The sequence below is a fragment of the Coregonus lavaretus genome (assembly GCF_964263955.1).
Source record: "Coregonus lavaretus genome assembly, chromosome: 40".
Lineage (NCBI taxonomy): Eukaryota > Metazoa > Chordata > Actinopteri > Salmoniformes > Salmonidae > Coregonus > Coregonus lavaretus.
The window spans coordinates 7,165,351-7,309,529 of record NC_140027.1 but is presented as its reverse complement, the minus strand read 5'-3'; the positions used below and the strand labels follow the sequence as shown (position 1 = coordinate 7,309,529).

The 144,179-nt window shown below is 44.4% G+C and overlaps 4 protein-coding genes across 8 annotated transcripts; all 4 read left to right on the top strand.

Annotated features, from left to right (window-relative positions):
• Positions 1–45,628: 45,628 nt before the first annotated feature.
• LOC311113293 (myeloid-associated differentiation marker-like) lies at positions 45,629–47,618 on the top strand. Its single transcript, XM_084156512.1, has one exon. The coding sequence runs from the start codon at positions 46,093–46,095 to the stop codon at positions 46,990–46,992; it is 900 nt and encodes a 299-aa protein (XP_084012638.1). The 5' UTR covers positions 45,629–46,092; the 3' UTR covers positions 46,993–47,618.
• Positions 47,619–53,353: 5,735 nt separating this feature from the next.
• LOC311113512 (testis-expressed protein 2-like) lies at positions 53,354–114,101 on the top strand. 4 transcript variants are annotated; one of them, XM_084156746.1, is made up of 13 exons: positions 53,354–53,522; positions 56,022–56,113; positions 85,016–86,585; positions 92,001–92,201; positions 92,459–92,783; positions 93,035–93,282; positions 93,509–93,673; positions 94,810–94,909; positions 106,745–106,871; positions 109,630–109,743; positions 109,951–110,160; positions 110,552–110,672; positions 110,790–114,101. In XM_084156746.1, the coding sequence occupies exons 3-13, from the start codon at positions 85,041–85,043 to the stop codon at positions 110,949–110,951; spliced, it is 3,318 nt and encodes a 1,105-aa protein (XP_084012872.1). In that variant the 5' UTR covers positions 53,354–53,522; positions 56,022–56,113; positions 85,016–85,040; the 3' UTR covers positions 110,952–114,101. The 4 variants fall into 4 exon arrangements, with proteins under 4 accessions (XP_084012872.1, XP_084012874.1, XP_084012871.1 ...); XM_084156748.1 differs by having other exon boundaries at positions 56,019–56,113; positions 109,636–109,743; XM_084156745.1 differs by having other exon boundaries at positions 56,019–56,113.
• A 1,023-nt stretch (positions 114,102–115,124) lies between these two features.
• ccdc40 (coiled-coil domain 40 molecular ruler complex subunit) lies at positions 115,125–124,305 on the top strand (the record flags this gene model as incomplete). The annotated part of the gene is made up of 18 exons (XM_084157084.1): positions 115,125–115,268; positions 115,532–115,634; positions 115,786–115,922; positions 116,040–116,123; positions 116,533–116,752; positions 117,353–117,510; positions 117,954–118,076; positions 118,264–118,385; positions 118,994–119,237; positions 119,603–119,785; positions 120,115–120,360; positions 120,591–120,804; positions 121,551–121,720; positions 122,113–122,204; positions 122,381–122,501; positions 122,820–123,008; positions 123,166–123,324; positions 123,588–124,305. 18 exons carry the CDS (start codon positions 115,125–115,127, stop codon positions 123,840–123,842), a joined length of 2,964 nt encoding a protein of 987 aa, XP_084013210.1. The 3' UTR covers positions 123,843–124,305.
• A 5,295-nt stretch (positions 124,306–129,600) lies between these two features.
• card14 (caspase recruitment domain family, member 14) lies at positions 129,601–143,046 on the top strand. Of its 2 annotated transcripts, none has more exons than XM_084156932.1 (20): positions 129,601–129,927; positions 132,027–132,164; positions 132,473–132,798; positions 133,376–133,534; positions 133,776–133,895; positions 134,047–134,172; positions 134,894–135,043; positions 135,234–135,362; positions 135,465–135,568; positions 136,310–136,368; positions 136,737–136,800; positions 137,139–137,355; positions 137,527–137,653; positions 138,467–138,707; positions 139,004–139,067; positions 139,273–139,426; positions 139,984–140,148; positions 140,423–140,541; positions 140,742–140,857; positions 141,093–143,046. In XM_084156932.1, exons 1-20 carry the CDS (start codon positions 129,714–129,716, stop codon positions 141,298–141,300), a joined length of 3,000 nt encoding a protein of 999 aa, XP_084013058.1. In that variant the 5' UTR covers positions 129,601–129,713; the 3' UTR covers positions 141,301–143,046. The 2 variants fall into 2 exon arrangements, with proteins under 2 accessions (XP_084013058.1, XP_084013059.1); XM_084156933.1 differs by having other exon boundaries at positions 129,602–129,927; positions 139,321–139,426.
• The last annotated feature ends 1,133 nt before the right edge of the window (positions 143,047–144,179 follow it).

Here is a 144,179-nt window from a genome sequence, read left to right as displayed (position 1 = left end):
CTGAGCTAACAGCCCCCGTAACATGGTGGCCTCCTCTCTCAGACTGCTCCAGTCCTTCTCTCTCTCTCGCCAATCCTCCTCCAGTGAGGACTCCAACCGGGAGCCCCCACAAATTAGGGAACAGAACCTCATCGTCGTCGTCATCCTCCGACTCCTCCGTGTAAAAGTGTTCCCATTCCTGTTCCCATGGTCGCAGGGACTCCAACTGGAACCCCACCGGGTGCAGTGGTCGGGGCTCTTCTCTCTCGATTCCTGACCACCCCTCTAGCCCCCCCCAAAAAACTTTCTTGGGGTTGCCTCTCGGGCTTCCTCAGCGGTTGGTCCCGTTGGCGTCATCGTTGATCCTCTCTTGCCAGGGCCTGTACCTTCGTCCAGGGTCCTTTACCAGCGAATATATCCTCCCATGACCACCATTTGCCCACCTGTGACAAAGCTATTTGCTCCTCCTCAGCACGCTGCTTGGTCCTTTTGTGGTGGGATCTTCTGTCACGATCGTTGAGAGACGGGTCGGACCAAGGTGCAGCGTGAAAAGCGTACATGTTTATTAACACAATAAACATAAAACAAAACAAGAAACAACGTAACATGAAGTCCTCAGGCTATACACATACAAGCCTAAACGGAACAAGATCCCACAACTAAGGTAGACAACCAGGCTACCTAAGTATGATCCCCAATCAGAGACAACGAGCGACAGCTGTCTCTGATTGGGAATCACACCCGGCCAAACATAGAAATACAACCTAGATCTACCACATAGACACCAATACACTAACATAGATCTCAACAGAAAACTCACACCCCGACCCAACCAACGAGTGTTCTCTCGATCAGGGCGTGACAACACTATGAAATAACACATATGGAATCATTAGTAACCAAAAAAGTGTTAAACAAATCTAAATATATTTTATATTTGAGATTCTTCAAATAGCCACCCTTTGCCTTGATGACAGCTTTGCACACCCTTGGCATTCTCTCAACCAGCTTCACCTGGAATGCTTTTCCAACAGTCTTGAAGGATTTTCCACATATGCTGAGCACTTGTTGGCTGCTTTTCCTTCACTCTGCCATCCGACTCATCCCAAACCATCTCAATTTGGTTGAGGTCGGGGGATTGTGGAGGCCAGGTCATCTGATGCAGCACTCCATCCCTCTCTTTCTTGGTCAAATAGCCCTTACACAGCCTGGAGGTGTGTTGGGTCATTGTCCTGTTGAAAAGCAAATGATAGTCCCAGTAAGCCCAAACCAGATGGGATGGCATATTGCTGCAGAATCCTGTGGTAGCCATGCTGGTTAAGTGTGCCTTGAATTCTAATTAATCACACAGTGTCACCAGCAAAGCACCCCCACACCATAACACCTCCTCCTCCATGCTTTACGGTGGGAAATACACATGCAGAGATTGTCTGTTCACCTACACAGCGTTTCACAAAGACACGGCAGTTGGAACCAAAAATCTCAAATTTCGACTCCAGATTTCCAACGGTCTAATGTCCATTGCTCGTGTTTCTTGGCCCAAGCAATTCTCTTCTTATTATTGGTGTCGTTTAGTAGTGGTTTCTTTGCAGCAATTCGACCACGAAGGCCTGATTCACACAGTCTCCTCTGAACAGTTGATGTTGAGATGTGTCTGTTACTTGAACTCTGTGAAGCATTTATTTGGGCTGCAATTTCTGAGGCTGGTAACTCTAATGAACTTATCCTCTGCAGCAGAGGTAACTCGGGGTCTTCCATTCCTGTGGTGGTCCTCATGAGAGCCAGTTTCAACATAGCGCTTGATGGTTTTTGCGACTGCACTTGAAGAAACTTTCAGAGTTCTTGAAACGTTCCGTATGGACTGACCTTCATGTCTTAAAGTAATGATGGACTTCCGTTTCTCTTTGCTTATTTGAGCTGTTGTTGCCATAATATGGACTTGGTCTTTTACCAAATAGGGCTATCTTCTCTATACTCCCCTACCTTGTCACAACACAACTGATTGGCTCAAACGCATTAAGAAGGAAAGAAATTCCACAAATTAACTTTTAAGAAGGCACACCTGTTAATTGAAATGCCTTCCAGGTGACTACTTCATGAAGCTGGTTGAGAGAATGCCAAGAGTGTGCAAAGCTGTCATCAAGGCAAAGGATGGCTAGTAGAAGAATCTCAAATATAAAATATATTTCGATTTGTTTAACACTTTTTTGGTTGCTACATGATTCCATATGTGTTATTTCATAGCTTTGATGTCTTCACTATTATTCTACAATGTAGAAAATAGTAAAACAATTCTAAAACTTTTGACCGGCAGTGTAGTGTAGTGGGGAGAACAAGTATTTGATACACTGTTGATTTTGCAGGTTTTCCTACTTACAAAGCATATAGAGGTCTGTAATTTTTTATCATAGGTACACTTCAACCGTGAGAGACGGAATCTAAAACAAAAATCCATAAAATCACATTGTATGATTTTTAAGTAATTAATTTGCATTTTATTGCATGACATAAGTATTTGATACATCAGAAAAGCAGAACTTAATATTTGGTACAGAAACCTTTGTTTGCAATTACAGAGATCATACGTTTCCTGTAGGTCTTGACCAGGTTTGCACACACTGCAGCAGGGATTTTGGCCTACTCCTCCATACAGACCTTCTCCAGATCCTTCAGGTTTCGAGGCTGTCGCTGGGCAATACGGACTTTCAGCTCCCTCAAAAGATTTTCTATTGGGTTCAGGTCTGGAGACTGGCTAGGCCACTCCAGGACCTTGAGATGCTTCTTACGGAGCCACTCCTTAGTTGCCCTGGCTGTGTGTTTCGGGTCCTTGTCATGCTGGAAGACCCAGCCACGACCCATCTTCAATGCTCTTACTGAGGGAAGGAGGTTGTTGGCCAAGATCTCGCGATACATGGCCCCATCCATCCTCCCCTCAATACGGTGCAGTCGCCCTGTCCCCTTTGCAGAAAAGCATCCCCAAAGAATGATGTTTCCACCTCCATGCTTCACGGTTGGGATGGTGTTCTTGGGGTTGTACTCATCCTTCTTCTTCCTCCAAACACGGCGAGTGGAGTTTAGACCAAAAAGCTCTATTTTTGTCTCATCAGACCACATGACCTTCTCCCATTCCTCCTCTGGATCATCCAGATGGTCATTGGCAAACTTCAGACGGGCCTGGACATGCGCTGGCTTGAGCAGGGGGACCTTGCGTGCGCTGCAGGATTTTAATTCATGACGGCGTAGTGTGTTACTAATGTTTTTTTTTGAGACTGTGGTCCCAGCTCTCTTCAGGTCATTGACCAAGTCCTGCCGTGTAGTTCTGGGCTGATCCCTCACCTTCCTCATGATCATTGATGCCCCACGAGGTGAGATCTTGCATGGAGCCCCAGACCGAGGGTGATTGACCGTCATCTTGAACTTCTTCCATTTTCTAATAATTGCGCCAACAGTTGTTGCCTTCTCACCAAGCTGCTTGCCTATTGTCCTGTAGCCCATCCCAGCCTTGTGCAGGTCTACAATTTTATCCCTGATGTCCTTACACAGCTCTCTCGTCTTGGCCATTGTGGAGAGGTTGGAGTCTGTTTGATTGAGTGTGTGGACAGGTGTCTTTTATACAGGTAACGAGTTCAAACAGGTGCAGTTAATACAAGTAATGAGTGGAGAACAGGAGGGCTTCTTAAAGAAAAACTAACAGGTCTGTGAGAGCCGGAATTCTTACTGGTTGGTAGGTGATCAAATACTTATGTCATGCAATAAAATGCAAATTAATTACTTAAAAATCATACAATGTGATTTTCTGGATTTTTGTTTTTGATTCCGTCTCTCACAGTTGAAGTGTACCTATGATAAAAATTACAGACCTCTACATGCTTTGTAAGTAGGAAAACCTGCAAAATCGACAGTGTATCAAATACTTGTTCTCCCCACTGTATATAAAAACCTGTTTAAATTTTTTTTATTTAATACATTTTAGAATAACGCTGTAGCATAACAAAATGTGGAAAAAGTGAAGATGTCTGAATACTTTCCGAATGCACTGTATGTTGTGGTAACAGAGACATTTGGGTCGTCAGGTTTTGGTTAGCAGAGATTTTCAGATCCGTATTTACATTTACATTTTAGTCATTTAGCAGACGCTCTTATCTAGAGTGACTTACAGTTAGTGAGTGCATACATATGACTCTCATGGTTGTGGTGTGGGACTGGTTTTTGCAGTAAGGCAGTATAAATCAGACTGACTAGCAGCAGGGGCTGGAATCTGAGGATCAGGGGGAGTGAGGGGCGATGGTATGGGGGCTTGGGTGGAAGGGAGGGGGGTCGTGAGAGGGTGTTGAAAGGAGTCCTTGGGGCTCTCTCTCTCCCTTCCTCCCTCCCTACCTTTCTTCGATGAAAGAGAGCCACTGACAGCGGCACCTGCCACAGGCAGGGCAATAGGAAGGCAATAGGGTGGAAAAGTTACGTGCCACCCTGGAAAGGCTGATGATAACCAGACACTTTATGATACTTGGATGCCTACTACTATTCATGCCCACTCCTACACTTGCACTACAACTAAGTAGCATAGTAGTGTCTTAGTACAGCACTCTGATCAATGTTTTTAGGTACGTTAGATAATTGTGAAGCATTTTAAAGTGCCACTGTTAGTATGTTGAAGGGCTTGGGGATTTCACCAGGTGACAAAGTTTATTTTATTTGTCTGGTTTCTGTTTGCAGTGCTCCAGTTACTTCCCTGAGTCCACTCTCTCTCCATCAAAAAGAGGCGAAAACATTATTCCAGGTACTTCATTAGAGGAATTATCCCAGAGAGGGTTGAGGGACACAACAATCCAGGCTAATCCCATTTGATTCCCAACTCCAACCCCGCTCCCTTTCACCTTAACCACTCGGCCGTGCAATTGTTCACTTGGAGAGAGAGAGAGAGAGAGAGAGAGAACGAGAGAGGCTCTGTTCATAATTAGTCGAGAACCTCTATGATGAATAGAATTAGCATCATCTTTGTCCTCTCACCAGAAATATAGGCCTAATTATCTGCATGTCCAAGGGAGGCCCTGTACACAAGGCAAGAGGAGGTAGCTAGCCAGCTCTGTATTCCGGGACCTTCTGCTGCCCCCGAACAAACGCCGCCACCGGTAAAGATGAAAAAGAGAGGTACTTGTGGACGAAACGGGGCCAAAGTCTGAAGTGCTAATTGAAGTTCTGACTGCAGATGGGTCTTGTTAATGTTCCATCAACAGGTCACGAAGTAACCCCCCGACACGGCCCTATGTGCTGTTTTAGGGCGAGGGTGGGGGGTGAGGGAGGGTGGGAGGGTGTAAGAGGGGGCGCCCCCAGATGAAAGTGAGTACCCCTCCGCCGGGTGCCCGTGCGCCGCCCTCTGCCTAGCCCTCTGATTAAAATGCTAATGTGCCTCCATTGTGCTTTGATGTCAGGCTAACAATGGCGCGGGGTGGTGGTGGTGGGGTTTGGGTTAGCACAAGACGATGTAATTATTTATTTGTCACCGTGCGCTGATGCCCAGCTGAGCGCTGTGACAGTCCGAATCAATCATGTCACATGGAGGGAGCCGCCATGGGTTTGCCAGCCAGCAGCCCCCCCCACCCCACCCCACCCCATACCAAGCCTGCGCAACCTTAATTAGCTTCCCCCCCGGCACCATAGCCGGTGAGAAAGAGGGACCAGAAGAAAGAGAGGCAGAAGAGTTGTCATGACAAATAATGAGGTGCAAACATATACCAAATACACACATTCAACTAAGTTCATGCAATGGGCCAACAAGTAATTACACAAATCTCAACAAACATTTTTGAACACATGGACAGGCACACACACACAAACACATGCTAAAATCTTTGTCGAGATTTGATTTCTACAATGACAACCTCTCATTTTGAAGTCATATTGTGACATGTATAGAGGAAGGGAAAACACTCCATCACTCCTCCATAACTGTCACTATAATAGCTTAGCGATAGTAGCACTGTATAAGAATTGACTTGTTTTAAGCACTCTCTTGCTTCATCAGTCTAGTGCATGCCACAAAACATCTACCAGCATTACCTGACATGAAGCAAGAGAGTGAGTGGTGTGCATACAGGGTATTTACTTATTTGATATCTATTTCACTTGTAGCATGTTTGCGCACTGCTTCTGATATTCATTGAGTAGTTATGCCTAGACACTGATCTCAGCTCAGTTCTGCGTCTTTTCCCCCTTATGGTTAAGGCTGGGCTGTGATTAGTGTAAGCTGAAATCCTACCCTACTTCTACCTTGGGTGTATCAGGGATTGACATTATGGCCTGCCCGATTGCCTGGGGTAAGTAAACTGAACAAGTAGGGTGTGCTCTGTGGTTGCCCGATTGCCCCGTATTATTATACATATCAAGTTCAGGTTAAGGTGAATCTAATTTCAATCACATGGCAGATGTCAATAGACCTAATGCATGCAATAGCAGAGGAGAGAGAGAGCAACAGAGGAACAGAGTGTCACAGAGGGGTTTTTGTTACCACAGTCCTACGCTGTCCATTTGTCATATTAGCACATCAGTGCATCAGCCCACAAACCATCTCTCTCATATCAACACAACAGTAGTTCAAAGACCAGTGGCCTTTTCTTATGCCTATATGATAGTATTGTGTGTTGTTTTGTGTGTCTTTACATTGAGTTGTTGTGACCAGGGTTTGACTGTGCGTTTACCATGTTGTTTACCATGTTGTTTACGTTGTTGTTTACCATGTAGTTTCCGCTGTTGTTTACTCAACTTTCATTAAGGTGTGACTGGTGTTAACAGCGACTCGACTCTGTTTCTGAGACGTGTTCTTAGCTTGAAACTGTCACCATTGTCATATACCCCGGTAGAACTGATGTTTATGTTTGTTGTGTGTGTGCGGCAAACCTTGAAGATATTCTCTACAGAGGTGTGTGTGTAGGGGGTTATATGAAGTAGGAGAGGAGCTTTTATCAGTCTCTGAGTTGGAAGTCTTTGATGGCCTCTTCAGAAGCGCTGCATTTCTTCCATTGTTCTATTTCCATCCTCCCCTTCTCTCCTGTCACATGTGAAATTACAAAAGGCCTCCTCCCCCTTTCCTTCCCCCTCCTGCCATGTTCCACCGGTGGTGTGGCATATAACCCACTTAGATTATTTTAAAAATAGTTATTCTCTGCACCAACTTTTACAGTGGCCCGCTGAAGGGTAGAGTTTATGATATCGGGGGTGGTGGGTGTAGGAAATTAAGTGTTCAGACTATCAAGAGTCTCTCTGTCTATTCTTTGTTTAACCCTATCTGAATTTTGGGAACAGGAACAAAAATATCCACTTCCTGAGTTTGTCTGGCCATAGTTGAATGTACCCCCCAAAACCACACCACCACTCTCCTCCAATAATATTGTTATAACTCCTTGCATACTCACCTACTCCCTGGAACATCCCAACTAAGAACTGCTATTTGTCTAGGGTTGCAACATTCTGGTAACTTTCACATAATTCCTCTAGGTACAAAAATAAAAAAAATCCTGGTTGAAAGATTCCCAGAATCAGGAGGAAATAAGCAGGAAATATCTCTATAATCACACTACTCAGCTTGCCAGGGTAAAGTAAGCCTTTGCCTGAGGGAAGGGAGGAGGGTGTGTGGGTGTGTGCGTGCGCGCATGCGTTTGTGCACTTTTGTGTTTGTGCATGAGCGAATGCGTACGTGGCTGCATACGTTTGTGTGCTTCTGTGTGTTGCTGCAGCTTCTCCATTCTCCGTGACCTAGTCAGCTCCCATTGAGATGAGCCCTCCCTGTTGATGTTGTTGTGATAGGGTTTCACCCCCTGGTGTGCAGTAAACACAGCATCCTGCCAGAGGACGCCACACTCCCAAACACCCGACACCTTAATGATACACTGCAGCCGTCTGTCTGCAGAACCTGGCTCTCCCCCCGGCCCCGGCTACAGGTGATGCCAGTGTCACATCTCAGAGATCTCTGCAAACAGAGACCTTTGAGAGCTTCCCCGACTTTTGTCGTCTGCATTGAGGCTCCAGGGCTCCAAGGGCTCCAAGGCAAGAGAGACTGGGTTTCAACACAACACATACAGTTGAAGTCGGAAGTTTACATACACCTTAGCCAAATACATTTAAACTCAGTTTTTCACAATTCCTGACATTTAATCCTAGTAAAAATTCCCTGTCTTAGGTCAGTTAGGATCACCACTTTATTTTAAGAATGTGAAATGTCAGAATAATAGTAGAGTGATTTATTTAATATTTTATTTATTTAATCACATTCCCAGTGGGTCAGAAGTTTACATACACTGAATTAGTATTTGGTAGCATTGCCTTTAAATTGTTTAACTTAGGTCAAACGTTTCGGGTAGCCTTCCACAAGCTCCTCCTGACAGAGCAGGTGTAACTGAGTCAGGTTTGTAGGAATCCTTGCTCGCACACGCTTTTTCAGTTCTGCCCACACATTTTCTATAGGATTGAGGTCAGGGCTTTGTTATGGCCACTCCAATACCTTTACTTTTGCCACAACTTTGGAAGTATGCTTGGGGCCATTGTCCATTTGGAAGAGCTATTTGCGACCAAGCTTTAACTTCCTGACTGATGTCTTGAGATGTTGCTTCAATATATCCACATCATTTTCCTTCCTCATGATGTCATCTATTTTGTGAAGTGCACCAGTCCCCCCTGCAGCAAAGCACCCCCACAGCATGATGCTGCCACCCCCGTGCTTCACGGTTGGGGTGGTGTTCTTCGGCTTGCAATACCCCCCTTTTTCCTCCAAACATAACGATGGTCATTATGGCCAAACAGTTCTATTTTTGTTTCATCAGACCAGAGGACATTTCTCCAAAAAGTACGATCTTTGTCCCCATGTGCAGTTGCAAACCGTAGTCTGGCTTTTTTTATGGCGGTTTTGGAGCAGTGGCTTCTTCCTTGCTGAGCGGCCTTTCAGGTTATGTCGATATAGGACTTGTTTTAGTGTGGATATAGATACTTTTGTACCTGTTTCCTCCAGCATCTTCACAAGGTCCTTTGCTGTTGTTCTGGGATTGATTTGCACTTTTCGCACCAAAGTACGTTCATCTCTAGGAGACAGAACGCGTCTCCTTCCTGAGCGGTATGACGGCTGCGTGGTCCCATGGTGTTTATACTTGCAAACTATTGTTTGTACAGATGAACGTGGTACCTTCAGGCGTTTGGAAATTGCTCCCAAGGATGAACCAGACTTGTGGAGGTCTACAATTTATTTTCTGAGGTCTTGGCTGATTTCTTTAGATTTTCCCATGATGTCAAGCAAAGAGTTTGAAGTTAGGCCTTGAAATACATCCACAGGTACACCTCCAATTGACTCAAATGATGTCAATTAGCCTATCAGAAGCTTCGAAAGCCATGACATCATTTTCTGGAATTTTCCAAGCTGTTTAAAGGCACAGTCAACTAAGTGTACCACTGGAATTGTGATACAGTGAATTATAAGTGATTGTAATCTGTCTGTAAACAATTGTTGGAAAAATTACTTGTGTCTTGCACAAAGTAGCTGTCCTAACCGACTTGCCAAAACTATAGTTTGTTAACAAGAAATTTGTGGAGTGGTTGAAAAATGAGTTTTAATGACTCCAACCTAAGTATGTAAACTTCCAACTTCAGCTGTATAACAGGGAAATGGATCGTTTGGGCATTTCCCTAATCATGTACTGCAGCAGGTGTGTTAGAATTGGAGCCACCCCTGCTCTTTTGCTTTTAGGTGGGGAGTAATGTTAGTGATCAGTGGTGTCTATTTTTGAATAAGAGCGAGCCACATCAATATAAGTCATCCATGATGGAAAGGATGGGAGGAACAGTACAACAACAAACATACAACTTCCCCCTCACACGCACACCTGCACCAATTTTTGCCATACTTCTGTACGGAAAACCACCAACCCACACACTTCCAGACATCCTGGTTTTGCCAAGCGACTGTTTCTCGGCTGTGCCCGTCTGCGCCTCTCCCTCCCTCTGCTGCTTCTCTCCCTCCCCCACAACCCCCCTGATCTGCTGTCCAACGTAATCAAATATGACACCAGCTTGTGCAAACAACAACTCGGCATGTTATCTCCAACATCCCCCCCCCCCCCTCTCTCTCTCTCTTTCTCTCTGTCTTTCTCTCTCTGTCTTTCTCTCTCTCTGTCTTTCTCTCTCTCTCTCTCAATGAAGAGATAAAGAGGTGATTCGAGTGAGCTCTTTAGCTATTTGGAGTGTGTTAGTATCCTGGTAAAGCCCTAGTTAGGTAGGAGAATAAGGGTTCCTTTGTTGGGTGCAGGTGTGTGCTTGTGCCAGTCAGCCTCAGTGAAGGATGAGGGGAACAATGGCCTTCTGTTGGGAGACACCTGAGTCAGCACAGGGAGGTGAGAGTGCCCGATCACGGGGAGATTACACAAGAGCACAGACTTCATTAACTGGAGCTGGGGCAGAGAGGAGGGCAACCAGAGATAGAGGGATAGAGGGTCCGGGAAATGAAGGGAGGGAGGAGGTTGGAGAGATAGAAGGGGAGGAAGGGCAATGGAGGTATTTTTGGGATTAAGGTGAGGGGGAGAGAGAATAGATATGGCCCTGTTTTCTTTGTGTGGTTGTATTTAACCATGTGTACAGTGAGGGAAAAAAGTATTTGATCCCCTGCTGATTTTGTACATTTGCCCACTTTCAAAGAAATGATCAGTCTATAATTTTAATGGTAGGTTTATTGAACAGTGAGAGACAGAATAACAACAACAAAATCCAGAAAAACGCATGTCAAAAATGTTATAAATTGATTTGCATTTTAATGAGGGAAATAAGTATTTGACCCCCTCTCAATCAGAAAGATTTCTGGCTCCCAGGTGTCTTTTATACAGGTAACGAACTGAGATTAGGAGCACACTCTTAAAGGGAGTGCTCCTAATCTCAGCTTGTTACCTGTATAAAAGACACCTGTCCACAGAAGCAATCAATCAATCAGATTCCAAACTCTCCACCATGGCCAAGACCAAAGAGCTCTCCAAGGATGTCAGGGACAAGATTGTAGACCTACACAAGGCTGGAATGGGCTACAAGACCATCGCCAAGCAGCTTGGTGAGAAGGTGACAACAGTTGGTGCAATTATTCGAAAATGGAAGAAATACAAAATAACTGTCAATCTCCCTCGGCCTGTGGCTCCATGCAAGATCTCACCTCGTGGAGTTGCAATGATCATGAGAACGGTGAGGAATCAGCCCAGAACTACACGGGAGGATCTTGTCAATGATCTCAAGGCAGCTGGGACCATAGTCACCAAGAAAACAATTGGTAATACACTACGCCGTGAAGGACTGAAATCCTGCAGCACCCACAAGGTCCCCCTGCTCAAGAAAGCACATATACAGGCCCATCTGAAGTTTGCCAATGAACATTTGAATGATACAGAGGAGAACTGGGTGAAAGTGTTGTGGTCAGATGAGACCAAAATCGAGGTCTTTGGCATCAACTCAACTCGCCGTGTTTGGAGGAGGAGGAATGCTGCCTATGACCCCAAGAACACCATCCCCACCGTCAAACATGGAGGTGGAAACATTATGCTTTGGGGGTGTTTTTCTGCTAAGGGGACAGGACAACTTCACCGCATCAAAGGGACGATGGATGGGTATTCCAGCATGACAATGACCCAAAACACACGGCCAAGGCAACAAAGGAGTGGCTCAAGAAGAAGCACATTAAGGTCCTGGAGTGGCCTAGCCAGTCTCCAGACCTTAATCCCATAGAAAATCTGTGGAGGGAGCTGAAGGTTTGAGTTGCCAAACGTCAGCCTCGAAACCTTAATGACTTGGAGAAGATCTGCAAAGAGGAGTGGGACAAAATCCCTCCTGAGATGTGTGCAAACCTGGTGGCAACTACAAGAAACGTCTGACCTCTGTGATTGCCAACAAGGGTTTTGCCACCAAGTACTAAGTCATGTTTTGCAGAGGGGTCAAATACTTATTTCCCTCATTAAAATGCAAATCAATTTATAACATTTTTGACATGCGTTTTTCTGGATTTTTGTTGTTGTTATTCTGTCTCTCACTGTTCAAATAAACCTACCATTAAAATGATAGTCTGATCATTTCTTTGTCAGTGGGCAAACGTACAAAATCAGCAGGGGATCAAATACTTTTTTCCCTCACTGTATATGCCTTACTGCGCTTGTACAAAAACACTGCATAGTACTCTACCTCTTCCTTTAAAAAGTTGTGCAGGAGAAATCTCTCCATGGTGTACATCACAACTCCAAGCGGGCATTCCACAGCGAGATCTAAAGAACTATTCCTTGGTAAAAACTCTGCTAGATCCCTACTTGGTTTTTAAATCAAATCCGTATCAAGTGGTTTACCTTACTAGGTGTGGGGAGAATCCAACCACCCCATCTCTAAGTGAGAGTCTGTTCTGAGACAGTATTTACAGAAGGTCCATTCAGACGCTCAGAACCAAAGGAAACTCCTATGTGTCTCTGTGATGTTGACTGTTGAATGTCCATCCCTGTGCAGGAGAGGACATAAACAGAGCCGGGGTCCGTATGAAAAATGTAGAGTGTCAGCTCGTAAACGACAGAGCTTTAGAATAACACCAAGGCCAACGGGAGTGACAAGGTACAGAGCGTGCTATTCTCCCCAGGCAAGAGGAGATAATCCAATACCTAGCATAGATGATTAGACACACAGCTAGTTGTTTAGACACACAGCTAGTTGTTTAGACACACAGCTAGTTGTTTAGACACACAGCTAGACGGTTAGACACACAGCTAGACGGTTAGACACACAGCTAGACGGTTAGACACACAGCTAGACGGTTAGACACACAGCTAGACGGTTAGACACACAGCTAGTTGTTTAGACACACAGCTAGATGGTTAGACACACAGCTAGACGGTTAGACACACAGCTAGACGGTTAGACACACAGCTAGATGGTTAGACACACAGCTAGACGGTTAGACACACAGCTAGACGGTGTGACGTCACGAGAGGCTACACAGCTTTCAGCGGGATTGCTCAAGTAGTGCAAGGAGACAAGGTTCAAACAAAACAAGGATTTTATTAAAGGTCTTGGGAAATTAACGAAAATATAACAAAATTCTGTTCTCTTGTGGCTCTTTAAGGGTTAACAGTTCAGGGATGTCTCTTCCACATCCAAAATCATAATTCTCACTCGCTCAGATAACTTTTCCCCAGCCTTACTGTAGTCCACGTTGCAGCTAGTGGCCAACCCAGCCAAAAGTCCTTCCAAATGTCTCTCCCGTATTTCCACAGGCGAATATATCCAAAGGTGAGTATTTCCCAAAGGTAAGTATCTCCAAATCCTTATATTCCTCATGGAAGTGGACGTGCAGCACTCTTGTCCTCCAGAGAGCCCAGGTTGGAGACTGTGTTTCTTCACAACCCACACACTCCCTCTCAGTGTGTCTCTTCCCTTCCAAACCTTCAGCTCATCAGCTCCTGATTTGTTTCAGCTGCGTGGGAAGATTGGCCATAGAGGGGTGGAGTTCCCGACCATACCAGCAGATGGAGCCATAGCTGTCTGGGTTTGCAGCCATCTCAGGGGGATGTAACGTCCCTCCAGGACACAGCCTCTCGTGACATCACACATCCCCCTCCTCGGGACCGACGTCCTCGTCGGGGTAAAGGCAGCGAAGAAGGCATCACGCCGGGAGAGGGCGTCCGCATTGCCGTGGTGCTTGCCAGCCCTGTGGACAACAGAAAAGTTAAACGGTTGCAAGCTCAAAAACCATCTGGTTACTCTACTGTTTGATTCCTTGTTCTTGGCCATCCACTGCAGAGGGGCGTGATCAGATACCACCATGAAACGTCGGCCCAGGAGATAGAACCGAAGGGACTCCAGGGCCCAGACTACAGCCAGACATTCTTTCTCCACCGTTGAATAGTTCTTCTCTCTTGGAAGTAACTTTCTGCTTAGGTAGAGAATGGGATGTTCTTCACCGTCCTGTGCCTGGGTGAGGACAGCACCCAGACCCACCTCCGAAGCATCCGCTTGGACAATGAATTCCTTCTTGAAGTCTGGTGCCACCAGGATCGGACTGGAGCAGAGTGCTCGTTTCAGGTTGAGGAAAGCCGCCTCCGCCGCAGGGTTCCACTTCACCATTCGTGAGTGGCGTTTGGTCGTCAGCTCCGTCAACGGTGCAGCTATGGTAGCAAAATCTGCAATAAAGCGTCTATAGTAGCCAGCGAGGCCCAAAAATGACCTTACTTGCTTCTTGGTGATGGGCTGCGGCCAGTCCTGTATGGCCCGCAGTTTGGCTTCCTGTGGTTTGACCAACCCCCGCCCAATGGTGTACCCCAGGTAGTTTGTCTCACTGAAGGCCAGCTTGCACTTCTTCGGGTTTGCCGTGAGCCCTGCTTCCCTGAGTGAATCCAGCACCGCTTGTACCCGGGGTATGTGGCTGGCCCAATCCGGACTTTGTATAACAACATCATCCAAATAAGCCGCTGCGTACCTCTTGTGGGGCGCAAGGACTCGATCCATCAGGCGTTGGAACGTGGCAGGTGCCCCGTGGAGACCAAACGGAAGTCGGGTATACTGGTAGAGCCCCTCCGGGGTGGCAAAGGCTGTCTTCTCCTTGGACGCCGGGGTCAGGGGCACCTGCCAGTAGCCTTTTGTGAGATCAAGAGTGGTTAGGAAACGAGCATGCCCCAAGGAGTCTATTAAATCATCGATACGAGGCATTGGGTATGCATCAAATTCAGACACTTCATTCAACTTTCGATAGTCATTACAAAATCGTACTGAACCGTCTGGCTTGGGAACTAGTACGATGGGACTTGCCCAGGCACTGTGGGACTCTTCGATTACTTCCAACTCCAGCATCTTCCTTACCTCCTTCTGTATAGCCACTTTACGAGCCTCTGGCACGCGGTACGGGCGCTGGTTTACCGTTCGGCCAGGCATGGTGCGGATCTCATGTTGGACCACCTCTGTGTGACCGGGAAGGGAGGAGAAGACATCCTGGTTCTGCTCCACGAGTTCCAGGGCCATCTGTCGTTGATGTGGGGACAGATTTGGACCCAGCTGAACCTCTTCTCGCGCCGGTTCCTTGGTCTCTGTGGGGGGTAGACAGCTGAACATCGCCTCTCTGGCGTGCCACTTCTTTAAAAGGTTAACATGATAAATCTGCTCAGTTTTTATTTTATCTGGTTGCCTCACCTTGTAGTTTACTTCTCCCATGCGTTCAATGACCTCATATGGTCCTTGCCAGGTTGCCAGGAATTTACACTCAACGGTTGGCACCAGGACCAGCACTCTGTCCCCCGGCTTAAACTCCCTGGGTTGAGCAGATCTGTTGTAGGAGGCTTGCTGTTGCCGCTGACTGGCCTCCAGGTGTTCCCGCATCATGGGATAGATGGCCTTCATTCTCTCCCTCATAGCCCCGACATGGTCGATCAGTGTCCGCTGTTGGCATGGCTGCTCCTCCCAGGCCTCCTTGGCGATGTCGAGCAGTCCTCTGGGTCTGTAGGAAAGCAAGAGCTCAAAGGGTGAAAAACCAGTAGAAGACTGAGGTACCTCTCTCACCGCAAATAATATGTATGGTAACAGCTGATCCCAGTTGCGCCCATCTTCCCCTACCGCTTTCCGCAGCATGGATTTTAGTGTTTTGTTAAAACGTTCGACTAGGCCATCTGTCTGGGGGTGGTAGACCGAGGTTCTCAGCTGTTTGATTTTCAGTAAAGCACAGAGTTCTTTCATCACCCTGGACATGAATGGAGTCCCTTGGTCCGTCAATATCTCTTTTGGGATTCCCAGACTAGTTGAGAGAAGGAACAGCTCCTTGGCGATTTGTCTGGATGTAGCCTTCCTCAGCGGAATGGCCTCCGGGTACCGGGATGCATAGTCCAGAATGACCAGAATGTATTGATGTCCCCTGGAACTTTTCGGTAAGGGCCCGACTATGTCTAATCCAATCCTCTCAAAAGGAGTTTCGATAATGGGCAAGGGAATGAGCGGGTTTCTATATGTGGGCTTTGGCGCAACCTGCTGACACTCAGGGCAACTACGGCAGTAGTTCTCTATCTCTTTGTGTACTCCTGGCCAAAAGAAACGTTGCATGATTCTTTCCTTAGTCTTCTCTACCCCCAAGTGGGCCCCTAGCGGGTGTGTGTGTGCTAGGTTGAGTACTGTGGCCCGATAGGGCTGTGGCACGAGGAGCTGTTCATGCACTTCATCATTTTTCTTGACTATCTGATATACTAACCCCCGGTTTACTGCGAAATGGGGGTAAGTAGGGTTTGTCTTATCACCTAACACTACACCTTCTAATACCTGCACATTTCTTAAGGCATTTGCAAGAGTAGGATCTTGTAATTGAGCCGTACCATACTGGCCTGTGAGAGGGGGAAGCTCTTGGGTGCCTGGGACGTCTTCTTCACTGGAGAACGGAGCACTTTCCTGGGCTGCGTTCTCTTCTCCCGTATCCGGACCAGTCTCTGTGTCGGTCTGGGCACCTGCCATCCCTATCAGAGCCCGGGCGGGAGTGAGTAATTCGGAGGATTGCACCGGAGCCTTCCCAGGATGAGTCTTGCCTCTCCGTCTCCGAGGTACTCGGGTTATCCTCTCCTGAGACTCTCTCCAGAGTGGGTAAAAGGCTGGGCAGTCTCGTCCAATTAGGACAGGGACGGGGAGGGAATCAACCACCCCCGCCGTCGTGTGTATGGTTCCCCGTGTGCTGGTCATTGTAAGTTCAGTAATGGGGTATTCTCTGGTGTCTCCATGGACACAGGAAACTGGGAGGACTTTCCCCGGGGTCAGACACGTTGGGCCCACCAAATCCTTACGCACCAGGGTGGCCCGGCTACCAGAATCTAGTAAGGCCTCTACATCATGGTGATTCACAGTTACCGGGCAGGTGGGGGGTCGATCTGGGCCGCCATCTACGACTCCCAAGAGCGAGGCAAAACGGTGTGTGGGTGCTGAGCTGGAGGACTCCGCAGTGGGCATAGGTTCATCGGCTGGTTTCCCACACTGCCAGGAGATATGTTCCATCTCCCCACACCGGTAACACTGTCGAGTTTCCCCCTCCTGGTGTACTCTTCTTGGACCCGCCTGGTTTCTGGCTCCCCCTGGAGCCGGGATAAGTCCTGACGTGGCTGGGTTCGAGACCTTGGGGTCCTTTGGACGGGTTCTTCCCAATTGTGGTGGGGCCGCACTCCTGGGGTCTTTTCGGGAAGCATTCAGCATCTCCGCTGTGGCCTGGTACTTTTCCACAGCTTCCACGGTCAGATCAGCCGTGGTCAAGGCCTGTTGACTGAGGAACCGTTTTGCCTCATAAGGCAGGGCGCGTAGGTAACGATCCACCACAACGGCCTCCACCACCGCCGCTGCTGTATTCCTCTGCGGATCCAGCCATTTCCTTGCGATTCGGACAAGTTCATGCATCTGCGCCCGAGGAGGTTGGTCTGGTTGGAAGGTCCAACTGTGAAAGCGCTGGGCCATACCAAACTTTGTGAGTCCATATCTGCTGAGGATCTCAGACTTCAGGGCATCATAGTCAGTAACCTGGTCAGGGCCCAGGTCCCGGACAGCATTCAGCGATTCCCCGGTTAGGAAGGGGGCTAACAGACCAACCCACTGTTGCTTGGGCCAGGCTTCCCTAGTGGCCGTGGCCTCAAATGCATGCAGGTATGCCTCAATGTCATCGGTAGCTCCCATCTTAGATATAAAGTCACTTGCCTTTATGGGGCGGGTATTTTGGACAACCATCTGTCTCTGCAACTGCAATTCCTCTGCCTTCAGAAGGTTGGCTTTCTTTTGCTCCTCCAAGAGAGCCACGTTTGCTTGCATCTGGGCTTGCTGGCCAGCAACAAGGGCTTTCAACATGTCCTCCATTTCAGTCGGCGGGGAGCCTACGGCCAACTTGGAAAACTGGGTGATCAAACCTTCGGTATCCTCCTCTGACATGCACTATTAACGCTTGAGCTTGCCCGTATTCTCCACCATCTGTGACGTCACGAGAGGCTACACAGCTTTCAGCGGGATTGCTCAAGTAGTGCAAGGAGACAAGGTTCAAACAAAACAAGGATTTTATTAAAGGTCTTGGGAAATTAACGAAAATATAACAAAATTCTGTTCTCTTGTGGCTCTTTAAGGGTTAACAGTTCAGGGATGTCTCTTCCACATCCAAAATCATAATTCTCACTCGCTCAGATAACTTTTCCCCAGCCTTACTGTAGTCCACGTTGCAGCTAGTGGCCAACCCAGCCAAAAGTCCTTCCAAATGTCTCTCCCGTATTTCCACAGGCGAATATATCCAAAGGTGAGTATTTCCCAAAGGTAAGTATCTCCAAATCCTTATATTCCTCATGGAAGTGGACGTGCAGCACTCTTGTCCTCCAGAGAGCCCAGGTTGGAGACTGTGTTTCTTCACAACCCACACACTCCCTCTCAGTGTGTCTCTTCCCTTCCAAACCTTCAGCTCATCAGCTCCTGATTTGTTTCAGCTGCGTGGGAAGATTGGCCATAGAGGGGTGGAGTTCCCGACCATACCAGCAGATGGAGCCATAGCTGTCTGGGTTTGCAGCCATCTCAGGGGGATGTAACGTCCCTCCAGGACACAGCCTCTCGTGACATCACAACGGTTAGACACACAGCTAGACGGTTAGACACACAGCTAGTTGTTTAGACACACAGCTAGATGGTTAGACACACAGCTAGACGGTTAGACACACAGCTAGTTGTTTAGACACACAGCTAGATGGTTAGACACACAGCTAGACGGTTAGACACACAGCTAGTTGTTTAGACACACAGCTAGATGGTTAGACACACAGCTAGACGGTTAGACAAACAGCTAGACACACAGCTCTGATCTATGGTGAGCTGGATTAAATGTCCACATATGGTACCTAGATTAAATGTGTCCGTGTGGACTACAGTATGTAGGAAACACCAACAGTAGATTACTGTAGCTCGTGTGGACTACAGTATGTTAGCAAAACGAATCATAATTTTTAACTACAACATAATCGATCACTCATGGACATGCAGAAGACCGTAGCATAGGTCTTCTAGTGGCCAATTAAGCAATAAAGCCCGAGGGGGTGTGGTATATGGCCAATACAGTGAGGGAAAAAAGTATTTTATCCCCTGCTGATTTTGTACGTTTGCCCACTGACAAAGAAATGATCAGTCTATAATTTTAATGGTAGGTTTATTTGAACAGTGAGAGACAGAATAACAACAAAAAAATCCAGAAAGACGCATGTCAAAAATGTTATAAATTGATTTGCATTTTAATGAGGGAAATAAGTATTTGACCCCCTCTCAATCAGAAAGATTTCTGGCTCCCAGGTGTCTTTTATACAGGTAACGAGCTGAGATTAGGAGCACACTCTTAAAGGGAGTGCTCCTAATCTCAGTTTACCTGTATAAATGACACCAGTCCACAGAAGCAATCAATCAATCAGATTCCAAACTCTCCACCATGGCCAAGACCAAAGAGCTCTCCAAGGATGTCAGGGACAAGATTGTAGACCTACACAAGGCTGGAATGGGCTACAAGACCATCGCCAAGCAGCTTGGTGAGAAGGTGACAACAGTTGGTGTGATTATTCGCAAATGGAAGAAACACAAAATAACTGTCAATCTCCCTCGGCCTGGGGCTCCATGCAAGATCTCACCTTGTGGAGTTGCAATGATCATGAGAACGGTGAGGAATCAGCCCAGAACTACACGGGAGGATCTTGTCAATGATCTCAAGGCAGCTGGGACCATAGTCACCAAGAAAACAATTGGTAACACACTATGCCGTGAAGGACTGAAATCCTGCAGCGCCCGCAAGGTCCCCCTGCTCAAGAAAGCACATATACAGGCCCGTCTGAAGTTTGCCAATGAACATCTGAATGATTCAGAGGAGAACTGGGGGAAAGTGTTGTGGTCAGATGAGACCAAAATCGAGGTCTTTGGCATCAACTCAACTCGCCGTGTTTGGAGGAGGAGGAATGCTGCCTATGACCCCAAGAACACCATCCCCACCATCAAACATGGAGGTGGAAACATTATGTTTTGGGGGTGTTGTTCTGCTAAGGGGACAGGACAACTTCACCGCATCAAAGGGACGATGGACAGGGCCATGTACCGTCAAATCTTGGGTGAGAACCTCCTTCCCTCAGCCAGGGCAATGAAAATGGGTCGTGGATGGGTATTCCAGCATGACAATGACCCAAAACACATGGCCAAGGGAACAAAGGAGTGGCTCAAGAAGAAGCACATTAAGGTCCTGGAGTGGCCTAGCCAGTCTCCAGACCTTAATCCCATAGAAAATCTGTGGAGGGAGCTGAAGGTTCGAGTTGCCAAACATCAGCCTCAAAACCTTAATGACTTGGAGAAGATCTGCAAAGAGGAGTGGGACAAAATCCCTCCTGAGATGTGTGCAAACCTGGTGGCCAACGACAAGAAACGTCTGACCTCTGTGATTGCCAACAAGGGTTTTGCCACCAAATACTAAGTCATGTTTTGCAGAGGGGTCAAATACTTATTTCCCTCATTAAAATGCAAATCAATTTATAACATTTTTGACATGCATTTTTCTGGATTTTGTTGTTGTTATTCTGTCTCTCAATGTTCAAATAAACCTACCATTAAAATTATAGACTGATCCTGTCTTTGTCAGTGGGCAAACATACAAAATCAGCAGGGGTTCAAATACTTTTTTCCCTCACTGTATACCACGGCTAAGGGCTGTTCTTAGGCACGACGCAACGCCATACAGTATACCACAAACCCCCGAGGTGCCTTATTGCTATTATAAACTGGTTACCAACGTAATTAGAGCAGTAAAAATAAATGTTTTGTTATCCCCATGGTATACGGTCTGATATACCACGGCTGTCAGCCAATCAGCCTTCAGGGCTCGAACCACCCAGTTTATCATTTACATTATACAGCATGGGACTCATCTTAACTTAATAATGTACATTTTACAGTGACGTCAATGGTAGAGTTGCGCAAATGTTCAGGTGGTACGCGTTTCCCAAGTTAGGTTTCAGCCTTATGTAGACCCTTTTTCATGATAAGAGTGCCTTTTCATGATTAGAGTGCCTCAATACAAGTCTGAAATGAGTGACACTGAGACTAGACCGAGACAGAGGAAACGCACAGATCAATTTCACTGAGTGTTATTTGTTACAAGCAGTGGGAGACATTTTGCCAGGAGGAGGTCCCACTCATTTTGAGCTTGTCTCTCTCATTACAGAGGAACTGATAGTTCTGCCGCCTTGCAGCATTGTGAGAGTGGTGAAACACACAGTGATATGACAGGAACCATTACACTTACTGTAGATTACAGACACTGATTAGCGTAGCAGGGAAGTAGAGGAGGGGAAGGCATCCTGGGCTTTTGCGTCTTTCGTCACCAAATTATGACAGGTGCGTAACACGAAGACGAGGACTTGGAAGAGGAGGAGGAGGTGTGTTGAGAATATGACAAAAGTAGATTGCATCAGACACTGAGGAGTCAGCGGGAACATCCTATCTCTTTCCTGAGTCTCTCTCTCTCCCTTTCTCTCTGTCTCGCGTTTTCTCTTGCTCTCTCCCTCCCTCTCTCTGCTCAGTTCAGAAAGGCAAAGCCACCCTCCTTTATTCGGAGAGAAAGCTGTTCCTGTCTCAAACTCCTCACACATGAAACGCTAACTGTATGTAAATGTCGGCTTTGATTCTGTTTAATATATCCGGGGTACAAGGTATCAGAATAAAAGAGCCTTTCTCTCATTACCCATAAAGCATTGACGCGCACGGGACAGTGGCTCCCCTGCTGCGAGGATAATAGGGAGAAATTGTTTTTGCCATGAGATGAAATGATAAAGTAGAAGTGTGCTTTTCAAAGACTCTTCCCCTCTTCGTTTTTGGAGAGCGAATGAGAGGGAAAATTGTTGAGCTCTAATTGAATGATAGCTGATTGTCGGAGGCTCACCTTTGATGATTTGGTTTTTGCATATGTAAATGAGAGCATGGGTAGAACACAGGTATGTCTGGTTGTGTATTCAAAGTATGTTGGAAGTTAAACTATGTGAGAAGTGAAGTTTACAGAGACTAAGGAACGGGTTGGAAGATCATGAGAGAAGTGTGTGTGCGTGAGTATGTGTGTGCCAGAGTGCATATTATGTGTGTGTGTGTGTGTGTATATTCCTCTACATAGTCTAAGTCGATGTGTGTGTGTCTGGGAGGACAAGGAGCTGTGGGATGAGAAGGAGAGAGGGGTTGTTAAAGCCGTCTGTTTAAAAAGGAGCAGCAGCCGTGTGACCTTTTCAGCCTGGCCGGGGCTTGGTTTACATACAGATCAAGGGGATGGGCCTCCCATCTGTGGCTGGATGAGGAGAGGCTGTCATGGGCTTAGGGGTGCAGGGTGAGGAGGGTAAGGAGTGGAGGGTGAGGGGGCTAAGGATGAGGGGCCGTGGGTGTGGGGTGAGAGGGGTGGCGGATTAGGCTGAAGTCAATGGGCCCTGGCAATATATCTGCCACCACCATAGCGAAGCGCCATCTATGGAAAGCACACACTCAGGAAAAGCTATACAGCGGACTCTGTGTGTGTGTGTGTTTGTGTGCGTGTGTGTGCGTGCTCGCATGTGTGTGTGTCTGTGTGGCTCCATGGGGTTTTTGATGAGAAACGTTGCATTTCAAGAACCTCAAAACAAACTATAGATACATATTTTATATACAAACCTCACCAAACAAGGCTTTTGCCCGTTTTGTAATGAAAAACAATGCCATCTTTCCTTGGGATGCCAGGGATCTGCTAGTTATTCTCCCACTGTGGGGTATTCTGTTCATAACTCTCTCAGACCATTTCAGCACTGTCAGCCAATCACAATGAAGACCACAGGGCATGTCTCACAATATCTCTCTCTATTTATATTTCTTTCTCTTTTTCCTCTCTCTGTTCTCACACACAGACACTTTCCACCACCAACGTTGGCTTGGTGGTGTTTGATGCCACAGTGCCATTGACAGAGCCATGGACCACAGGAGCGGGAGAGGACCACACATGATTCAAATGTTGCCATGACACATCTCCTCAAATGACCAAATATGAAGAGAGAGGGACGGTCAGTCTGCATTTTGAGTGATGATGCCATGATGTCCATTCACAAAAGTCTAAATTCCTATGAAGTCTAACACATATCACTTTTAATGGGGGGCTGGAAAATTACAGTCGAAATTACAGAAGGGCCACCACCACCGTATCCTATAGACACCAAATGTTCTGTTATTGTTTGCATTCAACAATTAAAACAACTGAGCTAAGAGTCTGGTTAATATACAATATAGGTCATTTAGCAGATGCTTTTTATTCAAAGTGACTGCCAATGCAGTGTGTGGATACATTTTCAGTGTGTGTATGTGATCCCTGCGGGATTTAAACCCACAACCTTTGCATTGCTAGTGCCACGCTCTTACCAACTGATCCACACAGGACCATGAATTCATTTCACAGGACATGAGTTGATCTTGGGTGAGCTGCTCAGGTGTACAGTAGCTCACAGATATACTACGGTACCACCCACAGTATCAGATATACTATGGTACCACCCACAGTATCAGATATACTACGGTACCACCCACAGTATCAGATATACTATGGTACCACCCACAGTATCAGATATACTACGGTACCACCCACAGTATCAGATATACTATGGTACCACCCACAGTATCAGATATACTACGGTACCACCCACAGTATCAGATATACTACGGTACCACCCTACAGTATCAGATATACTACGGTACCACCCACAGTATCAGATATACTATGGTACCACCCCACAGTATCAGATATACTATGGTACCACCCTACAGTATCAGATATACTATGGTACCACCCCACAGTATCAGATATACTATGGTACCACCCCACAGTATCAGATATACTACGGTACCACCCACAGTATCAGATATACTATGGTACCACCCCACAGTATCAGATATACTATGGTACCACCCCACAGTATCAAATATACTATGGTACCACCCTACAGTATCAGATATACTATGGTACCACCCCACAGTATCAGATATACTATGGTACCACCCCACAGTATCAAATATACTATGGTACCACCCTACAGTATCAGATATACTATGGTACCACCCCACAGTATCAGATATACTATGGTACCACCTCACAGTAACAGATATACTATGGTACCACCCTACAGTATCAAGACAGGGCTGCCGACACGGGTTGCCATCGTTTGTTGCCACACTGACAAAGACCGTGTGACTACACTAGCAACCATGATCCAGCTGGGCTTGACAGCAGAGCACACATGAAAGGAATGGAGGGATGGATGGAGTGTGGGAGAGGAGGGAGAGAAGCGAGAGATGAACAGAAACACACAGAAGGATCATGCTGTTCACAGCAGCAGGTGCAAGAGAGAGTGAGGGAGGGTGAGAGGGAACGGGGGGTGAAGAGAGAAGGGGGCATGAGTGGTTTTGTTGAAGAGAGGGGGGGGGGGGGGTAACATGTAACGTTCATTGGCTGCAACTACATTTACATTTACATTTACACACTACTATATCATCAAGTCCCAGAGAAAGAACCCCTGCATGGGTCGAAATGAAGCTAACCCTTTTTGATGTGGAACCGCTGAGGTTTTAGTTATAAACCCTTGAACTTGTATGCGGTGATGACGTTCAATGTCAAAGGGTGGTGATGGTGTAGAGTATCAAATATAGAATGAAAAAAAATAAGCCTTGAAGTGTTTTCAGTACACCCCATGGTTTATATGATTATTGAATGTAAAAAGAGCAGGCAGCGGTTGTAGATTTGAAAGTATGGTGGATGCCACCGATGTTGCCATAAGTAGCAAATTCGTAACTGTTTAGTTTCCACAATATAAAATGGCTGCCGTTTGTCAGACTTGGGTATTAAAGGAGTCATTACCCGTTTAATCTGCAATTAGTTTTGCCTACGTACTGTAGTCCGCACAGGCATTTCATCTACATTAAGTCATTTTCATTAGCTACTACTCTTCTCAGAACTTTTATGATATTTAGCCCTGCAAAGTAGTACAACGAGTGCTAACATTTTAGCCTATTCCACTGGGTGAACTGGTGCCCTGCGAAACATATTGAAAACATACTCAGTGATATGAAGCTAGAGGAAATCAAATTACAGTAGATATCAGTCTAGAGGAGACAATTCTCTCTTAAAGACATGGCGTTGACAGACACCCGGAGAACAGGCAAGGGAGGATAGCTAAAGATCTTTCCCTTTGATGAGACATAACAATATCCAAATCCCCAACCGCCTCTTATTTAAGTTACTGAGGACTCTAAAAAGGGAAGTTCTCCAAAGTCACTCAGAAGCTTGCGCTTTAGGTGAGGAGAGGGAAGGAGAGAAGAAGAAAAAAATGAAGATAATGTTTATGCATTAGATTTTCAAAGAGCTTTTTTCTGCAAGGAAATTCTGATTCAAAGGTGTACTTCTTGCAGAAATATCTGAGGGTTTTTCTCCCTCCCTGTTATTGCTTGAGTGACAAAGTCTCTCTGTAGCTTAGCTGAGGCTTTGTATGCATATAGTTTCTGTGTGTGAGTATTATATATAGCTATATCAACCACGGGGAGTGAGTGATGCATAGCTCTATACATTATGGATTACATTTTCAATAGGCAAACCACAATATGCATGTGACACTAGAAGGAGCAGTAACACTAGGATGTGTGCTTGTTAGGTTATTAGGTAAGGAGGTTCTACTCCCTTACCTAATAAATATCAGTACTGTAATCTTACTCATCTCATTCGAACCTCTCACTGCAATATATCCCTTTCCAAGACATCACAAATCACTACCATCACAATCACAAAACTGTCACTACCATCGCGATGTAGCCCTTCCATCAGAAATCTATGTCAATACCATCACAATTGATGCCTGATATCCCAATACAATGTCACCACCATAACAACATATCACTTTCACAATACTATGTAATTACAGCCACCATGTAAATGTAATCTCTCTACTCCCTATTCCAAGTAATTTCCATCAATACTCCATGATGTGTGGCTTCTGCTAAGTAAAAGTTTTAACTTCGAGACTTCAAGAGGTTGAGCGGACTTTGAAACGGCTGCAAGAACAAGCGATGCGAGCGCCATCGAGAGCATGCATAGTGCTGAGCACAGCCACAATACATATGTGTGATTAAAAATTCAAATGAGCGCCTTTAGAATCAATGGAAGGCTTTGAGGGCCCCTAATGAGGACGATATGTGAAGTTAAACATTCGGAGCCGCATGGAGTGCCACCATGGAAGAAAGAAAGGCAGAGAAAGGAGGGGAGGAAAAGGGAACGATTCGCGGCTTTGATGCAGGAATTTCACCGTGGGGCAATGACTGGCTGGCTCCGCACGGGATCCGGAGATGCTTCGGAGCCGGGATGTTAGCGAAGTTCCCCAAGACACCATTTCTAGCAATCCCTCGCCAACACTCTGGGAGGACTGAGGAAGAAGAAGGGAACCAGGCGGAAGGAGAGAGAACAGAGAGAAAAGAGAGGAGGAGCAGTACGGAAAGTAAAAGTAGTGGTTTGTGAGGAAGAGAAAAAGAACAGGGATGTGAAAGATAAAGGGATGGAAAGGGGGAACAAAAAGGAAGACAGGAAAGGGCACCCTTCTCCACTCATCCTTATATCCTTCCCCTACTCACTAGAAGGACGTTGGCAGGGGTGGGTTGGATTAACTGGGACAGAGGGAGAGAAGTATTAGTGTGCACACACACACACACACACACACACACAGTGTGCGATATTAGTGCTCACACACACACACACACACACACACAGTGTGAGATATTAGTGCTCACACACACACACACACACACACACACACACAGTGTGAGATATTAGTGTGCACACACACACACACACACAGTGTGAGATATTAGTGCTCACACACACACACAGTTTGAGATATTAGTGCTCACACACACACACACACACACACAGTGTGAGATATTAGTGCTCACACACACACACACACACACACACAGTGTGAGATATTAGTGCTCACACACACACACACACACAGTGTGAGATATTAGTGCTCACACACACACACACACACACACACACAGTGTGAGATATTAGTGCTCACACACACACACACACACACACACAGTGTGAAATATTAGCGTTCACACACACACACACAGAGAGACTGGGGCTGTGCTATACTTCCATCTCTCCGAAGCAGTGGGAGTCTAGTGGCACTTTGAACTTGCCCACCATTAAAAGCTAGAGAGTTTTGAAGAGGCCTGTTGAAAAGAAACCTGTGCATTTATGATGTAAATAAATTTTGTTCCACTCCTTTATTCTACCCTTTTCTATTTTGACAGCATATGAAATGTCATATGCACATCCAATTTAACAGACACAGCCAATTTAACAGACACATCCAATTTAACAGACGATCCATTTTCATATCTACTTAAAAACAATTTGCTGTATATTAGCGCTTGTTTTTCCAATCCGATCGTCACTATGGAAATATTTAACACGCATGGGCATGGAGTTATATGATTTTAGTCAGGAGGTTTTCCGCCGTTTTTCTTTCAGTACCATTACGTCAAAGAAAAATATGTGAGGTCATCTTTAAGGTCTTCCTCTATATCAGTTTAAATGTTTTATTTCTGTGACCTCTTTTATATTGAGGGCACATAATACAATATCCCCATTAACGTTCCTGAACTGTATTTGACACCAGTTAAAGTACCCAATATCACAGTATAGAGTACATGTTAAACTGAATATTCCCATGATGTCACACGTACACTTTGGCATCCGTTTATACACAAGGTAGTATGGATGGCCTGTTTGACTGTCGGCCGAGACAAACATGTCACTCTACCCCGCCTGACACACCCTGACCCCTGACCCCCATCGCTGCGATGAAAGACGAGGGCCGCCATGACGGCTATTTACTCTTCCTCCCCAATCTCTGGATTTATGTGGAAGAAGAGAGGGAGGAGGTGTGGAGGGGAGGGGTGGAGGGGGTTCAAAGCCTCCAGCTGGAGGCAGCAGTGGCTGAAGGAGGAGGGAGGGTGGAACGCTGGAAGGGTGGAGAGATAGAAGGGGGTATAAAGAGGGGAGATTGGGGGTGTGGGGGAGACAGCTGGATCACAACCGTGGTTCACACGCTTCTGGACCAGATACCCACCTGTCAGGCCCCCCTCCCTCCCCTCCAACCTTCCCCTCTACAATGCCTGGATAAAGCTACTGTGACAACCACAAGGGCCACCGGCTGTGAACTTGGCCCATCACACACACACACATACAGTGAACACATACATACACGAGTGGACATTGCTGATTTCTGGTGAGCTCATTTGTACACCATGGAGTTCTGCACCGCGACAATGTTGTAAGGAAACATATAGTATTATGTTTCATGCTGTTGACTGGGTGTAGAATACAGATTGATGCTGACTGGGTGGACATTGAGTGGAGATTTGTGGTCTTGTGAAAAAAAGGCATCATGGCAGGAATGTGTGTGTTTCTGTCTACAAATATGATGCTTCAAAGTGAAACAAATGTCACAAAACTTCAAAGGACTTTTGAAAGTGATGGCATTTGGAGAATGTGGATTTCATATGCTTTTCTACTTGACAACCGAGGGCTAGTGCCTCATTTTAGAGCTTCAGATAATTAAATATTACAAAGCCCTTTTGTGGAATCTTCCATTAGAAGTAAGTTTTGATGATTAATTCAGTGGAATAAAGTATCTCAACCCTGACATTAGTATTAGCAGTTAAACCATCACAGACACAGTTCAGGAGAGGAAAGAAAAGGTGTCAAGTTAGGTTCATGAAAGTGTCTGTTTGATAATGACATTATGAGGTCATAAAGCTGACTCACTCAAAAGGCGGCCATTTTGTTTCTGGGTTCAGGTCAGAGTTCAAGATTGGGACAAAGAAACCCAATAGCCAGCCAATTAGAACAAGTTCAGTGCCTAGAGCTTGTCCCAAGACTCATCAGTTTTCTACAGCCATCTTTTAACAGAATTAGGTCTACCAATTGTTACGTTTAACTTTGGCCTCTTATTGTGTTTGTGCATGCCAACAAAACCCTTGTGCACAATGCACTCACCATCTCCTAAACTGTCAGTCATATTAGAGATTGTGAGGATGGTCAATGCTTAGTCTGTCCAATCCCACCATTTCAATAAAGTCTCGCTAGCCCCCTAGGGCTAGATATCATCATGTGCATATCGTGAGGTGATACTCTCCAAACAGTGCTGCACTGTAAACACTTTGGGATTGAGATACGTATTACAGATTCCCCCATACACCCCCCTCCTTCGGAGGACAGCCGAGCCTATAGATTGAAAGATATGCTTTGTGTCTCATCCCTTCACTCTCCAGCCCAGCAAGACACACACAGTGTGTTGTTGTGTGTTTTGTGAATGTTGTCGTGCCCGTCCTTCATGATTGAGATTTAATAAAGCCTAATCCCTGCCGCGTTGTCCTCTCTCTGTTCGCTAGCTCCCGCTGGTCGCGTGTCTTGAGTGGCGCTGTAATTTGCCGAGAGAAACATCTCGAACCGCCGTGGCGCACTAGGGGACGGCATACACGGGGGACGCAGCTCCACCGACTCACCGTCACACTCAGTAGATCTCTCCCTCCCTTCTTCCTTCCTTCCTTCCGAACGAGTGAAGAAAAAGCCTTCAGAAATAATGGGAAGAAAAATATGTCTCTCTCCCTCAGACACAACAGCAGTTCGCCCAAGCATTGTTTTTTCTCTCTCTTTTCAGTGAAGAAAAAACGAGGCTATGTCGTTGTAGATTCACCTGGCGACGCGCGACTGCTCTTTGATCACTTGTCGAGCGAAATTCCACCTCTAGATTAAAGCGAGCTCAGGAGGAGGGGATGGAGGGATGTGGAGGGGATGGAGGGATGTGGAGGGAGGGCGATGATGAAGAAGGAGAAAGAAAGAGAAGAGAACTTGTGTCTGAAAGGGAGCCCCCTATGTGGTTTTGCGCTTTTAATAATATGACGCCTACCTCCCTTTGCCTGTAATTAGAATATGAATCGTTGAATTTTCTTATGGCTAACCCCCAGCTACCCTCTGCTCTCCTACCGAACTTCGCTTTTGGAGACACTCATACAAATCGTCTTGAGAGCTAATGAATGTTACCTTTCTCACACGCCACACAAACGTCTGTCTCGCAGTGAAGTTGACTGTTGCAAACCACAAAGCCTAGTTGTGTGTGTGGCCTTCTCTCTGTCTATCTCTGACTTGCTTAGTCTCGAACTCATACTTAGGCTATGCCCTTGCCTACAGATACATGTACACCTAGGCACACAAATTGTTTATAGGCCTACAAAACTGACAGTTCAGTAGGCCTGTACACTAATACATTATATGTAAGAAATAAGGCCTGAGGGGGTGTGGTATATGGCCAATATACCACGGCTAAGGGCTGTTCTGAGTGCTAAGACACAGCCCTTAGCCGTGGTATATTGGCCATATATCACAAACCCCCGAGTTGCCTTATTGCTTTTATAAACTGGTTACCAATGTAATTAGAGCAGTAAAAATAAATGGTTTGTCATACCCATGGAATACGGTCTGATATACCACGGCTTTCAGCCAATCAGCATTCAGGGCTCAAACCACCCAGTTTATAATACACCATGAAGATGCAATTCATATAAAAAAGGGGATGCATTGAACTGTTGACTAGTCTTCTTGATACACTAGTTCAGGGGCTATTTACATTTGAGCCTGTAGGTCCAGAGTACTGCCGGTTATATTTTCTCCTTGGTAGGTAATTGACTGATTAATGATTGGACTCCCAGGTCTGAATCAGTGCCTGATTGGAGTAGAATAATGAAAATCAGCTGTACTTCTGACCTCAATGTCCAAATTTGAGAAAAGTGTCACTAGCTCATTTTGTCATTAAGAAGTGGAAGAAGTGAGAGGACCAGAAGTAAAGGGTGAGTTTGAAGGAGAGAAAGAAAGAGAGAGAGAGGTAGAAAGGCAGAGATCGGGGCCCTGATCCTAGTAACCAGTGGTGGAAAAAGTACCCAATTGTCATATTTAAGTAAAAGTAAAGATACCTTAATAGAGAATGATTCAAGTAAAAGTGAAAATTACCCAGTAAAATACTACTTGAGTGAAAGTCTAAAAGTATTTGGTTTTAAATATACTTAAGTATCAAAAGTAAATGGAATTGCTAAAATATATTTCAGTATAATTTCAAATTCCTTTTTTTTATTTACAGCTAGCAAGGGGCACACTCCAACATACAGTAATTTACAAATGAAGTGTTTATGTTTAATGAGTCTACCAGATCAGAGGCAGTTGGGATGACTAGGGATGTTGGACCATTTTCTTGTCAAAATGTAACGAGTACTTTTGGGTGCCAGGGAAAATGTATGGAGTAAAAAGTATAGCATTTTCTTTAGGAATGTAGTGAAGTAACAGTAAAAGTTGGTAAAAATATAAATAGTAAATTACAGATACAAAAAAAAAAACTACTTAAGTAGTACGGTTAAAGTATTTTTACTTAAGTACTTTACACAACTGCTAGTAACGGGGATATGGAGGTTGATGCCCTGTATTGAAACAACCTAATCTTCTCCAGGTGTCAGTGAGTATGTGTCCAGCAAAATGTAAATGTGTTAGGGACCACCCGTACACAAAAAAAATGTATGCACGCATGACTGTAAGTCGCTTTGGATAAAAGCGTCTGCTAAATGGCATATTATTATTATTATTATTATTATTTAGTCTGCTCCAGACTGTGTGTGTGTGTGGCACGCGTGTGTATGTGCCTGAGTGCATGTTCATAAGAGAATGTTGTCTGCTCCGAGAGGTCGCTGGTTCCAATCCCCGAGCCGATTAGGTGAAAATCTGTGGATGTGCCCTTGAGCAAGGCACTTAACCCTAATTGGTCCTGTAAGTAAATGACTAAAATGTCAAGGTAAAATGAGGAACTTTAAGGATCCCCTTGTCCATCAGTCCCCTTGTCTTCTCTTGGTGAGTTGTCTCATGACAGGTAACAACCGCAGGCTACACCCCATGCTGAGGCTAGCTCAACTGGGCTTCTCACAAACTATCCCTTTAAGTGGTCTTCAAACACAGACACACCAAGCTAAACAGTTAGCTTGACGGAGGTAGCGCCTAGCGTGGGAGTGACCTTGGACCTAGCATTGGAATCTAGTTCATTTGGCAGCTGCCTCTGATGCCTCCTGACTTTAGCAGTGCTAATGATGCTAACAGAGATGTTGAGGATGGATGCGTATGCTATGTAGGCTAGCTCTGCTGTCTGTTGAGTGGACAGTAAGGTGAGAACAGGGGGCTAACAGTTGTTCTAGTTGTGCAATCCGCCACTGGGGTGGCATAGGGAGATCAAAGGGACACGAGGATGGGCCGGATCGGCATGGAAACTGGGGGGGATCATCACGGCAGCTGCTCCCACGGCGATGTCACCAGGGGTGACTACCATCACCATAACACGGCACGCAAGCAGAAAGGGGCCAGGCCTGTGCACTAAACAGCCTATCCACAATTCCAAGCAACTTCCCTCACTCATGCAATATATTGGGCCTGTTAAATATTTTAGGCGTCTAGGTGCCTTTACTCCAGCACCAGGCTTCTACAGTACATTATGTTCCTCCTTCCTACCATTCTGGGCAACTGTTTCTCCTCAGAGTGAACGTGGTGAGAGAAAGGGCTCCGCAGAGGAGTCTCCTTTCTTCATTACAAATGGTCAGTGTTGAGGTTTGTGTGTGTACGTGTGTTTGTACGTACATGTACGTGTATGCGTGTGTGTGCATGTGTGTAACCCAGAAACCCCTTTCTGAGGCGTTGGTGTTTCATGGGAACCTGCGTTTGGGTAATCCCGCATTTGGCTGGAGAGGGCTTCTCCAAACAAACCCATCCACTCTAAGACCCACTGGTTCTCAAGTGGCTCCTGGCTCTACACACCAACCCTGACCAAGACCCAAGTCTCCCTTTCTTTCATTCTCTCCCCCTTCTCTCCTTTATGTCCTCATACGTTTCATATAAAACAGCAACCTACCATGAGGAAAATCTCCCCCCCCCCCATCTCTGTGTCTTTCTTTCAGGAGTAGAGGGGGAATGAGAAAGGAATGGGGTGTGGATAAGCCGAGGCAGCGGGGGATTGTCAAGATGAAAAACTAGCTTGCCTGTTTTGTGGGCCCAGGCTGAATAATAGAGGCTGGCTGGCAGAACGGTCTGGCCGCTGGTCAAACAAGAGAGAGGATGATGGAGAAAGATCCTATTGGACTTTATAGTGCTGCCAAAATGGATATGGATACCATGGGACCTACCCTGGCGGTAATGCTTAAGGGTGATGTTTACCTTAGAAACAGATCTTGGGTCAGCTCTGTAACTGTGCTGTTTGTCTTGTTACAGTCGACCAGTGCATTCTATGGCCACAGGTCTATGACAGTCTCAGCAAGCTACATTGTTGTTATTACTGTGCTGTAGCTACAGTAGAATTCAATCGATTCTTGACGTTGTGTAGCTGGATGCAACTCATAGAATTTGAATAACATCTATCAGGAAATGCCAATGAGCTTTGTGATTTACATGAATTGTCTGAATCCACACTAATACAGTGATATTAGCAGTATTGCACTTTTCATGTAGACTACTTTTGGCCAGCTAATAGTTCAACCACCGATCAAACAACATTATAGACTCAAAGTTCAAAGCCTGTTTCTGCAGGATTATTTTGCTGTGACAATATAGGTCAAATTAAGATCCTACATCTGAAGCTAACTTGTCTGAAATCCAGACCTGTTTTGTGCTAACATTTCAGTCATTGTACTCTGTGTCATATGCCAAACATGTATGCTAAGTTTGCCATTACAAGGAGTGGAATGTTAGCACAAGCAGGCTGGTAACCAGGCTAGAAATGTACTGTATATCCTTATCATAACAGTGGCTGTGACAGATGAGTGCATCACTGTACGCTAGTAGTCTGTGCGAAGATTGCGCCCTACTGTGTCCCTCTGACGGTGTAACACTCTCCATAAACTAAAGAGCCATTGCTTCTTATCCTCATTTTAGTCATTTAGCAGACACTCTTATCCAGAGCGACTTAGAGTGCATACATCTTACGATAGCTAGGTGGGACAACCACATATCACAGGCATAGTAAGTGCACTTTTCCTCAATAAAGTAGTTATCAGCAAAGTCAAGCTAGGAAGGGTGGGAGAACAGAGTGCTCAGGTTGGGGTGTAGAGTTTCAGTATAGCTTGAAGACAGGGAAGGGTAGTTCCTCTTGCTTTACCGTAGGCAAGCACCATTGTCTTGTAGTGGATGCAAGCTTCGACTGGAAGCCAGTGGCATGTGCAGAGGAGCAGGGTGTCATGGGTAAACTTGGGAAGGTTGAAAACCAGGCGGGCTGCAGCGTTCTGCATAAGTTGCAGGGGTTTGATTGCACAAACGGGGAGCCAAGTCAACAGAAAGTTGCTGTAGTCCAGACGGGAGATGACAAGTGCCTGGATTAGGACCTGCGCCACTTCCTGTGTGAGGTAGGGTCGGACACTACGGATGTTGTAGAGCATGAATCTGCAGGAGCGAGTCACTGCTTTGATGTTTGCAGAGAATGACAGGGTGTTGTCCAGGGTCACATCAATGTTCTTTGCACTCTGGGAGGTCGACACTGGAGTTGTCAACCATGACGGAGAGGTCTTAGAGCGGGCAGGCCTTCCCTGGGAGGAACAGCAGCTCAGTCTTTTCGAGGTTGAGCTTGAGGTGGTGGGGGGGGAGAGAAAAGTAGTTGAGTGTCTCCACATAGCAATGATAGGAGAGACCATGTGAGAATATGAAAGAGCTGAGTGACTTGGTGTATAGAAAGAGGAGGGCCAAGAACCGAGCCCTGGGGGACACCAGTAGTGAGAGTACATGGTGCAGACACAGATCCTCTCCACGTCACCTGGTAGGCGCAAGAGTGCGCAGAGCCTGAGATGCCAGTCCTGAAAGGCTGGGGAGGAGGATCTGCTGGTTCAAGGTGTCGAAGGCAGCGGATAGATCTAGGAGGATGAGAACACACACACACAGACAGACAGACAGACAGACAGACAGACAGACAGACAGACAGACAGACAGACAGACAGACAGAGACAGAGAGACAGAGAGAGAGAGAGAGAGAGCTTTGGCAGTGCTTTGGCAGAGCCTCCGTGACACAGAAGAGCAGTCTCGGTTGAGTGACCAGTCTTGAAGCCTGACTGGTTAGTGTCAAGAAAATCTGAGTGAGATAACAAGGGAGTTGATCAGAGACCGCACGCTCAAGTGTTTTGGAAAGAAAAGGGATTCAGGTCTATAGTTTGACGTCAGATGAGTCTAGTGTTGGTTTCTTAAGGATGGGAGCTTCTCGGGCCATTTTGAAGTCAGAGGGGACGCAGCCAGTGGTCAGGGATGAGTTGATAAGGAAAGTGAGGAATGGGAGAAGGCCTCCAGAGATGGTCTGGAGAAGGGGATGGGGTCGAGTGGGCAGGTTGTCGGGCGGCCAGACCTCACTAGTCGCAGGATTTCATCTGGAAAGAGAGGGGAGAAAGTTCAAGGTGTAGGGTAGTTCTGTGTGAGTGGGACCAGGGAGCAGAGTAGAGTGGAAGAGGCAGAATCAGGAGTCAAGAAGGAGAAGGATTTAGCAGAAGAGAGAAATGATAGGATAGAAGAGGAGAGTAGTGGGAGAGAGAGAACGAAGATTGCGACAGCGCATTACCATCTGGGTAGGGGCTGAGTGGCTAGGTGTGGAGGAAATGGAGACAGAAAAAGAAACAAAGATCAGAGACCTGGAGGGGGTTGCAGTGAGATTAGTAGGCGAGCAGCCTCTAGTAAAGATGAGGTCAAGCGTATTGCCTGCCTTGTGAGTTGAAGGGGATTGGGAAAGGGTGAGGTCAAAAGAGGCAAGGAGAGTTGGAAAGAAATCAATCGAAGGCAGATGTCAGGAGGTTGAAGTCTCCTAGTATGAAGAGCGGTGAGCCAGCGTCAGGAAATGAGCTTATCAATGTGTCAAGCTCATTGAGGAACTCTCCAAGGGCACCTGGTGGGCGATAGATGACAACAATGTTAAGCTTGAGTGGACAAGTGACAGCATGGAATTCAAATGAGATGGGCAGGTGAGCAGGAGAAAAGAGAATAAAAAAAATATCCAGTTAGGAGAAATAAATAGCCCTGTGCCACCACCGCAACGAACAGATGCTCTTGGACTATAAGAGAAAACGTAGTCAGATGGAGAGCAGCTGGAGTAGCAGTGTTCTCTGTGGTGATCCATGTTTCCGTCAGGACCAAAAAGTCAAGGAACTGAAGGGCAGCATAGGCTGAGAAACTCAGCATTCTTGACCGCAGATTGGCAGTTCCAAACGCTGCCAGAGACCCAGAATTCCACATGGGTTGTGCGTACAGGGTACACTAAATTAGAAGTGTTGCAGCCAAGGGGTGGGGAGCGTCTGTAAAGCCTACAGGGAGAAGAGCCAACAGGTATAGAAAACATACACAGTTGCCAAAGCTATAAAATAATAAATGATATAATCAAAAAATAATTACGTAAGAAACTCAAGTGAGAGAGTGGTGTGGTGTGGTGTGGTGTGGTGTGGTGTTGTGTCTCCCTCCCTCCCTCCCTCCCTCCCTACCTTCCTTCCTTCCTTCCTTCCTTCCTTCCTTCCTTCCTTCCTTCCTTCCTTCCTTCCTTCCTTCCTTCCCTCCCTCCCTCCCTCCCTCCCTCCCTCCCTCCTTCCCTCCTCCCTCCCTCCCCTCCTCCCTTCCTTCCTTCCTTCCTTCCCCTCCTCCCTTCCTTCCTTCCCCTCCCTCCCTTCTTCATAGTTATTGTTGATCCACAGCTTCCTATCTTCTGGACTATATTTTTGATGTTCTCAAATTATGTCTGTCCGTCTATTACTTCTCTAACATCAATGCAGTCAACATCAGCTATTGCTAAATACTCAATGGCATCAGCTTGTGCAAGTACCATTACTTTAGAAGCTTTGATACTTAGTGGTGCCGAATTGAATTAAAATCAAATCAAACTGTATTTGTCACATGCGCCGAATACAACAGGTTTAGATCTTAGAGCGAAACTTACAAGCTCTTTCCCAATGATGCAGAGTTAAATAAGAATATAAAATACAAGAAATAAAACACACAAGAATGAAGCTATATACATGGAGTACCAATACCATTTCAGTTGAATTGAATATCTCAACCAAGGTAGTCTGGTCTCTTATAGGGGACTGACCAGAAGTGAGGTGAGCGAAGCCACATAACCCAGGATTGAGTGGGTAACTCTAGTGATGTTTGGGCCATCTGATACAGCTGCAGTGTCCTGTGTGTGTTGACCCCTGGAGCTCCTTCCATCTGGTCAGACAACTTAACAGCTGCTGACCCCTACCTGTGTGTGTGTGTGTATGTGCACTTGCCCCATCCCAGAGCAAGGTGCTGATCTGGTGTGTCATCTGATCCCTGTAACACTGTAACAGAACTCTACTGCGGACCTTCACCATCCACCTTCACTAATCTGTATTTTTAAAATACTGATCTCAGTCCAGTTGTTCTGTAGAGTTGATCCATCCTGTTTTAAAGTGCAGGGGAGACACAGATCTGTTCTGGTGTCAGTCAATCCTGTAAACATACTCTTTTGGCCCTACCTGTTTTTTGCCTTGGGCTACCCTGAGAACAGTGTCATTCAACCATTCCATAACCACAACATGACTCCACATCACTGATACAGAACCAGAGACTTAGAAACAGTATTACATAAAAACAGTATTCCGGCAACACAAATATAGGAGCCTGCAGCCTAACTGACGATTGCTCAAATATCCCCTTTCGATCTAAAGCAAGAAAGGGGATATCACCTTTAAAGTCATAAAGGGTTATTTTAAGCACATTTATGTAATGTCTCAAGCAGATCAAGTGTCATTATATCATACTGAGGTGGTTACATGAAGCACACCTATTATTGTTTGTGGTTATTGTGTTTCATTGTGTTATTGTGTGAATATAACTATTTTTGTATTCCAACTGGCTAAACATATTCTATCTAATGAGAGAGAGAATAGTTGTATGTATCACTGGAATCATTACATAGCACCAGCAGCTAAGAGCTGAATTACTTGATTCAATTAACAATTTCTGATTAAGAAGACAATGTTAGTTGCTCTCTTCACTTAGAGGGTGCCCTCTATAGACTGGAGGACTGTATGCGGAAGAATGCCCAATCCCAAATCAACCCCTCCCCTGCCCCTCAGCATTTGTAGGTCACGATGGAGCGTTTACCATATTCCTTATCCATATTCCTTATCCAAGCGCATGACAGTAGGGGTAAAGGATAGACGCTAGTGGCTGTTTTGGGATGAGCACTACATGGATGTTCAGTTACAATGACATCCCCTATTCTATTGTACTCCCAGTCATCCCTTTGTCTAAAGCCCTGTTTGTGTTCCTGTCTTTTCAGTGAGAAAGAGTATGATTATGAAATGCAAATGGAAACAGTGGAGCTTTTCATTAAGATACGCTACGGGAAGCAAGGTGACATCAGACAGAGCAAGGACTTTACTGCTTACTTTACAATGAACACATGCAAACACACACATACATTCACACACAACAAACACACACCTACTGAAGCCTTTGATTTGATTAAATGAAAGGTTCCTAACAAAACTAAAGACGGCGGGTTTGTGTGTGAGTCACAGGAGGCTGCTGAGGGGAGGACTGCTCATGATAATGGCCGGAAAGGAGTAAATGGAATAGCATCAAACCATGTGTTTGATGTATTTGATACCATTCCACCGATTCCACTCCAGCTATTACCACGAGCCCGTCCTCCCTAATTAAGGTGCCACCAACCTCCTGTGGTGTGTGTGTATGCGTGTGTGCGTGCCTGCCTGCATTCGTGTGTGTACATGTGCACGTGTGTGTGTACCCGTGTGTTTGGGTTCACGTGTGTATATGTGTGTCATATGTGCATGCGTGTGTGTGTACGTGCACACCTGTGTGTATGTACGCGTGTGTGTGCATGTGTATGTCGTGTGTGTCGTGTGTGCTTGCGTGCGAGTGTGGGAGGTTCTGACCAAACCTGATGCTACCCTGTGGTCTTATAAAGCCCGGCAACTTCAATAATGTTCTTTATGTCCGTATCGACCGAAGTAGACACAGTGTGTGTGCAAGATTGCCTCACGCGCTCACTATACACTGTGACAAAGCTTTGATGTCCCCTTCCAAAAACACACACACACGCGCCTGCTCCCAGCCCCAGCATGCAATACAATGTTGTTTGGTTTAAAGTGGAGAACAGAGGCGATTCTCTGCTTTTAAATGATTAGCTTCCTAAGTCGGCCGTAATGATATAGTTTGACTGAAGTCTGCAGTTTATTAACTGCATAAAGACGATATTATTAGTGTTAGGGAGAAGGCAATCGGCGGGCTTCACCTTTCAGCTTAGCAGCGGGAGTCTGTGGCGCTTTGATCTGAATCATTGCTAAATGTCTTTGTGCGATAGAAGGAGCCGCTGGAACCAGCACCGGGACCGGGGCCACATCAATTATTCACTCTCCTCTGCTTTTCTTTCCCTTTCTTTCCCCCTCCCTCCCTTCTTTCCTCCCTTCTTCTCTCTTTCCCCCTCTCTTTCCAAAATGAAAAGTTGCTCATCTCTTTTTTTCTGTGTTAGTTAGGCTAGTGGGGGACAACTCCTCCTATTTCTGTGAGGTGGCTGTGTCCTTGTGGGTAGTCAGTGGTGTCCTTGTGGGTAGTCAGTGGTGTCCTTGTGGGTAGTCAGTGGTGCCCTTGTGGGTAGTCAGTGGTGCCCTTGTGGGTAGTCAGTGGTGTCCTTGTGGGTAGTCAGTGGTGCCCTTGTGGGTAGTCAGTGGTGCCCTTGTGGGTAGTCAGTGGTGTCCTTGTGGGTAGTCAGTGGTGCCCTTGGTCGTTGCTGTGTTATATCATCTATGGCCATAGATATACCCAACCGTTCAAAGGTTTGGGGTCAAGTTTGGGGAAAAGCAATTTTTTTGTCCATTAAAATAACATCAAATTGATCAGAAATACAGTGTAGACATTGTTAATATTGCAAATGGCTATTGTAGCTGGAAACGGCAGATTTTTAATGGAATATCTACATAGGCGTACAGATGCCCATTATCAGCAACCATCAGTCCTGTGTTCCAATGGCACGTTGTGTTTGCTAATCCAAGTTTATCATTTTAAAAGGCTAATTAATCATTAGAAAACCCTTTTGCAATTATGTTAGCACAGCTGAAAACTGTTGTGCTGATTAAAGAAGCAATAAAACTGGCCTTCTTGAGACTAGTTGAGTATCTGGAGCATCAGCAATTGTGGGTTCGATTACAGGCTCAAAATGGCCAGAAACAAAGAACTTTCTTCTGAAACTCGTCAGTCTATTCTTGTTCTGAGAAATGAAGGCTATTCCATGCGAGAAATTGCCAAGAAACTGAAGATCTCGTACAACGCTGTGTACTACTCCCTTCACAGAACAGCGCAAACTGGCTCTAACCAGAAAAGAAAAAGGAGTGGGAGGCCCCGGTGCACAACTGAGCAATACATAAGAGTGTCTAGTTTGAGAAACAGACACCTCACAGATCCTCAACTGGCAGCTTCATTAAATAGTACCCGCAAAACACCAGTCTCAACATCAACAGTGAAGAGGCGACTCCGGGATGCTGACCTTCTAGGCAGAGTTGCAAAGAAAAACCCATATCTCAGACTGGCCAATAAAAAGAAAAGATTAAGATGGGCAAAAGAACACAGACGCTGGACAGAGGAAGATTGGAAAAAAGTGTTATGGACAGACTAATCGAAGTTTGTGGTGTTCGGATCACAAAGAAGAACATTTTTGAGACGCAGACCAAATGAAAAGATACTGGAGGAGTGCTTGATGCCATCTGTCAAGCATGGTGGAGGCAATGTGATGGTCTATGGGGTGCTTTGGTGGTGGTAAAGTGGGAGATTTGTACAGGGTAAAGGGGATCTTGAAGAAGGAAGGCTATCACTCCATGTTGCCAATTTCCTCCTACAACTGGACAATGACCCAAAGCACAGCTCCAAACTATGCAAGAACTATTTAGGGAAGAAGCAGTCAGCTGGTATTCTGTCTATAATGGAGTGGCCAGCACAGTCACCGGATCTCAACCCTATTGAGCTGTAGTGGGAGCAGCTTGACCGTATGGTACGTAAGAAGTGCCCATCAAGCCAATCCAACTTGTGGGAGGTGCTTCAGGAAGCATGGGGTGAAATCTCTTCAGATTACCTCAACAAATTGACAACTAGAATGCCAAAGGTCTGCAAGGCTGTAATTGCTGCAAATTGAAGATTATTTGACCAAAGCAAAGTTTGAAGGACACAATTATTATTTCAATTAAAAATAATTATTTCTAACGTTGTCAAAGACTACATTTCCTATGCATTTTGCTATATTTCCTATTCAAAGTAATTTAATGTAAGTTTTCATGGAAAACAAGGACATTTCTAAGTGACCCCAAACTTTTGAACGGTAGTGTACATACTCAATAATGCCCTAACAATAGTAGAGAGTAATGATATAGATCAGTCAGTGTCTATGACTCCTTATAATGCATAGCGGTCAAGGATACATACCACTGAAAACTGCAGTGCAGAAACTTGCACAGCATGATAAACAATTCTACATGACTCCTGTGAAAGCCACAGAAAGGATATGATCTACTCTCAGTCCTCTATTTGTGTCTTACATTCGGTTGCAGAAAGCCAGTGTTAATCTTTACACTTCGTAAACCCAGTTTCTCACTGGTGTCTAGCGTCTATAGTCATTGTTTGTGTTTATTGGTTACCAATTCCAATCAGATTTGTTATCAGAATTTTAAAACAGTTATGTGATGTTATTAATGTGATGTGTATGACATATTGATTCAAATAGACTGAATAACAATATCAAGTTGTACACAGAAACGATGATTGTCTATAATGAGTAAATTTGTACAAGCAGTGTGAGAGTTCATCTCATAGTGATACATTGGGGGTCCCTTCCAGGCCTGCGTTAGTACGGGGTCTTGCTGCTCTAGAGAGTCAGTGTAATTCATATATCTACCACATAGTGGCACTGTTACCCAAATCACCTCCTTAAACACAGATAGCAGGTAAGATTGACCACTTTTAACATTGTAGATATTCAAGACCAGTCATACAACAAATGCACCTTTTTTTGTTTTACAAATTTGCCTTGAATGGCAGCTTTGTAAAAATCAATCCAAACAGCCACTCAATTAATAGAAGGGTGATTTGACTAAAGTTTCTTAAACCCAAACTGAGAATGATTCGTCCTGAGATATTCGACTCCATCCTACGTAGAATGAGGTAAGTTCCATCACAACGCAGTCAGTTCAAGAAATGAATTATCATATCAATTATAAATAGAACTCATTGAAATCAATGGACAATTTCTACTTTGAAATTAAATTCCAGTACATCTAATTAGAATGTAATAAATTCATCCCCAACCTTGAAGTGCTAAAGCCTCATACAATACTTCCATACAGCGAGCTACCTTGCATTGGTAGGTGTTTCTGTTGTTTATTTGCTATTGTGTGTCTTTGTGGAGAGTGTCTTCTCTTGTCAGTAGGCCGTTTTTGAACTTGAATTGATGTATCCCGCGTTTAAATATAACACAGAAAGCAGGTTCACACCTGAAGTGACTGTGTGGGAGCATCACAAGACTCTTTGTGTTCATGTACAAAGACACACACACACGCGTAAACAAACGGACACACACACACACACACATCATAAACAGAATACAGCAAAGGTGGAACCAAGTCACTATTATTCGAGTCACAAGCAAGTCTCAAGTCACAAGGTCCGAGTCTCGAGTCGAGTCGAGTCCCAAGTAGAACGGGTCGAGTCTCGAGTCAAGTCCAAGTTGTGCATTCTAAGAGAAAATCAAGTTGAGTCGAGTCACAAGTTTTTCCAAGTAATAATAATAATAATAATAATATGCCATTTAGCAGACGCTTTTATCCAAAGCGACTTACAGTCATGCGTGCATACATTTTTGTGTATGGGTGGTCCCGGGGATCGAACCCACTACCTTGGCGTTACAAGCGCCGTGCTCTACCAGCTGAGCTACAGAGGACCAAGTCAAGTCTCAAGTAAAGTAAAATAAAATCTATACATGCAATGACTTGTTCAACTACAAATCGAGACCTTGGGACTATAAGGTTCTATTTGACATTTTTGTCAAAAATTATTTAGTCACATATAATAGATCTTTAGATGGTTCTTCATATGTCTGTGAAGTTATATTTTTGAGAAAGTACATTTGTGAAAAAAAAAGAAAAGCATGAAAGAGGTATCTGCATATCCAATCACAAGCCTGAACAAATACAGATGGCCCAATCAGAACACATGTCTTTGCCATCTCCCTCTAAGTATGGTTTTGGCTAGTCTACACAGCAGTAATGGCACCCAAGCAAAAAAAAACAATACATTTTAGTCATTTAGCAGACGCTCTTATCCAGAGCAACTTACAGTTAGTGAATACATATTTATTTTTTTATACTGGCCCCCCGTGGGAAACGAACCCACAACCCTGCCGTTGCAAACGCCATGCTCTATCAACTGAGCTACATCCCTGCCGGCCATTCCCTCCCCTACCCTGGGCCAATTGTACGCTGCCCATGAGTCTCCCGGTCGCGGCCGGCTGCGACAGAGCCTGGATTCTAACCAGGATCTCTAGTGGCACAGTTAGCACTGCGATGCAGTGCCTTAGACCACTGTGCCACTCAGTCAGAAATCTTAAAGTAAATGATGTCACATCGTTGTTCAGTGATGACAGTAATTCGTCTGATGATCATAATACATTTCTTGATGTAATTGATGATGTGTTCTGACTCTATTTTGGTAAAATAGTGTTATTCTATCATTTATGTATTCAAATAGCTAGTCTTCTTAAAAACTGAACATATCTAATACACACGCATACATCATGAACAGCATACACGGACGCATACACACACAGACAAATAAACAAATGTACACACATACACTAACAAACACACACACATAAACTTACAAACATACTCAGACCCACTTACTCACAAACACCCAAATAAACACATGCATATGCTGAAAAACAGATGATATATACTTTGTACACACACACACACACACACACACACACACACACATGCTGTATACTCATTTATCTGCACACCTCAAGCACACATACAAGTGTTGTCAAATGAAAGAGGAGCTGAGATATTCTTCTCTACCTCAGGTACCACTTTCCCGAGGACTGTGTAGAATCAAATGTTCCACATATAGCTCCTCTGAAAAGCACTTCAATCAAATGATCTACGACATCCTCCAATTGTCAATGGGCCTTGGCTTGCATTAGGCTTACCCAGCTGTAAATCCAGATCTGATATATAATAGATAGAATCAAACACCATGTAAACAACATTCAGTTCACACTGACCATATTTATGCCTCCATAAACGGGGTCAAAGGGAGTGTGTGTGTATGTGTGTGTGTGTGTGTGTGTGTGTTTGCATGCATGCATGCATGCATATGTGTGTTTTAGTAATACATTATTTACAGTAACCAGAAACAAATTGTTCGCCATAATTCTAGAAAAGGGAACAACATGACATGAGAACTGTATCAGGGAGAAAGATAGTGACGTTAACGACGATGTTATTGCGGTCACCTGCAGCCACCTACACTATGAGACTGAGAGTGCACTGCTGCAACCATAACAGGAAGTGGAGCCAGTGAAGTGAAGAGGTGGGCGGAGATAGCGGGGTTGCGAAGAGTGGGGGTATACAACTTGGTCTCAGAGCATTTCTTATTATTCTCTATGTAATTTCCGAGACACTCCATTTAGTATGATATGTCACGTTTCGTATGGTATGTATTTATTTGTGGATGTCCTTCACCCATTTCGTATGATATGTTACGAATTTCAATTCATATTATAAGTTACCAATTTTGCAAAAAGGTACAATATGTTACGTATTCGCTAAATTTATGATATGTTACGAATTCTAGCTAGGTGGCTAGTTGGCTAACGTTAGCTTGGCTAGGGGTTAGGGTTAAGTTTAGGAGTTAGGTTAAAGGGTTAGGGTTAGCTAACATTTTACATTTTAGTCATTTAGCAGACGCTCTTATCCAGAGCGACTTACAGGAGCAAACAGGGTTAAGTGCCTTGCTCAAGAGCACATCGACAGATTTCTCACCTAGTCGGCTGGGGATTAGAACCAGCGACCTTTCGATTACTGGCACACCGCTCTTAACCACTAAGCTACCTGCCGCCCCCACCTAACACGATAAGTAGTTGTAAAGTAGCTAAGAAGTAGTAAGCAGTTGAAAAGTTGCTAATTAGCTCAAATGTTAAAGTTGTCCATGTTGAGATTTGAACCTTTGAATTGCTAGACGTTCGCGTTATACACCCACCCATCCTCCTCGACCAACCACCCTACTTTCGTTTTTTGCCTTATGTAACCATACCAAACGTAATATATCATACTAATTTGAGTGTCCCGGCTATATGTTTACTATGTTACGTCTAGTCTATGAGACCAGGCTGGGGTAAAGGAAGCAAGGGATAGAAGAGGTCTAGTTTTAATCAGGTTTGCATTGTGAAGGGTATAGGTGGTACAGGACAGAGTGAAGATGACCGCTGGCTCATGCGCTGGACTGTCTGTTTATGTGATTTTTGGGGCCTTTCATTTTGGGCCTACCATGTTCTAGTTCAGGAGGGTTCTTTCCTGGATTTGGAGTTAGCAGAAATGAGAAATGTACAAGGGTTGTCATCTGATTGAAAGAGCTCTACAAGACAGCGTTCTTCGATTTTTTTTCTCAGTTGTTGGGAATATTTTTGTGAGTTGACTCTATCTTGGTGCAGTACATTGTCCTGGTTAAGGTTGTTGACATCCTTGCAGAAGGTGGAAGCAAATTTCAGTTTTAACCTAAATTAACTTGAATTTGAGCTTGTCCAAACTGAGGTTTGGAGATGTATTAGAGGAAGCAAGACACCTCTTTGTTGCTCTACAGCAAAGCCCGTTACAACATTATAAACCTCTGTCTACAGCCTTTTTGGACTTTCTCATTTTGGACTTTGTTTGGGAACCACCACCATGCCTGTAATTGTACTGGAGGCCAGTGATCTGACCAGCCCTCTATCGCTGGTGCGTATGTGGGCTCTCCTCTCCGGTTGCCTTACCTTCAGCCTGGTAGCCTCACTGGTTCCCTCGGAGCTGACCTCTGACACCCACCTGCCCTCCTTCAGGATCCTCTGCATGTTCACCTGGTGCCTCTTCTTTATCCTCACCCTCCTAATCCAGGTGATCAACATCATCCAGTTCCACAGCCTGTTCCCCATCTCCTGGAAGAACCTGACCATGACTGTGGCGGCTCTCGCCGCCCTCATGACCCTCAGCGCCTCGGTCACCTTCCCCTGGGCGGTCATGGATTATGAAGGTGTCTGGCCCCGTCCTATCGCCGCCTCCTTGGTGTCGTGTCTCACCTTCCTGGCCTATGCAACCGAGGCCTTCCTCATCCGCACCCAGACCCAGGACCAGAAGGGCTACATGGCCAGCATGCCCGGCCTGCTCAAGGTGCTCCAGCTCTGGGGAGGATGTGAGATGATCGTCCTGATAGTGGAGCAGGTCCGTGGAGCTTTGGTAGCTGTAGGTTGGCAGCTATGGGTGTCTGGGGCGGTGTATGCCCTCTGTCTCCTAATGTCCCTGGGTACAGTGATGGTGGTTCTAGGGGACTGTGCTGGGCGATGCCCCCTGCCCTTTGACCGCCTGCTGGCCGGCTTCAGTCTGACAGGGGTGCTTCTCTATGTGGTCGCCACCATACTGTGTTTTACCAGAGTCCTGCAGCTACGGAACCGCGGCCAAGACCTCACAGATGGGAAAACTGGGCCCACCGTGGTGATCATGGAAACGGTGATGGCCAGCATTACTCTGCTAGCCTACACAGTGGACCTGGCCTTCTCTATCAAACTGCTGCGGGATAGGAGTCATGCCTGAAGAATACACGCCTGGATAGTTGACCTTCAGAACACATAACATGTACATTATGGATATTACCATAGTCATAGTTTACTATAGGAAAAGGGGACACAGTTATGCTTTTGTCGAAGTCCATGAAATGTTAAGTTCTGTTGATGTCAATTTTATATAGATTCTAATCAGGGCCTTGAAAAATGAAAAACTAATGTCATAGATATTTTCATGTACAGTATCATGTGCACAGTGTTGGGGAGTAGTTCCAGTACATGTAATTTAACTACATTTTGCAGTAGCTTGGTGGTAGTTTAACTAAATTCAAATCTTTGTAGTGTTTTTAGTAGTCAATTACTTGTTTGCCATGTAGTGGTGTAGTTATTACTGCAACTGGGTGGTACCACCAATTCAGTACCTTTTTGAGATTGTTTAACTCGGTGAAAAAAAACCTGTTTGATTTCAACTAATTTTAACATTCTGTCATAAAGAGCACATGTAAAAATAAAGGAAAACTTATTTTTTGGGTTATCTCAAGAGGTTTTAAATAAGAAAAAATATTATAGTAAATGCCTATTAAGTGCCAAATAAAGTAACAGGGTTGACTGTAACAGTGTTAGCGATTTCATCTTAAATCAGCCATAAATCAAATCAAATCCATTTTTATGTGACATGCGCCGAACACAACAGGTGTAGACCTTACCGTGAAATGCTAACTTACAAGCCCTTAATCAACAATGCAGTTTTAAGAAAATAGAGTTATGAAAATATTTACTAAATAAACTAAAGTAAAAAATTATTTGTGACAGAGGGAATAGAAGCTTGTTGTGTGCAACATGTAGGGGCAATTGAACGCAAGCGTCACCCAAAAAAATGAAAGTGTTAAAACATTTCTAGCCTATCTATGGGTAACCGGGTTGACATGTTAGGCTCGACCCAATCAGTTTTCCACCACAAAACACCAGAAAATGGCCAAAAAGAGTAGAACCAGCCCACCTGCTTTTACAGAGGTTACTTTCTAAATGTAATCCTTTACAGTTACTAGTTACCTGTCCAAAATTGTAATCAGTAACTTAACTTTTGGATTACCTTAACTCAGTAACATAATCTGATTACTTTCAGTTACTTTTGGATTACTTTCCCCTTAAGATGCATTAGAAGAAGACAAAAATGATCCATCAAATGCATTTTGTGTGTCATCATTGTGGTCTCTGACTTGTGATCGGACTCGCTCAGGTGGAACAAATTTATGCTGCATTCGTAACCAAGTGGGAAGTGCGAATTTACCACATACGACTTGGAAAAATCCACTTTAACGACCCTCCAACTGGTCATTACTAGTCTATCATCCTGAGCTCCCACTTCTTTCACCTGCTGACTTCTGACGTCACTTACTAATGAAATGACCTTGATAGCAGCATTTTCTGCAGTTAAATGCAACAAAACATTATTTATAAAATAGCAATCTATTAATATAGTTTTGAACACTGTGATTTGTTTACAAGCATGATAGCTGTACTTTTAGTGTATTAGTTTACGCAGCTTGTTGGCCATTAGTCAATCAGCGTTTCTCAATGAGATCAAAGGACATGAATGCATCCAACTGGTATTTACGACTTCACAACTGGTAAATTCCTACCTCCCACTTGGTTACGAAAGCAGCATTAAACTTGCACCTTTTTTCAATGCTGAATTGAATGTCATTGAGAAAACAGAAAGTGTCAAAGTATTTTTTTTCTGCCAACATCCTTTCTGAATTTAAAAGTAATCCAACAAATAAGTATCTGTAATCTGATTACAACGTTTCTGCTGGTAGCGTAACCGATTACAGAAATAAATAAAAAATCAGATTACATGTTACTACCCAACCCTGCTTTAACACTATTATTTGACTATTAGATGTTCAATGTTTCTTTAGTAAAAAAATATTTCAAAAGGAATAGTTTAACCATATTAAAATGAGAGTTCAGTTCATGTATCAGGGTTGACCTTAAAATGAGGCACAGATTCCTTAAAACAAATCACTAATCACATGAAATAAATAATAATCTTCAGCAATGACTGTCAAAGCAACAAAATTACTAGGGCTTTACAATGATAGTGAATACTTTGATATATGTTGGGGTTAAGTGAGTTAAAATATTATTGGAAGTCACAGAGGGTGCATGGAGGGACATTTCAAAAGGCACTTTAGCAAATCTTTATTCAAATAAAAAATCTGAATGATTGAATTCTCCATGTGGTCTATATTAAAGGGAACTTCACTGAATAGAAGTGGGTTTAAAAATCAATATTGGTGCACAATTTCTACTTAAAATATCAAAAGGCACTCATTTCGTGGAACAACCTAACTACCTACTACATTTCCTACATAAAAAAAATGATTTTGCAAAAAAAGCAAAAAATAATAACTCAATATTAGGATGGTGTTCCTAATGTTTTGTATACTCAGTGTATATTTGTATACTCAGTGTAGCTTTACTTTAGCTCTTGCATTGTGAAGTAATTGGTAACTTGGCAAACTATTTTTATATTCTTAGATTTGTAAAATGAAGTTGAAATAATCACATCATTTTCATGTATTGAAACTGGTATAATACAAATTGATTTGGCTGATCCTGAGACATACACATATACATAAGAAGACAGTTGAAGTGTAAAGTAATATCTCATTTAATAGTGAGTGGGGCTTGATGGACTTGAGAGGCAGTGAGGACTTATTAAGGGAATAAATGAAAACAATAGACTAAAGTTACATTTATTCTGTGTCACAACCAGTGGCGGCTCCTGAAAAAATTCTCAGGAGGGGCAATTTTTCTGATGATTTAGGTGACCTACACACATTTTAAAAAAGATATGTCCAGCAACAACATGAAGACAGGGGCAGCATATAAGTCAATACCAGAAGCATTTATTGACTGATCTCAAAAGTGTTGGCTTACCAGGGTTGGTGGAGCCCTCAGTTTCATCTTTGCCTCGCAAAGCTAACTCAAACACTCCGCAAAACTTCACACACTGGATTAGCCGGCTGAGGATGTGGCGGTTCTTGCTAATGTCGTAGTAAATATATTTGTTATAGTGAATATGGAATATGATATGTTGAGTAAAATGTTGTGCTAAGATCTATTTAGGTCAGGAGCTGGTTATAAGTTCTGTTCCTATCCAATAACAATGGACAAAAGGGTCCTATCTTGTCAGCCTTGTCAGCAGGTGGCCAAGGACAACACCCACGCCATAGGCCTCTCAGTTCTTCCAACTCACGAGTTCTTGCTCTGAGGACACACACACACACAAACACACACACACACACATCATCACTGTTAAACACACACACACACACACACACACACACACACACACACACACATCATCACTGTTAAACACACACACACACACACACACACAAAAATCCCCTCTCTTAGGCTGAACATTTGAAGACAGAGAACCCGACTCAGAGCCAATGCAACAGTGACAGTAGCCTGGAGGGGACCTCGCCCAACTCATCAGGACCAATCAGAAGATCAGAACTACTAGATTCAACCTACTTCATTTATTGCATAAAATGTCTGCACACAATGTTTCGGGGCTCTCTTCAGATAATAATAATAATAATAATAATATGCCATTTAGCAGACGCTTTTATCCAAAGCGACTTACAGTCATGCGTGCATACATTTTTGTGTATGGGTGGTCCCGGGGATCGAACCCACTACCTTGGCGTTACAAGCACCATGCTCTACCAGCTGAGCTACAGAAAGTGGATACTCATGGATGCGCATCGCAATTGTAAAATGTCAACACAATTGGAGACACCACGTCATTTTTGGAGACATGTTATTGACAGTAAACTATTGTAGATGCGACTGCTAACTAAATAAAACATTTTAGCTGGCTAGCTAATCATCTTAGCTAAATGTGGGGCAAACAATTCAGTTATTTACCGTTAATTTGAGGGATTGGGGTGAAAGAAATCGAGTTACATAGTGATACTTTACGATATACTGTATTGACAATATCGCAATATTTTAGCGCTAGTTGGCTGTACCTGCACCAAAACACCATTATTGTTCCTTCATAGCTTGTTCTCAATCTTTTCACATTGGGAGCCAATTTGTTTTCAGCACTTTTATTTCCATGACTGATCAAAACTCGTTCTCATGGCTTTCTGATCCCTCTGCAACAGACATATGGTGCGCAATAAAATCACAGTATCGAATCGCAATACGTATAGAATCATGAGACTCGCAATGCTGATGCATATATCTTATCGTGAGGTTCCTGGCAATTCCCAGCCCAAGTTCATTTGCCACAACAAATCTCTTCGCTAGCAAACGCGATGTCTTCTCCAAAACGGCAATGTGTCTCCAGCAATGTTTACTTTTTTGACGTTCTATGGCATCTCCACTTTCCAAGCATATATGACCACATGTAATATTTTGGTAAGTGATGCAAATAGTGAACTATGTAGGGCCAGGATGTAAAATATATGTAGCTGCAGCAATTTCTCTTATCTGATCAACACTAACCTCATCGTTGTGGCGGCGGACAGCTAGCCTGTATCCCTCATCCAGTTGAGTGAGTGGCAATGTCTTTTTTCGTTCGTACCAATTTTTGGAAAATCCTCGGGTGTAGGACTTTCCGCCTTTAGTAGAAACCTGTTGAATTATTAAATTTGGTCTGGGAGGTCCTAATTGTTTCGTTGCCAATTTATCTTCATTTGTTCGCCGACAAAAAGACACAATCCGCTCTTTTCTCAGTTACGTTCATGGTTACGTAACGTATGACGAAAGCGCGTAAGTGCAAGCCCACAGACACCCATTGAGATTGTATTGAAGGCTCTGAAATTTGAAAAAAATAGATTTTACATGGGAGTCTATGACAGACTTCTGGGCGATTTTCAACCTGACTGAAATCGCCCAAAAAGGGGGGGGAGCCATTTGAAGCACGACTTTAGCCTGATTCGACATTTAGTGGCAGTGTGGCACTGTGGCAGATCAGACGTATAGATTACAACACTGATAACTACTGTTGCCGTGATATAATTGATTAGAAAAAAAATCCCTTCCTTTTCCCGTTTGGCAGTGCGTCGCCCATATCGCCCTATTGAACAGGCCGCCCCTGGTCACAACTCATTACCATAACACCACTGGTGAAGTTGGTAGGCAGACAAACGTCATCACACTGCAGATTTGAGATACTGTGCCAACTGCCATGTTTCCATCTGAGCAGAATTATCTTTCATCTTGTCTGCATGCAAGGGGCTTAGTGATTTAATTTAGAATACTTTGAGTTTGTAGCTTACCTTGCTTGTGGTTCTGTCTTTGAGATATGAAAGATACAGAGTTAAGAAGGAAGTGATTTAATTGATTAAAGACATCTTGAACAAGTAAGGTGTGGTGCAGAGTTGTTTCTCAATGCTCTTTGTTTATTTTTGGTATAGCCTAGCATTCTGTAAGACTTTGAATAGAGTCTGTGACGAATCTAAACATAGTCTAAATGTCATTTGTAAAGAGTAAAAATGTGCATTAAATGTAATGTAGCTAGATTCCAGAGATTATTTTCTGTAGTGGTTACAAAGATGTCCCAAATGTATTGGGAGAGTAGCAACAGTTATAAGTCATTAACACTAGATGGCGATGCTTTCATTGCCATGCAAGCCTTTATGCAAATCAGTGAAGTCCACTTCAAACTAATTGCACTTTTCTCAACCAAGGACAATCTCAAACTGTGTGAAAGTCATACAATGGGCACAGCTTTCAGGAGGTGGTGAAAAAAATCAAACTGTGATTTAAATTACATCATGACCTTGATGGTATTCAATACCGCATCAATGTCAGGGCCATCAGCAGGTTTAAAATAATAATAAATCGAAGATAGAATCCCATTATATTATATAAGAACAAGCAATTCCCACACAAGTTATGTATATTTTTCCAATGGATTCAATGACACAAATAATAATCTACTCTTTGAAATCAAGAGAATCACTGATGCATCATTTCAAGTGAATGCTGTGCATTTAGTGTGCATGTTACTGTGTTTGATGGCTAGATAGTCAAGAACAATTTTTACTTATTTTTTGTAGAATTATGAGACAATCCACAGTGGAAAGACAAAGACCGAAGTTACAAAGTGTATCTGTGTGCTCTAACTGTGCTCCAGTTATAACCTAAAGGCCTATGTCATTTTCATTGAACATTTTTCGTAACCTTTTTATTTGTGACATCTATTTCAAGTCCATTTTATAGGCCTAAAATAAAAAATAAAAACAATCCCATAATTTCTGTATAATCAATCCCCGAACGCGCGAGCGCTCGGGTTGATGATCCTACTTATCGACTTTGATTACTCTAGCCTTGGGAGACGTTCATGGGTTTTTTTCACTCAGGAACTCTGTGCTTCCAGCGTTCAGCTGTCAACAGGCTGGGCAAGAAATGAGGCTCAGACAACGACGCAGTACGTGGAAGTGATAACAATACAACGTTTTGTTACTGTCCATCTTCATTCAGTGGATTTTGTAATCCTGCTTGCTCGAGAGATTATGAACTCGGGACACGGTAAGGTCGCGCTTGTTTATGCAAAACACACCTCTTTATTGGAGTTTCAGTTTTGACACCTTTGCTTTGTTGTCGAGAAATGTCACGTAGCCAGCGGTTTACAAATATTGTTTTTCACAAACAACTTCGTTGTTATTTTGTTAAACAAACAATTTCAATCAGGGGTTTCACAAGAGTGAATGTTGAAATGTAAAAGCGAGAGTTGTTTTGAGACAGCTAGCTAGCTACTAGTAACTAGCTAAATTAGCTAGTCATTAGGTTTAGTTGCATCCCAAACTAAACTAGGGAGTTTGCTAGGGCTTTGTTTCACCCAAAGCTAAACGCTAGCGAGCTAACGTTACTGTTAGCTGTCAAAGATAGCAGTGTATGAATGGATTATTATGCAACATAAGCTTACTAATTGATCAAACATTGCCCGTGTTTCCTTATAGTTCTAAACATAACAGAATCAGAACGTTACTTTCATATGTTTTAACCTGTTCTTTGAAGCAACTAAGAAGCAGTCCTCTGTAGCTCAGCTGGTAGAGCACGGCGCTTGAAACGCCAAGGTAGTGGGTTCGATCCCCGGGACCACCCATACACAAAAAAATGTATGCACGCATGACTGTAAGTCGCTTTGGATAAAAGCGTCTGCTAAATGGCATATTATTTTATTATTAAGCCAGGTGGGTAACGTTAGTCATTGCATACGTACAGTAGTTAGTTATACTGTTGTGGCCAACAGTTATCTCAAATGAAGACTGTTGGCTAATTGAAATACATCGTTGGAAACATTTCTCACCTGAGCAAATGTTTGAGTGATGACAACATGATGCAAACCACATAGTTACACAACATTTGACTAAAGGATTTGTGTGTGGCAAGTCCAACGTGACATTTAAATTAGTGTGTGTGTTGTGCGATTGCGCACGTGTGATGTACATACACTACCAGTCAAAAGTTTGGACACACCTACTCATTCAAGGGTTTTTCTTTATTTTTACAATTTTTTACATTGTAGAATAATAGTGAAGACATCAAAACTATGAAATAACACATATGGAATCATGTAGTAACCAAAAAAGTGTTAAACAAATCATAATATGTGTGAGATTCTTCAAATAGCCATCCTTTGCCTTGATGACAGCTTTGCACACTCTTGGCATTCTCTCAACCAGCTTCATGAGGTAGTCACCTGGATCCATTTCAATTAACAGGTGTGCCTCGTTAAAAGTTTATTTGTGGAATTTCTTTCCTTCTTAATGCATTTGAGCCAATCAGTGTGTTGTGACAAGGTAGGGGGGTATACAGAATATAGCCCTATTTGGTAAAAGACCAGGTCCATATTATGGCAAGAACAGCTCAAATAAGCAAAGAGAAACGACAGTCCATCATTACTTTACTTTAAGACATGAAGGTCAGTCAATACGGAACATTTCAAGAACTTTGAACGTTTCTTCAAGTGCAGTCGCAAAAACCATCAAGCTCTATGATGAAACTGGCTCTCATGAGTCATAGACACATCTCAACATCAAATGTTCAAAGGAGACTGCGTGAATCAGGCCTTCATGGTCGAATTGCTGCAAAGAAACCACTACTAAACGACACCAATAAGAAGAAGAGACTTGCTTGGGCCAAGAAACACGAACAATGGACATTAGACCGGTGGAAATTTGTCTGGAGTCCAAATTTGAGATTTTTGGTTCCAACCGCCGTGTCTTTGTGAGACGCGGTGTGGGTGAATGGATGATCTCCGCATGTGTAGTTCCCACCGTAAAGCATGGAGGAGGAGGTGTTATGGTGTGGGGGTGCTTTGCTGGTGACCACTGTCTGTGATTTATTTAGAATTCAAGGCACACTTAACCAGCATGGCTACCACAGCATCTGCAGCAATATGCCATCCCATCTGGTTTGGGCTTAGTGGGACTATCATTAGTTTTTTAACAGGATAATGACCCAACACACCTCCAGGCTGTGTAAGGGCTATTTTACCAAGAAGGAGAGTGGTGGAGTGCTGTATCAGATGACCTGGCCTCCACAATCCCCCGACCTCAACCCAATTGAGATGGTTTGGGATGAGTCGGATGGCAGAGTGAAGGAAAAGCAGCCAACAAGTGCTCAGCATATGTGGGAACTCCTTCAAGACTGTTGGAAAAGCATTCCAGGTGAAGCTGTTTGAGAGAGTGCCTAGAGTGTGGAAAGCTGTCAAGGCAAAGGGTGGCTATTTGAAGAATCTCAAATATAAAATATATTTTGATTTGTTTAACACTTTTTTGGTTAATACATGATTCCATATTTTTACATTATAGTCATTTAGCAGACACTCTTATCCAGAGCGACTTACAGTTAGTGAGTGCATACATTTTCCATATGTGTTATTTCATAGTTTTGATGTCTTCACTATTGTTCTACAATGTAGAAAATAGTAAAAATAAAGAAAAAACCCTGAATGAGTGTGTCCAAACTTTTGACTGGTACTGTATATCTATATGATCATTGTTGATTTGTTCTCTTTAGCAGATCATTGAACACTATGGACATGTGAGTCGACTCTACATAGCCGAATGCAGACGCTGAGACGATGCTGGATTGAATGGCACTGAGGATACGAGGTAAGCATTTTGCCAGTAAATTTGAACTGATTATTGATCCATTCTCTGTGACACAACTGACCTTTGAGAGAGAGATAGAGGAAAATAAAAGCTAAGGAGAAAGAGAGACAGTGCACACTGATTTCTGTAATACACAGCCTTTGGTTCCAGCAGCAGTCAAGGACAGGTTCTAGTCGAACCATAATAAGGCACACAGGGCTTGTGGTAATGGCTGGAGCAGAAGGAGTGGAATGGTATCAAATATGTGTTTGACGCCATTCCATTCTCTCCTTTCCAGCCATTATTATGAGCCGTCCTTCCATCAGCAGCCTCCACAGATCTGTATGTTTCTTTTCAGCCCAAACAAATACAAGGACATAAAAGTCATCACTGATTTCACTGCTGCTGAGAGGAGGGCAACCTACACTCTGCTGTTAGTCTTTTTGAGCAGACCTGTGGTATTTGTCAGGTACCTTGACATGGATTTGACTAATTGTCCAAGTGAAAAGTAAATGGCTGTCTGTGGCTGCCATTCAGCACTGTGATAATGTTTCTGGAGCAGTCGTAGCCTTGGAGCCAGACACCCACCCGGTCTCTGGAGCCTATGCCTTCAAGGTGATAAACAAGTCCTAAACAAACCATTTTCCTTAAACAAATGTATCCCAAGAAAGAATGTTTGGTTTAGCAGCCTGTTGCAGTTGTTGTAGGTCTAGGCTAGGCCTCCCTATTTTGCATATACAAGGTGTATTTATTCCATGGAGTTTCCCATAGGCCTATGTGTAAGGGCTTATCTGTTTGTGCTATTGATCATTATGCGATGTCCTGATATTTTGTGCTACCTCTCAAAATCGTATTTCACCATGGTAACGGTTTGGGTACAGTGTCATTGGTTAATGATCCACGGTTGGGTTGCACCCTTTTTACACTGCCCTCTAGCATGAGTCATTTCAAGGGGCCTCCTCATGTATACTCAATACAATATTGTTTGTGCTAGGCAAGCTACCGTTAGGCAAATTCTGAAATCAAATTCTACTAATTCCGGCTGTACATCCTTTACTTCACTCTCGCGACACACAGCCTAACACTAAGGCTATTAATAGAATAGTTGTTCTCAGCTGTGTGTTTAAAAAAACAAAACATAATCCACACAAGAGACATGGCCTTGAGTAGTGTGAAATCTTCTAGATTTATGTGTCAGGTTAAACGTAGAAACGTGTGAATGCGAGAAAGAGAGTGAGAGAAAGGAGAGAGTGCCTAAGCATCTGTTTAAGGCTCACTAAGCTTAGCCTAATGTGTGTAGCAGGTGCATCAGAAAGAGCAGTCACACCTGTCTATCTACAGCAAAACCGGAGGCATAGTGAAATGGATGTCTGATATACAGGAGAGAGGAAAATCAAACAAGCCTTCTGTTCCTGTCAGGCAAAAGCTGCCATGAAACAAATCTGTTTGAGTTCCCTCTGGTAGTCGTGGCGACTGTTCACTTTGACCACATTGACACGTGGTCATCTGGTCGAAGTCTTTGGTCTCACGTTAATTTTAGGCCGGATAGGGACCCGCTACATAAGTTAGCAGTAACAGATTTGAGTACAGGCTGAAATGTTATGTCTTTTTTCAAGCCGAACACTCCATGCTTGTTGTGACTGATGAAGGATCTCCATCTATCCTGTTTTGCAATGTCATAGAACAGGTGTGTGTTGGCTGTTCTCTCCACAGTGCAGAGGCCTCCCTGTAGAATGCTGGTAATACCACACTGCAGTGTGTTATTGTGTGTGAGAGTGTCATGAGACTGGGAAAATGTGCTGCTTATCACAGCTTTATGCTGGGCCTACGGATTACACCCTGTTGACTCAGCACTGAGCATGTCTATGCAAATCCAGGTCAAAGCTGGTGAAGTTTAACTCCATGGAATGGCATTGTTGTTGGTTTTGATCTAAACAGGTTTGACTGGGATTAAGGCAGGAGGACGCAATGGTTCAATAAACAGGCATTTCTTTTGGCCTTGTTTCCCATTGCCCTAGTAGCCTCATAAAATGCACTCTCTTATCAGATCAGACAGACAACAGTTGTAGCATTAGGCACTTAGGCTAACTGAACCTTCATCTGCAGTGCAACCCAAAAAAATAACGAGTTATGTAAATCAATCCCACTTCTCAGGTTGTCTCTTATGGGGAAAAATACTTAGCGATGTTTCACAATGACTCATTGTTGTGATTTGTGCATATGGAATGTGTTCTATGGAATGTGTTCTATGCAGAGACTGGTGTGAGAAATGGAGGCAGAAGTGCCAGTGCTTGAGTAATCTGTTTTGAAATATGCTTGATGCTAGTCATCGGCCGTTTCTATCACCATTATTCTCCTCTTGGCAAGACCGACATTCTTCCCGGGAGACAGTGGGCTTACCCAGATGAAAATGACAGACACGGTCTGGCACATTTACAGAAATGTTGATCATTGTCTCTGTCAAACTCAGGCAGCTTCTGGTGAACAACAGGGATTTATAGTCCTATTCAGTTATCGAGAGGCGATGAATAGTTGCTCAATTAGGTCCACTGTTCTCACACGGGGCACCGAGGGTCGAGCTTCTGGAGGAGCCCCTGTACTGAGATCAGTGTGTACCGATGGATGGACAGGGCCTTTAATCAAACAGCAGGATGGTGGATGTGGTGGGTCTATAATGTCTCACTGGGGTGTCACTGTGGATGACTCTGTCTGTACAGTAGGGCTGACCCCATTTAGTCGACTGGTCGATAGGCTGTTGGTCGACCGAGATTTCTTTAGTCGAGCAGTAGCAAAAACTAAAAATAATGAATGGTGTGCAGGACTGTATGAATCGTGCCTGTTTGGGTGGACTAATCCATTGTGGAGGCCGTGGGGATGGCACAGTTCATCACTCTAAGACATGCACTACTGAAATTGTATATGGTTATATTACATAAGAACAATGGTGCAACACTAATAAAAATAATATTTTATAACAAATGCGCTTTCTCCTACGTTGGATAGCGGTCGCTGTCTGCGATTCTGAAACATCAGTGCGCTGTTGAATTGGCTACTTTTTCTAGACCATGTTGCTATGTGTATAATAGCAAAGTTACCCAGCATATTGGTGTTGAGAACAATGCGGCGGAGGCAGCAGTGGAGTTAGGAAACGAGAAAACAGCCCTTGCCTTAATTATCTAAGAAAAGTGAGGAGAGAGGATACCCCAACTTAATTAGGTCAATAATCAACAGCCTAACTGTTAAATGTGCCTGGCTTTATAAATCATCCAGATACACTATACAGTACATTCGGAAAGTATTCAGACCCCTTAACTTTTTCCACATTTTGTTACGTTACAGCCTTATTCAAAAATTTATTAAATCGTTTTTTCCCCCCTCATCAATCTACACACAATAGCCCATAATGACAAAGCAAAAACAGGTTTTTAGAAATGTTTGCACATTTATTACAAATAAAAAATAGAAATTACATTTACATAAGTATTCAGACCCTTTACTCAGTACTTTGTTGAAGCACCTTTGGCAGCGATTACAGCCTCGTCTTCTTGGGTATGACGCTACAAGCTTAGCTCACCTGTATTTGGGGACTTTCTCCCATTCTTCTCTGCAGATCCTCTCAAGCTCTGTCAGGTTGGATGGGGAGCGTCGCTGCACAGCTATTTTCAGGTCTCTCCAGAGACGATCGATCGAGTTCAAGTCCGGCCTCTGACTGGGCCACTCAAGGACATTCAGAGACTTGTCCCGAAGCCACTCCTGCTTTGTCTTGTCTGTGTGCTTAGGGTCGTTGTCCTGTTGGAAGGTGAAACTTCCCCCCCAGTCTGAGGTCCTGAGCACTCTGGAGTAGGTTTTCATCAAGGATCTTTCTGTACTTTGCTCCATTCATCTTTCCCTCGATCCTGACTAGTCTCCCAGTCCCTGCCGCTGAAAAACATCCCCACCGCATGATGCTGGCACCACCATGCTTCACAGTAGGGATGGTGCCAGGTTTGATCCAGACGTGACGCTTGGCATTCAGGCCAAAGAGTTCAATCTTGGTTTCATCAGGCCTGAGAATCTTGTTTCTCATGGTCTGAGAGTCCTTTAGGTGCCTTTTGGCAAACTCCAAGCAGGCTGTCATGTGCCTTTTACTGAGGAGTGGCTTCCGTCTGGCCACTCTACCATAAAGGCCTGATTGGTGGAGTGCTGCAGAGATGGTTGTCCTACTGGAAGGTTCTCCCATCTCCACAGAGGAACTCTGGAGCTCTGTCAGAGTGACCATCGGGTTCTTGGTCACCTACCTGACCAAGGCCAGCTCTAGGAATAGTCTTGGTGGTTCCAAACTTTCTTCCCTTTAAGAATGATGGAGGCTGCTGTGTTCTTGGGGACCTTCAATGCTGCAAATATATTTTTGGTACCCTTCCACAGATCTGTGCCTCGACACAATCCTGTCTCGGAGCTCTACGGACAATTCCTTCGACCTCATGGCTTGGTTTTTGCTATGACATGCACTGTCAACTGTGGGACCTTATATAGACAGGTGTGTGCCTTTCCAAATCATGTCTAGTCAATTCAATTATATACAGGTGGACTCCAATCAAGTTGTTGAAACATCTCAAGGATGATCAATGGAAACAGGATGCACCTGAGCTCAATTTTGAGTTTCATAGCAAAGGGTCTGAATTCTTATGTAAATAAGGTATTTCTGTTTAAAAAATTTTACAAATTTGCCAACATTTCTAAAAATCTGTTTTCGCTTTGTCATTATGGGGTATTGTGTGTAGATTGAGAAAAAACAAAATATTTAATCAATTTTAGAATAAGGCTGTAACTTAACAAAATTTGGAAAACGTGAAGGTGTCTGAATACATTTCGAATGCACTGTTTATACAAAAGTATGTAGACTCCCCTTCGAATTAGTGGATTCAGCTATTTCAGCCACACCCGTTGCTGACAGGTGTGTAAAATCGAGTACACAGCCATGCAATCTCCATAGACAAACATTGGCAGTAGAATGGTCTTACTGAAGAGCTCAGTGACTTTCAACGTGGCACCGTCATAGGATGCCACCTTTCCAACAAGTCAGTTCGTCAAATTTCTGCCCTGCTAGAGCTGCCACGGTCAACCTTAAGTGATGTTATTGTGAAGTGGAAACGTCTAGGAGCAACAACGGCTCAGCCGTGAAGTGGTAGGCCACACAAGCTCACAGAACAGGACCACCGAGTGCTGGAGCGTGTAGCGCGTAGAAATTGTTTGTCCTCAGTTGCAACCCTCACTAACGAGTTCCAAACTGCCTCTGGAAGCAACGCCAACACAAGAAATGTTCGTCTCCATTGCTCCATCGCCGAGCAGCCGCACACAAGCCTAAGGTCACCATACGCCATGCCAAGCGTCGGCTGGAGTGGTGTAAAGCTCACCGCCATTGAACTGGAGCAGTGGAAACGCGTTCTCTGGAGTGATGAATCACGCTTCCCCATCTGGCAGTCCGAAGGACGAATCATCTGGGTTTGGCGGATGCCAGGAGAACGCTATCTGCCCGACTGCATAGTGCCAACTGTAAAGTTTGGAGGAGGAATGATGGTCTGGGGCTGTTTTTCATGGTTCGGGCAAGACCCCTTATTTCCAGTGAAGGGAAATCTTAACAGTACAGCATACAATGACATTATAGACGATTCTGTGCTTCCAACTTTGTGGCAACAGGTTGGGGAAGGCCCTTTCCTGTTCCCGCATGACAATGCCCCTGTGCAGAAAGCAAGGTCCATACAGAAATGCTTTGCTGATCGGTGTGGAAGAACTTGACTGCCCTGCACAGAGCCCTGACCTCAACCCCATCGAACACCTTTGGGATGAATTGGAACGCCGACTGCGAGCCAGGCCTAATCGTTCAACATCAGTGCCCGACCTCACTAATGCTCTTGTGGCTGAATGGAAGCAAGTCCCCGCAGAAATGTTCCAACATCTAGTGGAAAGCCTTCCCAGAAGAGTGGAGGCTGTTATAGCAGTAAAGACAGGACCAACTCCATATTAATGCCCATGATTTTGGAATGAGATGTTCGACGAGCAGGTGTCCACATACTTTTGGTCATGTAGTGTATATCTAGCTACAGAAATAAGACAGATCCTGCTTGTGTTGCCTGTTTGAGTGTTTGTTTAATAGCCTACTAATTCTGTGAGCACCAAGCCTCATGCAACCACATATCAGATAAACAATTTTGCTATGCTTTAATTAAGGCTTTACACTTTTTTTCCCGTTAGAACAGCCTCTCTGGTATTACTTATAATTGTTTTAGTGTTGTTTACACCCTTCCAAATTGTCAGAAAAATTATATTTATCATAACAATAACTTAATAACCCTCCTTTTTCTTAATCTCCTTATTGTTGTTATTATTATAATGATCATTAATGTCATTATCATTAGTAGGCTTAGAATAGCAGCCTTGTGTATAACCATCATCGAGCTGTGGGCCTAAGAGCTCATCCTGTTTACTCTTAATACCGTAACTTACATAGGCTATATAGGCTACTGTATCAATCATTCATTCGTTCGTGTCATCACACAGCATACGCGTCATTCATGATTTGAAATACAATCATGCATTTTAGTTTTACAATAAAATAACAGAGCGACCCTTGAATAATTAGCGTAAACAATAAATAAACCGTTCCATGTCGGCAATTGCATTCACGAATGCATGCAACTTTTTTTAGTCTTTGCTGTAATAAAGGCTCGTTACAACAGTCTCTGGTACGCTTAATTGATTTAGTGTTGTTTACGTTGTTCCAAACGGTCAGATCAAATCAATTGCGGTTGGACAATTGCGGTTGGACTCCTTCTAGTCATCTGTGTGTCTTCATTATTTAATTAAACAGTGCGCTTAAAACACATAGGATGTCTATATATGGAAAAATACACGTTTTATAATTTCGACCAGTCAATTGGTCTACTGGACAGCAACTGAAGACACCTGGCCAAGACTTCTGAGCACAGCGGATCACACGGTCCATTCTGTTAACAGACCCATGCCAATATGGCAGCTATTCATTTTGTCTTCATAGCTCAGTGATTCCTTGTCCTCCTGAGAGCGCTCTTGTCTTTTCCCCAGGTATCTGAAGACAGTTGTTTGTGCAGACAGGGTCAATGCCCTCGGATGTCCCTCAGAAGTAATGACCATTACAGAAACGTCAACCTGTCAGCTATGAGCGATAACAGAGGTGGGTCAGGCATCGTCTCCGTACCCAGCAACAGGCCCATCCATCATCCCTTACCTCCAGGATACAATCACTTGTTTACCATGAGAAACAGCTGATAGGAGGGTGGGAGGGAAATAAATATAGACAGAGTATAAATGATACTTCCGAATTCAAGCCAATGTCTATCACTTTTAAAAATGGAGATGGCGAGGCAAGCTGTGATTAGTTGCGCCAGGGCTTGAGTTCTGGTTCCGAGCATTAGTCACTTTCTCTATCGATCAAAGTACCAGAGTTAATCATTAAGTCAGTTTAGCAATGTCTAGCCCCATTTGGTTTCTGCTACATACAGCGTTATTAGCAGTGCAGTACCACAGACTATTGATTGTTCTTGTATGTTGGTTTATTCCTCATTTTTCTACAGTCTGTCTAGCTAGGTAACAGTTCTTCTTCAGCACTGTTGTGTGCTGTTGCGTACGGTTGCCTTGGAAGTTGGCTGTTGTGGAACTGTGTCGAAGTGGCAGGAAAACCCAATTACTCCAGACAGATAAGGCAGCCAGGCAGAGATCTGGCATGTGTTGTCTGCCAAGGAGAAAAAAACCAACATCTGCAGATCCCAGTTAGGCTTCCACTCTCTTAGGTGTGTGTCCGCTTTCACTTGTATGCGACTGTGTAGGACTGCGTGTGTGTGTGTGCGCTTGTGTGTCTGGATGATTGAGCGTGTCCGTTAGCCAAGTGGGAGCAAAGTTGGAGGGAATAGAGCCAGTGTTGGTGGACACTGCAGCAGTAGACGGCTGGACAGAAACGCCAAGAAGATCATCAAGGACCTCAGCCACCCGAGCCACAGCCTGTTCACTCCGCTACCATGTAGAAGGCAGAGACAGTACAGGTGCATCAAAGCTGGGACCGAGAGACTGAAAAACAGCTTCCATCTCCAGGCCATCAGACTGTTAAACAGTCAACACTAGCTGGCCTCCGCCCAGTACCCTGCCCTGAACCTTAGACTCTGTCACTAGCCGGCTACCACCCGGTACTTTACCCTGCATCTTAGAGACAGCTGCCCTATGTACATAGTCATTGAACACTGGTCACTTTAATAATGTTACATACTGTTTTACCCACTTCATATGTATATACTAGTCATTGCTCATCCTATATAACTACTGCTGTACACACCTTTTCTATTCACGTACTGTCCATACTAGGGGGCTCTACGCTAAATATTTAGATGCAAATGAGAGTAAAATGGTCGCACTGTAGAGCCCTGATACTGTGTATACACACACCATTCACTCATATATATATATATATATATATATATATATATATATATATATATATATATATATATATATATATATATATATATATATATATATATATATATATATATATATATATATATATATATATATATATTTTACATTCCGGACTCTGGTCCAGAAGTTAATTTCCTGCAATTCTATCCATTTTGCAATGGGCTTTTGTACTGTGTATTTAAATACTGTATTCTCCTCATTCTAATATTTCTACTACTGTACATTGCATTTTAGTTACACTGATTATACTCACCACATATTTATTTATATACTTGATTCTTGACATAGCTCACTCTAATATATCTACTGTTGTACATATCATTCTTAGTATATCTTGTGTAAATTCATCTGGTGTATATACATATGTATGTATAGATTTGCATTTGAATTACGGTTACAGTAATTCAAATGTTTTTAATATTTATTATTATTTGTGTACTTGTTGGACATTTTACTGCCTTTCTTGGAGCTAATAACATAAGCATTTCGCTGCACCCACTGTAACATCTGCTAAACTGTGTACGCGACCAATAAACCTTGGTTTGATTTGAGATGGATGCCCACAAAGCTTAGACAGGCAGACTGCTGCCGGAGCCACTCATTCAACTCAGCTAAACATAACGAGGCTTCTTAACACAGCTAGAAAGCTAGAAAACTCCTAGGTTTGCTTGAAGTAGACTAGTTGAATATGATAAACTTGAGTAGGCTTTCTTACGTAGCACCTGGTGTAACATCTGGTGTCTGCATCCACAGCCAATTAGACACAGATCTGAGTTTTCCACCTGCACCTCATCAGAATGAAGTTGTTTTGGAATGAGTTTCAGTTAGCATCTGAATAACAGACGCATCAAAATGTGTTTTAATAACACTCAGGGAGTGATTCATCCAAGAGTTGTAAAATACATTGTTTTACTGTGCCAAAACTAGTAAATCCAGTCAGTTTTACACAAATGTTTGATACATTTACATTTACATTTTAGTCATTTAGCAGACGCTCTTATCCAGAGCGACTTACAGTTCGTGAATACATATTTTTTTATACTGGCCCCCCGTGGGAATCGAACCCACAACCCTGGCGTTGCAAACGCCATGCTCTATCAACTGAGCTACATCCCGGCCGGCCATTCCCTCCCCTACCCTGGACGACGCTGGGCCAATTGTGCGCCGCCCATGAGTCTCCCGGTCGCGGCCGGCTGCGACAGAGCCTGGATTCGAACCAGGATCTCTAGTGACACAGTTAGCACTGCGATGGTAGTCAGTGGCAGACCCAAATGGCTCTGGGTGTTGGCTCAGTCATAGGGAGATGAAATTAACATTGATAGAGTTCATATTGTTCCATCTTGTGTTTTTATATTGTTGAATTTGAAACATGTCCACCTTAAATTATTGCCTTCGTCAACAGTGTCAGGAAAATATGTTGTACCCATAAAAACTGTTGTACACTACCCCTTTTTTCAGTGCATAGTTCTGACCCTGGTACAGGAATTAAAACTGCTCCATGTTTCTAAGTTGTAACTAAGCTCCCATATCACAATAATTAGCCTAGCCAATGTAGACCATGCCCCCTCAAAGGAGAACTGCAATTGTTATGTCTGTAATTATAGCTTGAGTTACCTTTTTGTGTTTACAACTGCGTGAACTCTTGAACCCTTGGTTCAACTTGGTAGTCAGTGGCAGACCCAAATGGCTCTGGGTGTTGGCTCAGTCATAGGGAGATGAAATTAACATTGTAGCCTACCTGTAGCCGTAATTACTGACTGTGCCAACAGCCAAGGTTGACTAGCTGCGTCGGACATGTAACCAAAGCAGTGGAACAAGATCCCTGTGTGGCGGGCAGTCGTTGTCATGGCCGTGTAGCTCATTCAAAGACAATGAGGGCCTGTTTAGGAAGTTGAGTGGCGGTTAAGTGAGGAGTGCATTATTTAACATGGATGGCATGAGGGGTCAATGAACCGATATAGCTCATATTGATTCAGCCTAAAATGTGCATGTTAAATCCATTCCCCTCCACTGGGGCCATGGAATTCTGAAAGTGACTTAGAATGGGACCCTGATTGTCATTATTCTGTCTAGTTTCTATTGGTTATATCTTTATTACTTACATCTTGAAACAATACCTTTGGCTTGCTATAGAAATCTGTTTAGATTTTTTGCCTGATTCCGTTTTCTCAATTTTGTTTTTCCAGGTTCCAGTTTTTTAGTTTTTCGCTCTCAAAACCAATTTATTTTTAATAGAAAACATTTTTTTTTAAATATTTTAAGTCCACAACAATGCTTAAACCACATCAGGAGACCACTTTTGAGGTCTGGGAAAAATGAAGAAAACATGTGAAAGACAAAACAGTACAGTTAAAAAACAGGTTATCATTAACATTATCGCTAACGGCTACACAGTGTAGACTAGACATACGCACGCACCGCACACACCACACACTGATGGGCATTCCTGTAACGTTTCAGAAAGTTGCAGGAAAATATGAATCACTGAAGCATTTTGTTTGTGTCTTGTGATTAACTTAGGCAAATGTAATGAATTTTCTGATAAGTTCAATACATCTAGGGCTCTATTCGATCAGAACCACTTTAGCCGACATCCGCATAGCGGTTGTTTTGGCGGTGTCGAGGTGGAACTGTGTTAGAGCTGTGAAATCCACAAGCGGCTCCTGTTATTAGAGGATATTGCCATTGGTGAAATAATAATAATAATAATAATATGCCATTTAGCAGACGCTTTTATCCAAAGCGACTTACAGTCATGCGTGCATACATTTTTGTGTATGGGTGGTCCCGGGGATCGAACCCACTACCTTGGTGTTACAAGCGCCGTGCTCTACCAGCTGAGCTACAGAGGATCCCATGCAGCCTTGTTTACAAGTTAGAACACAGGAATGTGAGATGTATTCTACACCTCAATTAGGATGATAGAAATCCTCATTATTTTGTTTAACGATTTTTCAATTTGAGCGTAATTATTTCTATATAGGCTGTTTTCTCGTTCTGAACTTCTAACGCGAGTGGGTGCTCACTGATGTGGGGTACTCACCAATTTGACAGCTTCAATGCAGTTCTACCTCCCACACCGCCAAAACATCTGCTATGCGGGTGGCTGCTATCGCCATTTAATGCTTGCCTTAGTTCATTTCCTACTAAGTTCAATACATTTTTTATACACTGCTCAAAAAAATAAAGGGAACACTTAAACAACACAATGTAACTCCAAGTCAATCACACTTCTGTGAAATCAAACTGTCCACTTAGGAAGCAACACTGATTGACAATAAATGTCACATGCTGTTGTGCAAATGGAATAGACAACAGGTGGAAATTATAGGCAATTAGCAAGACACCCCCAATAAAGGACTGGTTTTGCAGGTGGTGACCACAGACCACTTCTCAGTTCCTATGCTTCCTGGCTGATGTTTTGGTCACTTTTGAATGCTGGCGGTGCTTTCACTCTAGTGGTAGCATGAGACGGAGTCTACAACCCACACAAGTGGCTCAGGTAGTGCAGCTCATCCAGGATGGCACATCAATGCGAGCTGTGGCAAGAAGGTTTGCTGTGTCTTTCAGCGTAGTGTCCAGAGCATGGAGGCGCTACCAGGAGACAGGCCAGTACATCAGGAGACGTGGAGGAGGACGTTGGAGGGCAACAACCCAGCAGCAGGACTGCTACCTCCGCCATTGTGCAAGGAGGAGCAGGAGGAGCACTGCCAGAGCCCTGCAAAATGACCTCCAGCAGGCCACAAATGTGCATGTGTCTGCTCAAACGGTCAGAAACATACTCCATGAGGGTGGTATGAGGGCCCGACGTCCACAGGTGGGGGTTGTGCTTACAGCCCAACACCGTGTAGGACGTTTGGCATTTGCAAGAGAACACCAAGATTGGCAAATTCGCCACTGGCGCCCTGTGCTCTTCACAGCTGAAAGCAGGTTCACACTGAGCACGTAACAGACGTGACAGAGTCTGAGATGCTGTGGAGAACGTTCTGCTGCCTGCAACATCCTCCAGCATGACCGGTTTGGCGGTGGGTCAGTCATGGTGTGGGGTGGCATTTCTTTGGGGGGCCGCACAACCCTCCATGTGCTCGCCAGAGGTAGCCTGACTGCCATTAGGTACCGAGATGAGATCCTCAAACCCCTTGTGAGACCATAAGCTGGTGCGGTTGGCCCTGGGTTCCTCCTAATGCAAGACAATGCTAGACCTCATGTGGCTGGAGTGTGTCAGCAGTTCCTGCAAGAGGAAGGCATTGATGCAATGGACTGGCCCGCCCGTTCCCCAGACCTGAATCCAATTGAGCACATCTGGGACATCATGTCTCGCTCCATCCACCAACGCCACGTTGCACCACAGATTGTCCAGGAGTTGGCGGATGCTTTAGTCCAGGTCTGGGAGGAGATCCCTCAGGAGACCATCCGCCACCTCATCAGGAGCATGCCCAGGCGTTGTAGGGAGGTCATACAGGCACGTGGAGGCCACACACACTACTGAGCCTCATTTTGACTTGTTTTAAGGACATTACATCAAGGTTGGATCAGCCTGTAGTGTGGTTTTCCACTTTAATTTTGAGGGTGACTCCAAATCCAGACCTCCATGGGTTGATAAATTTGATTTCCATTGATAATTTTTGTGTGATTTTGTTGTCAGCACATTCAACTAAAATAACACATTCAGATCTAGGATGTGTTATTTTAGTGTTCCCTTTATTTTTTTGAGCAGTGTATATTGTTGAATTCCCTTTTAATGTCTGAATTCTGCGATTCCGTCATCGTTTTCCACAACACAGATTTTTATAGGGCCCTAGAAATGGTCTGATGAATTCACCTGCAACCATATCTTTACCTTGAGAGACTCAGACTTCAGCTCCATTTTGTGTTCATACATATCCAACATTACTAGAGACACTGTAGCCTTGGGATGCCAGCGATACTGATGTTTCTGAAGATACATGTGGAGGGACAAGCCAAGAGCATGTTTTTGGGGTTGTTAACCACGAGGGACAGCTTGTTTATATTCGCATATGGTCAGGGTCGTCAGGAAGGACTAGTGAACCGTACCAGAGGCCGCTGGCGAGCGAGAAGAGAAGGGACATGGAGGACCACCCTCCAGCTCTCTCTCTCTCTCTATCTCTGCCCTTCTCGCTCTGCCTGTCTCTCTCTCTCTGTCTCTCCCTGTTTCGGTCTCTCGCTCACTGATGGGCACGTCATGAGCACTCTCTCTTTGCCTCACACGCTCTCATATCTGCACACACACACACACTTGGCAAAGCCCTGGCATCATGCACTAGGCTTGGTGGGCACTGGGCATGGCGTCACATACTGTACCCACGCCAGCCAGCCCCTTTCTCACTGAAAAGACCAAGAACAACTGAACCACAACAGTACCAGAAATGTTGTTTGGAATGTATCGGAAATCTATTGAACCTTTTTATCTGTGTAATACTGTAGCCATTTGGAAACAAATAGGCTACTGTTATGTAAGTAGCAGATCAAACATGGGATAGGCTACCGTTAAGCCTACAGCTTACTGTTAATGCCTTTGGGCTATTGTATAGACCAGTGGGTAGGTCCTTATATAGTGAATGAACGGAACAGTATCGGGCCTGGGGAGAAGTATCAGGCCCTCAACCGGACCTTTCCTGTTTAAAGAGAACAAGAGAGAACCTCTCTAAACATCAGGTCCGTTTACATTATTTTTACATAGACTTCTAACTATTCTGGGTAACTGAGCACACTCTCCAATCAAGCCCTGGCCCAGAGCATTGCCCTTGGCAGCAGTGACACAGCTTTTCCCTGGAAGATGCCTCAGGAACACAGTCGGCTCCTTGTTTACAAGTGTCTCTTTGAATTGGCAGTTAGTGAGGGTTGAATAAACTTCATACAAGACTGCTATACCCCCCCCCCCCCCCCCCCCCACTACATCCCCATCCAAAAAATACTGTTTTAAGCCTGTGCACATGCACTCTTAAAATGATATTTTCAGTATGAGTGAGAATGAGAAAGAAAGGGATGGAGAGTGAGAAAAAAAAACCTGGGAGAAGCTAGCTAATTAAGATGTTGGCCATTCTGACTGTATTGACAGGCTGCCCTGTGGTGACCCTGTCTCATTGACTGGGGTATTTTTACCCAGCCTGTTAGCACTGGCCTGTGCATCAGAAAACACACACACACCGATTTTAAACTGGCTTGTGTGTCAAAACACATTATTTCTCTCTTTCACTCTCACACAAACATGTTCATTCATGCACACTAGTACACACTTACTGGTAAAAACAACATATGCGAACAGTCAGCTCTCTGATCCTCTCATCTAGTGTTCTCTGTGGAGACAGACACACACACACACAGCCAGGCCTCCAGCAGGCAGCCAATGGCAGGTGTTTCAGCGTGTGTGTGGGAACTGTCAGGTGCTCTCGAGTTTTATAAAAGTGTCAAACAACAATGTCCTTAGCATGTGGGTGGTAGAGCAGCTTGTGTTCTGTCCCCTGGATTTACTGGCCGATGCTGTCATCAGTTTGTTTTTTAAGTGTCCTAGTGTCCTAGTTTAATAGCTGGCTGTGCTCAAGCATTGCTCAATGAGGCTTTCACTTTTAGAGAAGTGCAATCCATAGAAATGGAATTAGATAATCACTTTTCAAGTGAAGCTGTCTGTGTATGGTAACTCTGACGCACAAGTTGTACTCTCACAATCAAACACTTCATATAAGGCAATGGATGTCATTAGTTACTATTAGGCTACTTCTTTAGTGCTATCAGGAGTAGGGTGAAGGGGAGCGTAAGCTGATCCTAGATCTGTCCCTACTGCCAACTTCTACCCAGAGCATAGAAGGTTTCTATACTCCCCTTACTAGAGCAAAAGACAGACAATTGATAGCCATGATCTAATTTCACTGCCTGGCATTACTCTCTATGCCTGCCCCGCCAGTTTCACCACATCAGCTCCAAGTCTGTTGGGTGAGAGAAGCTTGCTAGACTAAGATTGTCCAGACTCCAGACAGTGGTCAGGTCCGGTGAAGCACACTCCTTTCCTTTACCTCACCTGTCTATTCCCCCTCTTCTTTCTCTCTCTCTCCTTTCAACACCTTCCTTCACTGTGCGCTCTCTTTCTCTCTCCGTTTCCCTACCTCCAATCCCGTCCTCCCTCTCTCTCCCAGGTTCTCACCTTTTTATACTTCAATAACACACGCACCTTGCCATCAGCTCAGTCAGTGTTAGCTAAGCTCTAGCATACTGCGCTGCTTACACCTATTCAGCCGCCGTCCCTCTCTCCCGTAATCCCCTCTTTCTTATCCCCTGCCTGTGTTCTGTGTCAATGGCATTAGCACAAAGCCATTTTCATAACCGGCAGACTCGCACCTACCATTTCAATATAATTGGAAAGATTATTACGCCACATTTCTTTATTCTACATTCAATCCCCCCCCCGGTTGTAGGGGCCCGTCTCGCAGTTTAATGCGAATTTGCAGTGTATTACATCATGTAAGAGCACAAAAGCATCGCTGAGAGCGATTCACGGGGAGAGGGAGCTACAAACGTTTTTACTTCCCGTTCCCTCGTTTCAACACCTTTTTAGGTAGTGTTATCTTAAATACCCTGGTGAATTGCCTTTTCAAAGGCGGCAGCAACAGGAACTGTTCACAACACATGGGGAGAGGAAAATGCTTTCACCATTCACCGATAACCAGAGGCTTTGGCTTTGTGTTGGGTTGTGTGGGTTGTCATTGCTTTGGGGGTTTCAGTAAGCGACTCAGCAGGTAGTTGCAGTATTAGCAAAGCTGGGGAGAAGGTAGGCTCTCCCCCGCTTTGTGTGGGGGGATTATTGCTAATCCCTGCCTAGGAAACATGGGCTGGGATTACACAATCTCCCCAACAGGCCATGGAAGGTTGGGAAGGTTGAGGGAAAGTTAAGATATGTAGGCTTTAGTGTTTTATGTGTGTCTCAAGCAAGTCTGGTTGGTGAGCTACAGTATCCGTCGGTCCCCTCGGGACTGGTAATGGAAGGTAGGTTTGATTCAAAGAACACTCAAGAAACGCTTTGCTTTGGCCAATAGTGTCTTCCTCTGAGTTGCATATAGATTTTAATTTGCTGGCTCATCTTAACACATTTCTCAGCATATCCTTGAGCACTAGGATCTTGAAGATAACCACCAAGCACCTGTCAAGCCTCTGCAAAACAATGACGGCGCTGCACATTCTGACTTCATCTTGACTCACTCTTTCCTCCCCTCCTTCACACATACTTATTCTCTCACCACTTTCCTGATGTCCCCTCAATGCTAGATAATTTATTCTGGATTGCCATTTGGAAAAGCAGCGTTTGACATTTGAGAAGCCCTCACAGTGGGCTGGTTACGTGAGGCTATTGTACCATCCCCCCCTCTAGCAGCCTGTTATTTGTCATATTGCAGATACAAGATGACTTGCAAAAATACCCCTCTCCTGAGGGTAAAACTGATCAAACAAGCTACCATGGAAACAACATTATGGCTGTCAGACCCTAGGCGACATGCTATTAATGAATCATGGTAGAATGGCTCAGAAAGAATGAGACTAACTCCTGGTCCATTGCCAAGCAAATGTTCTATCTTCACCCAAGGAGCATTATCAACAGCCCTGGGCTGATTTTTAACGCAGGCTAATACTACTATGAACATGCAGTGTGAGCCTAAATGTGACATACTGGTGGTATTTCCTGGGCAGTCCCTCCTATGCCATCAACCCAAAGGAACCTTTTCCACTAGATACCAGTTCAGACTGGTTTGATGTGGTTCAGTTTCAAGTGTGAACTGAGAGCAGGGCTGTTGAAAGAATATATCTAATATTTGGTATCCTTACTGACCTGAAATTGCATCCTATTTTCTACTAGAACCTGAATATTGCATGGATAATTCTTTGCACCAGCTCCCACACATTGATAGGCCTAGACATTAAGACAAGACTATTTCTTTCTGATTGTAATTAGCAGTCCAGCTAGCATGACCAGCGAAGATCTCAAACTCAGCAGGGCCCATTTATCTTGGTGCTGGGCGAGCTAGCCGCTAAATCGATGTGAAAGCTAAGCAGATGCTAACATGCTAATTGGATTAGGGCTAGCAAATGAGATATCGGCGAGCGTGATGGCTTTCCTAATGTCCGGGTTAAAGCATAGAAAGTATATTTTCCTCTGTTGATTCCTTGTGTTGTTGTGGTAGAAAACAACAACGCATCACCTTAACAACAAAGTCATTCATTCCAGGAAAGGTTTGTTGGTAGTGGGAGTTGTAGGAAGTTGTTAGTCGGCATGACAACTGGATATCAGATTTTTTTTTCAAGTAGCTTGGTGTTTAAACTGCTGGTTGCGCAATCCTCCATTAAGGAATATAGGATTATCCGTTGTTCTTGCTCCTTCGACACAGCCTTTCCTGTTGTGCATTATGGTAAGAAAGTATACAAAAGTTGCTATTGTACAGGTTATCACCTATGCTGGCGAAAGGATGAATAATATTGATACTCTTGACATTATATTACATTGTATAATTCTGATGGGTTGAAGAGAAGGGATAGCTTTGTTGTGTTGAGGTCCGAGGGAGACTGGATAGAGGTCAGAGGTCACTGATCCAGGAACGCTTACCAAGGAGGAAATGAGCTGCAGCAGGAGAGGTCAGTGCACCAGGCAGGTCATTGCCAAGCCTGTTCTGTGAAGTCGGACTAAATCCTCTTGTTTTCACCCCCTATTGTTTTTCTTAACAGGGGCAAGTTTACATTGCTAGAAAATGTTTTTTAGTGCTCTCACCTTTTACCGTTATCTTGAAAGGAATTGCTTTTACCTAGGCCTATTTATATTTTCCTTGTTTGTGCGCGTGTCCGTGCATGTGGTCCCTTCTTGGTAATGTGTGCTCCCCTGTTAGCAATTAGCTGAGCTCATAGCCTCTTCAGAGAATTATAGTAGGTGGTATAGTTTTTGTCACTTGTTTGCATTACATTTATAAGACCTATACGGGCCCAAACTTGTTACAATGAACACCATCCTCCTCAGGATATTTGGATAGAATTTCAAGAAAGTCTCCTTCGAGTCTGAGAACTCAACTTGCATGACTCCGCATCACCCCACTATGGTCATGCTCTCCCATGACGTCAATCACATTGATGATGATGATGATGTTATCATTACTCAACCATACATCATCATCACTCATTGACATCACCCACAGATGTCACTATGTAGCATTCTGATAACTCTGTATTAGGGTCTGTCATTCCTAGTGTGTGTGTTATCTGATTGGAGTCCGACTGTGAACACCTAAGCCAGGGGTGTCAAACGTCCGGCCCGCGGGCCGGATCAGGCCCGCAAACGGGTTTAATCCAGCCCGCGAGATGATTTTGAAAAAAATATTTAAAAAAAAAAAAAAAGTATAAAAATGCGCTGCAATTTTTCAATAAAATAAACTGCTGTTCCAATTGCGTCCACTGGATGGCGCAATAGCAATTGTGTTAAGCAAGCAAACTGTTTATACCGGGGCAGAGCAAGTAGGTCAAGCACGTGCAGCCAATGAGCTACTTTGTTTTGCCCGCGATATTTATTACGGCTTCTACTTTTAACATTATGTGCTTTGGCACCCTCATTGCCCCAATATGTCTCTGTCAAAAAAGAGAAAAGTGGACGCAGAGTGCAGAGTGTTCCAAGAAAAATGGTCATCCTATTTATTCACGGAATTGAATGGGAAAGCTGTGTGTTTGGTGTGTTCAGAGCATGTTGCAGTGCTGAAAGAATATAACCTTCGTCGCCACTATGTGAGTCTTCATGCCGACAAATATGACAACTTTCAAGGACAGCGGAGATGAGAGAAGGTGAATGAACTGTTGGCGGGTCTGAAGAAACAGCAGTCTGTGTTTACTCACAGCCGAGACATCAGTGACGCTGCAGTGAACGCTAGCTACCTCATTGCTAATGAAATCGCAGTGGCTTCAAAACCATTTAGTGAGGGTGAATTTGTAAAAACATGCATGATGAAGGCAGCGGAGATTGTGTGCCCTGAAAAGCGGCAGGCTTTTGCAAATATCAGCCTGACAAGAAACACAGTTGCAGACAGGATTTCCGATCTTTCAGTGGATTTGGACAGCCAGTTGAAGCAAAAAGTAAAGTCATTTATTGCGTTTTCGGTTGCAATTGATGAAAGCACGGACATTACAGATGTTGCACAACTGGCCATTTTCATCCGCGGAGTTGATGACACATTGACCGTCACCGAGGAGTTCGTGGAGTTGGTGCCGATGACAGATACAACGACAGCAGCTGATATTTTTACCGCACTCGTCGGCGCGCTGGACAGGGTCGGAGTGGACTGGTCCCGCGCTGTCAGCCTGGCTACAGATGGTGCGCCCTCAATGATCGGGAAAAAAGCAGGCGTTGTGACAAAGTTCAGAGAGAAAGTGCAATCTGCAAATGGAGGACGTGATTTTTTGACTTTTCACTGTATTTTGCACCAGGAGGCTTTGTGTTGCAAGTCATTAAAAATGGATAACGTCATGAAGGTGGTCACCCAAACTGTTAATTTCATCCGATCCAGAAGCCTGAATCACCGTCAGTTTGACAGCCTTCTCAGAGAGAAAGACCACATCTATGGCCTGCCATACCACACTGAGGTAAGATGGTTAAGCCGAGGTGCTGTGCTGAGGCGTTTCTTTGATTTACGAGAAGAAATTGAACAGTTCATGGAAGAAAAGGGCAAACCAGTGTTATAATTTCATTCCGCAGAATGGATGCAGGACCTTGCATTTATGGTGGATGTTACAGAGCACCTGAATAACTTGAACAAACAGCTGCAAGGGCGCAACAAAGTTGTCACGCAGTATTATGACAGCATACGTTCTTTCAAGTTGAAGCTGTCATTGTGGGAGACGCAACTTGCCGGTGGTGATGCAGCTCACTTCCCCTGTCTGAAAAATGTGTGCGCGACCCAACATGTGGCAGACATGAAGCGGTTCAAAGATAAAATAACAGGACTGTTACGGGAGTTTGAGCAACGCTTTCAGATTTATGTTTATATGTTTTTATGTTGATGTGCTATTGATTTTATTTTATTTGTATATTTAACCTATTCTTGACTCTGTGGTTCTTGCACTTGTTTGGGGAACAGGATTTCATTATTTGTATCTACATTTCTGCCTGAGAAATGACACCCTGATATAGTTCTGTGATCTGTGATATACTTCTGTGAATCACTGAGGCATTGTGTGTTTGTGTGTTCTTTGTCCTCAGAACTTTCAAATAACTTGAGGTGTTTTATGATTAATAGTGATGTTGTGCTTTTGGACACTGTCCTCAGGCTCCAGCTTTATGTTTATATGTTTTTATGTTGATGTGCTATTGTTTTTAATTGTTTTTATTTTATTTGTATATTTAACCTATTCTTGACTCTGTGGTTCTTGCACTTGTTTGGGGAACAGGATTTCATTATTTTTATCTACATTTCTGCCTGAGAAATGACACCCTGATATAGTTCTGTGATCTGTGATATACTTCTGTGAATCACTGAGGCATTGTGTGTTTGTGTGTTCTTTGTCCTCAGAACTTTCAAATAACTTGAGGTGTTTTATGATTAATAGTGATGTTGTGCTTTTGGACACTGTCCTCAGGCTCCAGCTTTATGTTTATATGTTTTTATGTTGATGTGCTATTGTTTTTAATTGTTTTTATTTTATTTGTATATTTAACCTATTCTTGACTCTGTGGTTCTTGCACTTGTTTGGGGAACAGGATTTCATTATTTTTATCTACATTTCTGCCTGAGAAATGACACCCTGATATAGTTCTGTGATCTGTGAAACAGTTCTGTTAATCACTGAGGCATTGTGTGTTTGTGTGTTCTTTTTCTTTAGAATTTTCAAATAAACTTGACGTGTTTTATGATTAATAGTGATGTTGTGCTTGTACTATTTTGGACACACTGTCCTCAGGCTCCAGCTTTATGTTGTATGTTGATCGTATTAAAACAAAGAAAACAATCTGAAGTTGTTGTTTTTAAGTTATATATACCATGATTTTTCCGGTCCGGCCCACTTGGGAATAGATTTTCCTCCATGTGGCCCCTGAGCTAAAATGAGTTTGACACCCCTGACCTAAGCCCTTCCCACTCATTGAAATCACCTATCCAGATATCTCTTTAGGCCTATATGACAAATATGATGAGTCTCCTGTCATTCCCACAGTAGTGCTGTCATGATACCAGAATTTTGACTTCAATACCAGGCACGATACTCGTTGCCAAAACAATACTCGATAACCAAAATGATCCAACGGCAAAAAAACATTTTATTTCTCTGGTTTTCGCTCTCGAAATCACACTTTCTTAATAGAAAAACAACATAATTGGATGTTCTATGTCCAGAACAATACTTAAACCACATCAGGGGACCACTTGTGAGGTCTGGGAAAAATTATAGAAATGTAGATTTTTAAGTGTAGTTACCCTTTTAATTCAAGTGTGCATACACTCAGCACTTCTGTTTGATTAGGGGTGTTTCTGTAGTGCACGTGAGGGAGTTATAAAACAAATGACTACTGGATTGATGCAAAAATGAATGATTCTGCCAGGTAGGCATAGGCTACTTTGTAGTTAACTTTTAATTGAGAAGGTTTTTTTGGAAAGCCTTTCCATTTACCCGAAGACGGTTATCATTAGCATTGTTAATGGCTACACAAAGTGGTAGATATACGCTCACCGCACACACCAGATGGGCCGTATCCTCTTCAGAACGTTGCAGGGAATACGAATCACTGATGCATTCTGTTCATGTCTGATGATAAACTTGGGCAAATTAATACGAATAAGTTCAATGCATTTAGTTGATTTCCAAACGTGAGCCACATTTGATAGAAGAACCAAAAGTAACACAATTCTACCAAACCGTTTTTCATGTTATAGTATGGAAAAAGTACCGAAGTTTCAGTGTACCGTACAAACACTAATGCACTGTGTGTCATCTCGTGGGAGTGAACGTGCGTGAACAGCTGTCTGAGCTCAGAGCCCAGTATCTAATGATGTCCCGTCACTGCAGTAATTAGCCTCTCCACTGCCTAGCATCTGATGACTCCATTTCAGTCATACAGGCCTCCACTGGCACATTAGCACAGGACTATAGGGGAGGAGGGACAACCAGTGCAGGCTTATAGACACACATTCACATTAACACGTGTACAGTACACACACTTGTTGTCACATGTAACCACACAACTATAGGAAGAGGGACTACTTCAGTTCACACACACCAACACACACAACCCCTTGTTGTTTTATGTTGTCAAGTCATGATGATTTATGTCAGTAATAGAGAACAAAGTAGTGCTGTTCTGTGTTCATGAGGTTGAGTGAGAGAGAAATGGGGAGAATTGAGGAAGAGACTGAGGACAAGTCAAATAGGGGGTGCTTATATTTGTCCTGTTTCACAAGTGTGTGGTGTGAATTGGAAACAAATTTTTTTGCATATCCCACTCCCCCTGAGACACCCTGTGATTTCAAGAGAATAAGAGCTAGTGGTGGAGAGAGATTAAGGGCAGGTATTTAATCCTGCTTTAGTCTGATTTCTATGTCCCAAATGGCACCCTATTCCCTATATAGTGCACTACTTTTGACCAGAACCCTATGGCCACTATATAGGGTGCCATTGGGATGCATCCCATGTGTTTTATTATTAAGCAATAAAGCCGAGGAGGTGTGGTGTATGGCCAATATACCACGGCTAAGGGCTGTTCTTAATCACGACACAACGCGGAGTACCTGGATACAGCCATTAGCCGTGTTATTTCCATATACCACAAACCCCATAGGTGCCGTATTGCTATTATAAACTGGTTATCAACGTAATTAGAACAGTAAAAAGTACTTTTTTTGTCATACCCGTGGTATACGGTCTGATATACCACGTCTTTTAGCCAATTATCATTCAGGGCTCGAACCATCCGGTTTAAAATGAGAGCTATTACTGTGGTTTACAGCACATGGCTGTAGAATGGCCTCATTGTGCTGCTGCCTGCTGCTGACCCTGAGGTCAGGCAGGGACGGGGGTGGTTAATGACCTGGCTTGGCTGGCTCACCCCTGACATGTGACAGTGGTCAAGTCCAGTCTGAGTCCGTCCTGCTGTGTCTGCGGTGAATCGGCTGGGGACTGACGTCACTTCAGGGATTAGACATTGTCCCCATGGCAAAGAAAGTCTTATTGGCATGTTTCTTATTATTAGCAATTGAATATATTGGTTATTATTGATCACGCTAACAAAGTCAGTGATTGTTAGGCCTAAGTAGCACATTTGAGGGTTTAGATTACAAATAGTTTTAGAAAGGGGTTTGATTTTGACCAGCTTTTTCTATAGGAAATCCAAGTGTAACATCTACATTTTACATTTTAGTAATTTAGCAGACGCTCTTATCCAGAGCGACTTACAGTAGTGAGTGCATGTTTGCCTGTGTCTGTGCTTGTATGTGTATAGTTAACTTGTGCGCGTATGTGCACAGTAGGGCTGCACGATATGGGAAAATAATCAAATTGTGATGTTTGTTGTAAACCAAATATTGCGATTTGTGATTTTAGTTGCGATTTAGGTCAACTCTTTGGTGAACTGTTGTAATCATAAAAATGAAATTAGTATTCCGATTCTATGGTTGGTGTTTGGCATGACAACTAATGAGAAAAACGGGTATAGTAAAAGTTTTTGTGACAGGGTAGGAACCAAAGTTTTGGTCAGTTTCCCTGGGGACCCTTATTACATTTGAATGTGACATGAATGGCGTTTCAAAAACATTGCAGCCTCTTGCGACATGTCAATATTGCAATTTAGATACACATTTGATGAATTGTGCAGCCGTAATGCATGGCATGCATCAGTTAGACTGTGCTTGCACGCTGGAGGGCCAAGTTAGGTGTCCATTTCACCTGCAGAAGACTTGCGGTCTCCAAAACCATAGCTCGATGTCTGGAGGTATCTAAATATGGCACTTGCTCTTCTCTCTTTCTGAAGCACTGGTTTTTAAATGTAAATCCAAATTTGCATTGATCCTAATGGCAAGCCTTTCCAATGTTAATCGTGTTAATCAAGCGTTAGCCTAATCAAGCGTTACACGAGAATAGATCCATTATGTAGCCAAGGCTACTGTCAGTCAACCCCTTTTGAAGTCGACTACAGTCGTAATGTAATAACCGTCAAACGGGTTTGAAGTGGTAATGGTTTTCACTGTCATGTTGTAAAGGTCATGTTTCAACCGCGTCAGTCTTAAATGGTTCAGTATTGAGGGGGTTGGGTTGGTGGCAGTTCTAGACTATCTCTCATACAGAATAAGTTAAACTGTGTTTTTGTCCTAGGCTCTGAGATATAGGCATATTTTAGGTCTAATACCCTTCTTCCCATAAGTGAGGACTTACTACATCATTATTTGCGACATGTGATTGAGCTTCCCCTGCTCATCCACTCACTGGCTTCATTGGAGTAGGACCGTTTGCCCCGAGGCCTACAGTATATGCTGACATGAGGTCAGTTTGGCTTCCTCCCTCCTAAGTGGTTAAGGCTATGAATAGAGGAGTGTAGACTGCTCTTAGATCTGTGTTTACAGGTAACTTCTACCCAGAGCCATTCAGTTGGTCACTTCCAGTCTCTCTAGAGAAACGAGATATCACCTGACAACTAGGGCAAATAACAAGCGCAAGTGTCTAAACGGTACCTTGTTAACCTAGCTGCTTCCAAAGCCATCTCCATCCCACCGTGACTTCCCCAGTGACTGTGAGTGGGATACCATGGTCATGTGACGCACGCAGTTGTGGCGTCTTAGCCTAGTGGAAACATCACATCACCATTCGCCTTGTTACATCACTCGGAGACCATTGCCCAGGGTCTATTGCTATAATAATGGTTAAATGATCATTGAACCACATAAAAGTATACAGTTAAATGATAAAAAGCCTAGGAAGCTTGGAATAAGGAAGGACTATATTCGTTAAAGGATAGCATAAACAACAGTTATGTTTATATGCCAAAGGTATGGTTGTCATTACAGGAAGAATAGCTCACCTATATACTGTAGGTAAAAGGTACAGTATGTTTGTTTGGTGAATTCAGTGAATTCATTATATGTTTGTATGCCAAAGGGATGGTTGTCATTCCAGTATGACTATCCTACCTATAGGCGAAAGGTAGCCTGTGTTTGGTCCATTCTACACAGTTGAATTCCCAGTATGGCTTCCCCATCCATTGTTTTTCTCGCTTGCCATTATTTCCTAGACGAAGTCTCTTGTTTATGGTCAATGACACAAGCAGTCATAAGACAAGCCTGTATTGTGCGTTGTCATATGTGGGCTGGATGATGATCTCACTCTGTTTGCTCTCTATCGCCGTCCAGACCAAGGGTCATATGATGAACCAACTAGACACCAGTCCCAAATGTCACTCTGTCCCACGGGTTTCAATCCATTCCTAGAATTACAACTAGGGAATTAGGAATATCTAATTATATGGATATTTTGGTCCCTCATAGCTTGTTGTGAAAGTGTTTGTTCCCATTCTGTGGCAATCACAGAGAGTACAATCCATCCCACTTAGTTACTATTTCCGTCCCCACGTCAACAAGCTTCAAACAAGCTCCACTTTCTCCTTTATAAAGGATTAATCTTCAAAGAATTAGTCTGCCATTTTATGTATAGCTCTGAGGGGTGTGTGAGTGCAGGTGAGAGAAAGACACAGAAAAGGAGGGAGAGTGTGTCTCACACACACACATTTGTATCCCTGCATATGATGTGTGTTCTTAAATCAAGTGTGTGTGTGTGTGTGTGTGTGAGAATGTCTCACCTGGTGGTGTCACAGCGGGGTTATAATCACTAGGTGTGGGTGTGGGGTGACCGACCTGCTGAGAAGGCTGACGCAGAACAAGCACAAAGAGACACAGCCTCTACCCACTCAAGCCTTTCTCTCCCTCTGGGAATGGGAAAAGAGTGATTCATATTCAGATAACCATGCAGTCATCTATTCATCCATATAACCATGCAGTCATGTGAACTGCATGGGCGGCAGGTAGTTTAGTGGTTAAGAGCGTTGTGCCAGGAACCGAAAGGTCGCTGGTTCTAATCCCCGAGCAGACTAGGTGAAAAATCTGTCTGTGCCCTTGAGCAAGGCACTTAACCCTAATTGCTCCTGTAAGTCGCTCTGGATAAGAGCGTCTGCTAAATGACTAAAATGTCAATGTAAAACTTGGTAACTTCCAGGAAAGCCTGCATTGATTTTGATGAATTTACCATTCCCTGTCTTAGTTTATTAGGCTATCTTCTAACCTTCCTTGCTGCTTTACCTTCTTGCATTCTTGTGATATCGTAGACTGTCTGTAGACTCTTACAATCGATTCAGTGCTATTTATAGGGATTGCCTTGTGATTAATCAAATCAAACTTTATTTGTCACATGCGCCAAATACAACAGGTGAAATGCTTGCTTACAAGCCCTTAACCAACAATGCAGTTCAAGAAAGAGTTAAGAAAATATTTACCAAATAAACTAAAGTAAAAAATAATAAAAAGTAACAAAATAAAATAACAATAACGAGGCTATATACAGTGGGTACTGGTACCGAGTCAATGTGCGGGGGTAGAGGTAAAATGTACATGTAGGTAGGGGTAAAGTGACTATACATAGATAATAGACAGCGGGTAGCAGCGGGGGGGGGGGGGGGGGTGTCAATGTAAATAATCCGGATGGCCATTTGATTAATTGTTCAGCAGTCTTATGGCTTGGGGGTAGAAGCTGTTAAGGAGCCTTTTGGTCCTAGACTTGGCGCTCCGTTACCGCTTGCCGTGCGGTAGCAGAGAGAACAGTCTATGACTTGGGTGGCTGGAGTCTTTGACAATTATTTGGGCTTTCCTCTGACACCGCCTAGTATATAGGTCCTGGATGGCAGAAAGCTTGGCCCCAGTAATGTACTGGGCCGTACGCACTACCCTCTGTAGCACCTTACGGTCAGATGCTGAGCAGTTGCCATACCAGCCGGTGATGCAACCGGTCAGGATGCTCTCGATGGTGCAGCTGTATAACTTTTTGAGGATCTGGGGACCCGTGCCAATTATTTTCAGTCTCCTGAAGGGGAAAAGGTGTTGTCGTGCCCTCTTCACGACTGTCTTGGTGTGTTTGGACCATGATAGTTAGTTGGTGTTGTGGACACCAAGGACCTTGAAACTCTCGACACGCTACACTACAGCCCCGTCGATGTTAATGGGGGGCCTGTTCGGCCCGCCTTTTCCTGTAGTCCACGATCAGCTCCTTTGTCTTGCTCACATTGAGGGAGAGGTTGTTGTCCTAGCACCACACTGCCAGGTCTCTGACCTTCTCCCATAAGGCTGTCTCATCGTTGTCGGTGATCAGGCCTACCACTGTTGTGTCGTCAGCAAACTTAATGATGGTGTTGGAGTCGTGTTTGGCCACGCAGTCGTGGGTGAACAGGTAGTACAGGAGGGGACTAAGTACGCACCCCTGAGGGGCCCAAGTGTTGAGGATCAGCGTGGCAGACGTGTTGTTGCCTACCCTTACCACCTGGGGGCGGCCCGTCAGGAAGTCCAGGATCCAGTTGCAGAGGGAGGTGTTTAGTCTCAGGGTCCTTAGCTTAGTGATGAGCTTTGTGGGCACTATGGTGTTGAACGCTGAGCTGTAGTCAATGAACAGCATTCTCACATAGGTGTTCCTTTTGTTCAGGTGGGAAAGGGCAGTGTGGAGTGCGATTGAGATTGATCATCTGTGGATGGTTGGGGCGGTATGCGAATTGGAGTGGGTCTAGGGTATCCGGGATCATTGCTATAGTAGCCGTGATTTCAATATTAGCCACCCAAAGACTAGGAAATAGTATCAGCCCTGCCAGCCAGCTGATCGCTCAGTGTGGTGGCAATGCTTGTCAGGAGACTGTGTTTCCTGTAAGAGCTGTGTTGGACTCCATCCCCTATCAAAGGAAAGGGCTCAGCCAGGGGAAGTCTTTAAGGGCTTAATTACATTTCCCCTCATTGATTTGGCCCTGCTTTCATGAAATATATTATAGGGGCCATCTCATAGGAATCGGCTACTGTAACATGGCTTGATTAACATTTGTTAATTGCTAAGTAATACGCCTTCTAGCCCTGCTATTATAGTAGGTTCCTCCTCCAAACCTCGATTTAACAGTCTAATGCCCATTGTTGAACCCATTCTTTGTTCTGGCTGAGTTGAGATTGTCTGATAATGACACGTTATGGGGACATCATGTACTATATAGCCTACATGTCTAACATTGCCCTCCTGTTTGTGTAGGTTCATGTTCATGTGTGTGTATTTGCATAGGCCTACGTGTGGTCGATAATATTAATACCCATTTAACACCGTATACTCTGTTTGTAGTTGAGAGTTTGTTTGGTAATGATACAGTATGGAGACGTGTGTAACCTTTGCCCTCTCTCCCTCTCTCCCTAGGCTGTGACCCAGCGGGAGCACTGTGATGGCCAGCCGCCAGAGTAGCCATGCAGACAAAGTCAAAGCTCCTCCTCCCTCAGCCTCACGGCCGCCAGCCGTGCCCAAGCTCCACGTCCAGGGCTCGCTGTCCCGGGAGTCCATCACCATCCACTTCTCGCCCTTGGGCAAGGAGGAGGAGGAGGAGGAGGAAGAGGAGCTCTATGGTGCAGTTGTGTCCTCTCCTCCTCCCCCTGCTGGACCCAAGGAGGACCCAGGCATTGTGACGGCCCTGGAGGCCAGCGAGGATCTGATCCTTGAAGGAGCTGAGGCTCAGGCTGCAGTTCTGCCTATGTCGTCCTCAACTGGTCCTCAAAGCTCCATCGCCTCCACATTACCCTATGAACCGAAGAGCTCCTCTCCTTCCCCTGCCTCCGCCTCCAACTCCTCTCCCTCCAAATCTAGCGACAAACCCTTCTTCAGCCTGGTCAAGTCTCTATCCTCTGACATCGTCGAGCCTTCTGAGATTGTCTCCATCTCCCCCGCTGCCCCCATTTCCGTGCGCCACCGCCACCTGATGAAAACCCTGGTCAAGTCACTCTCCTCTGACACCTCCCAGGAATCCCCCCCTTCCTCCTCCTCCTCGCCCTACCGCCTCTCGGACTCCCGCCTCAACCTGCACCTCTTCAAGCAGTTCACCCAATCCCGTGCCCCGGTGGGCGTCGTCGCCGGTGGTGACTCCAAGACTGCCCCCTCCTCGACGCTCACCTCCCCAGACAGCCGCAACTTCTTCAAGGCGTCCGTGGAGGCGAGCATCGAGGACACCAAGCGCCGTTTCTCCGAGGCCATCTACGAGCCTCTCCAGCTGTTCAATAAAATCATGGAGGACAAGAGCGGTGGCATTGGAAGCAGTGCGTTTCGGTCCAAAGCGCTCTCGTCCAGTGCTTCGGAGCTCACCTGCCTGGCATCCCTCAACAACGGCCAACCGGAGAGCAACAACAACAACTACAGCATCAAGGAGGAGGAAACCGGGGGCGACTGGGAGTCCGAAGGAACCACAAACGGAGCCAGCTCCATTGGCTTGCCAAATCCCACTGCTGACACCAGTCACACCAGAAGTCCTAAGATGTCTTCCTCCGCTTCCACCTCTCTCAGCCTGGACAAGTGCTCCATGTCAGCCCTGGCCAAGCTGGAGGACGAGGACTTCTGCATCCTGTCTAGTGAGGACTTTGAGGATACCGAGGGGGATTATGGAGACAGAACGGACAATACATGCAGCCAAGTCAGACTGCCCCCTAGTGGCAGTCCGGAACTATGCAGTGACGACAAGTCAGAGGGAGAAGATCCACCACCCAGCATTCCACACTACACCCTGATCATCATTACAGCGCTGGTCTACGGGTACTTTGTGTTGCCACTGCCCACCTACTTTGGGGGTATGCTGCTGGGAGTGGGACTAGGGTTCATGCTAGCTATCGCTGTGGTGTGGTTGGCCGGACCCAAGCCTTCTGGCAATCGCACCAGACATCCCAGACACCAGGGGAAGCTGTGGAACATGGCCCAGCTGGGCATCAAAGAGCCAAGCATCTTCAAGGTGAGGAACTCCATGGTCTTTTTACATTTACGTCATTTAGCAGACGCTCTTATCCAGAGCGACTTACAAACCTATTAGGCCTCTAACCCCTCCTCAGGGACCCCCAGATGTTTCACAATTTAGTTGGACCCTAGAACTACCACACACCTGATTCACTAATCAAGGGCTTAATGATTAGTTGAGAAGTTTAACCAGTAGTGCTAGCTCTGGAATAGAGCAAATTCATTGGACAGGCTGCGAGGAGAGGTTTGAAATCACTGTAAAACCAATTAACTGAATATATGCAGAAATCCATGGTCACACAAATAGGCAGTGGTGCTGAACACAGACCCAAAATGAAAGATTCATAAGACCATGTTATTATTACCTAGCTAATGGCCTGATTTCTATTCGTTAACAATGAGAGACCTGCTGTGGTAAGGTATCACGTTGAACTTTCCCAATACTGTTATATCAGAGCAAAGCTGCTTTAGACCGACCATTAGAAAGATTGATTTCTCAGGGTTGACCTGTAATTCACTAGCCTTGATCCCATTAGTGTTCATTGTAAATTTAAGAAGAAGCCTGATGACTGTCTTGTAGCCTGGTCTGCGTTTGTCAATGTGATACTGTTTACATAAAAGCACCTTAAAATACTTTCACATGAAACTTCCAATGTTCTCAAGTTTTTCAGAAATCCTAGTTTAGTCCCTCCTAATTCCAGGAATCCTCCAACTGGGACTTCTTAAAAACCTTGGAACTTTGGGATTTGTGCAACCCTTGTAGAGAATTAATTGTAAGAGCACTAGACCAGGTCTCTTTTTATACTGACTGATTACCTACATGTAACTGCCAAAATAAAGGAAACCCCAGCAAAGTGTCTGAATAGGGCGTTGGGCCAACATGAGCCGACAGAACAGCTTAAATGCACCGTGGCATAGATTGCCACGGTGCATTTGTCTGGAACTCTATTGGAGGGATGCGACACCATTCTTATACGAGAAATTCCATCATTTGGTGGTGTTTTGTTGATGGTGGTGGAAAATGCTGTCTCAGGCACCGCTCCAGAATCTCCCATAAGTGTTCAGTTGGGTTGAGATCTCTTCTAGACATTGTAGACAAAATAATGGGCAAAAGGGCATCTTTATATGTGACACTAAGCATGATGGGATATTAATTTCGTAATTAACTCAGGAACCACACCTGTGTGGAAGCACCTGCATTCAATATATTTGTATCCATTATTTACTCAAGGTTCCTTTGTTTTTGCTGTTACCTGTACAACGTTGGCGCACCCATCATGATCCGTGACTGGCTTAAAGGCATACTTCGGGATTTTAGCAATGAGGCCATGTATCTACTTCCCCAGAGTCATATGAACTAGTGGATACCATTTCTATGTCTCTGTGTCCTGTATGAAGGAAGTTAGAGGTAGTTTCGGAAGCCAATGCTAACTAACGTTAGCGCAATGACTGGAAGTCTATGGGTATCTGCTAGCATCCTGTCACAGCCTCTTCTATTATTCTCCTCTAGTCTCTTAACTAGTATCTCATCTAGACAAATGCAGACGACTGTTGTAACAGCACACATAAAGTGCCATTCAGAGAAGAAATACGCCTATTTGAGCATCAAATGAGATCGTCCACGCTTCGACTCTCTCACCGCTTTGATGTCAAAGGGAGCAAAAGAGTGAGGCTCCGAGGCAAATATACCTCATCCTCCATTTTTAGCGCTAATGGACAATAAATTACCTGAGGGAAGTTGTATTAGCACTAGCCAGCTGGCTCATTTAGCAGCATTAGCACTCAAATGGATCAGACAGACAATAGTCGCTGTGGCTGTATATCATACTCAAAGCCTGTTAGCCTACTCTCTCTTCACTGCTAATGCCCTCCATAGCTTGCCAGGCAGTAGTAGACTCTGTGGTAGAGTGATCACCCCATGTCCCGTGGCCCTCTTCCAAATGATGTCACCTCTGGACTGACCGGCTGCGAAAGCCAGTCGGTCAGTCACATAATATAATGGAGAGGGTTCACTGTCTTGTTTGACCCCCACAAATTGGAAAACTGATGAAAACATCACCGGCAGGCAGCACACAAACACATTAACTGGCAGGCTTTACTGTCCCGGGCTTGGCCTTCTCAGTCAAAGGGACAGTGAATGGTGGTGTTATGGACACAAAGGAGAGAGGCTTTGTTCAGGACTAGTATGAGAAGTTGGTGACAACAATGTCTTCTCTCTCTCTTTCTGTCTCTCGCTCTCTTTCTCTCTCATTCTCTCACATGCCCTCTCTGTCTCCTCTCTTTTTTCTGTCTTTATTTTCTCTGTCATTCTATCTCTCTCCCATCTCCCTCTCTTCATATCTAGCTGTGGGAGCAATAGACCCAGCACATCTAGGCCTATATCAAGTTTCCAGCGGGAGACTTGTGTGTCTGTGATGGCAAAGCTCTAGGGGCCATCTTGATCTCTGTGAGGAGGAAGGGACGAGATGAGGCTAGAGGGATGCGTCCTAAATGGCACCCTATTCCTTACATAGTGCACTACTTCAGACTCAGCCGACGAGGGGTAGAGGCAGCAAGTTACTAGATGACTGCTGTCGAGATTTTACTATCCTCTTCAATCTACTGCCGTTTGGATGAGGATTTTATTAGTGGTTCAAGGCCAAACCAGCGGTGCAATATTTCTCAACACATGTTGGAATTAAATAACATGAACAATATGCACTGGTTGTAAAAGTGATGATTGAAACTGGTTGCTCCTATTGGCTATCTTCACTATACCTAACCCACAGTGCAGACCATCAGGGTTGAGGTCAAGTCATGGATTGTTGTGTGTTTGAATCTCTGTGATGGCATCACCGTTCTTTTGAAGGTTAAGCATTTTAGACGTTACTGGTCCCGTCTGTGGCATAGGGCATGGTCAGGGATTTAGACCAACTTGATTTCCACCCCTTAGATTTGATTAGGCCTAGTAGTTTAATTAAGCTCTTGGTAGAAGTGACATTAGAACACATACACATACACACCCACACACACACACAGGGTGCAGTCTAAGCCAGCAGGAGTGATTTATGAGGAAAACACAGCTAGATAAATCAACACAGTTAATTTTCTACCATAAAGTTTTAAAATTGACCTCAACACAAAATATGTTTGGAACCTATTTTTCCAAAAATAAATGGACTTTTTGACCCACCCACTACATCATTTTGGTCTAACTACACACATGGGGCGCTCTAGCTCATGAAGAGTCTGGGTTTTCATTTTAATACATAGTGCCTGTTCATAAATTGAAATGACAACGCAAACAAACCCAGGGAAGGAGCTGAAAGCAACACACACACACACACACACAAATGTAGGCAGAGGAACTTCAAAGGCTTTCTGCTAAGCCAAAGAAACAATGAAATGATTGGCTCAGGTCTATTGGCAAGACATGCATCGTACTTCTCAACAGCCTGCTGTGAGCATTACCAAATCCTTCTGATCCATCCTATCCGTTCTAGACCATTTTTACACACACAGGAGTTGTGATCTCAATTTTGACACAATGATTGTGATTTAGTTTCTATACATAGACGGAATCAGATGTTCATGCATTTAGCATTAATTTGCTTTGTCAGCTGCATAAAATCATTGTAAAGTCTTTCCGGAAGGGTTCAGCAGGACAAGAGGTTCATACAGTGCATTCGGAAAGTATTCAGACCCCTTGACTTTTTCCACATTTTGTTACGTTACAGCCATATTCTAAAATGTATGTATGTGTGTGTGTGTGTGTGTGTGTGTATATATATATATATATATGATACGATATATGATATATTTAAAAAATCTCATCAGTCTACACACAATACCCCATAATGACAAAACGAAAACAGGTTTTTAGAAATGTTAGTAAATTTATTACAAATAAAAAACAGATGCCTTATTTACGTAAGTATTCAGACCCTTTGCTATGAGACTCGAAATTGAGCTGAGGTGCATCCTGTTTCCATTGAGCATCCTTGAGATGTTTATACAAGTTGATTGGAGTCCACCTGTGGTAAAATCAATTGATTGGACATGATTTGGAAAGGCACACACCTGTCTAATATAAGGTCCCACAGTTGACAGTGCATGTCAGAGCAAAAACCAAGCCATGAGGTCGAAGGAATTGTCCTTAGCGCTCCGAGACAGGATTGTGTTGAGGCACAGATGTGGGGAAGGATACCAAAAAATTGCTGTAGCATTGAAGGTCCCCAAGAACACAGTGGCTTCCATCATTCTTATATGGAAGAAGTGTAGAACCATCAAGACCTGGCCGCCCGGGCAAACTGAGCAATCGGGGGAGAAGGGCCTTGGTCAGGGACGTGACCAAGAACCCGATGGTCACTGAAAGAGTTCCAGAGTTCCTCTGTGGAGATGGGAGAACCTTCCAGAAGGACTACCATCTCTGCAGCACTCCACCAATCAGGCCTTTATGGTAGAGTGGCCAGACGGAAGCCATTCCTCAGTAAAAGGCATGACAGCCCGCTTGGAGTTTGCCAAGAGGCACCTAAAGGACTCTCAGACCATGAGAAACAAGATTCTCTGGTCTGATGAAACCAATATTGAACTCTTTGGCCTCGAATGCCAAGCGTCACGTCTGGAGGAAACCAGGCACCATCCCTACGGTGAAGCATGGTGGTGGCAGCATCATGATGTGGGGATGTTTTTCAGCAGCAGGGACTGGGAGACTAGTCAGGTTCGAGGGAAAGATGAGCGGAGCAAAGTAGAGAGAGATCCTTGATCCAGAGCGCTCAGGACCACGACCCGAAGCACAGCTAAGACGAAGCAGGAGTGGCTTCAGGACAAGTCTCTGAATGTCCTTGATGGCCCGAACCCGATCGAACATCTCTGGAGAGACCTGAAAATAGCTGTACAGCGGTGCACCCCATCCAACCTGACAGAGCTTGAGAGGATCTGCAGAGAAGAATGGGAGAAATTCTCCAAATATAGGTGTGCCAAGCTTGTAGCGTCATACCCAAGAAGACTCAAGGCTGTAATCGCTGCCAAAGGTGCTTCAACAAAGTACTGAGTAAAGGGTCTGAATACTTATGTAAATGTTGTATTTAATTTTTATTTATTTTTATTTACTAAAATGTCTAAAAACCAGTTTTTGCTTTGTCATTATGGGGTATTGTGTGTAGATCAATGAGGGGGAAAAAACTATTTAATCAATTTTAGAATAAGGCTGTAACGTAACAAAATTTGGAAAAAGTCAAGTGGTCTGAATACTTTCCGAATGCACTGTATATAGGCTACTGTACAAATACAATTGCATTGCGCGATACAAAGTAGATACCTCAAATGTTAATTGATTGATTGATAGATTGGTTTAATATGTCATTGGTTGATTGTTCCATTGGTTTGTCCATTGATTGATTGACCTGACTGATTTCTCTATCTCCCCCTGCAGGGCTGGATGAACGAGATAGTGAACTATGACCCGGAGACATACCACGCCACTCTGACCCACTCTGTTTATGTGAGACTGGAGGGCTCCATCCTGCGCCTGTCCAAACCCAACCGCAACATCACCCGGCGGGCCACGCATAACGAATCCAAGCCCGACGTCACCTACATCAGCCAGAAGATATACGACCTCACTGACAGCAAGGTGGGTGCGTTTCCCCTAGGTACAGATCTAGGATCCGCTTCCCCTCCCCAATCCTAACCATTAAAGAGGAAAATGCAGATTGACCCAAGATCAGCTATGGGCGGGGGTAGGGAGGGGTTGTGGGTGTATGTGTCACCATCTGCTATATATAACATACTTGGCCTTGGTCTTGGTGTCAGGTTTGGGTTCAATTTCAATTGAAGTTCCCATTAGGCCACACAGACACACCCAACTCAATCCTTCTATTCCTTCTCTAGATCTATCTGGTGCCCCAGAGTCTGGCCAGGAAGCGTGTGTGGAACAAGAAGTACCCTGTCTGCATCGAGCTAGCCAAGCAGGATGACTTCATGTCCAAGGCAGAGGGCGACCGCAGCGAAACCACAGACGAGAAAGCCACAACCACAGGAGAGGCGACCGTGGGGACGGAGGAGGCCAAAAGGTCCAGTGGTCCAGAGCTGACCCTGTACCTGTTTGGTCGGACGGGGAGGGAGAAGGAGGAGTGGCACCGGAGGATCCTGCTGGCCTCCAAGCCTCCCAGGACAGGGATGAAGAGAGCCACCAGTCTGCAGGGGAGTAAGACTGGTGAGTGGATGGATCTAGTTGCCACACACACACACACACTCACGGACAAACGCAAACACTTACACACACATTCTTCCAAACGTGTTATTTACAGGAAGTTATCGTCTGGCATGGTTGCACAGATATAGTGTGACAATGTGAAAGTGACTGAGGAAAGTGCAAGACCACATTTGTATTTCATAATGCACATGCAATATATTGATCCAGCTGCATCTTTCTAATATTTAGTTGACCTTTGACCCTCCTGTCAGCCTTGAGCTCCCACCACAGCCGCAGCAGCAGCCGGAGCAGTCTGGACGAGGTGCTAGCGTCTCAGCCCAGGACCAGGGACTCAACAGCAGGCATAGCAGCCAAGACCAAGTCCCTACTGGACTACAGTGTCTACATGGCCACCCTGGTGCCCCCCGAGACTGGCACTGCCACTGCTACTGCCACCCCCATCGCTGCCACTAGTCCTGTAGTCCAGAGTCCACAGAGTAGCCCTGGGTCGGGCAAGAAGGTACACCTTCAACCCCCTCCCTTATTTCTTTATCTCTTTTAGGCTTTTTCCCCCTTTTTTTTCTTCTTTACTGTACTATACTCTATTGTTAAATGAATCTATAATTTTTGTACATTCTACATAATTTCTGTAAATAATTTCAATTACAGTACACAGTTATGCGTAAGTTAGTATTTATCTCGCTTCCTTTTCCTCTCCACTTCTTGTGTCCCCGCCTCCCTACCAGTTGCCGAGCAGCAGCAGCATTTGCCCTGTCGTGGTGCAGGGGGAGGAGGAGCCTGTTGCCTGGGTGAACACTGTGATTGGCCGGGTGGCATGGGACTTCCTGAGCGAGCCCTACTGGGCCGATGTGGTCTCCAAGAAGATCCAGATGAAACTCAGCAAGATCCGGGTGGGTGGCCTTTGACCTCTCACCTCTCACATATGACCTTGCTGTGACAAAGGGCTCATGTGTTTAAAATAGCATTCTTACACTGTTGTAGCTATACTGTATTATGTTACCACTGAGCTCCAGAGGTTCAACAGATCGAAGGACAAAAAATTGAGGGATGAAGAAGATGGTGCAAGGTTTATTTGGCTTGGAAGGAGGGAAGAGGGGTAGTGGTCTAAGTGGCGCAGTGGTCTAAGGCACTGCATCGCAGTGCTAGCTGTGCCACTAGAGATCCTGGTTCGAATCCAGGCTCTGTCGTAGCCGGCCGCGACCGGGAGACAATTGGCACAGCGTCGTCCAGGGTAGGGGAGGGAATGGCCGGCAGGGATGTAGCTCAGTTGGTAGAGCATGGCGTTTGCAACGCCAGGGTTGTGGGTTCGATTCCCACGGGGGGCCAGTATGAAAAGTAAAAAAAATAATGTATGCACTCACTAACTGTAAGTCGCTCTGGATAAGAGCGTCTGCTAAATGACTAAAATGTAAATGTAAATGGGTAGAGAGAGGAGCCATGCATGCCTAATACAGAAAAAAATAAAGAAAAAGATACCAGGGGTCTTATGCCTCACAGTGGATCCTTACTACTCTGCAGCCACACACACACACACACACTCTAAATGTCAGCCACTGCCGCTGTGCAACCCCGCCACAGGACTCAGAGACTCCACACTGGGTTCAGAGAGAGAACCTCATCCCTCTCTCTCTCCATCCCTCCGTCCCTGTTTTGATCCCGGTCCTTCGATTATCCCCATTGTGTCATCTTTGGGGTTGTTACTAGCCCCACGATAGCCCTTCGTCTGGTCCTATTCCCAATGTCATGTGGTGATGTTGGCTGTTAGTCTTGTTTTCTCAGCTAGCCGGCGTGGGGGAGTCGATAGGGGCCTTTGTGGCAGATGAGAATGACTGGTAGAATGTGGGAGATGTAGAAGGAGTGAGTGAGTGAGTGGTCTGTTACCATCAACCTTTAACTTGCACTTAATGTACCCCTGCAGCTGCAGACCTTTTGTATGTGTGTATTTATACTTGTATAATGAGTGTGTGTGTGTTTGCTCATAATGTCTGCGTAAAGACATCTACTTGACCGTTTCTTTCTCCTCCAGCTCCCCTACTTCATGAACGAGCTGACCCTGACAGAGCTGGACATGGGTGTGGCCACTCCCAGAATCCTTGGCGCCTCCAAACCCTCAGTGGACCACCAAGGTAAGAACCCTGGACATGTGCTACTGTACTGTCCATCAACCAAATCCTGACCAGTGAAGAAAACTGCAATGCATTGTACACTGCTCAAAAAAATAAAGGGAACACTTAAACAACACATCCTAGATCTGAATGAATGAAATAATCTTATTAAATACTTTTTTCTTTACATAGTTGAATGTGCTGACAATAAAATCACACAAAAATTATCAATGGAAATCAAATTTATCAACCCATGGAGGTCTGGATTTGGAGTCACCCTCAAAATTAGTGGAAAACCACACTACAGGCTGATCCAACTTTGATGTAATGTCCTTAAAACAAGTCAAAATGAGGCTCAGTAGTGTGTGTGGCCTCCACGTGCCTGTATGACCTCCCTACAACGCCTGGGCATGCTCCTGATGAGGTGGCGGATGGTCTCCTGAGGGATCTCCTCCCAGACCTGGACTAAAGCATCCGCCAACTCCTGGACAGTCTGTGGTGCAACGTGGCGTTGGTGGATGGAGCGAGACATGATGTCCCAGATGTGCTCAATTGGATTCAGGTCTGGGGAACAGGCGGGCCAGTCCATAGCATCAATGCCTTCCTCTTGCAGGAACTGCTGACACACTCCAGCCACATGAGGTCTAGCATTGTCTTGCATTAGGAGGAACCCAGGGCCAACCGCACCAGCATATGGTCTCACAAGGGGTCTGAGGATCTAATCTCGGTACCTAATGGCAGTCAGGCTACCTCTGGCGAGCACATGGAGGGCTGTGCGGCCCCCCAAAGAAATGCCACCCCACACCATGACTGACCCACCGCCAAACCGGTCATGCTGGAGGATGTTGCAGGCAGCAGAACGTTCTCCACGGCGTCTCCAGACTCTGTCACGTCTGTCACATGTGCTCAGTGTGAACCTGCTTTCATCTGTGAAGAGCACAGGGCGCCAGTGGCGAATTTGCCAATCTTGGTGTTCTCTGGCAAATGCCAAACGCCCTGCACGGTGTTGGGCTGTAAGCACAACCCCCACCTGTGGACGTCGGGCCCTCATACGACCCTCATGGAGTCTGTTTCTGATCGTTTGAGCAGACACATGCACATTTGTGGCCTGCTGGAGGTCATTTTGCAGGGCTCTGGCAGTGCTCCTCCTGCTCCTCCTTGCACAAAGGCGGAGGTAGCGGTCCTGCTGCTGGGTTGTTGCCCTCCTACGGCCTCCTCCACGTCTCCTGATGTACTGGCCTGTCTCCTGGTAGCGCCTCCATGCTCTGGACACTACGCTGACAGACACATCAAACCTTCTTGCCACAGCTCGCATTGATGTGCCATCCTGGATGAGCTGCACTACCTGAGCCACTTGTGTGGGTTGTAGACTCCGTCTCATGCTACCACTAGAGTGAAAGCACCGCCAGCATTCAAATGTGACCAAAACATCAGCCAGGAAGCATAGGAACTGAGAAGTGGTCTGTGGTCACCACCTGCAGAACCACTTCTTTATTGGGGGTGTCTTGCTAATTGCCTATAATTTCCACCTGTTGTCTATTCCATTTGCACAACAGCATGTTACATTTATTGTCAATCAGTGTTGCTTCCTAAGTGGACAGTTTGATTTCACAGAAGTGTGATTGAGTTACATTGTGTTGTTTAAGTGTTCCCTTTATTTTTTTGAGCAGTGTATTTATACAGACACTCAAACACACATACTGTGCCACACACACACACACTCAGCCAGGCTCCCACTGTGCGATGTGCTATTAGCAGGGTTGAATTCAACTTTACACCGCCCCATCGTTGCAATTTATCCCCTCCGCTGCGTGGTGACATAGTGACAGAGGCAGAGGTATCATTTAGAGCCGTGCTGTGCAATCTGTTTATTAGAATCACTCTTTCATTCAGGAAGGCCCTTTACGAGAAGGTATGTACTGTAGATTCAATCTAGCATGGTTCTCTATAAGCATAAGGGCAGTATTGTGAGCATGGGTGTTTGTATGTCTGTGTCTAATATGTCAACATTGGTTGGAGTCTTCTTATCAGTACAGGAAGTCAAGTTTTCTTATCTGCGGTGTGGGCTGATAGCCATATGATACGAGTTAAAGTGCTACAGGTCCAGGATACACACAGTCTCTCTCTCACACACGCAGATGCTCGCAGGTGCGACCCACACACACACACACATGTATGGCGCACTGTTGATTTACATCCTCCGATTATTCGCACACGACACGCTACTGTTTAACACGCGTACATTTTCTGTCTTTTCACACTTTTCAGTGTGTCTTGTGACTACTCCACACCCCTCCCTTATCCAGCCCCTTTCGCTGACTAATAAGATTGTAATACTAGGGCTCTGTGTTGAGTTCACCGGCTCTGTCATAACCCCTGGACCAGGGGACAACAACACCACTGACAGACACAATGTAATGCTGGCTAACAACAACCAAGAGACCACTGTGACAGCAGATATAGAAATGCTAACAATGCTAAGTGCTTACAATAACACCATTGACAGAAACAATGTAATGCTAGCTAACAGCACTAACAACAACAAGAGACCACATTGACAGCAGAGATAACAATGCAAACAATAACAACAGTGACAATGGTGATGGCCTCAACTCTAACGACGGCAGCAACAACAACAAAAGATGAGTGTCTTTTACATAGCCACTTAGCCAGTCATGTTAACAACAGCAACGATCACAACAACATGTTTTAGGCTGGTCATTCATTTAGCATTAGAAAAAGATATGATGGCGAAAGGAGGATAAACATTTGGAAAGGGCTGCACACACACACTCACACACACACATAAACTAGACCATCATATGATCGATAAGTAATGGGAATAGATGATGAATTGAACGAGACGCCAGACTGGTCCGTGTCGGTGATGGCTTAGTCTTACAATATAGAATGGAAGCATTATCTAAGAATAAGAATTCTACCATTACGTTAATCAACAGAGAGAGCATGTGCAATCCCAGTAGGGGCAATAGCTCAACTCAATATCACTAATTGACAACATTATCAATTAATATACAGTGAGGGAAAAAAGTATTTGATCCCCTGCTGATTTTGTACGTTTGCCCACTGACAAAGAAATGATCAGTCTATCATTTTAATGGTAGGTTTATTTGAACAGTGAGAGACAGAACAACAACAACAAAATCCAGAAAAACGCATGTCAAAAATATGATAAATTGATTTGCATTTTAATGAGGGAAATAAGTATTTGACCCCCTCTCAGTCAGAAAGATTTCTGGCTCCCAGGTGTCTTTTATACAGGTAACGAGCTGAGATTAGGAGCACACTCTTAAAGGGAGTGTTCCTAATCTCAGCTCGTTACCTGTATAAAAGACACTTGTCCACAGAAGCAATCAATCAATCAGATTCCAAACTCTCCACCATGGCCAAGACCAAAGAGCTCTCCAAGGATGTCAGGGACAAGATTGTAGACCTACACAAGGCTGGAATGGGCTACAAGACCATCGCCAAGCAGCTTGGTGAGAAGTTGACAACAGTTGGTGCGATTATTCACAAATGGAAGAAACACAAAAGAACTGTCAATCTCCCTCGGCCTGGGGCTCCATGCAAGATCTCACCTTGTGGAGTTGCAATGATCATGAGAACGGTGAGGAATCAGCCCAGAACTACACGGGAGGATCTTGTCAATGATCTCAAGGCAGCTGGGACCATAGTCACCAAGAAAACAATTGGTAACACACTACGACGTGAAGGACTGAAATCCTGCAGCGCAGCAAGAAAGCACATATACAAGCCCGTCTGAAGTTTGCCAATGAACATCTGAATGATTCAGAAGAGAACTGGGTGAAAGTGTTGTGGTAAGATGAGACCAAAATCGAGCTCTTTGGCATCAACGCAACTCGCCGTGTTTGGAGGAGGAGGAATGCTGCCTATGACCCCAAGAACACCATCCCCACCGTCAAACATGGAGGTGGAAACATTATGCTTTGGGGGTGTTTTTCTGCTAAGGGGACAGGACAACTTCACCGCATCAAAGGGACGATGGACGGGGCCATGTACCGTCAAATCTTGGGTGAAAACCTCCTTCCCTCAGCCAGGGCATTGAAAATGGGTCGTGGATGGGTATTCCAGCATGACAATGACCCAAAACACACGGCCAAGGCAACAAAGGAGTGGCTCAAGAAGAAGCACATTAAGGTCCTGGAGTGGCCTAGCCAGTCTCCAGACCTTAATCCCATAGAAAATCTGTGGAGGGAGCTGAAGGTTCGAGTTGCCAAACGTCAGCCTCGAAACCTTAATGACTTGGAGAAGATCTGCAAAGAGGAGTGAGACAAAATCCCTCCTGAGATGTGTGCAAACCTGGTGGCCAACTACAAGAAACGTCTGACCTCTGTGATTGCCAACAAGGGTTTTGCCACCAAGTACTAAGTCATGTTTTGCAGAGGGGTCAAATACTTATTTCCCTCATTAAAATGCAAATCAATGTATAACATTTTTGACATGCGTTTTTCTGGATTTTTTTGTTGTTGTTCTGTCTCTCACTGTTCAAATAAACCTACCATTAAAATTATAGACTGATCATTTCTTTGTCAGTGGGCAAATGTACAAAATCAGCAGGGGATCAAATCGTTTTTTCCCTCACTGTATCTAATAAGAAGAATTAGATCATTATGTTCCACAGGAGTCTACCCAATCCTGATAGGTGTTTACTCACTCAATATCACTAATTGACAACATTATCGATGAATAACATACTATGTTAGTTAAACTCTTGTTTATAATATTATGCTAGTGTGATGGAATGTGGTTTGTGGGCAAATGCCTTGCTAAGTGCAATGTAATCAAGTCCTGAGCAGTTGAGTGGGTCCCATGGTTATCTGTTAAACTGAGTAAATAAAGGTTGAGGTACATAGGGGCCATAGTCTTGGCTGTTAGTTACACAACCAGCTTCTCAGTACAAACACACTGCAGTTTGTATAGTACAGTTGAGCATAGGTTTGGACAATACATAATATTAATATTACTAGTAATAAATGCCTCAACTTTGGTAGAGTGACTGTCTGTTGGTTGCTTTCTAGCCGAAGCAGAGTATCTCTCGTAACATCTAACCATCCAGCACCTTACCTTCTGTATTTGCACTGTAGGTAATCATTATTGGGTGCATACACATCACATGTCATTTATGGGTACATACACCCTTAAGGAAGTTATGCCGCACAGTATAGATTTTTTTTGCATCTTATTACTGTGTAAATATTAGGAGAGATGGCGTCGTATGATATGTAGATACTTTACGTTCTAGTAATGGCCAAAGATGACTGGCCAACTGACTGCCCCACCCCATTGGGGCATGGCCCTCCTATGGCCTCTAATTGGCTAGGGCCCAGCCATGAATCTGCTTCCCCCATGGGCCTGAGTTACAGACAGGAAGAGAGAAACACTAGTGAAAGAATGTGTGTTTCTACGTCTGGCATTCGGATTGTCGCTTCTCTCTCTCTCTACCCATCTCTCTCTCTCCTTCTCTGTCTTTCTACAGTAGCCATCTTTCTTTCATTCTACCAGTTTCTCTGTTCCTCTCATGCTATTTCTTCCTGTTTTTGCCAAACACTGTCTGTTTCTTTCTCTCTGTGTCTCCCTGCTGTTCCTCTGAGTCACTGCCACCAGTGTTTTGTCATTTTTATCACATCCGCTTAGATGAGACTTAATGAGAGAGGAAATGGATTGCACCACAGGCTAAGAGGGGAATATATTCTGTTGGATCAGAGTTGGAGGAATGCACTTCCACTACACTCAGGAGGACTGGGTTATGTTCATTAGTCACCAAACAGTAAAGCATTGAGTGAAATGGGGAGGGGCTACTTACACTTTTCCAATAAGAATGAACATGACCCAGGCTTCCACAAACAATTTGTTGTTGTTATGGGTTGAAGGAGTAATCAGCGTTCTGGGAAAAGACAGTTTTATTGCCTGATGTTATGCAATGTAATGTTTTGTAAGATGTTGTCAATAATATGGTGGTTCGATCCAACTAGGTTACAGAGTCCCACTATCTCGCAACCAAATGTTAGGCAACCCCACTGCAGTCCCCCCCCCCCCCCCCCCCCCCCCCCCCCGAACTGGCAATGTGCAGGTTAACAGACAAATATTTGGTAGAATTCACCAACGTTTGAATAATTTGCATTGGAACAAGAGTATGCAACTATAATGTTTCTAAAGGAAAAGATTCGTCTAGCTTACATTCTAAAGAAACGTGTGTATAATCCAAAAGAGTTAGAGAGGCCCAGTCTGCGGTGTGCAGCCTGCCTGTCCTCCAGGCAGCTCAAGGTCTCTGCCTTCTGCCCTTACTGGAGCTGCTAGGCAACCACGATCAATACAACTCACTGGCAGTGGAACAGAGGGTGGACCTAAGGACCAACATCTGTCTGTCTGTGTGCTTGTGTGTCTATGCTTGGGTTTGTGTGCGCATACGTGCACTCGCTTGTATGCTTTTGTGCCAGAGTGTGTACTTTCCTGCATGCTTTCACGTTCATATCCTCACTTCCTCCTAGCCTGTATGCATGGGAGTGCTCTGCTCGTCTGACACCTCACCAGGCCAGCTCACCCCAATTAAGCCGGGGTTGGCCCTTCTATACTACTCTCGCAGCTAGCGATTTGGGGCTCCTCTCCCCACGCTATCAGACCAACAGCCCTGCCCTCCCTAAACCCCTAATGCTGCCGGACACAGCCTTATTATCACCAGGGCCCTCCAGGTCCATACAGGGTTAGGCAAGGGCCACAAGTCCCCGGGTTCTCTCTCTCACACACCATAGGGATGTGGACTGAGTAGGTCCGGGGGGGGGTGCCTCTGGTGTCACAGGGCTGCGTTGTGGTCACTTAGCACAGCTAGCGTTCAGGCTTGGAGAGGACGGTGTTGAGAAAGATGCACAGCTACTCCAACCCTTCTCTCTGGGAGTGTTCACCCCGTAGGCGAATGGTGTCACTAGTTGGTTTTCATGCATAGTTCCTAGTCTTTTCAACCTGCTGTGTTTCTGTGAAAGCAACAGGAACAGTGAGGCTACAGGTCAGCCCAGCACATTGATGGCTTGCTGGCTTATGGGCTTTCAACTCAAACGTTACTCTGTTTATGATGTTCCTCTCTTAAGCATAAAGTCCTAGGTACATTACCTTGGATGAAAGCCCACTAAAAAACTGGCCTACAATACTAATTTAAATTTAATATAATACTCATTGCTAATAAAATGTTTACCTAATCTTTGTCTGTCTAGCTATTAAGTTTCTTCTAACTGTAAGTAGGCCTGACATCTGCCATTTCAAAGCAGTGTAGTGCCATACAGGAGACATACAGCTGTCTTTCTGTACACAGTGTTCTAAGACACACCATGATAAAGAAGACCCTGTTATATAGAGGATGTATGTTATTCAATTACAGACTCGTACAGAGCTTCACTGTTTGGAGGGGGATAGGAGTCTCTATTTGTCCAGTGTGCGTGTGTGTACTATGTACAGTGCATTCGTAAAGTTTTCAGACCCCTTTACTTTTTCTACATTTTGTTACGTTACAGCCTTATTCTAAAATTGATTACATTGTTTTTTTCCCCCCTCATCAATCAACACACAATACCCCATTATGACAAAGCAAAAACAGGTTTTTAGAAATGTATGTATGTATGTATGTATGTATGTATGTATGTATGTGTGTGTGTGTGTGTGTGTGTGTGTGTATATATATATATATATGTATATATATATGTATATATATATATATATATATATATGTATATACACACACACACATTACCAGTCAAAAGTTTGGACACCTACTCATTCAAGGGTTTTTCTTTATTTTTACTATTTTCTACATTGTAGAATAATAGTGAAGACCAACACTATGAAATAACACATATGGAATCATGTAGTAACCAAAAAAGGGTTAAACAAATCAAAATATATTTGAGATTCTTCAAATAGCCACCCTTTGCCTTGATGACAGCTTTGCACACTCTTGGCATTCTCTCAACCAGCTTCACCTGGAATGCTTTTCCAACAGTCTTGAAGGAGTTCCCATATATGCTGAGCACTTGTTGGCTGCTTTTCCTTCACTCTGCCATCCGACTCATCCCAAACCATCTCAATTGGGTTGAGGTCGGGGGATTGTGGAGGCCAGATCATCTGATGCAGCACTCCACCACTCTCCTTCTTGGTAAAATAGCCCTTACACAGCCTGGAGGTGTTGGGTCATTGTCCTTTTGAAAAACAAATGATAGTCCCACTAAGCCCAAACCAGATGGGATGGCGTATCACTGCAGAATGCTGTGGTAGCCATGCTGGTTAAGTGTGCCTTGAATTCTAAATAAATCACAGACAGTGTCACCAGCAAAGCACCCTCACACCATAACACCACCTCCTCCATGCTTTACGGTGGGAAATACACATGCGGAGATCATCCGTTCACCCACACCGCGTCTCACAAAGACACGCGGTTGGAACCAAAAATCTCCAATTTGGTCTCCAGAACAAAGGACACATTTCCACCGGTCTAATGTCCATTGCTCGTGTTTCTTGGCCCAAGCAGGTCTCTTCTTATTATTGGTGTCCTTTAGTAGTGGTTTCTTTGCAGCAATTTGACCATGAAGGCCTGATTTCACACAGTCCCCTCTGAACAGTTGATGTTGAGATGTGTCTGTGACTTGAACTCTGAAGCATTTATTTGGGCTGCAATTTCTGAGGCTGGTAACTCTAATGAACTTATCCTCTACAGCAGAGGTAACTCTGGGTTTTCCATTCCTGTGGCGATCCTCATGAGAGCCAGTTTCATCATAGCGCTTGATGGATTTTGCGACTGCACTTGAAGAAACATTAAAAGTTCTTGAAATTTCCCGTATTGACTGACCTTCATGTCTTAAAGTAATGGACTGCCGTTTCTCTTTGCTTATTTGAGCTGTTCTTGCCATAATATGGACTTGGTCTTTTACCAAATAGGGCGATCTTCTGTATACCCCCCCTACCTTGTCACAACACAACTGATTGGCTCAAACGCATTAAGAAATTCCACAAATTTACTTTTAACAAGGCACACCTGTTAATTTAAATGCATTCCAGGTGACTACCTCATGGAGGTGGTTGAGAGAATGCCAAGAGTGTGCAAAGCTGTCATCAAGGCAAAGGGTGTCTATTTGAAGAATCTGAAATATAAAATATATTTTGATTTGTGTAAAAAACAAACATGATTCCATATGTATTATTTCATAGTTTTGATGTCTTCATTATTATTCTACAATGTAAAAAAATAGAAAAAACGTTTGACTGGTTGTGTATATAAATGGAAATATTACATTTTACATAAATATTCAGACCCTTTACTCAGTACTTTGTTGACGCACCTTTGGCAGCGATTACAGCCTCAAGTGTTCTTGGGTATTTCTCCCATTCTTCTATGCAGATCCTCTCAAGCTCTGTCAGGTTTGATAGGGAGCGTCGCTGCACAGCTATTTTCAAGTCTCTCCAGAGATGTTAGATCGGGTTCAAGTCCGGGCTCTGGCTGGGCCACTCAAGGACATTCAGAGACTTGTCCTGAAGCTACTCCTGCATTGTCTTGGCTGTGTGCTTAGGGTCGTTGACCTGTTGGAAGTTGAACCTTCGCCCCAGTCTGAGGTCCTGAGCGCTCTGGAGCAGGTTTTCATCAAGGATCTCTCTACTTTGCTCCGTTCATCTTTCCCTCGATCCTGACTAGTCTCCCAGTCCCTACCACTGAAAAACATCCCCACAGCATGATGCTGTCACCACCATGCATCACCGTAGGGATGGTATTGACCAGGTGATGAGCGGTGCCTGGTTTCCTCCAGACTTGAGGCTTGGCATTCAGGCCAAAGAGTTCAATCTTGGTTTCATCAGACCAGAGAATCTTGTTTCTCATGGTCTGAGAGTCCTTTAGGTGCCTTTTGGCAAACTCCAAGCGGGCTGTCATGTGCCTTTTACTAAGGAGTGGCTTCCTTCTGGCCACTCTACCATAAAGGCCTGATTGATGGAGTGCTGCAGAGATGGTTGTCCTTCTGGAAGGTTCTCCCATCTCCACAGAAGCACTCTGGAGCTCTGTCAGAGTGACCATCGGGTTCTTGGTCACCTCCCTGACCAAGGCCCTTCTCCCCCGATTGCTCAGTTTGGCCGGGCGGCCAGCTCTAGGAAGGGTCTTGGTGGTTCCAAACTTCTTCCATTTAAGAATGATTGAGGCCACTGTGTTCTTGGGGACCTTCAATGCTGCTGACATTTTTTGGTACCCTTCCCCCAGATCTGTGCCTCGACACAATCCTGTCTCTGAGCTCTACGGACAATTCCTTCGACCTCATGGCTTGGTTTTTGATCTGACATGCGCTGTCAACTGTGGGACCTTATATAGACAGGTGTGTGCCTTTCCAAATCATGTCCAATCAATTGAATTTACCACAGGTGGACTCCAATCAAGTTGTAGAAACATCTCAAGGATGATCAATGGAAAGAGGATGCACCTGAGCTCAATTTCGAGTCTCATAGCAAAGGGTCTGAATTCTTATGTAAATAAGGTATTTCTGTTTTCACTTTGTCTTTATGGGTTATTGAGTGTAGATTGATGAGGAACTAAATTAATTTAATCAATTTTAGAGTAAGGCTGTAATAATAAAATGTGGAAAAAGTGAACAGGTCTGAATAATTTCCGAATGCACTGTATGTGTCTGTGTGTCGTCTATTGATTGACTGTCTAATCAAGCCGGCTAGAATTCCCATCATTCCTGCTGTGGGAGGTGTACAAGTGGTTTGTTAGTGGGAAGTCTTACTGTGTTGCTCAGAGAAAGTGTATGTTCTCTCGCTCTGGCTTTCTCTCGCTCTCTGTCTCACTCTCGCTCTATCTCGCTCTCACACACCCCTGCATCATCTATCAACCCAGGAGTGCACCCTAGTGGTGTAAAGTAGCACTCTCCCAAAGTACAGTTCCATGATGTGTGTGTGTGTGTGTGTGTGTGTGTGTGTGTGTGTGTGTGTGTTACCCTGTACGTGCTAGTGTGTATTCACGTACTGTGCTGCTGTGTAATGGGCCCCCTGTCGGAGAACACAGGCCTGCCCCATGCGAGGGGGGCTTTGGGCCGGGGCCTTGATAGGGGATTTCTCTAACCCAGATTAGCAGGGCTGGGGCTTTCGGAAGAGAACCATGTTTATGCAGCGAGCAGCGTCCCGCTGACATCAAACAAGCCCTATGAGGGGTATCGCACGGTGTCCAACTGTTTCCCCTCTGTTCAAAGGGTCCTGTGATCTCTCCCTCTTTCTCTCTTTCTGTATCCCTCAATTCGGTTCTCTTCAACTGTCAGGCAATAAGAGATAGATGGAGGGAAAGAGAGGGAGGGAGATTTGAGAGGGGGATGAACGTGGGGGTCCGAGATGCTAGGGGGAGGGGAAGCGGCAGGGGAGCGAGGAAGACTGGGCGAGGGAGGGAGGGGAAGTGAATGGCAGACTGAAGGCTAGTGACCTGGAGCATTCGCCACAGACTGAGAACCTTTAGCCAGATCCACTCAACTTTTAGGCTCTGCAGATCTGGAAAGTTAATCACTTACTGTAGTTTCCAATTACTTTACTTTACCTGAAGCGCTGCTATTCAGCACTGGTATTTGTCTTCATGCTACAGTCAATGGTGGTAGGTTACTGTTCAAAGCTGGGTCAAGTAGTTTGGTTTGTCAAAATGATCATCTGATGTGTGTTCCTCCACTCCGTTGTGATTCTTCCAAACACACACTGAAATGTGTAATTTCAACTACACACACGGACACGCACGCACACAAACTTGTCATCCCCTGCCATACACACACACTCACACTAACCTACGTTTGTCTGTCGCGCTCTCTCCCCCAGGTCTGTGGTTTGACTTGGAGATTTCGTACAGCGGCTCCTTCCTGATGACCCTGGAGACCAAGATGAACCTGATCAGACTGGGGAAGGACGGAGACGGCCTGCGCATCAGAGACATCAGCAAGGATGGGTAAGGGGAAGGAACGGTCCTCACTAAACACAACACTGACTGGTGTGTGACCTACTCTGATTGTAAATGTTAATTATAGGGTTACGGTGTAGGGTTAACAGTATTTTAACTTTGAAACATTTAATGAACATAATTGCTCTCAAGGGTTGTTGCACAGGGTGGAGTTTCCCACAGTAAACATTTGTGTAGCCTACTCAGTGTATGGGAAGTATGAGACTTTCTCTTCACTATCCAGTGGGATATTAACCTTATGAAACGCTGCTTTGTTGACAAATTTGCACTGACATTTAGGTTTTCCTGAAACAACTGTTAAAGGTTTACGCTGTTACAAAGGTTTACAATGTTTTCCTCCTCTGAACACATGATAATGAGAGAATTAGCTTTCCACAGGATCAGGGGTTAGCTACAGTTAGCTTTTAACTTGTCTTCTCTGCACGCTACCTTTTCTCTTTCTTTCCTTCCTTCTGTTCCTGGACGTACCCTTACATGGATATGTTATTCACCTGGTGAGTGCTGAGTTTCTCTGGGGCCTTCTCTCGTTCCCATTTTCATTCCATTTCAATCTGTTTTTTTGGTCATTTCATTACATATAGCTTCCATCCCATCTAACTGACATTGTGAATGGGTTCATTTTGTCAGTGTTCAGATTGTGTGTGTGTTTCTTCATGTGAACTCTTAAACAAAGGGGCTCTCAAGAGGATGCATCAATCCATACTCAATCAGTGTTTTCCATTTGCGCCTGGCTGATGCTGTCGGATAATCAGCCAGTTACAGACTCATTTTCAGCTGGCGGCTATATTTTCCACTTCATATTAACAAGGTTACTTTTCATTTAAAAGTTTCAATTCGCTATTCCGTGGAGCCCTCTCCCGCTAGAATGAATGATATGCATCTTCTAAACATCTATTGATAGGATAGGCGCCTGTCAGTCACAAAGCGAGCGATGACAGGGAAACGCAACAGAGAGGAAGAGGCGAAGCGAGAGGTTTCACTCTCACCAAACTCTTTCCAAAATAGGCCCAATGCGTTTCTATGGGCTTATTTTGGACATAGGCTTGTCGCCTGTCTTCCCTTGTTTGGGACAACGACTCCCATTGTTAGGGCGGAGACATGAGCATCTCGTCATTATATACAGATCTCTGGTTGCAGTCGAATTTCTTTATAAGGAGCAGGTAGAGAGAGTGATGCTCGTGAATTTGCATGTCCTATGTAATGTAAGTGTTAACAATGAGTCGAAATCCACGATTTAGCCTATTTTAATTGCTGACACATTCATGGATTTTATTTTGCGTGTTTCACATAGCCAGCCACGCGGAGTCGTGGCGCATTGTAGGCTATTTACTGTGCATTGATTGATAACTGAACAGCAAGTGTTTACTAGTTTATCAAAGGTGTCGAACTGACTGAATAAAGTCGATCTCTATATCCCTTTGCCATTCTTAAATCATGCAACGTGGTTATATGTCCATGGTATCGCATCGGGACAAGTAAACCAAAGGGTTTCCTTTCCTATGATTTCGGGGCTTGCCAGACAGTGACGCTAAAGTGAGTGACTCTCGTCAGTCAGTGTAGCCTACCGAATGAGTGAGAGAGTCGTTCATTTGGCTCCCTAATTTTCATAGGCTTTTTGGCGCTTACATGCAGATAAATTAAGAAAACATTCGATGAAGATGGTGAATTAAAATTGCAGGAACAATGGGTAGTGGAGAACCTCATTCTGGTCCAAATATGATAATTAGGGCCCTCACGAAATGCAGGCATTAAAACGGACTTCAACAATATAAAAAAAACGAAATGTATTGAAATTGAATTAATTTGGCCAAGTTTATCATAAGACATGACCAGAATGCATCAATGCAACTTTCTGAAGATGCAACGAAAATGCCCCTCTGTATGTGTGCGGGTCTACCACTTTGTGGAAGCCATTAGCGATTATGCTAATGAACAGTCTTCTAGTAGATGGAAAAGCTTTCCCAACAACCTTCTCAGTTAAATGTTAACTATAAAGTACCCTATGCTTACCTGGCAAAATTATATCATTATTTTTATAAATCCAGTGGATATTTGTTTTGCAAAGTCTAGCATCACACGACAAAAACACTGCTAAACCAACAGCCTCTTGTTTGCTGTGCACTTTGAATTAAAAGGTAACTACACCCAAAAATCAAAATTTCTCATGATTTTCTTCCAGACCTCAAGTGGTCTCCTGATGTGGTTTAAGCATTCTTGTGGACTTAGAACATTCACATTTGTTGTTTTTCTATTAAATTGTGAATTTGAAAGTGAAAACCTGAAAAAAATGGGAAGAACAGAAACCTCTAAAAACAAAACATTTAATTAATTTTTCTAGATAATGTGGGCTATTTACTTCATTTTTCTGTTTTAATAAAATACACAATTTGAAGAACAAACATAATTGTGGCAATTGATATCTTGCAGTAAAACTGTAAATAAGACTTTAATCTCAAAGGTTTAATGTTCTCTTACTTAGAAAATCGGGGGGGCCTGCCTGGCAATTTTTTTCTATTTGGCTGACTACTCTATATACTTGTGGAAAACACTGCTCAATCGTGTGGGTGGGTGGGTGCGTGCCTGCCAATGAATTGTGTGGGAACTCGGTGAGACTTCAAAGGGTCTAGATAACACTGAAAAACACTTGTTTCCTCATATGAACAAAGGCATTGTAGTTCTGAGAGTCACCGATCCCTCTGAAAACAATGGGGACGAATCCATACTGAATCGTCTGTGTGTGTGCCAGGTACAGACCACGGACATACTGCCTAGCTGACAGTGATGAGGAGTCATCCAGTGCGGGGTCCTCAGACGAAGAGGATACTTCAGAGGTCACCAATGAAGTCCCTGGAGCAGAGGGGTGAGACTAATTACAGTGTCTATTTACTTTTACCCTGATTATTTACCTTGTTTACCTTTTAAAGTACCTTTCTGTACTACTTTCACGTAATCCAGACTTTAACTTAATGCAGACCTTCACGTAATTCAGACTTTTACGTAAATGAAGGTAGATTTGCGCAACGAAAAGTACTTAGGATTCAACCCCTAAATCTCTCCTCTCCATTAGATACACGGGGGGCCGCCAGCCCAGTAAGATCATGCGCTTCGTGGACAAGATCGCCAAGTCCAAGTACTTCCAGAAGGCCACCGAGACGGAGTTCATCAAGAAGAAGATGGAGGAGGTGTCCAACACGCCCCTGCTGCTCACCGTGGAGGTACAGGAGCTCAGAGGCACGCTGGCCGTCAACATCCCACCCCCACCCACTGACAGGATATGGTATGTTCTAAACAGCTTCATATAGTTATACCTCATAACTCCGCCCACCAACAGGATATGCTACACCCCAACACATTCCTACCATCCCAATACATAAATACACTTTAATATAATATTATAGGGGTGCTGATCAAACACTTGTTGGCATACTGTTGTGCATTAGTTTTTGGTGTTCTGCAATGCACTTGTGCCCTCTGCTTGTGACTGATCACATCCCTGGAAAACTGACATTTTGTGTGCCTTATTATTCTGAGTAACCTTTACCATTAACTTGCCCACACTGTACAATAACAAATGGCTCAGTGCTGCATGATCTGTTATAGTTTAAATCTACACTCTGGTGTTTCACCTAGTGTGTTTGTTCACTCTGTTGTGAATTGGTGTGCTGCAGGTATGGCTTCAGGAGCCCACCCCACCTGGAGCTGAAGGCTCGTCCCAAACTGGGAGAGAGAGAGGTCACACTGGCCCACGTCACCGACTGGATCGAGAAGAAACTGGACCAGGAGTTTCAGGTATGTGTGTGTGCATGCCTGTGTGTGCGTAATACCGTACTTTGTCCAAACTGTATGTCAGCATACTACATCCAAATGTAACACCTCTGAATCTCTCCCATCTTCTCTCCGACGTAGAAAATCTTTGTCATGCCAAACATGGACGACCTGTGGCTGACCATCATGCACTCTGCCATGGACCCCCGCTCTTTTGGAACGCCCTCCACCTCCACAGCCGATACGACCCAGAGGGAAACGGAGCCCTCCGAAGCAGAGGGGGGCGCCACTATCGGCATATGAAGGATTGCTTACAGTATTTGCCTGAAATGTGTGAAATTAGAATTGGAGCCAGGGGGCCTTGTAGTAGTATAAGGCCTATTGGTGTATAAGGACATACAAAAATACTTCTGTTGCCACATTGACATTCCAATAGCTCCATACCCAAGGGTATTTTTTGTCACTGGCAGAACAGGATGACTTCATCAGTCATCAGATGAACTTTGACCTTTAACAAGCTCACTGATGGAATGAGACAGAGGTCAGTCAACCAACCAGAAAGGAGAAACACGAAAAATAAAATCTCTCACTTGCTGCTCTGTTTTGTAATCTGTGTAGGATGAACAGACTTAGAAAATTAGATTTTTCTCAGAATGGCACAAATGTAACAGTGATACAACCTTTGACAGGGGCAGGTTAGAGGCTAGTGGTATAAGTGGAGCAGTTATAAGGTTACACAGTGTCCTATGAACACATCATTATATCGCATTCACCGTTCACCTTACGTCCTAGATGGGAAACAACTTTTGTTTGGGGACCCAAATCAAGAGAAGAGATTTAAAGTGAAAAGAAATGGTTGAATGAGACATGACACCGCTAGATTATACTTTTGTTATTGTACAGGTGTGTCTGCAAGAGAGTGTGCATGTGTGTGTGAAGCCTGACACTAAAAGCTAGAGTGCATACTTTTGACAATGTCACATGTATTATTTGCCATATCATGAGGCATCAAATGCATCCTATGCTTTGTGCCCTAATGCTCACTATCTGTGATCAGGTGAACACTAACAGTATATACACTTGTGCTGTGACCCCACAGCTCTTACTGCTCGAGGTAGAAGTTCCCCTTTACCACAGGTCTAGAATCAGATTACCCCACCCCAAATCCTAACCATTTTGGGGATGAGAAAATGTCTGACCCTGTATCAGTGGTAATGGGGAAAGTTCTACATATTCCCCTCTTAACTGTACACAACACCTCTTTATATGCAAAGTATCACTGTCCATATCTATATGGAAGCAGCTATATGAAGCCCCTCCCCTCATCGTTCTCTGGAAAACAATGCGTCATTACGTAGGCAACACGTGTCTTTAATTCACTAATGCCTATGCAAGTTCCTTGCTAACTAAGGACATGGAGGTGAGCAATGAGAAATAATAGTATATGTATAATCTTGTAAAGATATATGATATATAAATGTATGTCTGAAAAGGTGTATATAAGGGGCCTAACTTTTGTTGAATGTATGTATGGCTATATTGACATATTGTTGGACTGTTTTATTGTTTGTTGTATGGAAACTATTCCTAACCAATCACATGGATTATGTTGATTGGGGTATGCCAAGTATTGCACAACTAAAACTGAAGTTTTGATTTATTTTTTCCTTGTAAACACTATTAATGCAATAGTATCTACAGGCATGTATTGCATATTTGCAGTCCTATTGTGTTATGCTCTCTCTAGCATGTACAATACCCATGGCACATGTTGAGACTATTCCTGTGGTACTCTGCACCACACAGGTTTTCATTTATTCTTTCAAATTATGTAGGAAGTGGTATATCTTTTTTTGTTGTTGTATGTATTTTCAAATGGCCATCAACAGTTGCCAATGCTTGGAAATGAGCCCCCTTGCCAGACGTGCTAAAGGACACTTGATAGAGTTAAACTAAATGATGATATATGTAGTGTGCCCTTTGCCAAAACCATCATTAATACTTGGAAAATAAACTGTTAACTCAAACATAATTGTAGTCTCAAAAATCATCACTATTTAAGTCTGAATCACCTTCTATACTGTACTGTTATGTTTTCTTAATTTTGCAGTTAAGTTTTAAATGCACAGTATTAGCATTGGATTTATTTACATGAATTCCTATTTGTGTTGCCATTCGTTCCTTTTATTTGTCAGGACACTAAAGCACTATTGTAGAATGTCATTGATGAAGGAATATCTTGTTTTCACTTTCCTACTACTTCTAATTAGTTTAGTTTTAACGATTATTCAGTTGGTAATATTGTTATAGGAACCCTTAATAAAGATGAGAAAAAAAGACTAAAAAAAAAAAAAAAAATTGTTAAATCCTATTATTGTATATTCACACAATTGCTCAGAGAAAGAGATTTTAGTTTAAAAAGTCATAAAACAATTCTCAAAAAGATGGGTGTCAAAGTTATTGCCACCCCTGTTTTCAGTACTCCAGCACCGTACCTTTGTGAGGATAACGACACTGAGCCTTTAAAGAAAAGAAAAGATTGGAGGACACAGTGAGAGGGATCTTGGACCATTCATCCATACAGAATCTTTCCAGATCCTTGTTAAGGTTAAAGGGAGCGTGCTAAGAGTATTGAAAACAGGTGTGCCAATAATTTTGACCCTTATCTTTTTTAAATTATTATTATTTTAAAAATACTTCTCAATAAAAATCTCATTCTCTGAGCAATTGTATTAGTATAAAATAATAGAATTTCCCCATTTTTTTGGAGTATACAATATAGCTCAGTATTGTATTATATATTTTATACAGTATTTTTTCTCATTTTTATCAAGGGTGCCAATAATTATAGACCTGAATGTAGGCCTAGTCCCAGGTTGGAATTAGAATGTTTTGTAAAGCTTTGTCTGCTTTTCTGAAGTACAATGTACAATGACAGAATGAGGACATCAATATCACATCAGATTTATATAATAAGAGTTTGATGATTCTGGAAATGGATGGATTGTTTAGCTTTTTAAGGCCAAATTTGTTGAGCCTCATCCATGTCAACTGCTTGGCTGGAAGTCTCTTAGTTGGGAGAGCCAAGGTTTCCCTAAAGGAAGTTCTCTAAAATGTTACATTTTAGTCATTTAGCAGACGCTCTTTTCCAGAGCGACTTACAGTTAGTGCATACAGTTTTTTTGTTTTTTTATACTGGCCCCCCGTGGGAAACGAACCCACAACCCTGGCGTTGCAAACGCCATGCTCTACCAACTGAGCTACACGGGGCCTACAGTTAGTAATGCCTTTTTATTTTTACAAATGTTGATTTAGCAGGCTTTGTTCTTTTATGTTATCGATTTTGTACGACTATGAATTGCAATGGTATTGTGGTACAAATTATTTAAAAAGATCAGATTGCTTTGTAATTATTCGCTCTTGATTGAAATAAAGATTTTTTTAATGAACCTATTTTTTGTCTTATACTGAAGTTATTTTAACTGCCACACTCACATGCCATGCATCAATATTTAAAATGTTCAAATTCATTCATCTCTGAAAATCCATGTACTGCAAAGCTTGAATAGTCTATACATTTCAATAAACATGAATATACATGAGGGGCGGCTCTATCCAATGACTAGGCTCTACCCCCTTATCCTTCACGGAAGTTTATCGTTTCCTAGCAACGCCTGACTGGCTGACAAACGGAGGTGAGTAGCTGTTTTTAGTTTGCAAATTAAATTTCGTACTACTAGCTACAGGATTATTTGATGTTGCTGAAGAGGTGATAAAGCAACCGTAAGGTTTAGTAACTTATGCATTCGAGAACATTTAAAACATTGGTATTTTAAACTGTTAGCTAATTTTACATTTGACAGCTAACTTTTCTAGCTAGCGATAATAGCATATTAACGAATAAGCACGCTAATTTCAAGACAAGTGGATAGCAGCATGCCATCATAGGTACCTATCTTATTTCATTTTGAAGCAAATGTATGAGGGCCTACTGAATGATTATGTCTTCAACTTCATAACGTTAGTGAACATTGAAATATTTGTGTCTACTCTGCCATGTCTTCCCAGGTGATGACAGAAGGCTTTTCTCAGCCAACTTTTACATTTGCAATATTGCTTCAATACAATATTTTCATTCTCTGACCTTTCTTTCAGTTCTGAAGAGACAACTCCTTAATAACTCAAGAAGCAGGTAAGGAAAAGAGCAGGTGACATTGACGTCATTTAGCAGACACTCTTATCCAGAGCAAATAGGGTTAAGTGCCTTGCTCAAGGGCACATCAACTGATTTTTCACCTAGTCAGCTGGGGGATTCAAACAAGCAACCTTTCAGTTACTGGCACCAAAGTGCTTAACCACTAGGCTACCTGTCTACATGACTGCAATGCAATCCAATGTTGTTGTGACTTGGGTGTCACAAAGGCAACCTTCTTTTAGTGCTGACAGAGTCAACCATCTTGGTCCCCACCGCGTCCAATGGAGGGTGGAGAAAGTGAGGGAGGAGGGGAAGAGGAGAGGAGGGGAACCCCGCCACAGGAGGAGGAGAAGTACGATGAACAGCCAGGTGATGCTGACGAGGCAGCAGAGGACTCTGGGGTTACTGTGCTACAGGTTTGGGAAAGACACTACTCTACAGTACAGGATACGTCTTTTCACACGTTTCTCAAGTTAGGATTTGCGAGTCTCATGATATTGTATCATCAGCATTTTATTTTTAAACATAGAAAATCATGACATTATTTCCAAAATACGATTTAGACATGATTTAGGCAATGGTCAATGCACAGAATTAAATATAACACTTTATTATAAGTATTATATTATATATCTCTAAGGATCAAAAAGTGACTTCCTGAGTGTCCTCCTGTCTATCCTCCATGCAGGGTGGATCAGCAGAGCAGTCAGACAGAGAGCAGGCTGAGGCGGGGGCTGATGACCCAGTGTCCCAGTCAGGAGACAATGGTACAGGCGCAGCCAGCAACTCCGGTCAGCAGGGTTTCAATAAGAGGGAGGGGTAGAACAATGGTGGGAGAAATGTAACTGATTTCTATCACCTTTGAAATTGAGTTGAGCTCTGACTTGTCAAGCACGGTATCTGTTGAGGATTGATCATGAAACATTGTTTTTTGGGTTCCAGATAACGGAACGATGCCCTTGCCTCCTCACCCCTCATTGCACCTCTCAGTCCCCCTCTCTGACAGCGATGGGGACGAGTTACGCAGGGCGGAGGAAGACGACGGTGGAGATGAGCTAATTGTACTGGACCCTGAACACGTAAGCAGTTTTCCTGCTTAACATCACTGCTAACATTGTTTTAAATACCTTAAGGTTTAAACCCTGTTATGCCTATCAGATGAACGTCTTAGTATGGTTTTTCCAATCTGCCTGCAGCCACTGATGAAAAGGTTCCAGACTGCACTGAAGAGCCACCTCCATAAGCAACTGGAGAGACTCAACTTGGAGCTGAGAGAGAAGGTGCAGTAGGTCTCTTCTTCTGAAGCAAAGACTCTTCATCCTTTACAATGGTTTACAATCAAATCAACATGGACATCCACGTTACAGTATACATGCAGAATGACTCATACCATTTATGGGTCCCCTTTTTGAAGGCACTCTTTTCCCAGGAGAGGGCGCCATTGACTTGTTTTGGCTCAATCTCGAAACATGACCCTGTGCTTTCATTTCAAAACACACAATAAGATAATCTGCAACTAGAAATTATCTATAAGCAACAACAATTGATTTACAAGGATTAATCACTATTGTTATAACATTAAAAAAAACATCCACAGGCCTTGCAGTGCATTTCTAAGGCATTTGTCCTATGCAATTCTGACCCCAACCTATGCTTTCTTTCCCTCCATTCCTCCACCCATCTCCCTAGATGGCTATAGAGAGGTCTGAGAGCGACCACCGAGAGGAGCTGGGTGTGGAGCTGTACGGCATACAGCAGGAGCTGGCCAGACTCCAGGCCTGTCTGGAGGACCGTCACGAGACCAACACACAGGCGGCCGCCCAGCGCAGACAGGCCCAGGATCAGCTGGAGGGGGTCCGAAGCCAGTACCGCACCACAGCCAGCCAGGCCGGCAAGCAGAGGTCACACGGTGAGACCCATAGAGATATACAGTTAGTATGCCTTCTTTTAAATTCTGTGGTGATAGCACTCACTGACTTGTATAGATACTATCCAACTGTTCAAGAAACATAGACACATTGAATCATCAACAGTCATAAGCACAAGTTTCTGTGAACATAGGCTGTTGTCCCTGTGTTACAGATGTAGGATCTTAATTTGATCACGCTTTTGTTGCTGAGAATTTTTGTGCACCACAGGAAATGCAGATGAGCTTTGTGATTTACATACATTCACTGAAAACCTACACTAACACCAACAGTATTGCACTTTTCAAGTAGCCTACTTTTGGCCAGCTAATAGCTTAACCACCGATCAAGCAACGTTATGGACTAAACGTTAAAATCCTGTTGCTGCAGGATTATTTTGCTGTGACAATATAGGTCAAATTAAGATCCTATATCTGTACTATGGCTTGGGCCAGGAGTTTTTCTTAACCTAATCAAGGAAAAAATCAGGGCCCTAGCCTAGTTATAATAGCCCATAACTATCACCTAAAGGTTTTCCTGGTCAGGTGACATAGTCAGGAAAAACTCCTGTCCCTAACTACTTCTATCACCTCCTCCCTCAGTGTCCCAGCTGCAGAGTGAGGTAGAGAACCTGGCACTGCGTCTGTTCTACATCCAGGAGGTTAACGCCGACCTGCGCTCTGACATCACAGCCATGAAAAACGCCTCGCGCAAGGCCCACTCCGAGAAGACCCAGGCAGAGGAGCAGAAACACAAACAGGTCAGGACACACGCCTTCCTTCTTTTACAACTGATTCAAAATCAGCCGAATGGCATGTTATATCTAATGTTAACCGTTCTGAGCCAAATCGCAAAACTGGACCTGGACCAGTTGCTAAGGGTCTAGAAATAGAATTTCGAATTATTCTTATTTCTTTGGCTGTGTCTTCTCAGGCAGTGTATTACAGGTGATTGCTAATATGACCCTCTCTCTCTTTCTAACCCCCTCTCTCTCTTTCTCTCTACCATCCCTCTCGCTCTACCCCCCCCCTACCCCTCTCTCTCTCTCTCTCTCTCTCTCTCTCTAACCCCCTCTCTCTCTCTCTCTCTTCCACCCCTCTCTCTCTCTACCCCTCCTACCCCCCTCTCTCTCTCTCCCTACCTCCCTCTCTCTCTTTCTCTCTACCACCCCTATCTCTCTCTACCTCCCCCCCTCTATCTCAGGACTTGTATGTGGAGCGGTTGACCAAACACATGGAACGGCTGACGGAGCAGATAGCTCTGTATGAAGTCCAGACCATCGCCCAGTCTGAGGAGACCCAGGCAGCCAAGGAGGCCCTCTCTGAGGTACACTACTGTCCACTCCAGGGTGGGTGTAGGCTTTTGCTCCAGCCAAGCAGTAGCACACCTGATTCAACTAATGTTTTAATCCTAAATGTGTTACTGCTTAGGCTGAGTCAAAAGCTGTACACACAGAAGGAATGGGGAATGGTGGTGAATGGTGTGAATTTTGCCTGTGTGTCTCTCGATGCAGGCCCAGATGGAGATGGACTCTTTGGTGATGGAGAGGAAGCAACTGCTGCAGCAGTGGAACAGCAGCCTGGTGGGCATGAGGAGACGAGATGACGCCTACACCGCCATGCTGGAGGCTCTACGGTGAGGACACTTAAACTCCTAGCACTGTGTAGAGTCGACACACCACAGGAGGCTGCTGAGGGGAGGACGGCTCATATTAATGGCTGGAATGGAGTGAATGGAATGGTATCAAACACATGGGAACCATGTGTTTGATGTGTTGGTTACCATTCCATTTATACCGTTCCAGCCATTACTATGAGCCCGTCCTCCCCAATTAAGATGCCACCAGCCGCCTGTGACACACACACACCTCACCACACAGTGTAGAACAGCAGCCTGGTGGGCATGACGAGACGAGGCCTACACTGCCATGCTAGACGCTCTACGGTGGCAGAGAATACACACTGGATAGACTTGAAATGGCAACCATATTCCATCTATAATGCACTACTTTTGGCTAGATGTCCATTGGCCAGTGTCCAATGTCTATTTACAATACAATTTGTATTTGCTGTGCATCAGTGCTGCTGGTCTGCTCTGGTCAAACTTTCTCCTTGAGACTTGACATGCTGTACACCTGTGGGATGCCACCATGTACACGTCTATCAATCTCCCCCTCCCTCCCTCCCTCCCTCCCTCCCTCCCTCCCTCCCTCCCTCCCTCCCTCCCTCCCTCCCTCCGTCCAGCACGGCCACCCACCAGGTCCGCTCTTTAGACACCGAAATCGAGGGCTTCAAGAAGTCCATCACGCGGGAGGAGGAGCGTAATGAGCTGCTGACAGTACTACTGAACAGGACCCAGCTGGACAGCGCCACCTCCAAGAAGCTGATCTCCCAGAGCCACAGCCAGCAGGAGGCGCTGAAGGCCCAGTACAGCATCTACATGAGGATACTGCAGGAGACCGAGCAGACACTGCAACGCGTCAACACAGTGAGTTAATTAATGAATTGGTTTTATTTTACACATTTGAATAGGTTGCTTTAGCCAAGTGGAATCAACAATACCCACATTGAAATGAATCATTGAGGATTAAAACAATGAAGTCAAAAGACTTGCTTCCATTGTGGTTTGTTTCTTATATTTTTTTCTCAAGTTTGTTCTTGGTGTATCTTCTGTTCTTTCCCTATGCAGGCTCCTCTGAATGCATTATCCGCTCAATATGAAGTGACTGGAATGTTGTATTGTTGTTGTCATGACTCATATACGTGGATGATAGTACGATGAAACACTTCTAATCCCTGTCCTGTCCCGCTCCCTCCCATCTCCCCCCTCCCCTCTCTCCTCCCTCTCTCCAGGAGTGTGGGGTGCGCCAGATGGAGGTGTCCTCCCTGAGGAAGCAGATGGAGAAGGAGTGGGTGCGGCGCATCGAGCTGGAGGACCGCATCATGTCCAAGATGCAGGAGCATCTCACCCACGACAAGGCCACCAAGTACTCCCGACGCCTCACCGACAAGATGGCCGCCCACAAGAGGGAGAAGGTGAGCGTTGATCGGCGTACTTTTTTTCCATCAAGTTTATTTCGGGAGTTTTCAAGTAATTCATACCATTACAAAAACAATTTTATTGTGGAGATGTGTTAGGAATGGGAGACTTTGTAGAATTACAGCACAGAAGGAGTTTAATCTGGTTGTTATTTAAGATGAACATTGGTATAACTTGAGCTAGTTTTTCAATAACCTGTGTAGACAAAAAAAATGAAAGGGTAAATTGATAACCACACCAACCACAATGCTACATATGAAACTTTGTTAGTGCAATGTATCTCCTCTGTGTGTGAGTGTCCCTCCCTCTCTCTTCACCATACCAGGAGGCCCAGCTGTCCTGCCTAGAGAACGAAATGGCAGCGGTGACGCTGGAGAGAAGTAACGTCACCCTGCGTCTGGAGGGTCTGGCTCGCACCCTCGCCTCGCTGGAGACGGAGATGAGCCGCCGCAACCAACTGCTCAGCGCCAGCGAGGCCAGGATCACCAAGCATGTCACCGTCATCGAGCGCAAGCAGGCCACCATCAACGTTTACAACAAGAAGATCGAGCAGCTCATCGCCAGCACTGGGGTGAGAGTTAACTTACAACCGAGCACTGACCAGTGTAAGTTCTGTCTAAGAATAAAGGACTGAAGGTACTGAATCTAAAATAGATACCACCTACAGAACTAAAATGATATTCTATGTCTACGAGAGCACCATCCTCTACAATAAGACTGGAGCTAGTATCGATTTGAAACGTTTCAAAAGGTTCCTGATTTTCTATGTTGTCTTGATCACATCCCTACTTACGTCAACAGCACGAGGACCTGGGCCCGTTGGAGATCCGGGCCAGTACTCTGACCAAACAGCTGGAGGGGGTGGGAGGAGAGATCAAGGAGGAGCAGCAGCTCTGGCTGCGGCAGCAGGGGGAACTAGTGAGACTGACACAAGAGAAACAGGCCCGGAGCGCCGCCCTGCTCACACTGCAGACCCAATTCACCATCCTACAGCAGAGGAAAGTCCGCACCGAGAGTATGTAAACACACACTGACCCAGGAGAAACGGCCCAGAGCACCGCGCTGCTCACACTACAGACACAACTCTCCATCCGCACCATGACTACAACACACACTCAGTGGATATAGAGATAGATATGATTTATTTAAGTGTCATACACCTACCGGTGCCCAGCCCACATGGGCTTACAAGACACTACAGAATAAAATAACATTTTACAAATTATGCGCATAAAATAATCATGGCAAGGACAGCTACCATCTAGCCACACTACACAAACAGTACATTTCTCCTTCTCCTCCAGGCATTGTGAACGAACTGAGCAATCTCAAACACACCCTGTCTGAAACAGAAATGCAAGCCTCTGCTCGTCCTGTAACCAGAATACTTTCTAAGTCATTTAAAAAATAAAAATAAATGTCTCAGATCGTCATACAGAGCACAATAAAACACAAAATGGATTTCGTTTGCGATTTCCCCAAGATCACACAGAAGGCAAATTCTCTCCTCTTCAGGCACTCTGTTAAATCTACTAGTCTCTAGAGGGAGGGTGCCGGATCTGAGTTGTGCATAAACTGACCTTTGGATTTTTGTTAGGTTCAGGCAGACATATGGTTCAGGGTTGGAAGATGTGCAGTCTTGGTCACAGAGACTAAATCTATAGTGGGTCTTTGTGACCCTACCCTAACACAGACACTCCCGTCCCCAACACACACACCCTAACCCTTGGTCTCCCCACCTCTCCGCTGCCTCCCGTCCAGCTGAGATACAACAGGAGCAGCGTGAGCAGGCCGAGCTGGAGAGACACATGAAGGAGCTGATGGCGGACATGTTGAAGCTCAACTCCCTGCTGAGTGAGAACAGGCATCTCCGCCAGGCCCTGGAGCAGGGCAACGTCCTCATGGAGACTGACTTCCTGCACAGACTCAAGGTGAGACTGAGGAGGGGGGGGGGGGGGGGGGGTGTTCAAATACGTACACATACAAATACTAATATGTCTGTTTCAGTCCTAAACCACTGCCTAGTATACTAACTAAGTAATTATTTAAACTACAAAAGTATTTTCCTGTCTAGACAGACAGTAATTTCTGATACTCCATAATATATTCTGATCAACAGGCTTGTTCTTGTGTCTGGAAACTAAATACCACATTAATCAGATAATACCTGGCCATTACAACAGATCAAAGACTTTTGACCAAATTGAAGGGCAGTATGCTAGACATACTGTATATAGACTTAAATATGATATAGATATAGAAATGCCTCCACACCATTGTACTTCATGTATAACAGTGTATTTCTGTAATGTTGTGTGTGTAGGAGGCAGAGAGAGACTCCATTGAGATGCAGATGAAGCTAGAGAGGATCCAGGAGGAGAAGGACAGGCTGTTCAACAGTCTGGTGGAGTCAGAGTGAGTCAAACAGTAGCAAGTAGTCGGTTTAGAAACATGAGCCTCTGTCTATCTGTCTGTCTGTGTCTTGTACCTCATTCGAGTGTACGTTTGTGTGTGCCTCACATGTTTGTGTTATGTGTGTGTGTGTGTTTGTTTATTTCACCCATGTTTATTTGTGTGTGTGTGGGTTTCAGGCGTCAGATCATGCTGTGGGAGAAGAAGAGCCAGCTAGTGAGAGAGACCAGGTCGGCTGTGGACTCTGAGGTGGGCCAGGGAGACATCCGCACCATGAGGGCTGAGATCCACCGCATGGAGGTAACATCTCACACACTGGAGAAACCAAGAGCAAATCTCACATCACACCATTTTTCACATAGTGCACTACTTAGTCCCTCCTACTGCAGACTGATACACTATGTCCCCATATAGCACACTACAACATTGTGTTGCTGCCTATACAAATAAAGTTTGATTCGATTCCTTCGCGCACTAAATGTGGAATAGATGGAATAGGCAGGACACCTCACACACTCATACACCTGTTTCACCCCCTCCAATGCTTTTACTGGGTAATGAATCAATGCCCTGTACTGGAGGCAAGAATCAAGTATCCATGTGAGTGTGTCCCTACAGGTGCGCTACAGTCAGCTGATGAAGCAGCAGGAGCGCCTACTGAGGGAGATGGAGGGAGTGGTGGCTCGTAGGGAGACTATCGTGATGCGCAGTGAGGCTCAGGCACGCACCAACCGCAAGCAGCCCACACACACCGACTTCCACGGCATCCTGCAGGGCCTGCGCCGGAACATACTGGACACACAGAAGGTGGGGGGTGTGGGTGTATGGAAGTGGGTGGGTCGGTGGGTGGGTGAGTCGGTGAGAAGTGGGTGGGTCGGTTGGTGTGTTGGTGGGTGTGCGTATGTACAGTACGTATATGCTTAATATGTGTGTCTATGTTGTGTGTGTCTCCCCACCCTAACAGCAAGCGGAGGAGTGTGATGGGGTACTCAGGGAGCTGCAGCAGGGCCAGGCCTGTCTGAGCAGCAGTCTGAGGGACAAACAGCTGCAGCTGGGAGAGCTCCACAGCGCCAGAACTGTCCTCACCTCAGACTTCCACTGTCTGCAGGACACCAAGGAGAGGGTATGTGATGTAGACCCATTCACTCAACATTATTCCTGCCCAATTTATTGGTATCCATAGTTGAGAGGTGGTTTTCACTGTGCATAGCTATTTGAATATCTCTTTTCATCTCATGTCTTGTCTTTTTAAATCCCTTATCCATCCTTCTTTTCCTTCCTCGGTCTGGTTCTTTCTCTCTCTCTATCCTCCCTTTCTCTCTCTCTCTCTCCTCCCTCCCCCGCTCTCCCGTCTCCTTCATCTCTCCTCTCTCTCCCTCCCTCTAGAACCTGGCCCGTCTGGTCTCCCTCCAGGGCCGGGCCAAGCAGCTCCAAGCGGTGCGTGAGGGGCGCTACAGCGCCCTGTCCACCGGCGAAGCCTTGGAGCCTGCGTTGCAGCGTCAGGAGGAGCGTCTGCACACTGTGGCCACCATCCTGCACCGCGTCCAGCAGGAGTTCCCCCAGCACCAGGGGGCGCTACGACGCATCTCCCTAGCCCTGGCCGCGCGCCTGCAGACACCAATTGGTCAGGAGACCCTCTGACTATTACATGACTGAAAACCACCATCGTAGGATTACCCACGGAGTAGATGGGAGATAAGAGATCCATCATAGTTGTCGGGTATTACTGCTCGATGGTGTTCTATGTTACTCTGGCTGTTAGGATTAGGGAGCTGGACTTGGGGTGGAAGCTCTCCACCTGGCCATGTTTGGGCAATTTAGGTTTTCAGAATATTTCAGTTTATTTTGTTTCAGTTTATTTTCAGTTGATAAAATGAAGAGTTGATTTAATATATACACAGATACATCCTGCCAGCCTGTGAAAATAATATTGTCCTTGGATAAACTGAAGATACACATCTACACATATATGAACAATAAAAGCAACATTTGCAATTCTTTCTTTAGTTAATATCCACAAACTAGCTAAATCTTAAGTATGGAATTACTAAAGCCAGCCTGTGAATGATCATATGTCATAATAATAAACAGAGAAACAACATCATGCAATGCCCTTAAGCTTCATTTAACATAAATTAAAGGTTCTGTCCATCAAAGTCAAATACCAGATAATAGTCAGTAACAATTGGCTGGTTCCCCCACCCAATAAGCAGTCGCTGACATCATAGCAAGTGGTCCCAAATGGTCCCCTCTCTCCAAGGTTTTCTTTGTGAATCAACACCAGGCCCCTTTGGAGTTGATTCTCTATTCACCTCTGGACATCTAATCAATTTATATAACCAGATTATCACACTAATGTTACGAGAATTTCTATCTCTAATTCAACCTAAGCTTGAATCATTACCAGAGGTTGTAAGGCTCTGGTTTTAATCATTTTTACATTTACATTTAAGTCATTTAGCAGACGCTCTTATCCAGAGCGACTTACAGGAGCAATTAGGGTTAAGTGCCTTGCTCAAGGGCACATCGACAGATTTTTCACCTAGCCGGCTCGGGGATTAGAACCAGAGACCTTTCGGTTACTGGCACAACGCTCTTAACCACTAAGCTACCTGCCGCTTAGCTACCTGGACCTTGAATCATCAATGATTCAAGGTCCACAACCCACAAGGATTATCTGTATCTTTATTCATGGAGAGCTCTGGCGCCCAAAACACATACATACTGTTTTATACTCCTTCCACACCAAGGCACCCTGCTCCACCCACCTCTAGGAGGCCCCCTGTAACCCATTTTCTCAGTCCCCTTCATCCTGGAATGTTTAGTCCCGCCCCCCTCTGTTAGTAGGTTGACAATACATTATAATTCTAACACAGTTCACACATTTATACTGTATTTGGGGTGAAATCCTTTAGTCAGTATTCTTAAAATACAAATTAATCTAACAACTAATCTCATGCGTTCCTGAAGTGCCTTTTGTCACGGCTTGGGGCTCCAGCAAGGGAAGGGAAGCCCCGAACTGGTCCTAAATCAGTCCCTGGAATGACGGCTGGCTCGAGAGGGAAGCCCCAACATGAGACCTCTTCAGTCTAGCCTGTTCCCAGATCTGTTTGTGCTGTGTAGCCAACTCTTAATGTTGCACGAAAAATTATCTGGAACCAAGCCAGTCACCAATTACATTCCCCCTGACGGATCAAAGAGTAGTTTGTGTACTTACTGTCATAGAAACCTTTGTTATAGGACGCTTTAGCTGTTGTTTCGAGTCTTGGCCTCGAGCTCTCAGGTAGCTTTGCCAGTGGCTTTGTTTGCCTGTTACATGACCGTTTAGGTGCTATTATAATACACACATTGAATTGAATTGGAAGGTTGAGAAGGCCAGGTTACACATCAGTGAGGCCACAGCCCGTCAGTTGGTACAGATCAAGATCAGCTGGTGGACCACCCACTAACCTGTTATGTTTCCTCCTATGATGCGTCTCAATAGTCTATAAAGGCTTCCTTTCTTCGCATCCTCTCGCTCATCTGCTCTGATCTAAGGATACATGATAGGTGAAAGCATATAGTGGATACCTACTAGGAATTTGCTTTCAAATCACTGACTTACACCTACACAAGCACAGGAACAGTATTATTTTTTCCATACTTTGGGTTTGATTTAATTCCTTTCAGTAACACTTTACTTAAAGCATCCAGGTATAATTCTTTATAACTTGTTATAAGCATGTATAACCCTTTATATTGTATTATAACAAGGCTTATAATGTGTTTGTGTATGACCTGTATTCGAAGGCCTATAGCTGCACTTGCCATGTAGTCTAACAGGTATTGTCAACATAAGTACTTGGAGAGGTGTACATTAAGGCAACCCAATTCTGATTTTTTCCCCTCTAATTGGTATTTTGATCAATCCCATCAGATCTTTTCACAAACAATCTTTTTCAGAGCTGATCTGATTGGTCAAAAGACCAATTAGGGAAGAAAAAAAAACATCCGAATTTGGCTGCCTGTGTAAACGCAGCCTTGGTGTCCGTGTTGACGAATGAAGGGACACATACCGAAGTAAAAAAATTTTTTTGTAAATATGTACCGGTAGTTGAGCTCAGTTGGCATGGCGTTTGCAACGGCAGGGTTGTGGGTTCGATTCCCACGGGGGGCCAGTATGAAAAAATATATATAAAATAATCATGTATGCACTCACTAACTGTAAGTCGCTCTGGATAAGAGCGTCTGCTAAATGACTAAAATGTCAATGTAAATGCAGTTGGTATGTTCTGCACTTTTCCACTGTGACACCAAATGACTGTATACCAGTCTAGCCAGTCTCATATATGGGCATCTGTCAGTGTTGATTGAGAAATCAGTCACAGTGGGGTGGATTCATATTGTTTCTCATACCTTAAACTTGAGAAAACTGCTTGTTGTTGATGGTTTCGTTGGTTGTCACAAAAACAACAACCGAGTTCCATTGGTCTTTGGACTACTACACCCATGTATTGCACACACAGTGTCTAGGCTACTTTTCATAAAGACCTTTCATATCACAGGCTATAATTCAAAGCCGCTCCAAGTAAATAGCCTACATAGGCAGTAAGGAAGTAACTCAATGGAATGAATGTGGTTTTGGAGGTGCAACCACTGATGTGTCATCTCAATGATACATTTTCCAGTTAAGTTCTGACACCATTGCAAATGTCATATTTCAATAGCAACCAGGACTCCACATTATTCAAATGTATTTGCCATGTGACATCTCATGAGCTAAAAATTGATACACTATATATACAAAAGTATGTGGACACCCCTTCAAATTAGTGGATTTGGCTATTTACGCCACACCCGTTGCTGTATAACATCGAGCACACCGCCATCCATCTCCATAGACAAACATTGGCAGTAGAATGGCCTTACTGAAGAGCTCAGTGACTTTCAACATGGCACCGTCATAGGATGCCACCTTTCCAACAAATCAGTTCTTCAAATTTCTGCCCTGCTAGAGCTGCCCTGGTCAACTGTAATTGCTGTAATTGTAAAGTGTGAAGCGGAAGTGGAAACGTCTAGGTGAAACAACGGCTCAGCCGTGATATGGTAGGCCCCACAAGCTCACAGAAGGGACCGCCGAGTGCTGAAGTGCGTAGCGCGTAAAAATCTGTCCTCGGTTGCAACACTCACTACCAACTTCCGAACTGCCTCTGGAAGCAACTTCAGCACAATAACTGTTAGTTGGGAGCTTCATGAAATGGGTTTCCATGGCCGAGCAGCCGCGCACAATCCTAAGATCACTGTGCACAATGCCAAGCATCGGCTGGAGTGGTGTAAAGCTCGCCACCATTGGACTCCAGAGCAGTGGAAACGCGTTCTCTGGAATGATTAATCACTCTTTACCATCTGGCAGTCCGAAGGATGAATCTGGGTTTGGCGGATGCCAGGAGAATGCTACCTGCCCAAATGCATAGTGCCAACTGTAAAGTTTGGTGTTTGAAGAATAATGGTCTGGGGCTGTTTTTCATGGTTCGGGCTAGGCCCCTTAGTTCCAGTGAAGGGAAATCTTAACACTACAGCATACAATGACATTCTAGACGATTCTGTGATTCCAACTTTGTGGCAACAGTTTGGGGAAGGCCCTTTCCTGTTCCAGCATGACAATGCCTCCGTGCACAAAGCGAGGTCCATACAGAAATGGTTTGTCGAGATTGGTGTGGAAGAACTTCACTGGCTTCACAGAGCCCTGACCTCAACCCCATCAAACACCTTTGGGATGAATTGGAAAGCCTACCGCGAGCCAGGCCTAATCGCCCAACATCAGTGCCTGACATCACTTGTGGCTGAATGGAAGCAAGTCCCTGCAGCAATGTTCCAACATCTAGTGGAAAGCCTTCCCAGAAGAGTGGAGGCTGTTATAGCAGCAAAGGGGGGACCAACTCCATATTAATGCCCACAGTCTTTTAATATTCAATTTCCCAAGGAATAACCCAATTGCCCTAGGAATGTTACCAGGAAATAGCTTAATGTCTTTGTTTGTTCTTTTATTAGGCTATAGTCCATCAGTATTAACCCAGACTATTTCTTTTTTGATTGGATGATTAGTAACTTTGTACGATTAGTCAGTTTACTTGTCCTCCTCGCCCATGCGCTGTCATTGGCGGGAGGAGCGCTGCTCGCACGCGTAGGGTCGTTCATGGTGATTAAATATAGGCTACACCTGCGACTCCCAAGAAAAGGTATATGGCACTAATCAATTTTAGTTATGTTTTGTAAATATTATAAGAAGTCATTTTACGCTTTTTAAAGTAGGTCTATATGTATTTTACTTTAAATATAAGCGTTTGAATTGTACTCAATTCCTGAAATTCCTCATGGTTATTCAGTAACATCTCTGTGTATTCTTGTTTCTCAGTATTTCCTCCCTTCATTTGCCAGTTTTGTAGCCTACTTGAATAAATGCTATCGTGTAGAGACCAAAGGCAAATAAGGTGTAGCCTACCTTTTTGTATCTAAGGTTTTGTTATCATAGCCAAACTTTGGCATAGTATTAGTTTACTAGGCTACACGTGGTAATAAGAGTCACATATGGTAACAACACAATATGAAGCATGTATATACAGGTGGTATATTTCCAGCGAAGATCCCCTATCTCTTGAGCTATTGTTTTTCCCCAAGATGAAATCGAGGAGGGGACTATGGATCTGTGTCCGTCCGTCCGTCCGTTTAGTCACACGCGATATCTCAGACCGTACTGAAGAAGATAATATTTGACGAAACTTGGGTGAATTATTCGTCTTGCTATAGAGATCCTGCATTTACAAAATTACACTGATTGGCCTAAGGCTGTAGCTATAGTAATTGGCATGAATGAATTAATGAACGAATGAATGAATGAGATAGGTTAATTCTGTATCTTAACGACAGTGGCTGTGAATCACAACCACTGTCTTTAAGATACATAATTATTAATGATTTCGTTAATGTGACGTGGCCCCATTCAACAAACAGTGCAATATGGCTTCAGTAATAAAGAACATGGAGGAAGGCAAGTAGCTTTGTGTTCTAGCTGCGGATATTGAATCAGTGCCATGTAGTGCAAAGAAAAGGTACAATAGGCCTAGATCAGTGAAGCACAGGAGGTACGGGACAATATGATGTTTACAACTGTGAAATGTACACATCTTCAGGTTATTGTATGCGTGCGTGAGCAGTCCTTCGGTGTGTGCGTGGGCACTGATTCAGTGGGGAGTATGTTTCTTGTCTTTCAGGTTTTCCCACACACACACACCCTTGCGTGCATTGACGCCTACACCAACTGGGCGTGGAAAATAAATCTCTCTCATACAGAGCTGGAGTCCCTGTGTCTCTGAAAGTTTGCTTTTCACCCAGCATCGGACAGCGATGATACTAGGTGTGTGTGATTGAGTGTGTGTGTCTTATCTGTGTCTGCAGGGACTGCATCTGCCTGCGACCACCATTGACTGTGACACTCACTCGAAGTGTGTCGCCTCACACACGCCCACACTCACCATGGCAGCGGAGTGTGTTCCGGAGGGGTCCGACCTTAAGGAGATGGGTGAGGAGGATGTATGGGAGCTGATCAACGACAACCGTCATCGTATCTCCCTGGGTGTGAAACCATGTATGTTGATCCCCTACCTGCGCCAGGCCAGGGTCCTCACAGAGATGGATGAAGACGAGATCCTCTCCTGCCTCAAGCTCACCAACCGCTCCATGAGGACCAGTAAGACATATATTCTATTCATTTCTATTAGATTATATTATTTTCTATTGTATTACTTTAGATTTATTCTGTTGTATGCTATTTGTATTTTTTCTATTCTATCGTTTTTCTATTCTGTTGTATTCTATTCAAATCAATTTGATTCTATTGGTGTTGATTTTTTCACTTGGTTTTGTGAAAACATTTCTTTAAAGGAGTTAGTAGTAAGCCTTGTGCCAGCCAGAACGGCCCATACGAGTAGGAGCCTATGCCCTGTTTCGGTAGAGTGAGGCAGCTTGAGTACACCGGGCAGGACGCTAGTATGTCACAGGGCCTGAACCCCAATCCACCTCCTTAATGCTGAGTCCCAAGCAGAGAGGCATCAGGTCCCATTTTTAGTCTTTGGTATGACTCGACCAGGAACCGACCTTGCAATCTCATGATGGACACTTTAACCACAAGGCCACTGAGTTGGAAGGAATTTGGATGAGTAAGAGATACTGTAGGATGTCTACCAACTCTAACCAGCTTTGGTGATTACATTTACTTCCTTATGTTTTAAAATACATTTTACCAAGACAAATATGATTATTCATGTTCTGAATCATTCAGTGGGGTCTTGTTCTAACATATCAGTAGCATTCTTTTAAAAAGTTGGATATCGTAACCTAATACACTCCTGAGTGGCGCAGTGGTCTAAGGCACTGCATCGCAGTGCTAACTGTGCCACTAGAGATCCTGGTTCGAATCCAGGCTCTGTCGCAGCCGGCCGCGACCGGGAGACTCATGGGCGGCGCACAATTGGTCCAGGGTAGGGGAGGGAATGGCCGGCAGGGATGTAGCTCAGTTGATAGAGCATGGCGTTTGCAACGCCAGGGTTGTGGGTTCGATTCCCACGGGGGGCCAGTATAAAAAATATATATATGTAATCACTAACTGTAAGTCGCTCTGGATAAGAGCGTCTGCTAAAATGTAAATGTTAATTAGCGCTGAGCTCTGTTGACATAGCCGTGCAAGCTTCTCGTAACAACTTTGTTGACATAGCCGTGCAAGCTTCTCGTAACAACTTTTGAGGATTTTACATTTTGTGGTCGTTGTCTTCAAAGTTGTTTCCGCTGGTGGCAAAAATCAAAATTACCATGACACGAGCTGAATTAAATGTAAAAGGATTTGAAAATGAAAAGGTTGTTATACGCTCAGTGCTCCGTTAACATTTCACAGAGATACGCTTGTTTTTGTGAGAAATCTTCGGTAAAGGACAGGAATTTCGAATTAATATGAAAAGCGTAAACTCAAATATGAAAATACTGTCATGTCTCAAAGTCGATATCCATCTTACCTCTATATTTATGACCTACGGATTCAAGAAGAAAGGTGACGAGTTCAACGGGAAAGTGGTAGCCAAGTAGCCTTTATTCTTGCACAGAATCCAGCCTAGCTGACATGATGCAATATTCAAGATTTTTGACCACATTTTTTCTCTGGCCTCCATTAATTTAGTCACCCTAACTCTGGCCATCCTACAGGGGAAGAACTCCAAAAACGTTTAAACGGATTGTGTATGTGTGTCATTCAAAGGGTGAATGGGTAAGACAAAATATTAAAGTACCTTTGAACGGGTATGGTAGTAGGTGCCAGGCGCACTGGTTTGAGTGTGTCAAGAACTGCACCGCTGCTGGGTTTTTCACGCTCAACAGTGTGTATCAAGAATGGTCCACCACCCAAAGGACATCCAGCCAACTTGACACAACTGTGGGAAGCATTGGAGTCAACATGGGGCAGCATCCCTGTGGAACGCTTTTGACACCTTCTAGAGTCCATGCCTCAACGAATTGAGGCAAAAGGGGGTGCAACTCAATATTAGGAAGGTGTTCCTAATGTTTTGTGTACTTAGTGTATATCTACACTCTTGAGCATGTCTTATAACTGGTGGTGAAAATTAGTTTTGCAATTCATAAATGTTTATAACTCAACATGTCCATATTTTAATAGTGTCTTTCCCTATAAAACTACTAAATTAATGATGAAATACAACAGTACATTTTTATGAATAACAGTCCATAAAACAGTCCGTCTATGTGTTTGGTTTACGTTGTGACCAAGGCCTTTGTCTTTTTTAGGTCACATGCTGGACCTGCTGCGTATCCAGGGAAGGGACGGAGCAATGGCCCTGCTGGAGAGCCTGATGATCCACTACCCCACCCTCTACACCCAGGTCACAGGCCGTAAGCCCAGCGCCCAGCCCTCTGGCTTCAGTGGTGAGTAGCACACAACACATGACCTGTTTCCCATGTGGGTCATATAGGCCATGTGTTAAGGAGAGGGGCGTGTTACCTTGTTTGAAGGATGATGGCTCTTTTTTTAAGTTGACCTGTCGGCTTGAAAACAGTACAATGTGTTCATTCTATTCATCAGTAAACAGTATTCTAACTATAAATGATTCACATAATCTTTGGAGTAAATAATTTGGTAAAAATATTTGGTGGGAAATTATACATAGTCCAATCAGTAGCCCTGGGTTAGCAACAGGGTGTAGTGTGTCCATCGTAACCGGATTTCCTCCCAGGCCTGATTAAGTACTCAGACTTGACGGAGTACCTGGTCAGAGCCGTGACAGGGATGCAGAAGGAGCTGCAGGAGGCTCGGCAGGAGGCCAGTCGGCTGGGGACGCGCTGCACCTCCCTGGAGGCGGAGCTAGGTCAGACTCTGGAGCAGGGGGAGGAGTTTCGCCGTCTTAAGGCCGACCACGGCCGCATGAGGAAGCAGTTGGCTGCCGCGCACCATGACATCTTGAAGCTGAAGGACGAGAAGTGTGACCTGTATGTACGGTACACGGCCGCCATCGAGGAGAGGTCGACCGCCAACATCCACAGTAGCGACCTCAACCTGCAGGTAAGGGTAAAAGGGTTAGCTGTGTGATATTCAGGAGTGGTGATGACTGCACTACATTACATGAAGTGATAAGTTACGGTATTGACAGTGTTGTTACGGTATTGACAGTGTTGTTACGGAGTTGACCAAAAGTATTGTAAAGTGTATTGAACTAATACCAGCATTATTTTGGTGTTGAAACGTGTTAAAGCTGGAATCCTTAATGGTGAAACTGCCACGCCCGTTTGCGATATTACAACAACAAAGAAATTAATGCAAACAACGAACACTGTTTTTTTCCCCTCTGACATCATTGCACACGCGATAGAACAGCAGCATATGTACTGCAAATATATATTTTTTTACAATGCACGACGCTCCCCAGCTCTGTTTCGTCATCAAAACAAAAACAATAACAACAGCCGTGGGGTGGACAGTGGTGCTGTTTCCCCTACTGCGGATTCCATCTTTAAGAGATACATTTCATTTACTGTAAGAAACAACAAGAGACAATAGGAAACATGTTGAAGCAACTGTGGTCAAATACTGCGGTCACAGAATTTGTGACAGTAGTCTTTTGTTTTTCTATGATGGGCAGGTATATCAGCTTCAGTTTGAGCTGCGCAAAGCCCAGACAGAGACGGATTTTGAGAGGCAGCGCTCGCTCAAGTGCACCACCCCCAGCGAGATGCAGCATCTGCGGGACGAGATTAGCACTCTGCGCAGGCAGCTACTGGAGGCTGAGAAATTCACCCCAGTGAGTGAGGAGGACACAAGCTCAGACTTCTACAAACAAACTGTAGAATTGCTGAGACACACTGTGGTTCTGACTATTGTCTCTTCCTCTTAACTCTCTCTCTCTCTCTCTCTCTCTCTCTCTCTCTCTCTCTCTCTCTCTCTCTCTCTCTCTCTCTCTCTCTCTCTCTCTCTCTCTCTCTCTCTCTCTCTCTCTCTCTCTCTCTCTCTCTCTCTCTCTCTCTCTCTCCCTCCCTCTCCAGGCGCGTGAGGATATCCTGGCCCAAGACCTGGCTGACGCGAGGGATGGCGGTATAGAGCTTGCTGAGCAGCTCAGGTGCTACAGAGAGGATAATGAGCAGCTGTCCCGCGAGAGGCAGGAGGTGTGTGTGTCTATGAGATTGTGAACAACCCTTTTGAGTTGGCCATTTCATTCAACAGCAAATATCTGCTGAAAGGCAATCTGCTTTGTGTTACACAGTACATTTTAGAGTGGCCAAAGTCTAAATACTGTGTGGGTATGTTTGCTCTTAGATTGTAGAACAGAAGGAGTGTCTGGCGCTGCAGGTTCAGAAGCTGTCTCTGGACTGTGAGATGTACCAGCAGAAGACTACTGTCATACAGAACCAACTGAGGGAGCTACAGGCAGAGAGAGACCACGTAAGGAGCTATTACCTTATAGCTTATGGCATCATTACTCATCCTGAAATCAATTATTGGAATGCCATACCTGTCTGCCTGCCTGTGTGTCTGACTGCCTACCTGCCTACCTGCCTACCTGCCTGCCTACCTAGCTGTCTGTCTGTCTGTCTGCCTTCCTGCCTACCTGCCTGCCTACCTAGCTGTCTGTATATATGTCTGTCTGCCTTCCTGCCTACCTACCTGTCTGTCTGTCTGTCTGCCTTCCTGCCTACCTACCTACCTGTCTGTCTGTCTGTCTGTCTGTCTGTCTGTCTGTCTGTCTGTCTGTCTGTCTGTCTGTCTGTCTGTCTGTCTGTCTGTCTGTCTGCCTGCCTGCCTGCCTGCCTGCCTGCCTGCCTGCCTGTCTGTCTGTCTGTCTGTCTGTCTGTCTGTCTGTCTGTCTATATCCACCTATCTGCATACTGACCTGCTGCATGTATGTCTTTGCTTGTCACTCCACATACACTGAGTGTACAAAACATTAAGGACACCTGCTCTTTCCATGACATAAATTGACCAAGTGAATCCAGGTAACAGCTATAATCCCTTATTGATGTCACTTGTCGAATGGCGTATGTGTGCCATTCAGAGGGTGAATGCGCAACTCAATATCAGGAAGGTGTCCTTAATGTTTTGTACACTCATTGTATGTATATCTGTCTTATTGCCGCCCTATCTGTCTGTCTGTCCATCCCTCCAGGCGTACCTGTCCAGAGACGAGGCCCAGGCCCAGATAGCCAGGAGCCTGGCTGAGAAGGACATGCTGCGCAGCCAACTGGTGGAGCTCCAGGAGAAGGTCTTCACCCTCAGGGCCTGGGGTGCCTGCCGAGGGGGCCCCGACACACCAAGGGTAACACACACACACACTGTATACATATACACACATACACGTTGTATGCACACTCGCACACACACTTGTATGGACGTACATGTGTACATGTCTATACACACATTCACATTGTATACAGATTTACATACAGAGCAGATCCTAAATGAGGTACTTAAGACTAACGTGTGTGTGTCTGTCTGTCTGTCTCCAGGAGAGGAAGTTCAGCTGGGAGAGCCAGGGCTCCAGCAGTGACAGCCTCCCCGCCAGCCCCCGACCTCGTGCCCGCCTCCGCCGCATGCATGCAATATGCCCCGATTCCATGAGTGGATGCAGTATAAAGGTGTGGGTGTGTGCTGGATTTATATCATCTGATTTGGCTTTAATGATTTGCATCATAAACTTTTCTTCTCCTTCCTTCTGGTAATTGTGTGTCTGTGTGTAGAGTGGCGATATATGTCCAAGTAGTGTGCGGTCCCAAAATGTGGAGCCTCCATGCCCAGAGTCACTGCGGAGACGAGAAGAGACCCTATGGTACAATCGAGACAGGTAAGGGGGGGGGACTCCTCATTCAGAACCAGTTGGACATTTTACACAGTAGCACAGTTGGCATGCTTCCTTCTATATTCTGAGTGATGTGATGTCACTATCCAAAGTCTGCTTTTTTAACAGGAAGGCAATGTGTTTACTCTGTGTGTTGCCGGGAAGAGCTTCATTTCAAGGCTTTTCCCAGCAGCCCTTCTTTCTGTTCTAGTAACATTAGATAATTCTACAACAGAGCCATTTTATTATTAGAACTGTGAAGAGGTAGATTTGATCCTCCTATAAACTATGTGGAGTCTCTATGGCTGTGTCCCAAATGGCACCCTAGTCCCTATATAGCACAGTAGTTTTGACCAGAGTCCTATGGGTCCTGGTCAAAAGTAGTGCACTATATAGGGATTAGGGTGCCATTGGAAACGCACCCTTTCTGGTGATATTTGATCGAGGATTCAGGTGATATTTTTGGAACTAATTATAGGTTGTTTTCACAGATGAACAGCTGCCCATGTTCATGTTTGTTGTCGTAGTTTTGTGTTTACAGCGAAGACAAAAGTCAGTCTAGGTGCCATGAGAGCAACTCTGGATTTCTGCAGTCCAACTCCCCCAACCAGTTTATCTGCCACAGCATACATGATACCATGAGAGAGGGAAGGAGAGGTTAGAGAGAGAGAGAGAGTGAGAGCAAAAATAAGGAGGAAAGAAGAAGACGTTTTGTAAACAAGTGTTATTCCGTCTTCTTGTCCCTAGCTCGGAGACGGCTGAATGTGACTCCTTACTGGACAATGACTTTGTGTTCATCCCCAGTGGTACGTAACTGAATGAACTCACACCTTTAACAACCTCTCACCTTACTGGGACTCACCAGCTTACAGTAAATTCCTGTGTGTATGTGTGTGCGTGCATGCGTGTGTACTTACAAGTGTGTTTGTGTGTGCACTTGCGTGCTCGCATACATGGATAAACACGTAAGCACACGCTTATATCTTTGTGGGGAAACACCCAGATGAGACATCCTGAAAACAAATGGAAATGTTTTGGTTGGCTACTTAGAGATGAAATTAGCCTTGGGTGAAGTTTGGAGCCTGGTAGGCTAGGTAACACATTAACTGTGGCGCTTTCTGTCTGTGGACACATTCTTGAACAGTCTCTCTTTTTTGTTTTATTCGATTTACAGAAAATGAGGTTGAGCAATCTGTTATGTCACCCATGCCTTCCTGCCAAGGCAACAACAGTGATGGGTGAGGAACGTCAATTTACCTTGATGTACTGAAATCTATGGGATGTGCACACATTCACTACCTTGAATTGCAAGTATAAGTACAGAGGAACAAAGCCATTTAGCCTGCATATTGCAAGGAGAGGGTATTATGATGACAACACATGAAAATGATTTACTCCTATAAGACGCCATTAACAAACTCAAAGTACCTTACATACATCGTATGCATTTAACAATAATCTTGGTTAACCCGAAACTAAAATCACGTGCAATTTGGTCAGATGCTCGATTGTTTACGAACTTTCCGTAGTCATCTAACAATGAAATACTCTCATCTCCTCTCTATCTCAACCCCAGCCTCTCCAGGGCATCAGCCCCTCCGTTCCTGCTGCGCTCCCGGCCCCGGGCCATGCGCATCACGGGCCGAGTCCTGACCATCTCCTTCCAGGGGGAGGCGCTGCTGAGCCAGCTGCAGGTGGTGGGGGGTAACAAGACAGGCGTGTTCGTCCACCAGGTCACTGAGGGCTCCGCCGCCAACAACGTAGGCATCAGTTCGGGGGCACAAATATTGGAGGTGTGTGTGTGTGTGTGTGTGTGTGTCCACAACTCCAGTCTCCTATCCAACAGCACCTGACAGATCGATTCATGGCAGCCATTTTGTGTCATAACTCCCCCAGCCCCTCTTCCTCACAGTTTCTGTGAAGGCACTATAATTCCAATGGGTGTTTGTGCTACTGGGTTCCAGGTGAAGTATGAGCAGGCTCAGCAGGCTCTAAGGATGGTTCTGGAGGACTCCACCCTGGAGGAAGCCATGTGGGCTCTGGGGCAGGTCCGAGGCTTCTGCCACCTCTCCCTGAGGCCCAATCAAGATGGTGAGACCCTGGCCCTGTTAAAATATATGAATATGTCATCATTAAGTTTAAATACAGTCTGGTTAAAATACTTTATACGTCATCACATTCAAATACCCTGCCCAGTGCAAATACCCTGCCCAGTGCAAATACCCTGCCCAGTGCAAATACTTGTAAAATGCATCCTTTCTTTCTCCCTTGCTTGACATTATCCTTCTGATGTGACACAATTGTAAAAGCAAGGATGTTCTTCAAAATGTTAACGTGACTTTGATGGAGTGTGTCAAATCGCTCGGATCGGCACTAGAAAGATAAAAATATGTGTTCTTAGCTGATTAGCGCTCTGTGGATTTCGTCACAAAAACAAGTGCAGGAGTTCCTCATACTCATGATTAGGTTGAAGATCAATGATTATCTGTCATGTTTTATAGGTATTTAGGATGACTGTTTGTTTTGAGGTAACATAGCAACATAGGGGTGAAAAACAGAGTGACATACTGGGGGACACTTCAAAGTAGTCCATTTCAGCACCTGGCTAATATTCAGAACAACAAAAAAGAGTGTTGTCTTTTTTTTCACTGGTCTCACTGGAAAGCTATTGGCATGCTACGATAGCATTGCATAAGTACCATTCTCTGTGTAATGTGTATCACTAAGAATGAACACAAAGTTATGCTTCCACTTGACATTTCATAAATATGCTATTTTAATGTTTCTTTATTCATATTGGTTGGTTGTGTATATATATAACACCTGTACATTGGTGCCGTGACCCAGATCTGTCACAGTCATAATCATAATCCTCTATGGTCCCTCCCCTTTTCTCTCTCTCAGCCTATGAGAAGCTCCTGCTCCAGCTGCAGAGTGGCGAGGCCATGTCGGGTGACTCCTTCTACGTGCGTGTCAACATGTCGTTACCCGGGGGCTCGCAGGACGCTCTGACCGTTTCCTGTAACGACATCCTCCACGTCACAAGCACCCGCCCAGCGGGCATCGACTGCTCCTGGAGGGCCAGCCACGTCCATCCTTGCCAACTGCTGGACCTCAAGACTGGCAACATGCCTAACTACTACAGGTACTGGGTCCAGTACCCACCATGGGGTCTTGGATTGTTGACATGGACTCTTTCTATCCTAGCCTGGTTCCAGATCTGTTTGTGCTATCTTACCAACTCCTATGACCACTATAGCACAGACAGATCTGGGACTAGGCTATATCTATCCCCCTCTGGAGAACTAACATGTGGTACATGTAATCTATGTTTGATACAAGGACATACTGTTAAGAATTACTGTAGGATTTAATTGGCCAATACATAAATTACATACTGTATAAATGATATTAGTGAAGATATGTTAATTGTCATTGCAGGGCCCAACGCCTGCTGATCAGAGCTATTGAGGACATGAGCTTCCAACCCATGACACTTAGAAAGGTAAAATCATTCACTAGTTTCATAGTTTGCAGAACTACTCTAACCAAAATCCAACTCGCTTTAGGGTTCTGAGTTACAGTCAAGTGACACTCCTTTCCCGCGAATGTGTGTGTTCCAAAAATGTTTGTTTTTGACGTTTCTAGAATGTGTTAACCGAACATTCATGAAGAAAATGTTGTAGTCATGTCATGTGAATATCCCTCAGAACCGCTGTCAAACGTTCGGGTTACCACATTGTTTGCTGGGTCCTCAGGCCCAGGAGAAGCAGAAGACGGTGAGGATTGTCAGTACTGGGAGACAGGGAAGGAATCCTCTGTGGGTCTGTGTAGAAGACAGCAAGGACAAGAGCACTGGGCCAGGTATATATCAGATACAGTCAAGGCTGGATAGGAAGTCATTTTTGTACACAAGAATATACAAAACATAACAGAGCCAGAACCATAGACGTCATATCGCAGGTAGCTTAGTGGTTAAGAGCGTTGTGCCAGTAACCGAAAGGTCGCTGGTTCTAATCCCCGAGCCGACTAGGTAAAAAATCTGTCGACGTGCCCTTGAGCAAGGCACTTAAGCCTAATTGCTCCTGTAAGTCGCTCTGGATAAGAGCGTCTGCTAAATGACTAAAATGTAAATGTAAATAACAGACTATCCTCCATGTTGGAGCCAAACCAAGTTTGCTAAACGGTGCATAAACATTGCTATGGCAGGTTTGATTAACTCCAGCGCTATGATATTACCATACCTATTAGGGCTGGGATGATACAGGTATCACGGCAAGTATCTTGTTTTCATTTTTGCGAAGGAAAAAATATTGCGAAACTGGTATCGTCACAGCTCTAACACCTATAATGCGTAGTAATAATGTCGCCTTAGTTATTGACCTGAACCTGGTGTGTCCTAATATTGTCCTCTCCTCTAGGGGATGCCTCTGCGCCCAGAGGCTGTGTGACCCTCATGCCCTACACCCTGGTCACGCCCCACTACCCACCCGTCTGCCGTCCAGTCCTCCTGCTACCCACAATCCTCGGCCGTGTCCTGGATAAGAAGCTGGCCGAGTGGCAGGGCTTTCAGTTGTGTGAGCCAGGTTAGGAAGGATTCTTTCTATTTTTTTCTTTTTTTTTCTGACGTTCTTTCTCTCTCTCTCCTTCTCTCTTTTTATTTTTTATTTCATCCAATAACTGCATATCCCCCCGCCCCCAAGCCCAGAGGGGAATTCCAATGAGATTATCTATTATTAGCACAGTAGCTGAAGGTGACGATAATAAAGATGAAATGTTTGTTTTCCTCATACCTGCTGTCTCACCATCTCCTTTAACTATCTCTTCCCCTCTCTCCCTCCCTCCCTCCCCTATCCCCAGAGTTATTGAGTTCCAGCGAGCACGCTGCCAGGCTGCAGAGGTCTGAGGTGCTGGAGGAGTGTGAACAAGGGGGTCAGCGGTGTTACACCCTGCAGAGTGTTGAGAGGGTCATAAAGCAGGTGGGATAGTCAAAATGCCACAACACTGTATTTGACATACTGATATTAGATATATATTTTTTTAATGGTTTATGACTTACTTGAACCGTTTTCCACAAACTATAATACCTCCCTTTTTTTCAGTGGCCCTGTTATTTGTGCAGCTGCAGTATTGACCGTACCGAAACTCCTCTCCTCTTCCTCATCTCCTCTGCTCTCAGGGTACCCACTGTGTGCTGCCTCTAGGCCTGGACTGTGTACGCCGCCTCCACAGGGCAGAGATCTTCCCCATCATCATCTTCATCGCCCAGTCCAAGTGCAGCGCACGCAAACTCAAGTAGGCCATTGTGTGACTTTTGATAAGAAATATGAATGGTAGCAATATTGTTCCATTGCCCCTTCTACATGATGTATCTTTGTGTTAATTTCTCTTCTCTCTCCCTCCATCTCTCCTTTTACCCTATTTGTCTTTTTCTACCTCTGGATTTTCTCTCTCTCTCTCTCTCTCTACTCATCACTCCTGTTTTTCCCCCCCTCCATCTCTCCTCCTGCCTCCTCCCCCTCTCTCCCAGGTCTAAGGTGCAGCGTCAGGGCTGGTCCGAGGAGCAGCTGCTTGAGTGTTCTCGCAGCGAGGAGCCCCTGCTGGACAAGCTGCCCTGCCTCTACCGCAGCATCAGCCCTGGCTCGTGGGGAGACAGCACCGCCCTGCTCACCACCCTGCGCTCCATCATCTGGGAGGAGCAGAAGAAGATTGTGTGGGTGGAGCCTGATTTGTGGTGATTTTAGGGCATCAGAGGGATCAATGTGAAGTTTGTTGAGGGGGCACTGGTGGCCAAATTGGATGTCTTTGAATTCAATATTTGTAAAATAAATTATTTTTAATATTTGTAAATGGATAAAACTGAGAAGGGTTGCAATAGCCATTACATACCTGGCCATTATGAGACAAGGCATATTCATCTGTATCATTTGGTTTAGCTTCATTAAGTTATTGTTGTTTTTTCCAACCTATATTTACTTGTATTGTTTTTGGGAACAGTTTTTCAAATATCTTTATTATCATAAAGATATGATGTTGTTATATACTGTGAATTGTATTGTATTATATACAGTATATATAATGTACTGTATTATATACAGGATTTCAACAAACCTGTGAAACCATAGTCTTACCCAAGTCACACCTGAAATGTAATGTAGACATTTCAGTCAGACTATGTTGACAAGATTTCTGACAGTTAAAGTTTACATACAATGAGGGATTTAATTGCCTATACTGAAGTGTCCAACTCAAAGTAGGGTTGAAGTGTAATGATAGTAGGCATTATATGGATTTATGTTGGAACATGTTTTTAAAGCAGTGGTATTCAAAGTCTGGGTCTGGACCCCTATTGGGCTCGCGGGGGAACTGCAGTTGGGTCGCCAAAATAAAATGTATAATAATATATACAAAGAGTACAGATTATTTTATGGGACAATATACAAAGGTTTTTTGAGAAAGATCATTTGAAAAAAAAAATTGTATTGAGTAAAGGTATTTATTGATTTATTTTCATTTTGATAAGAGATTAAAATGCAATTAATTTAAGGTTATTTGTTGATGTAAACATTTTAATTTACAGATTTTAAGGTTGTGTCAATAGATTTGGGGTGGGGTGGGGTCGCGAGAAATGATTGGGGGGGGGGAAATGGGGTCCCCAGACATTTTTGAATACCACTTTTTTAAAGGTGACAAAGTAACTGGTATTACCTGTATGACGTTAACTCATATTTTAGTATGTATATGATGACTGTACACAGAGCTCAGGTATCATTGACCCTCAGTCACGCACTCTAGGAATGAGAATGAAGCATTGTCAAGCAGGGGTTTTCTCTTGTGCGACGGGTTTAGCCAACTTGATTTATGTCCAACTCCTCCCTCTCTCTTCCACCAACATCCTCTCATTATGATCTTTCCATGCCCTCCTAAATAACCACCAGGTATTCGGCACTGTCCCTGAGCCAGCTGTCTAAAACCTGCTTATTGTGTTATCAGTTTTGCCATCATTTTTGGTAAGAATGTTTACGATAATTGTCATCATAGATATAGGCTATGAAATTAATCAACAGATGGTGGTGGATTAGAGTTACGGCAATGCATGTTTTATTTTGTGTAATTGAAATTGTTTTATGATGTGTTTGTCTTGCCATACGATTGTTGCAAAATGTGTTTACAGATGCATTACAATCTTTTGGACACTGTAAGGAAATACTATTATATAAAATATATAATAACTTTGTAACTAAATACATTTTATTATGTTATTCCTTTAGTATTTGCACATTTATGTCAAAGCAAAGTCCTCAAGGAGAATATTTGGTTTGGTTTCTTCCAAATGTCATCATTAATTTTGGTAACACATGTAATTAATTAGCCTTTAAACTTGAAGTGTGCGTGTGCATGCACCAGGTACATTTTAACGGTTGATGCTCCAATGTAACCAGCAGAGGGAGCAAGATTAAAAGGTGAACGTAGGCTACACACAACATTTCTGTTTCTCCAATTTGTCGAACATATTGTGTTTTGTAAATTATGTTATAGCGTATTACTTATCCAACGTTTAGGTAAAGCAACAATTAAGCTCAACGTGGGAGTTTAGATAATTAGCGTATTTAGGAATTGTTGACAACGTTACTACCTGTGCCTGAAAACACAGGTAAGCTAGGTAGTTATGTTATTAACAAGCAAATTACTGTACCGGTATTTTAAAACTATGTCATAGCAATAGACACATTAAACACCAACAACATGGACGTTGATAGCAAGATTTGTATCGATCAGCTCTGAAAATAAATCTGATGTTAAAAGATCTGATGTGCTTGGTCAAACGACCAATTAGTTTAAAGAAATATCAGAATTGTCTGCCTGTGTGAACATAGCCTTTGATGCCTACCATTCACTCTTTCGCTCAAGGTGGGTACATGTGTATGATCTTAATTTGATCGCCCTGTTGCAGGGGAACCATCCTGCAATGCAGGAAATGTAAAACTTGTAGTGTATTTGGGGTTTTAAAAGGCTTCTGAAGTTTGTAATATCCACTTAGAAATGTCAGACTTTACTTTCACTTACGAAAAATGTAGAAACCCCTACAGAAATGTACATTAATTATTATCCACATAATAATCCTTTCGCTGCAGGATTATTTTCCTGCTGTAGAATACTCTCAAATTAAGCTCCGACACCTGCAGCCTAAAATTGGAGATGCATGCAGAACCGCTCGAACCTTACCGCCGTTCGTTCGTTTTTCTACCAAAATATTTTAGATGTGTGCTAAATGACTTTGTAATGATATAAAATAGTCAATTTAAGTATTTTACAATTGACAGACCTCATGACCATTACCTCTGGAATATAAATAACATTTTATGTGGTTTCTCACAAGATAAACATGCGATATGACATCATACTCATAACTTTGGAGCTGGGAGTTATTAGTTTTCACCACTTTCAAATTTAGCCTCAAATTAAAACTAAACTGTCAAACGTTGGTTTGGGTTTCGCTGCATTAACTGCATTCCTGCCTATAAATGTCAACGGCCACACGGGGGAGGCAGAAATAAATGAATAACCGTTTGTGGGAGTGGTTGAAAGAAAAAAGATGGTGAGAGAGGGAAGAGGG

Coding starts and splice junctions, on each gene's coding strand:
- LOC311113293 (XM_084156512.1), top strand. CDS start 46,093: ATGCCTGTAATTGTACTGGAGGCCAGTGATCTGACCAGCCCTCTATCG.
- LOC311113512 (XM_084156746.1), top strand. CDS start 85,041: ATGGCCAGCCGCCAGAGTAGCCATGCAGACAAAGTCAAAGCTCCTCCT. Junction 93,674..94,809: donor TGAAACTCAGCAAGATCCGG/GTGGGTGGCCTT, acceptor TTTCTCCTCCAG/CTCCCCTACTTCATGAACGA. Junction 94,910..106,744: donor ACCCTCAGTGGACCACCAAG/GTAAGAACCCTG, acceptor TCTCTCCCCCAG/GTCTGTGGTTTGACTTGGAG.
- card14 (XM_084156932.1), top strand. CDS start 129,714: ATGGCAGCGGAGTGTGTTCCGGAGGGGTCCGACCTTAAGGAGATGGGT. Junction 132,165..132,472: donor CCAGCCCTCTGGCTTCAGTG/GTGAGTAGCACA, acceptor ATTTCCTCCCAG/GCCTGATTAAGTACTCAGAC. Junction 139,427..139,983: donor GGACAAGAGCACTGGGCCAG/GTATATATCAGA, acceptor CCTCTCCTCTAG/GGGATGCCTCTGCGCCCAGA.